Source organism: Callithrix jacchus, chromosome 1, assembly GCF_049354715.1.
Source record: "Callithrix jacchus isolate 240 chromosome 1, calJac240_pri, whole genome shotgun sequence".
Lineage (NCBI taxonomy): Eukaryota > Metazoa > Chordata > Mammalia > Primates > Cebidae > Callithrix > Callithrix jacchus.
Window position 1 is genome coordinate 187,176,526 of NC_133502.1, and position 142,396 is coordinate 187,318,921.

General features: G+C 51.0%; 2 protein-coding genes and 1 pseudogene across 2 annotated transcripts; all 3 read left to right on the forward strand.

Annotated features, from left to right (window-relative positions):
• Positions 1 to 3,736: 3,736 nt before the first annotated feature.
• On the forward strand, positions 3,737 to 67,553 carry LOC144578728 (uncharacterized). The gene is made up of 5 exons (XM_078346298.1): positions 3,737 to 3,933; positions 4,308 to 4,572; positions 61,178 to 61,222; positions 62,939 to 63,077; positions 67,381 to 67,553. The coding sequence occupies exons 1-5, from the start codon at positions 3,737 to 3,739 to the stop codon at positions 67,422 to 67,424; spliced, it is 690 nt and encodes a 229-aa protein (XP_078202424.1). The 3' UTR covers positions 67,425 to 67,553.
• A 57,883-nt stretch (positions 67,554 to 125,436) lies between these two features.
• On the forward strand, positions 125,437 to 130,977 carry RTL6 (retrotransposon Gag like 6). Its single transcript, XM_008991027.5, has 2 exons — positions 125,437 to 125,525; positions 125,752 to 130,977. The coding sequence occupies exon 2, from the start codon at positions 126,010 to 126,012 to the stop codon at positions 126,727 to 126,729; it is 720 nt and encodes a 239-aa protein (XP_008989275.1). The 5' UTR covers positions 125,437 to 125,525; positions 125,752 to 126,009; the 3' UTR covers positions 126,730 to 130,977.
• Positions 127,457 to 129,345, forward strand: LOC144578730 (uncharacterized; annotated as a pseudogene).
• Positions 130,978 to 142,396: the final 11,419 nt, after the last annotated feature.

The window sequence follows — 142,396 nt, forward strand, 5'->3', positions numbered from 1 at the left end:
AAGATGCAATCATAGGCCGGGCACAGTGGCTCACATCTGTAATCCCAGCACATCTGGAGGCCAAGGCAGGTGGATCACCTGAGGTCAGGAGTTCGAGACCACCCTGGCCAAAATGGTGAAACCCTGTCTTTTGAAAAAAAAAAAAGATGCAATCATAGCTTGCTGTATCCTTGAATTCCCAGGGCACAGGTTATCCTCCAGCCACAGCATCCTGAGTAGGTGGGACTGCAGACCTGCCACTGCACTCAGCTCTGTGTAACTAATCACCACATTTTGAGATTCTTTTCAAGCCTTTTGTATATACTTGGTTTTCTATTTCTACTTAGTTTCTTCACCGTTTAGCGATTTCCATAATCCTTTTTGGGGATTGTTTTCCCCATCCTGATTTTTTTCCTTTGCATTGTTATCAGGTTTTTGGTTTCCATTTTTGTATCACCAAGTTCCACATGCCTCTTCATTTGCATTTCTTTTCTATTTTCTCTCGTTTTTTTTTTTCTTTCTTTTTTGAGACCAAGTCTTGCTCTGTTGCCTGAGCTGGAGTGCAATGGTGCGATCTCAGTTCACTGCAACCTCCACCTCCTAGCTTCAAGCGATCTTCCTGCCTCAGCCCCTTAGTTGTTTCCAGTCTGGGAAACAACAGCGAAACTCTGTCTCAAATAAAAAAAAAAAAAAAAAAAGGATCTGTGATAATGACATTAATCTATTCATAAGGATGGTGCCCCCATGACACCTCCCATTAAGCCCCATCTTTCAACACCTCCACATTCGGGATCAAGTTTCTAACACATGAACTTTGGGGGACACATTCAAAGCACACATTCAAAGCAGGAGTTCAAGCCCAGCCTGGCCAACAGGCTGGGCTTGAACTCCTGACCTCAGGTGATCTGCCCACTTTGGCCTCCCAAAGTGCTGGAATTACAGGCGTGAGCCATTGCACCCGGCCTATTTATTTTTGAGGCGGGGTCTTGCTCTGTCGCTCAGGCTGGAGTGTAGTAGAATGATCTCAGTTCCCTGCAACTTCCACCTCCTGGGTTCAAGCAATCCTGCCACCTCAGCCTCTGGAGTAGCTGGGACTAAAGTGTGCACCAACATGCCTGGTTAATTTTTATATTTTTTGTAGAGATGGGGTTTCACCATGTTGCCCAGGCTGGTCTTGAACTCCTGGGCTCAAGTGATCCACCCACTGCAGCCTCTCTAAGTGTTGGGATTACAGGTGTGAACCAATATGCCCAGACTTATTTCTAAAAATTTTAAATTAGCTTGATGTATAGTTTTCTTTGGTAAGAGGGAGTTATGGAATGCAGTTCTTTTTCTTTTTTTAAGAGATGGGGTTTCACCATGTTGGCCAGGATGGTCTTGATCTCTTGACCTTGTGATCTGCCCACCTCAGCCTCCCAAAGTGCTAGGATTACAGGCATGAGCCACCGCGCTGGGCCACAGAATGCAGTTCTTTAACAAGAAAACCAGAGATGTTCATGAAGGGGTGTCAAGTCCGTACTTGGACTTAGTTATACGCAGTTGAATAAAGTACTAACAAAATGGTTATACTACACTCTCTAGGTCCAATTTTATTCTAACACTGAAACAAGAAGTATCCAGATCAGACTGGCAAACAAAGGACGAGAAAGCGCAGTTTAAATAGAAGAGAGAAGTAGCATGATTCCAAAGAGAGAAAACTGGCTGAACAGTTAGAAGGTTTGGATGCTTGTCCTGGTTAGCAATGTTTATGAAGAAGCCGCACGTTCCTTTGTTCATCTCTTCCAAGGTCCAATAATAATAAAGCAGGGAGCATATGTTTAAATCAGTCCTTTGGAAATAACAACGTATTTCCCAAAGCAATGATGTCTTAAAAAGGTGGTTACCCCGGCCTGTAGCACCAGCTACTTGGGAGGCTGAGGCAGGAAGATGGCTCAGTAAGCTTACAGTGAGGTATGATTGCACCACTCACTGCAGCCTAGACAACATAGGGAGACCCCATATCTAAAGAAAGAATGGCCGGGTGCGGTGGCTTGCGCCTGTAATCCTAGCACTTTGGGAGGCCGAGGTGGGTGGATCGTGAAGTCAAGAGATCGAGACCATCCTGGTCAACAAGATGAAACCCTGTCTCTACTAAAAATACAAAAATTAGCTGAGCGTGGTGGCACGCGCCTGTAGTCCCAGCTGCTTGGGAGGCTGAGGCAGGAGAATTGCTTGAACCAGGGAGACAGAGGTTGCAGTGAGTCGAGATCGCACCACTGTACTCCAGCCTGGCGCCTGGTGACAGAGTGAGACTGTGCCTCAAAAAAAAAAAAATTATGGAACTCAGAGTTGTGGAGAACACAAAAGAATTACTTCTTGCTACTTTTTTTTTTTTTTTTTTTTGAGATGGAGTCTTGCCCTGTTGCCTAGGCTAGAGTGCAGTGGTGCAATCTTGGCTCACTACAACCTCTACCTCCCGGGTTCAAGTGATTCTCCTGCCTCAGCCTCCTGAGTAGCTGAGACTACAGGTGTGCACCACCATGCCTGGCTAATTTTTGTATTTTTAGTACAGTCAGGGTTTCACTATGTTGGCCAGGCTGGTTTTGAACTCCTGACCTGCAGCGATCCACCCACCTTGGTCTCCCACAATGTTGGGATTACAGGGGTGAGCCACCGTGCCAGGCCTTTTTGTTACTTTTAATGTTATCTGAAGTTAATGACACCATCTCACAAACAGGAAACAGCACTAATGAGAAGGGGAAAGAAAGTATGAGCTGTGTGGTTTTTTTGTTTTTTTTTTTTTTGAGATGGAGTCTCGATCTGTTGCCAGGCTGGAGTGCAGTGGCATGATCTCAACTCACTGCAACCTCTACCTCCCGAGCTGAAGCCATTCTTCTGCCTCAGCCTCCGGAGTAGCTGGGACGACACCCAGCTAAGTTTTGTATTTTTAGTAGAGACGGGGTTTCACCTTGTTGACCAGGATGGTCTCGATCTCTTGACCTCGTGATCCGCCCACCTCGGCCTCCTAAAGTGCTGGGATTACAGGCATGCGCCACCGCACCCGGCCTAGCTGTGTTTTTTTTTTTTTTGAGACGGAGTTTTGCTCTTGTTATCCAGGCTGGAGTGCAATGGCGCCATCTCGGCTCACCGCAACCTCTGCCTCCTGGGTTCAGGCAATTGTCCTGCCTCAGCCTCCTGAGTAGCTGGGATTACAGGCACGCGCCACCATGCCCAGCTAATTTTTTGTATTTTTAGTAGAGACGGGGTTTCACCATGTTGACCAGGATGGTTTCGATCTCTTGACCTCGTGATCCACCCGCCTCGGCCTCCCAAAGCTGTGTAGATGATACAACTAGTGTTTTGAGAGTGAAAGAATGGGCCAGGCTAAAAAGTACAATAGCACTCCGAATCAAAGGGAGAAGGGAAGAAGAGTGAGTGACCAGCCAATCGGTAGGCGGTCCCTAATCTAGATTCTAGGAGGTTAGGCTAAAATAAGTGCAGAAAATAGGTCCGAGGCACTTAAATCCAAGGGGAAGGGCGGCACAGATGTTCAAAGCAGGGTCAAAGACTCAGGGTATCAATGCCAACAGGGCCAGAGGAGGTCCAAATGGAAAGCTCTTGTTGGAAGCTCAAGATTCAGATTTACAGCTCATTCCAAGACACTTGAGACCCCTCAGCTCCTGGGGCCAGGATCCCTTCCAGAGGGTAATTGAGGACAGAGTAGCAGGGTGGGTGGAGGAACTAGGCAAAAAACTGTGGAGACAGCCAGAGTTAGAGAATGGTGGGAGGAAACGGGTCTAAAGTTGGCATGCTGGGCCACAGAACAGAGGAGGAACCCTCAGAAGAAAAGGGCAGCAGAGGGGAGAAGCCCCGAGACGCAGGGCGGATCTCTGAACAGCACCAGGGGGCGCCGTGTGAGCGTTCTCCCGGGGCTGCCCGAGCCCCCCAGGCCCCGCGGTCCTGGGCCCTGGGGGCGTGCGCCCCTCCCCCTCCCTCTCCCTCTCCCCTTCCCTCTCCCTCTCCCCTTCCCTCTCCCCCTCTCGGGCGGTGCAGCTTTCCGGGCGGGGGTTGTTGTGGCGCGGGAAGCCCCGCCCCCTCCTCGTGGGCGGCCCCTCCTCCCGGCTCCGCGTCCGGCCCCTCAGTCCCCGGCCCCTCAGTCCCCAGCCCCGTCGTTTCCCCAGCCGGGAATCGATTATATTGTAGGGGACTGGGGGCGGCCGCCGCCGCCTCAGCCGCAGGATGGGGCAAGCGCGCGGACCCCGCGGGCAGCCGCAGCCGCCACAGTAGCTAGGGACCCCGCGCTGCCGCCCCCCGCCCGGCGCCCGCCCTGGGCTCCTGCATTCGCACAGCGGCGGCAGCAGCGGGAGGAGGGCCCCGACGCCCTCGCCGAGGACAGCGCGGAGGCTGCGTTGCTGTCGCGGCGGGAGTCCCAGGCCGGCGGGCCGAGCGCGGGCAGCGAGGGGCCGCCGCCAGCGCCGCGGCGAGGAGATGTGCCTGGAGGAGTGCTGCGCGGCTGGGCTGGGCGAGCTCCGCTCCTGGTGGGACATCCGGGCCATCGCGCACTTCTGCTTGCTCTTTCCCACAGCGTTCCGCCTGCCCGACTTCGAGATCGCGGTGAGTCGCTGCGCGGGCGGGAGACGGCGCGCTGCGCACCTGCTCCCCCTGCCCCGCGCGGGGCGTCCCGGGTCGTCGCGCGGAGGGGCCGGGGCCCCAGGGACTTCCACCAGGAGTCCCGGGCCAGGAGCGGAGCGCCGAAAGGCAGGAGGGCGGGCGGGGGCCACCGGGCTCTGCCCTGGGTGCGGACTGCAGGCGTCGGGCTGGGGACGCGGGCTCCTGGGGCGGCGGAGCGGGCGGCCCGAGGGCGGGGCGGGCCCGTGATTTTGTGGGAGGGGGAGCCGGACCCCGCGGCCCTCCCGGGACTTCTCCGGCGGGGCTTAGTGTGGGCGCGAGAGCTGCGCGCGCTCACTGCCCGATGCCATTGAGGCGCGAGCCAGCTGCTCCGGCGGGGCCGGACGCCGGGGGTGCGCCGCGCGGGATTAACTTGGACCCCGCGCGAGGCTGCTGCGGCCGGCAGGGAGGGCTCGCCCCGCTAGGGCGGGCTCGTGGCGGGGGCTCCTGGAGGCCCTAAACTCCCGGGAGGCGCTCCGGCCAACTTCGGGCCGGCGGGGACTGGGTCTGGGTGCGGGGCTCTGGGGCTGCGGATGGAAAGTTTGGGACTCCGTTATTCTTCCACAGCACCCTTCCTCTCGGAATATTCAGCCTCTTTAGCCTCTTTATCTCGGGGCTCGGGAGCCCTTGGAGTTGAGCTTGCCATTATTATGCCCCGGGGCGAGCGCAGGGTCCGGCTGGCCTTTCTGGCCAGGGCGGAAGTGCTTTCCAGCCCGGAGATGCTTTCCAGCCCCGGGCTTTGTGTTAACTGGGCCGAAACCCGAGGGTCCTGGACGAGCAGGATGGGTGGCAGGAGCCTGCGGAGCGCAGCGCACTCGTCGGCCTGGCTGCGGCCAGCCCAGGGGCCGCCCTTTTCTCCTAATTTTGTGTTTGGAAGGGGCTGAGAAATAGTCGACTGGTTGGCAGGTTGAATTGCCTTCTCTTCTGTGGCAATACGTGTCGTGACTTTTCACCTTTTGCCTTTGGACAAAGGTGAATGGCAACGGCGTTGGTCAATGTTTGTTTTCCGTTCTGCGGATGGGTTCGCCGACGAAGTCATCAAAATTAGAACCACTCTTTTGGATGAGCAGATCGTTGTTGCCTCCCCAGCCCCTCGGCTCTTACTTTGTGCCATTTTCGGGTTGATTTCAACTCGTTTATTCCTGAGCTCTTTGCCTCACCCTTATTTTTGGATTCAGTCGTGTTTGCTGAAATATCAGTTGCTTCTCCTGTGAACGGTGCGGCACCTTGCTCTCGTTGCAGTTAATGAAATCGGGAAAATAAAAAGATCAAAAGGGGTTGGGATGGGAGAAAGAAGAGGAATGTGGACAGATAATCTAGGGCCACTCACTGGCTTTTGGCGATTTTGAGTTCCTTAAGCTGATTGAAACCATGTGAGCAAATCGTGGGCTTCCCCACTTTTTAGGAAGAGGTAATAACTTGGACACTTTACGCAGCGCCACAGCGTTTTCAAAGTTTGAACGTGAATGTAGCAAGCATAATTTTATTAATGAAAATGTTCTCGAGACAAATGTTTATATTGACTAAAGAACAAAAACAAGGCCGGGCGCGGTGGCTCAAGCCTGTAACCCCAGCACTTTGGGAGGCCGAGGCGGGTGGATCATGAAGTCAAGAGATCGAGACCATCCTGGTCAACAAGGTGAAACCCCGTCTCTACTGAAAATACAAAAAAATTAGCTGGGCATGGTGGCGCGTGCCTGTAATCCCAGCTACTCAGGAGGCTGAGGCGGGAGAATTGCCTGAACCCAGGAGGCGGAGGTTGCGGTGAGCCGAGATCGCGCCATTGCACTCCAGCCTGGGTAACAAGAGCGAGACTCTGTCTCAAAAAAAAAATAAAATAAAATAAAAAAGAACAAAAACAGAGCCACGAAAGCTAAAAAAGAGTTGGGAATCCCAAAGGTCAAGGGACGTTTCTCAGTTACTCTGATGTCCTGCGTTTTCTTTCAGTTGGTACAAAATCGTGAGTAGTTTAATTATGTCCTGCAGTCAAAATGGTGGCTGTGGTGGGAGGTGCCGCCTGTGACAGGGCCATCTTGGGTATGGGGAGACTTGCACCTAGCCTGTTTCCTTCCTTGCAAGGTAGTAAAGTTGAGGTGATGCTGGGATTATGAGGTCAGAGTTTAAAGACGTATCCTAAAAATATTGTTGGTAAAACTTCATGTCTCAGAATCCATGTATTCCCATTTTGTTGATGGAAAAATAGAGGTAATTCATTTTTGCCTTAAGTACTCGCAGCATATTTAGAGTAACCTGTAAATAGCTTGTCCTCTGTTATAAGAATAAACTTGTGGTTTCTGAGAATTAGCTGCCTTGATTCCTAAAGGAAATATAAACAGATTAAAGAGGCGAATTTATATGTATAACAAATGAAAAATCACTGTAGTTTACATGGTGAATAATCAAGGCTCGTTGATATGACCGTCTTCTCTTTCGACTTCAGCGTTTCCTGGAAATGACAGTTTTTTGGGGCTAAAATACATGGTCTTAGAAATGCATGCAACAGAATTGAATATTTGGCTTCCAACATGTGCAGGTTTTAAGAACTATCCACACTCATTTTCATTAGGAGATGTTAAGTCAGTGGATAACAAGTGAAAGTGACTTTTCTTTCCTGTAGTTCTTGTCTGATCCATCTCATGTTAGGTATGTTTTGATATAGCAAACGGAAATTTTAACTTAAGGGTTTTAGTAGTTATGAAAAATTCGAATTTTGTTGGAATAGATTATTATGTCAGATGAAAAAATTAAGATTTAAAAATGTATTTTCTTGGCGGGGCGCGGTAGCTCAGGCCTGTAATCCCAGCACTTTGGGAGGCTCAAGCAGGCAAATCACCTGAGGTCAGGAGTTTGAGACCAGCCTGACCAATATGGTAAAACCTAGTTTCTACTAAAAATACAAAATTAGCTCGGTGCGATGGTGGGCACTCGTATCCCAGCTACTTGGGAGGCTGAGGCAGGAGAATCGCTTGAACCCGGGAGGCAGAGGTTGCAGTGACCTGAGATCAAGCCATTGCACTCCAGCCTGAGCAACAAAAGTGAAACTCTGTTTCAGAAACAAAAAGTGTTTTTCAGACTTCCAGCACATTTAACCTGTTGACAGTACAGAACTCAAGGAAAACACTGTCAATTCTGATTCTCTAAGTGTACATAAATTATTTTTGTTTTTCTAAGGTGATTTTATTTTAATCTAATAGTTTATGGTCCTGACAGTTTGAGAAACAATCCCTTGTTTAGATTTTATGATTCAGTGGAAGACTCTTATAAAAATAAAAAACGGCCGGGTACGTTGGCTCATGCCTGTAATCACAATTCTTTGGGAGGCTGAGGGGGGTGGATCACCTGAGGTCCAGAGTTGGAGACCAGCCTGGCTAATGTGGTGAAACCCCGTTTCTACTAAAAATACAAAAAATTAGCTGGGATAATTTTTTATATACAATCTCAGCTACCTGGGAGGCTGAGGCAGGAGAATCTCTTGAACCCAGGAGGCAAAGGTTGCAGTGAGCCAAGATCACGCCATTGTACTCTAGCTTGGGCAGCAAGAGTGAAACCCTGTCTCAGAAATAATAATAATAGAATAAAAATAAAAATAAATTCCAGTGCTGAGCCGTGCCTGCTAGGCCATGTGGAAGGGCCCTACAGTCTTAATTTACTGCAACTTTAAAATATAAAAATGATGAATCATAGCAAGTGGTAAAAGTTGGAGATCATTTATTTCAGGAAACCAGTTTTCAGCCATGGGAAAGATCTCATTTTTACCCTTGACCACCAGGCTGAATCCATGGATTTATAGAAAATTTGAGAAGGAGAATCCTCAAGGACTTGGGTTCCATTTATCTAAAGTGAAGCTATCTCTCAGATAGGTGAAGGGCCAGCAGGGTTCATGCTGCAGTTCCCTAAGAGATTAAGACCTTCCACTTAGATAACTGTCACCAAAACATATTTTAATTTTTGTATGTATTATTTGAAAATACTTTTTACTTTATTAATCCATCTGGAATATACAGGATTTCTTTAGAAGAGTCAACATACTTGATTCTGTTTTAGATGAGAAACCTGTTTATATGATAGTAATGCCTTATCTCAGTTCAAAATTCCTAGTTGTAAAAAGACTACAAAAAATTATATAAAAGTGAAAATTATCATAAAATACAGGTAAAAATTAAAACCACCCATAGTTACCAATCAGAGATGAAAGTTGTTAACTGTTAACATTGTATTCTTTCACTCAGGGATAAGAGTATTAACTGTTTTTGTTTTTGTTTCGCGATGGTCTTGTTACCCAGGCTGGAGTGCCTCCTGGGTTCAGGCAATTCTACTGCCTCAGCCTCCTGAATAGCCGGGATTACAGGCACGCGCCACCATGCCCAGCTAATTTTTTGTATTTTTAGTAGAGACGGGGTTTCGCCATGTTGACCAGGATGGTCTCGATCTCTTGACCTCGTGATCCACCCGCCTCGGCCTCCCAAAGTGCTGGGATTACAGGCTTGAGCCACTGCGCCCGGCCTAAAATCCAGCCTCTTAATTAAGTGCTGAATGCGTGGATTGTTAAACCTTAAGTAATAGAAATAGCTAGGAGAAACTTGCAGTCCATCTATCGTGTCAGTGTTTCCTAAACCTGGCGCCAGGGTGGGAGACTTTGTGTGGGTGTACATGGGTGCACTCTGGTGGAGGAGGGGGCCTACTGCTCTCTTCAGATTCTGGAAGCCGCCCCCAACCCATACAAAGGTTAAGAGGCCCTGAAATGGACAGAAGAGTAAGTTGGCCCCAGTTGGGTGTTCAGGAGCCTACTTTCATGACACAAGATGAGCTGCGCTAGGAGTTAGGAAACTTGTATTCCAATTGTGCCACTGGAAGTTTGCCACCGCACCCAGCCTTCAGCAAATATTTATTAAGCACCTACTATGTGTTAGGCAATGTACTAGGTGCTGGTATAGTTGTGAACATAATAGAAAAATACCTGCTTCCTTTTTAGTGCCATGAGACAGACATTAATGTATGTAATGTCAGAAGGCCCTGAGTAGAGTGGAGTGGAGGCTTGCACAGGGCCACACTGAGGTCAAGGTTGTTGCCGTTTAAGGTAGGGTGATTAGTAGGGCCTCCCTGAGGAGATGAATGATGTAAAGTGGTGTTTTGTTTTGCTTTGTTTTGTTTTGAGGCAGTCCCCCTTTGTCGCCAGGCTTGAGTGCAGTAGCACGATCTCCGCTCACTGTAACCTCCGCCTCCCCGGTTCAAGCACTTTTCCTGCCTCAGCCTCAGCCTGTAGCTGGGACTACAGGCGTGTGCCACCACATCCAGCTAATTTTCGTATTTTTTGTAGAGACGGAGTTTCACCATGTTGGCCAGGATGGTCTTGATCTCCTGACTTGTGATCCAACCGCCTCGTGAGCCACCACGCCCCACCTAAAGTGATTTTTAAAAATAGTGCTTTGTAACACTAATCTATTTAATGAAAGGTACTAGAGGATAAAAATGCCTGATAAAGATTCCGTATCTGCACCTTCTCCAAGGAAGAAAGGCCAAGAACAGGATGTGAATTATAGAAGGGCAGATAGATCTATAAAGGCTGAGATCATGAAAGGGGAGAATGTGCTATCATAATGAAACTCTAAAAGTGAATGCCAGGTCCCCTTTCTATTTATACCCATGATTTGAAAGGGAACGCTTGCTGCTTGTGTGTGTGTGTGTGTGTGTGTGTGTGTGTGTGTGTCTACCATGTGACGCTTCAAAGGCAGTTGGGATCTTGTGCAGTTTAGAAGGGGCAGCCCCTCTGGTCTCAGAAGGGTGTCGTGCGTTAGCACATGGCACGCTTTGCGACGGAAGTTAAGTTGCCTAGTTTTCTGGAACACAGTTAGGAAAGCCTAAATGCACCTTGGCAGCATTCGGGACTAGTGATCATCTGCCCCTTTGATGAGGTGTGCTGGGGCTCAGAATGCGGTGCACTTGGCACAGTGTGAAGAACTCCAGTGCGAAGGTGCTTTCGGTAAAAGTGTGGTGTTGCACAGAGCCACGGGGCACTTCTGAGCACAGGGTCTTAAATCTAGTTGATGTGACCAAACACGTTTTCAAAAGGCACCAATGAGACACCTGGACTGTGGTCCACCTCTCCTTAAGTTGTGTTCTTAGGCGGATGACTTTGGATTTCCGGCGCCCCATAAGTGATGGTTTTAGACTCAGTGAGTCCCAGGTGTTCCTTTCTAAAGTTCTGTGGTTCTAGAAATGTTTCACAGCATGCATAGCACTCTTAACTCCTTCAGAAAATGGCTGACTTACCAGTAGGGTCAAGGTTAGGATCCATGTCTTACAAATAAATTCTGTGCCGAGTGAAAACTACAAACCCATACTTGGTGTGTTTGCAAATTATAGGAATTTTTTCTTTCTCTTTCTCTGGCATCTTCTCCGCAAATAAGCTACTTTGAAAGTAGCTTTTTTGAGACTTGAAGATTGACATTTTCAGTATCTCTAGTGCCCTTAAACTGATCTAAGATTTTGTGCTTTGAGATTTTGAGGAATTCTGGAGGCTGAAGGCCTTGAATTATGTGGTTCTTTTTAAAAGGCAGTATCGGAGGCCCGGCGCGGTGGCTCAAGCCTGTAATCCCAGCACTTCGGGAGGCTAAGGCGGGTGGATCATGAGGTCAAGAGATCGAGACCATCCTGATCAACATGATGAAATCCCATCTCTACTAAAAATATAAATAATTAGCTGGGCATGGTGTCGCGTGCCTGTAATCCCAGCTACTCAGGAGGCTGAGGCAGGAGAATTGCCTGAACCCAGGAGGTGAAGGTTGCGGTGAGCCGAGATGACGCCATTGCACTCCAGCCTGGGTAACGAGCAAAACTTTGTCTCAAAATAAATAAATAAATGAAAGATGGTATCGGGCCCTACTCAGTCTGTGAACTCGTGCAGTCTCCTAAACACACACACACACACACACACACACACACCAGATGGTATCTCACAATATCACCCAGGCTGGATTGAACTCTTGAGCTCAAAAGATCCTCCTGTCTCATCCTCCAGGGTAGCTGGGACTCCAGGCACATGCCACTGCCCTGGGCTCCCTTTCACTTAGTCTGTTTCTTACAGTTTGTGGCATCAGTACCTGGAACTCTTGACTAATATCCACTTACAGCTTCTGGCTTGTGGTTTGCCTTTCATTTGCTGTTATAACCTTTCCAGATGGCTGCTGCCCTTCCTCTGTCTTTGCATGTTTCATGGGACAATATCCCTTGGCTGCTTTTATTGTATTTTCTTTTTGTTAGTCTCTAACAATATCAGTAAATTTATATTGGAAAACTTGGGACAGTCATTTTTTCAGCAGCTCTTAGGACTGAGAAAAGGGATGGTTGAATAGTAAGAGTGAGCTCAAGATTCCGTGTGGGTTTTTTTTGAGGTGGAATTTTGTCCTTGTCACCCAGGCTGGAGTGAAATGGTGTGATCTTGGTCACTGCAACCTCTGCCTCCTGGGTTCAAGCAGTTCTCCAACCTCAGCCTCCCAAGTAGCTGGGGGTTACAGGTGCCTGGCACCATGCCCAGCTAATTTTTGTATTTTTAGTAGAGATGGGGTTTCACCATGTTGGCCAGGCTGGTCTTGAACCCCTAACCTCAGGTGATTCACCCGCCTTGGCCTCACAAAGTGCTGGGATTACAGGCATGAACCGAACCACTGTGCCTGGCTGGCCCTGTGCGTTTTTTTAATCCTCAGCACTGTTGATAGATTGGGCTGAAAATCTGTTGTGGGAAGCTGTTACATGAAGAATGCTGTGTGCATTTTAAGATGTTTGGCAGTATTGCTGGCCTCCACACTCTAGGTGCCAATAGCACCCCAGTCATGACAAATAAAAATGTCGCCAGACATTGCCAAATATCTCCTGGGGGGTAAAATTGCCCTGCTTGAGGATCACTACTTAGGGTGTAAAATAGAGATGACTTTTCAGTGTTGGTCACTTAGAAGGTACACTGTATGTGAGGTAGATGAGTTTTTCTTTTTTTTTCTTTTTTTTTTTTTTGAGGTGGAGTCTAGCTGTTGTTACCCAGGCTGGAGTGCAATGGTGCGATATCGGCTCACCGCAACCTCCGCCTCCTGGGTTCAGGTAATTCTCCTGCCTCAGCCTCCTGAGTAGCTGGGATTACAGGCACGTGCCACCATGCCCAGATAATTTTTTATATTTTTAGTAGAGACAGCGTTTCACCATGTTGACCAGGATGGTCTCGATCTCTTGACCTCGTGATCCACCCGCCTCTGCCTCCCAAAGTGCTGGGATTACAGGCTTGAGCCACTGCGCCCAGAGAGTTTTTCTTTTTGATGGAGATTTTTCCCCCCAAATGCAAACCGTTAGTATTTTTGTTTATGGAGATGTAAGGAAGTGAAAGTTGCTCCCAGAGGTGAGTGTCATCAGCAGTTGTACACGTCAGAACCCAGGACACAGACGTTTGGTTAATTTTCTTCTTTCCTAGAGCATCGTTTAAGAAAAGAATCGAGTTTGGGGCTAGTAGGGAGGGAACCTCGAAGCTGACCAAGTCTGATAAAGAAAGGCCTTCCCCTACAAAAAGCCTCCCTGAAGCAGGGCCTGGCTGCCTGGTGCTGCGGGGAGCAGGGGTGAGGGGTGTTGTGCTTAAGCCTGGGGCTGGAGCGGCTGCCATTGCGTGTCAGGGCACAGGGCTCTTGACAGATCTCTTGAGCATTGCACAGTGGTGTTCTGGGGAGGGGGTTATCCATGACCAGGTCAAAAGTTCAGTGGGACCTAAGTTGAAGGCGCGCATGTGTGCACACACACGTGTGTGTGTGTGTGCGTGCATGCATGGGCGCGTGTGTGCGTGTGTTTGGGACACATGTATGTGTAAAGTTCATTATTCCATCGGAATTTTTAATGTACAACACAGCAACCACATAAACGTGAAGCTGCTCTAAATATTTTTTAATGTTTTTTCACATTTAGTTTCGCTCTCAGCAAGCACGGTGAAATATTTGATGGATTCAAGTAGATTTTTATTTTGGGTTGGGGAGAAAATGGTATTGTGATTGTGACTGAGGCAGTCTATTGCACTGTGAAGGGCTTTGACCTCACTGAAAGACGTCACTTACCTTTGGCTTTTGAAGATGTTTTCTTTGAGTGTCCGTCTCCAGGTCCTTCTTGTCCTTCTTGTATTCTATCCCCACAGGGACCCTGTGCCTTGCATTTTATTCTTGATCTCTTTGGCTGGAGCTAAGGTCTGACCATTGTTCTTTTTGTTTGTTTTCCACTCCATTGTGCTCTGCTTACGCCCTAGGGTTTGTTCTGGGCATCAGTGGAGGAGGGGTAGAATTTCTGGCCCGCATCAAGGTGTTAAATCCCAGAATTTGTGTAAATAAGTTGGTGTGAAGTCAGTCACTTCTACAGCCAAGAGCAGTTTTCTCTTTAGAGTGCAGATGCCCCCTCAGAATAATTCTCTCATGTGTTCTGTTTTGTGTTTCGTTAGCCACACACCCATTTAAAATGTAATGTGGTTTATGTAAAAATATGTGGAACGTAGTAATTCATGCTCCTGTTCAAAGTCTCTGACCTGATGTGGTCTTTACAAAAGTCATTGGCCAGTTTAAATGATGTCATGTGCCTATAAGTTTCACACTGGAATGGTCAGCTTTTAGCTTTGCTTCTACAGCCCAGACTCTTAGGAGCTGAATCGGGTCTACTTTTCCCTAGGGTGGGTCTGCTGGAGTGGTTGTGTGACTTGGCAGTGTGTCACTGAGGCATGTGGCCACCTGAATTGATGTGTGAGTTGCTGTTAGACTGTGCACCCTCTCATGCTCCTCCCCACCCATCACCTCTAAAAGTAAGTGAAAGTAGAGGAAGCCATGGGGGCCACAATTAAGTTCATCACTTCACTTCTAAATCACACCCAATTAATAATTCCCGAGAATGGATACGTTCTTAGAATTGCGAACGCTGCTCAGTGGTCTTGTTGACTGCAAGTGTTTTTTTCTCCTGGCCAGTTCCTTTTAATGAACACCCCTACCCTGCGTGTTCATTGTCTCAGCAGCAGTGGCACTAAGGACAGTTAATTTGCTTGACAGAAAATGTGTTAAATGAACAGATCTCCTTCTTTAGCAGATCCTTTCTCTTCTCTGTTCCCATTATGTCTCTGTCTTCCTGAAAGGTTGTTTGTGAATTCTTTTAGGTGCAGGGACAATCTTTATAGCAGAGGCCTGGAGTTCTTTGTTCAGGGAACATTGTTGTACAGGGGTAAAGGGACTTTAAAGAAAAAATTTCACCTGTTGTCATAATAAAGGGATTTAAATTTGGCTTATGTTCCAGTCTTATAGTGGCATTGATTTGGGTTAGTAGCTACACAAATGTACTAATTCTTTTCACATTGGTTCTGAAAGACTTTTCCCCCCATTTTCCTGTGTGCCGCTAAAGCAGCCCCCCCAGCCCTCCTTTCAGGAATGTTGAAGATTGGGAGGGGGAATGCAGTTGAGGTAGAGGACGCTTGTGTGTCCTCATAACCCCAGACTTATTTTTGTTTGTTTAACATGGAACACTTTACAACTCTGCGTGTCGCCTTGCACAGGCCAGTTTTAGTACGAGTGCTGCTGGAGTGAATCCATAACCCTAGATTTTCGTCACCGCCAACAATGGAGCACATCTTCCTTACCCATGATCGTGCTTGGATTTCTGTAACATGCCAATTTTTATGATTAAAGTGAAATTTTTTTTTAAAAAGAGAAAATCTGAAACCCCAACCAGCCTTCCCTGTGTTATCGTCATCATTAACATTAAGGTTGCAGAGGTATGTGGCAGAGTCCTTATTGTGCCGCTGCCCTAGGGAATGTGTCTGTTGGAAAGGGGCAGAGCAAAAGTGATATTGTGAAACCTACATTCTGTGCCCAATGAGCGATAGAGATTATAATTGCCGTAAGAGTTCAGAGGAAGGCAGAGATGCTAAGTGAAAGGCTTCCTGGAGAAAGAATCACGCTTCTGGGCTCATGCTGAGTAAGTCGGTATAGTTAGCTAGGTCAAAGAGCCCTTTTCTTTTTTTTTTTTCTTTTTTGAGACGGAGTTTCGCTGTTGTTACCCAGACTGGAGTGCAATGGCGCCATCTCGGCTCACCGCAACCTCCGCCTTCTGAGTTCAGGCAATTCTCCTGCCTCAGCCTCCTGAGTAGCTGGGATTACAGGCGCGCACCACTGTGCCCAGCTAATTTTTGTATTTTTAGTAGAGACGGGGTTTCGCCTTGCTGACCAGGATGGTCTCGATCTCTTGACCTCGTGATCCACCCGCCTTGACCTCCCAAAGTGCTGGGATTACAGGCATGAGCCGCCGTGCCTGGCCCTGTACCTTTTTTTCTATAAACATTCACAGGAAATAAGTTGAGAGAGAACAATCTCAAATCCCCCAAGTCAATACATTGCTCTTTAAGTCTCATTACTCAACTAGGTTGCTATACAGGTGAATCCCAGGTTACAAGGGGATAGTCATAAAACGAAAACAACTCCTAAGCACCCTGAAGTTATATAACTAGGGGCACTAGGACTGTGGAAAGTTTGGGAAGGGGTGAGGCTCCATACCAGCATTTGATAATTGCATTTTAATTAAAGGAACATTTAATCCTAAACTACTCTAATTACATTGATCGCGTTAATGAAAACCTTTACTTAAAATGTGAAGAAGGTATTTAGGAGGTTGAAGAGAATGACAAATGTCATGAAAAGGAAAAGACAGATATAACATTGGAAAATTTTACCTATTTCAATTCATGCTCCTGGAAACTGTTATCAAAAGAAGCTTCTTCCTTCAGAAGATAAGAAGCATGTTGTGGGTCACCTTAAAAACCATTATGGTGAAGTCTTAAAACGCTCACACCTTAGAATGTGACCTTGTTTATAAATAGGGCCATTACAGATGTAATTAGTTGAGATGAGATTACACTGAACTAGGCTGGGCGCCTAATCGGATATGACTGGCATCTTTATAAAAAGGGGAAATTTGGACACAGATGTACACATTCAGGGAATACACCCTGTGAAGATGAAGGCAGAGATCAGGGAGATGATTTTACAGAACAGGGAATGCCAAAGATCACAAGTAAACCACAGAAGATAGGGAGAGACACGGCTTCTCTCACAGCCCTCAGAATCAGTCCTGAAAACACCTTGATCTCAGGCTTCAAGCCTCCGGACCTGTGACACAATACATTTCTTTTGCTTAATTCACTCAGTCTGTGGCACTTTGTTATGGCAGCCCTAGATGTCTTACATTATATCCCATTCTTCTAGTTTAAAGAATCAGAGGTAATGAGAAGAAGGGACTAAAGGCAGTTGATACGGGTTCTTCAATACCTATTCTACTAGTTTAAAGATTTGCTTGGGTTAATATATTATTTTCTTAAAATACAAATCTTACCTTAAAAGATTATGATCATCAGTTATTTACACCTGATGGCAACTGTATTTTCAAGAGATGGCCACAGTGATAGCTCCTACCCCACCTTGCCCTTCTAGAACATCATCATTCTCTACTAAGAAGTGACTTCAAATTCCCTTCTCTTGAATCTAAGTGGGCTTGTAATTTACTTGTAACCAGTATCTTCTGAGGCTAAGTCATGAAAGTGGATGCAACTGCCGCATTGGGAGCTGAAATACTTGCACTGGAGCATTTCACTACTCCGAGGATGCCATAGTGTGAGGAGGCTCAACTAGCTCTTATGGAGAGAGCATCTTCAAAGAGAGAGATGCCTAGCAAGACTGCAGCTTCTTCAGCCCCTCGCTGTCCTGGCTCCAGCCTCTCTTCTGACAACCACGTGAGGGACTCCAAACCAGAATCTCCCCACTGAGCTCTCTCTGAATGCCTGGCCCACAGAAACTGGGAGAGGTTAAAAATGACTGTCGTTAAGTCACTATGTTTTGGGTGATTTATTAGGCAGCAGTAGATAATGGACACACCTTAACGCATTATTCTGATAATCAAATTTCTTGACCTTTTTTTTGACAGAGTTTCGCTCTTGTTACCCAGGCTGGAGTGCAATGGTGCGATCTCGGCTCACTGCAACCTCCCCCTCCTGGGTTCAGGCAATTCTCCTGCCTCAGCCTCCTGAGTAGCTGGGATTACAGGCATGCTCCACCATGCCCGGCTAATTTTTTTTGTATTTTTAGTAGAGATGGGGTTTCACCATGTTGACCAGGATGGTCTCGATCTCTTCACCTCGTGATCCACCTGCCTCGGCCTCCCAAAGTGCTGGGATTACAGGCTTGAGTCACCACGCCTGGCCTTGACTTTTAAATTAACTGTTCTAGAATTTAATTTTCTCTAGGAAAGGGTGAAAAGCCCAGGAAAAAAAGATGACTTTGGTAACTGAAAAACAACTGCTTTGCAGACTTCCCCAGAGCCTCGTGGGCAATTTTGTATGGCACTAAACACTGTCACTGTTGCTCCCCTTGGCGTTCCGCCCTGTCATTAATCAGAATGTGAATGACAAGGAAGTACCTTAAGAGTTGAAACCACTAATCACACTAATGTTTCTGTAAATCAGTCAACTTCAGGTTGGAGGGTCCTTTTTTATTCCCTATTGTCAAAGGTGTTCTTATGCAAAATTGTGTCATCAACTGCCTTTGCCAAGAACAAGATCATTATCACCTGTGCCAGCCTTGCATGTTGAATTTTTGCCAACTTCTGAAGACCTCTATTTTCAATCAGAATCTGGCACTGATTCTAATGATTCTTACTTCATTTGTGATGGGGGTGGGAGGACCAGGATAATAAAGGTGTTTGCACTTTGAATAATCCCCAACCCTTGGTGCATAGCGCTGACATAGCTCTGCTCAATTATGAAAGGCCATTTCCCCTGGTCATTTCCTTCTCTTCAGAACAAGCCTGGATCCTTTTGACACGCTCATGTTCCAAATATTCCCTACCTGCCCGCAGCTTGTTTTCCATGGTGTCTTTGATTAGGCCTTCTTCTATCAGGGCATTTGAATAAATATGCCCCCTGCCTCTCTTTTGTTAAGGGAGTTCTTGTCTGCCACTTCTGGTCACCAAGATAGCCCTCAGCCTTTCCTGCCAGAAATTAAGATGCCTTCCCCACCTCCATCCCTGCAGCCTGCAACAGAGTTGCAAACATTCATAGATTTCACCTGAGGAGGGAGAGCTGGCTCAAGCTTGGCTTTTAGGGTGAGGGCGTCAGAGATGAGCTTTGGCTTTTGCATGCCCACCTGGTGGTTATGGGGGTCCCGGGGTTCCCTGCCATTCACTGGCTGCACAACTGTTCTCACTTCTTCCGCTTGGTTACCTTGTCCACAGGGTGAGCTGATAAGTCGTTAACTGGAGAACAGTGGTGGGGAAGGGAAGGAAGTTGGGTTGTCTGAAGCATCTAGAAAACTTGTACCCTCTGCATTGATGCCCCATGCTCATCCCAACTGGATGTCCCGTCTAAACCTAACCCTACCGCTAACCCTACCCGTAACCAACCTAACCCTGACTTTACCCTTCCCTTGTGGGTGTGCTGCTGTCTTCTCTTCATCAACCACTAGGTGGCAGCAGCGCCCCACAGATCCCATCAAGCCGCCTGCGGGGGTGGACTGGAGAACTACCGCCTGGTCTGGGGGTGACTCAACACCTGGCCCCTGTGCAGGACGGTTCTGGACGAAGAAAATTCCAGCTGTGGGCCCTCCTGCGGCTGGGCTGCGGAAGCCACACCTACGCCCCTCCGTGTCCCCCAAGGATCACCTTGTAGCCCATCAGCAAACCCTTCCTGCCGTACCTATCACGTGCTGGGGGCGGGGCCCGGGTGGGGTTGGACCGCCCAGGTGGCTGCCCTGGCCCTTGCCCCAGGGCCATCCAGGCTGTGGGAGGAAGGCCGGGGTGAGCGGGGCTGGTGGCCTGGGAGGTTTCCCAGGAGGAAGGCCCAGTGGGGATAGGGTGGGGGCATTCTGGGGAGGAGGGCTGCGTCCACAGCACTAGGGACCCGAATGGTGCTGCCCACACCCAGGACCAGTCAAATAATGAGCCGGCCCAGCCCAGGTGAACCTGATGGGGAACTTCTCCTTCACAAATGCTGAAGGATCTCAAGACAGGATGGCAGAGCACTCAGTCCAGCACGAGCCCTCTGGGCATGGCCCTGCCGGCTCCCTGCACTCCCCTTTCCGAGCACCCCAGAGACGCTGCCCGCAAAGCCTCATTCTCCATCAGGTCAACTCCCGGCAGCCCTGCCACGGAATGGGGTGGCCTCAGCCCCATTATACAGAGGAGGAAACAGGCTCAGGGAGGGGAAGAGACCTCCCTGGGAACCCCCATTCCTTCTATCTCCGGGCCTTCCGTCCATTGCCATCACTGCCTAGGAGCCTGGGGTTGGCCCTCAGAGTCCCAGGCCAGTCCCTACCTGCCGGCGGTGCCTCCCTCCGTGTCTTCTCCTCTCTGTCTCTTACAAGGACACTGTCATGGGACTAAGGGGCCACCAGAAAAAATCCAGGATGCAGTTAGACCCTGTCTCCAAATGAGGCCATGCTCACAGGTTCCAGGGGTCAGGACATGGGCAGTCCCCAGGCAGGCAGGGCAGAACCACTCAGACCCTGAAACCTGCCTCCTGGCCCTGTGCCCCACTGTCCTGGGGGCCTGTCGGGCCGTGGTGGGGGCCTCTGTCCCGAGTCACCGACTTCTCCGCCTGTGTTTGTCACCCATTGTCAGCATCAGCAGGGGCTCCCCACCCCCACTCTGGAGGGTCTGCTGAGTGGTCTCTGGTGGCTTCCACCAGCCTGGCATGGTACTGAGCTGGCAGCAGGAGGCCTGTCCAGGGAACCCCAAAGAGATGGCATATCCTGAATATCACCCTCCCCTTGCTATACCCTGGTTATCACCAAGGCTCTGTACAAACCTCACCTCCTCCTGGAAGCCCTCGCAGACCACCAGGTAGGCTTGGGCCTCCTCTGGGTTCCCTCTCTCCAGTCCAGCCCACTCTCAGACAGGGGGCTCACCCAGGACCCCAGGGGTCTAGCGCCCTGTGCCCCATCCCACAGCCTGGGAAGCATCCAGGTGGCCCAGCAGGTGGTAGGAGAGCCCTCATCCCTCCCCCTACCCCACAGAGAGGGCAGGTGGGGGCCCCAAGCCCAGGAGCTTCTCCCCAATTGCTCACTCTCTGTCTTTGCACCATGAAGACAACTGAGGGGGGGCACTTGGGCTCCACGACCTCGGACACTCAGCCCCTCCGTGCTCTTCAGCCTGGGCCCTGGTGGCGTGGCTGCCATCGGCTGCCCACCTTACACCCAGCACCCTAACATTTGGAACCGTCGGCAGTTTCTTGACCTCTGTCTTGCCTCTGGGCATTGCAGGTGCCATTCCCACTTTCCTGCTGCCCAGCCCCCCAACCCCTCCTTCCAGCCTTCCCTGCAAGGGCTGGGTCAGGCACCTGATGCCCTCCACGGGTAAGACTTCATTTATGACAGCACAGCCCCACCTCTGTGCCTCTGCTCTGCCCACCCCATTTTTTTTCTCTGTGTTCCCGTCTTCTTGTCCCCTCAGTCTATTTCCATTTCCTAGGCTTTCTCATTTTTCTTTCTTTCTTTCTTTCTTTTTTATACAGAGTCTCACTCTGTCGCCCAGGCTGGAGTGCAGTGGCACGATCTTGGCTCACTGCAGCCTCTGCCTCCCAGGTTCAAGTGATTCTCCCGCCTCAGCTTCCCAAGTAGCTGGGATTACAGGCACCTGCCACCCACCACGCCCAGCTAATTTTGTATTTTTAGTAGAGACAGGGTTTCTCCATGTTGGCCAGGCTGGTCTCCAACTCCCGACCTCAGGTGATCTGCCCGTCTCGGCCTCCCAAAGTACTGGGGTTGCAGGTGTGAGCCACTGTGCCCGTCCTTCTTGTTTTTCTAATCTCAGCCAAAAAAGGGCTTCCTCTAGGAAGCCTGCCCTGATTCCCTGGCTGAGCAGGCTCCCTCTTTCCTTGGAACCCCACCCTGTGGAAGCTGCCGCCTTCTCATGAAGTGGAGCACTTGGGTCCTGGAGATGGGGTCACAGATGTGCCCATCAAAGGTCTCCTGGCCCAGACACCTTTGAGCCCTCGCTTTCCGGAGGCCAGGCAGGGAGTCTCAGATCTCAGGAGCCCAGTGCCTGCCTGGGCCTTGAGCAGGAGTTCAGGGGACACTTTGTGAATTACCGCCAGGCACCAGGCAGTGATGGCATGATGGAGTGAAGTCGCTGACCAGAAACCTGTTTCTGTGTGGTGCCCAGGGAGCTGGGCTGTGGAGAGCACGACCCCCTGGTTAAAATCACATCTGCCTTTAGGCCTCGATATGCCACACGGAGAGATGATGGGAGATGCCATCGAAATGAGACGCCAGCGAGTCTTACTTTTGTTCATACACTTTCCTGTATTGTTTGAAAATTTTTTACAATGTTATTTTTATTATCCTATAAATCAATACGTTCATTCCCAGCTTTGAAAAAGTGCAAGTGTTGAGTGATGTGGCTCCATTCTGGTTCCTGCAGACCTGGGAGGGGCTCTGTGGTCCCCTTGTGCCCATGCATACCTGGCTTGTCCCCACAGGTGGGTTTTCTGAGACAGGGGGCTCTTGGACACAGGTCTGTCCCCAGAGCCAGCCAGCAGCTCCAGAGAAGACACAGCAGGTGCCCAGGACGATGCAGCTCAGTTGCCAGGTAACGGTGGTCACCATGGCAACGGCTGCCTCCTCGGAGGCCGCAGAAGCCTTGGCACCCGCCCCCCCTGCAGGCCGGGGGTGGTGGAGGCAGTGGTGCGGGGCAGCCCCTGCCCATCTGGCCACCCACCTCTGCGGCTTTTCTTTCTCTTCCTCCTCCTGCCCTTGCTTCAGGCTCAGGGTAGGTTGGGGGTGGGGTGGGCGGGAGGCGGCCGCCACAACCCAGCCTGGGGTCTGCCCTGGTCCTTCCATGGACTGTTCTGTGCCCCTGCCGTTTTTGGGGCCCAGTTTCCCCATCTGCCACATGCGGTGGCAGTCTTTGCTTTTCCCTCCCATTCACAAGCATCTCTGGAGCGTCGGCTTCATGCCAGGCTCTGCATTGGCCGGGGCCCCCCTTGCTGCCTGGCATAGTGTGGGGTGTGTGACTGGGGCCCCAGGCTTGTTTGGGTAAGTGGGAGTGTGGAAGTGGAGAATCTCAGGGCCGGAGGCAGCAAAGCTGGGGTCTGGGGCCGAGCAGGGTCAGGTGCCTCACCTCTGACAGCCTGGGTTCCTCATCTGTGGCTGAGGGAGACCCGGTGACCCTGTCCACAGCCACGCTCCCTGGGCACCACACACAAACAGGGTTCTGGTCAGCGACTTTACTCCATCACGCCATCACTGCCTGGTGCCTGGCACCCACTGAGTGTCCCCAGGACTCCTGCTCAAGGCCCAGGCAGGCACTGGGCTCCTGAGATCTGTGGGGGAAGCTGGCACACAGGAGGGGCCCGCCAGACCCACAGCCAAGAATCCGTAGCCATCCGGGGGGCCCAGGCACCCCGGGCCACCTCGCCCCAATCCCATTTTTATTTGTGCTTCATCCTTAACCCATTCTGCTCCTGTTCATCCAGCACCTCCCGGCCTGTTGGCTTCTGGAAGGGTCTGTGGGGGCCCAGCCATTCCCAGCCCCTGTGTGGGCAGTTGTGATCCCAGGAGCAGCTGCCAAGAGGCCTGACTTTGACCGTCAGAGGGGATTGTGTTAGTGCCAGGCTTCCCTCAGTGCAGATTACTCACCATGGCCTCCTCCTAGCAGCTACGCAAATAGGTTGTGCGCAGCCGGCGTGGGTGGTTGTAGGACGCGCGGACTCGTGGGGCCATCCAGGGTCACTTCAGGGAGGCTGAGGTCCGGGCCAAGGGAGCCGCCTGGCCGCCCTGTGTGTGTATTTCATTAAGTGGCACCAGCGTTGCCCAGAACACAACTCGACCCCAGCCACCTGCAGCTGGCGGGACCCCCAGCAGGTCGCAGGTCTGGGGGTCACTGCAGCCGCCTCATTTCCCAGGGACGCTGCCCGCAGCAACAGGCTCCGGTGACCCCGCCAGCGAGGCCGAGCCCAGTTCCTGTAACGTGGGGTTTTGGGAGCATCACTGAGAGAGGCCTCAGCCCCCAGCCCTGGCCTCCTAACCCCGTGGACCCGCACCGCACACCCACAGACTCATCCTATACCTGTAGACACGCACCACGCACACTCCACAGTGCACACACCTCAGACACAAACCATGCACCACACACACACTTCACAGTGCACACACCTCACACAGACACAACACTCACACGCACTCCACAGTGCACACACCTCACACAGACATACCACTCACACACTCCACAACGCACACGCCTCACACAGACACACACCAGTCACCACACACGCACACTCCACAGTGCACACACCTCACACAGACACACACCAGTCACCACACACGCACACTCCACAGTGCACACATCTCACACAGACAGATACCAGTCACCACACACACACTTACCACTCACCACACACACACTCCACAGTGCACACACCTCACACAGACACACACCACTCACACACACACACTCCACAATGCACACACCTCACACAGACACACACCAGTCACCACACATGCACACTCCACAGTGCACACACTTCACAGACATACACACCACAGTGCACACACCTCACACACACACCAGTCACCACACACGCACACTCCACAGTGCATACATCTCACACAGACAGATACCAGTCACCACACACACTTACCACTCACCACACACACACTCCACAGTGCGTACACCTCACACAGAGACACTCCACAATGCACACACCTCACACAGACACACACCACTCACACACACACTCCACAATGCACACACCTCACACAGACACACACCAGTCAACACACGCACACTCCACAGTGCACACACCTCACAGACACACACCACTCACCACACACACTTCACACACACTCCACAATTAGCCATGTGCTGTCCTGCCGGGGCACTGTGAGGTTGTGTGTGCTGCTGCCCCTGCTCCTGCGATTGCTTTATTGTGGTTGTGGTGATCAAAATGATTGTTTCTTCAGTGGCTGTTATTGTTGCATTTATTATCGCTGCGTTAATTGTTATTTTTCTTTGGTACTGACTCTCCCGGGTGTGTGCCAACTTCCCATGCAGCCGTGGTTCTCAGCCCAGTGATTTTGCCCCCAGGAGAGACTTGACAACGTGTGGCAACATTTCTGGTTGTCACATTGTGGGGAGGTGGGCTGCTGGGGTACTGCGTGGAGGCTGGAGGTGCTGTTGGATCCTGTGATGCACAGCCCCACCACGGGGAGTTGCCTTGTCAGAGGTGCCCGGCTTCCTCATCATCCAGAGCAGCTGGAGCTCTCTGCTGGGGCATCGGGGAGCTGAAGGGGGGCGGGTTCAGGTTTCTAGAGTCCTCTCTGGAAAAGCAAACACGGGGTAGTCACTATGAAAGCTCCGCAAAGCAGACCTCTGGGTTCCTTCGTGGCTTCAGCATTTTCGCTGTGTAGACTTAGCTTTCCTGGGCTGCTGGAATGAAATATCGTGGACTGGGGGCTTAAACAAGGGATGTTCATCCCTCACAGTTCTGCATGCTGGAAGCCCAGCTTCGAGGGGCTGTGGATTCAGGTCCTGGCAAGGGCTCTCTCCTTGAGTTTGCAGATGGCCCCTGGGTCCTCACAAGGAAGGTGGGAGGAGGGGGGCAGAGCATGAAGGGGAGGAGAGGGAAGAGGGCAGTTATGGTGTCTCTTCCTCTTCTTAGAAGGCCAGTAATTCCATGGAAGGGGCCCCATCCTCATCTAACCTAATTGTATCCCAAAGGCACCCCCTTCATATGCTACACTGTTACATTGGAGGTTAGCTTTTATTATTTTTATTATTGTTATTTTTTTGAGACGGAGTTCGCTCTTGTTATCCAGGCTGGAATGCAATGGCGCTATCTCGGCTCACCGCAACCTCCACCTCCTGGGTTCAGGCAATTCTCCTGCCTCAGCCTCCTGAGTAGCTGGGATTACAGGCACGCGCCACCATGCCCAGCTAATTTTTTGTATTTTTAGTAGAGACGGGGTTTCACCATGTTGACCAGGATGGTCTCGATCTCTTGACCTCGTGATCCACCCGCCTCAGCCTCCCAAAGTACTGGGATTACAGGCATGAGCCACCACGCCCGGCCAGGCCGGAGTACAGTGGTGCCATCATGGCTCACTGCAGCCTCAACCTCCTGGGCTCAAGCAATCCTCCTACCTCGGTCTCCTGAGTAGCTGGGACCACAGGCATGCGCCACCACACTGGCTAAGGTTTTAAAAAAATTTTGTACAGAAAAGGTTTGGCCATGTTGCCCAGGCTGGTCTTGAACTCCTAGATTCAAGAGCTCCTCCTGCCTTGGCCTCCCAAAGTGCTGGGATTATAGGCATGAGCCACTGCACCTGGCTTCAAGGCTTCAACATAAGAATTTCGGGGGATTCATTCAGTCCATAACACGTGTGATCCTTTTTTAAAATTTATTCTTACTTTAAACATCTATACGCCCTTGTGGCTGCCACCTGGTGGAGGTGTCATCGTGTTCTTTCTCCCTCAGTACATTGCCTGCGCCGCTGGTGCCCTGGCTTCCGGCACTGCACATAGCAGTGTCTGTTCTTGAGCTTCACGTCCCTAGAATCATGCTGGCCAGAGCCATTTCTGTCTGAATTCTTCTGTTCGGTATGCTCACAAGATATGCCCATTAAAACAGAAGTAGCAGTTGCTTGATTCCTTTTTATTTTTTTACTCATAATGAATATACCACAATTTACCTGTCCCTTCTATTGATGGATGCTGGGTTTCAGTTTTTGTGTACTTTGAAAAAAAGCTGTTCTAAATTTTCCTTTCTTTTCTTTCTTTCTTTTTTTTTTGAGATGGAGTCTCACTCTGTGGCTCTGGCTGGAGTGCGGTGGCACAATCTTGGCTCACTGCAATCTCCGCCTCCTGGGTTCAAGTGATTCTCCTGCCTCAGCCTCCTGAGTAGCTGGGGCTACAGGCAGCCTCCACCACACCTGGCTGATTTTTGTATTTTTAGTAGAGACGGGGTTTCACCGTGTTGGCCAGGCTGGTCTCGGACTTCCTGACCTGAGGTGATCCACCTGCTTCAGCCTCCCAGCGAGCTGGGATTACAGCACGAGCCACCGTGCCTGACCGAATTTTTTTTAAATGCCTTTGATGGACATATGATCTCATTACTTTTGTAGATATTTAGAAGTGGAAGTGCTGGGCCAAAGGGTTGGAGTCAATATAGCTTTTGTAGGTACTTACAAACATTTTTGTAAAGCAGTTATTTGGTATCTTCAAGAAATTTTAAATAGGGCCAAGCACAGTGGCTCACCCCTGTAATCCCAGCACTTTGGAGGCCATGGTGGGTGGATCACTTGAGGTCAGGAGTTCAAGACCGGCCTGATCAACATGGTGAAACCCGTCTCTACTAAAAACACAACATTAGCTGAGCATGGTGGTGCGTGCCTGTAATCCCGGCTTCTCAGGAGGGTGAGGCAGGAGAATCGTTTGAACCCGGGAGGCGGAGGTTGCAGTGAGCCGAGATTGTGCCATTGCACTCCAGCTTGAGAGGCAGAGCAAGACTCCGTCTCAAACAATTAAAAAAAAATACACTTTTTTTGTTTTAGAACGTCTGTAGACTTGGCAGTGAAATGAAGATGGTAGTGTACAGAGTTCCCGTATCCCCTGTCCCCAGTCCCCTATTTTAGCATCTTGCATGGTACATTTGATGCAAGTGTTGAACCAGCATTGCTAACGTTCTCATTAACTAAAGCCCGTATTTTACTCAGTTTTCTTAGTTTTTAACCTAACATCCTTTTTCTGGTCCAAGATCCCACTCAGGCTCTCACATAACGTTTAGTTGTCATGTCTCATTAGGCTCCTCTGGGCTGTGACAGCCTCTTTTTTTTTTAATTGGCCATTTTCAAATAAAATGTTACTTTAAAAAAAGGAGATAATTGTAGATTCACACACGGTGGCAAGAAGTAATAGGCTGGGTGTGGTGGCTCATGCCTGTAATCCCAGCACTTTGGAAGGCCAGGGTGGGTGGATCATGAGGTTAAGAGTTCGAGACCTGCCCGGCCAACATAGTGAAACCCCCGTCTCTACTAAAAATACAAAACTTAGCTGGGTGTGGTGGCGAATGCCTGTAATCTCACCTACACGGGAGGCTAAGGCAGGAGAATCACTTGAAGGTTGCAGTGAGGCAGAGGTTGCAGTGAGCTGAGATGGCACCACAGCACTTCAGCCTGGGCAACAGAGCAAGGCTCTGTTGCAAAAAAAAAAAAAAAAAGAATAGGAAGGGATCCTTTATACTTTTTGCCCAGTTTTCCTGGATGGTAATAGTACAACCAGGAAATGGACGTTGATGCAATCCATCAATCCTATTTGAATTTCAACAGTTTGTGTGTACTTGTGAGTGTGTACGCGTGTGTGTGTGTGTAATTCTGTACAGCTTTATCATTGGTGCAGGTTCCTGTCTCCACCACCCCGTCACGGTGCTGGGGAGGTCTGTCACCCGAGAATCCCTGGAGTTGGAGTTGCCTTCTTATGGCCACACCCACCCCCTCCCATATCCCTAATCCCTGGCACCATTAATCTGTCCTCCAATTCTAAAGTTTTGTCATTATAAAAATCTGTCCAGAGAATTGTGCTGTATCATACTTCTTGGGATTGCTTTTTCTCGCTCAGCCAAATTCCCTGGATTTCTCTAGCTCTCGGAGTGTCAGTAGTTCCTTTTTACTGCAGAGTAGGGACCCATGGAATGCGTGTTCCTGTTTCTTTAACCATTGGTCAGTAAAGGGCATCAGGGCTGGTTCCATTTTGGCTATTACAAGTCAAGCTGCTGTAGCATTTGTGTACTTTTTTCTTCATTGTACTTTAGGTTCTGGGGTACACGTGCAGGTCATGCAGGGCTGTTGCACAGGTGCATACATAACCAGGTGCTTTGCTGCCTCCGTTCCCCCTTCATCTATATCCAGCATTTCTCCCCACGTTATCCCTCCCTACCCTCCCCACACCCCACTGTCCCTCCCCTAGCCTCCCCACCTGACCCCAGTGCGTGATACTCTCCTCCCTGTGTCCATGTGTTCTCTTTGTCCAACACCTGCCTATGAGTGAGAACATGCGGTGTTTGATTTTCTGTTCTTGTGTCAGTTTGCTGAGAATGATGGTTTCCAGATTCATCCAAGTTCCTACAAAGTACACGAACTCATTGTTTTTTATAGGTGTGTAGTATTCCATGGTGTATATGTGCCACATTTTCCTTGTCCAGTCTATCATCGATGGGCATTTGGGCTGGTTCCAGGTCTCGACTATTGGTGTACGGGTTTTTGTGTGGACATTTAATTTCTGTTAGACAAGTGCCCAGGAATGCAATTTCGGGATCACACGGTAATTATATGCTTAGATTTTTTTTTTTTTTGAGACGGAGTTTTGCTCTTGTTACCCAGGCTGGAGGGCAATCTTGGCTCACTGCAACCTCCACCTCTGGGGTTCAAGCAATTCTGCCTCAGCCTTGAGAGTAGCTGGGATTACAGGTGTGCACCACCACACCTGGCTAATTTTTTGTGTTTTTAAGTAGAGACAGGGTTTCATGATGTTGACCAGGCTGGTCTCAAACTCCTGACCTCAGGTAATCCACCTGCCCACACCTGGCTAATTTTTTGTGTTTTTAAGTAGAGACAGGGTTTCATGATGTTGACCAGGCTGGTCTCAAACTCCTGACCTCAGGTAATCCACCTGCCTCGACCTCCCTCAGGGCTGGGATTATAGGCGTGACCACCATGCCCAGCCTCTGTTTAGATTTTTTAAGAAATCGCCAAGCTGTTTTTCCAGCGTGTCTGTCCCAAGACATCCATACCAGCAGCGTCTCACGATCTGGGTCCTGTACATCCTTGTCAGTGTCTGGTGTCATTATTGTGAGGTGTGTAGGAGCGGGGCGAGGTGTGTAGGAGCGGGGTGATCCTGAGTTAGTTACCTCACTTCTCTGAGCCCTGTGTCCTCATCACCCACCATTTGATATGGCTGTCAGAAAGGCTGTTGAAGTAAACAGGTGTAAAGAACTTGGAACAATGCCTGCTATGTTAAGAGGGCTCCTATCACCTTAATAATTACAATCACATTGAACTATACGAAACTGCCCATGTGGGATCACTTTTGGCCCATAAAAACCCTGAGAGTTTATACAGCTCTTCCTATCATTGTTATTAAGGACCAAATAGCTGCATGGTTCTGGGTGCAGGGGAGACATATCCCTCCTGCTTCAGCACCGGCTGTGGGGGGGCTCCTTGGTCCCCACCTGCAGGGAGGGCTTTGGAGCCCGGTGAACCACTGGGCCTCCCCAGCATGCCAGAGCTTGACAGATAAGGTCAGGGGAGAGGAGGAGCTAGAATATTCATCTGGTCACCGAGTGGGCAGGGATTGGGGAAGGAGAGTGGTTGGGCGCTGTGCCAGTGGGTGGCTGGGTGATGGTCATGGTGGGCAGGGCCTGGACCAGCTCTCTTGAGTCCTGGGTTTTCCCACCTCTGATCCAGGGTTGGGTGGAGCTGGCACCAGACCCTTCCTCTCTGAGCTCCACTGTTCCAATGCCCACTGGGGGCCGTCACGGGGTGAGAGGGGTCAGGATGTGGTGGTACTCTGGACAGCTCCTAGGTGCTGGGCAGATGTGCAAGGGTGTCGTTGTTATTGACAAGCATTCAAAGAGCAGAGCCCAGCCTCCAGCAAGTGGGAATGTGCCCAAAGGGTTGGCCTAAGACACCCTCAGGGAAGGGCACTGCCTGCGGAACTACTGAGATGCTGGAAACCTTGGACCAGGCCGTGCACGATGTTGGCAGACCAGCATCCTGGGAAGGGTGGAGGACGGGGATAATTTGCAGGGCCTGCCTGCCCTCTGCCCAGCCCTCAAGAAGGGATGGGACCATGCCCAGGCATATCTGTGTCCCCAGGAGCCCAAGGAAGGGAATCCATGAGGTTGGCCAAGCATGCAAGTCATAAGGAGCTTCCTTTGTGGGGAACAGCGCTGCTTCCAGAACACACTCTCCCCCACCTCCTTAAGGTCAAATGACCTTATAAGGGAGCCCTGGCACCTTCCCAATTTTTCAGACTGAAGAGAGGGCCCCTCAGGGAGGCGAGCAGAGTCCCTGCCTGCAGCCCCCACGACTCCACACCTCCCAGGATGGCAGGCCCAGGAGAGGCCACACACTCGTTTCTCTCCTGCTTCCCCAGCACTGCCTCAAGTATGCAGCCCTAGTGGGGAAACAGTTCTGACAGGCAGGTGAGTGTCTCACTGGCATCTTGCCCTGCCCGAGGACCCGCATGCCCTGTCCATCCTGCCCTCTCGAGGCAGGTACCTTCAGGGCTGAGGGCCAGGCCACCAGTCTAGCACTTGTGGGGGTCCAGAGGCCCCATTATCCCTGCCCCTGCTGCAGTGTGGGGAACCAGGGTGGGAGCTGCCCTTGGAGGCAGTCCAGGAGAGGGGATGCTCCCTCTGATTGCTATGCAAATTGCTGGGCTTCGCTGATTACCACCCATGCATATTTATCCTGCGGGGCTTGGATGAGGCAGGCTGTCTCCCCTTGGCTGCTTCGGGGCTGGTTTGGGAGGGTTGAAAACCAAAGGAGCAGCCTTTCACTGGTCCTGCCTCAGTGACAGATAGAAGAGGGTTTGTCTCCAGGGGCCCCGCTGAGTTGGGGATGCCAGGTGTCTGTGGAGCCCCAGGAGGGTGGAGCACTGGTACACACCTGGTGGGCTTTGTGGGGGGGAGTAAGGGGATCTTCTCCCAGGGCATCTTCAGCATGGTGACTGACTTCCCTGGGGAATGGGGCGATGGAGGGTGAGGGTCAGGGCAGGAGGAGAACCGGCCGGCCCAGAGAGCACTGGCACTCCCCACGTTCCACTCGTGGATTCCTATATCAGCAATGTTCTGGAAGGCAGGACGGAGCATCCCCATTCTACAGGTGAGAATGCAGAGGCTCAGATAGGGGAAGAGGCTTCCCCGAGGCCACACAGCAGGAGAGGGCCAGCACCAAAGCCCAGGCCTGCCTCACAGAGGGATCCCCTCAGGTCAGTTCTGTGTCACGGTGGGAGGCTGGTCTGACTTCACAGCCACCAATGAAAGCCGGCTTGGCTCTGCCTCTCTGAGCTGGGAGAAGTTGTGCTTCCCTGTTCTGTGTAGGTTCCCTCCCCGGGAGATGTGCAAATCATCACACCTGCCCACTGGGCCACTGCGAGGGTTAAACAGCAGAGCTCTAGGAATGTGCCTTACTCTAGCTGCTGTTGCTGGACCTGGGAGCACAGGTCAGGTGGGGAAGGGATATGGGGCATCACCAGGGGGACCCCTAGCTGTGTCTTAGGATCGGGAGAGACTGTTGTGGCTGGGTGGAACCCATTCTCAGACATCCAGAGCCTTCAGAGTTGGGGGCCCCAAAGTTGTCACTGGAACTTTTGTTTGTGGGGGATGTTGCGGTTTCCAGAACACTCTCTCCCACCTCCTGCTTTCAATTGGATAAGGGTTTTAAAGTCATACTCACAGGTGCTGGGGGTGAGGATCTCAACATGTTTCAGGGCCCCCATTAGTCCCTTCCCCGCCTCACCTGACCCTGTGCCCCTTTGCTGTCTAAAGGCCTCCTTCCTGCTCCCTGTCTGAGGCCCCTTCCTTCTGACCGGCCCTCCTAGGCCTCCTCTCGGCCATGTGTGCTTGGGGCCTGTCCTGGCTACCCCCACTCTTTCTGTGCCCCTCTCTGGGTCAACTCAAATATGTCTCCCGGTGTCTCTGCGACCCAACTCTCTCATCTGAGCCTCTGTCTGTGCCCTCCTGCAACCCCTGTCCATCCCCAGTCTTGGCACCCCCGAGGAGGCCACAGGCCCCTCAGTGCACCCCAGACTGAGCCTACCGTCTTCCCCGGGGGTGCCATTTCACCCACCTGGGCTGGGCACTGGGTGCCATGTCTGACCCTCCTCCATCCCCCTTCTCCTTCCCGACTGCCAGCCACCCCTCTGCTCTGTCCCTGGGCCCCTGCCTCCATCTCCCGACTGCTCTGCAGCCTCCACTCTCCCTTCCTGGCAGTTTGCGGACGTTGATGCTGCAGGTGGCCCAGGCTCTGCTACCCCTGGGCAAGGGGGTCTCTGCTTTCCAAATTTTGCTTCTTCACAACTGGAGCCCACCTTCTGATCCCCTTAGGTTGCCACAAAACACCCAATACTTGAAAGGGTTCAGGCCGGGCGCGGTGGCCCAAGCCTGTAATCCCAGCACTTTGGGAGGCCGAGGCGGGTGGATCACAAGGTCAAGAGATCGAGACCATCCAGGTCAACATGGTGAAACCCCGTCTCTACTAAATACATAAGAAAAATTACCTGGGCCTGGTGGCGTGTGCCTGTAATCCTAGCTTCTTGGGAGGCTGAGGCAGGAGAATTGCCTGAACCCAGGAGGCAGAGGTTGCTGTGAGCCGAGATGGTGCCATTGCACTCCAGCCTGGGTAACAAGAGCGAAACTCCGTCTCAAAAAAAAAAAGAAAGAAAAGAAATTGTTCTATGGACCTAAGAGGGCAAAGAGACACCCTTAAAATGTTTGCTGGATGACAGTAGGAGGGTGGGGCACTGGTGGGCACACCTGGTGGGCTTGGAGGTGGGGCTTAAGGGGATCTGCTCTCTAGGTGGGAGGGAGGGGAAGGGAGGGAAGCCACAAGCTGCCTGTGGCCAACAGAGGTGAGGGAGCCAGGCAGGAGTGAGGGAGTGGGATAGGGGTGAGGGAGAGGGATAGGGGTGGCACAGGGGGGCAGGGGTGAGGGAGTGGGGCAGGGTGAGGGAGAGGGGTAGGGATGGCATGGGGGGCAGGGGTGAGGGAGTCAGGTAGGGGTGAGGGACAGGGAAGGAGACTGGCCAGGTGAGGGTGCAGGGGGGCAGCAGGACGCAGGGACTCCTGATGACATTGTCCTGCCTCTGCCCTCAGAGACTCTGCTGCTCATCTTCATGGAGTCCTGCAGCCACCAGGTCCTCTGTCACCAGGCTGGAGTGCAGTGGCACAATCTCAGCTGACTGCAACCTCCGCCTCCCCGGCAATTCTGCCTCAGCCTCCTGAGTAGCTGGGATTACAGGTGCCTGCCACCATGCCCAGCTAATTTTTGTATTTTTAATAGAGACAGGGTTTCACCATGTTGGCCAGGATGGTCTCAAACTCTTGACCTTGTGATCTGCCCACCTTGGACTCCCAAAGTGCTGGGATTACAGGTGTGAGCCACCACACCTGGCCCAGAAGTCACGATTTTTAACAAATGGGCCCCAATCCCAAGCAAGCACTTGGAAGTGGCCGCACGGCTGTGTGGACCCCAGTGCTAGGAACCTTCTGGGGGCAGCTGGACACAGGGGCTGCTGATGGGGAGAGGGATGCCACTCATTCTGACATTTCATCTGAATAACATTCCAAGTGTTCTAATGAAAGCCTCTGCGCTCCCTTTGAAATACTAGCAATTACAGAGATGAATAAGTGCATGATAAATATTAATTTGCACCATCGTAATGAGGCCCAGAAGCGTCCTGCTGCTAAGTGAGAATTTAGCTCTTTCCACTCACTCCCGGGAAGCAGGGTGCTGCTCACAGCCCCTGGGGGATGCCACCCTGCTCTGAGAGGCCCAGGGCCACAATGGCCAGCTCGCTGGGCCAGACAATGGCAGGCCCAAGCACCACCCTGCTCCTGCCACTACCTCGCTTGATGACAAAGGGCACATTGCTGCCTTCCTCCGGGCCTCAGTTTCCCAAGTAGACACAGGCGAAATTGTGTGAGATGACCTCTAAAGGCTCTGCCAGCTCAGGCAGTCCAGGAGGTGACATCTAGAATCCCTGACTGCCTCTCATCCACTGGTAGGAAATCCAGCCCGTCCAGAGCCTCCCCTCCAGGCGCACTCTCTCTGGGTCCTCCCAGTGTGCCTGGCATCTGGGCAACGAGCGGGTATTTGCTGAGTGAATAGTGATATCCCTTTGCCCAGACACAGCATCTCACAGCTTTTCTTTCTTGGTCTTTGTGAAATCAAAACTGACAAGTTGCCCTCCTTCCAGCTGAGTAAGTGTGGCCATCACACCCCACCCTCAGGAAGGAGGAGAACGTGGCAGCTTGCAGTAGAGATGGATCGTCACCAAACCACAGTGACAGCACAAAGGGCCACGCGTCTGGCTGTGGTCTCCCAAGGAAGGGATACCTGGAGCCCTGGCGGAGGCCACTGGCTCCCCTGATAGCCCTGCCTTTGGTGCTGAGTGTCTGCAGATGTTTGGCAACTTTTGCAAATATGATGATGGCAGAGGAGAGCTTCCCCTTTCCACCTTAAACCGTGAGCCCAGGACACCTGATGATCTGGGGACTTCTTTTTCCCTTGAACACTTGCTGGTTTGTTTTTTTTTTTCCCTGAGACGGAGTCTTGCTCTGTCGTCCAGGCTGGAGTGCAGTGGCACGATCTCTGCTCACTGCAACCTCTGCCTCCTGGGTTCAAGCGATTCTCCTGCCTCAGCCTCCCGAGTAGCTGGGACTACAAGCCTGCGCCACCACACCCAACTAATTTTTGTATTTTTAGTAGAGATGGGCTTTCACCATGTTGGCCAGGATAATCTCTATCTCTTGACCTTGTGATCCGCCTGCCTTGGCCTCCCAAAGTGCTGGGGTCACAGGCGTGAGCCACTGCACCCTGTCTGCTGTGTGTTTTATTGGGCGAGCCATCCTTCCTGTATCTGGGCTCTCTTGAGTCTGCAAACCTTCTTTGGAAATAAATGGATTCTCTGAGTACTGTCCACTATTGGATCTGATCCTCTGGCAAGGATCAGGTTCCTGGTGTCTGCAGCCAAGCAGGGAGACCGTGGGGCCACCAAAGTTGCCTCCCCCAGAAACACAGCTGCCCAGCTCCAGTCAGAGGCACAACATGTCAGAAACCACACACACACACACACACACACACACACACACACACATGCTACACGGATGTGGGGCTGAGGCTCCAGCCTGTGGGACGGTGTGTGTGGACTCAGAAGTGGATCTTGTGGGCTCTCTGTGCCTCTAAGTCCCTCTTCCCCAGGGTGGCCTCATGTAGCAAGAGAAGTGTTGTGTATGTGTGTGTGTGGTATCTCTGTGGTTTATGGTGTATGTATGGTGAGTGTGTGTGTGATATGTGGGGTGTGTGTGTATCTGTGGTATGTATGGTATATGGTGTGTGGCATGTGTGTTTGATGTGCATGGTGTGTGATGTGTGGTGTGTGTGGTGTACGATGTGTGTGGTACATGGTATGTATGTGTGACATGTCATGTGTGGCACATGGTGTGGTGTGGCGTGTGTGTGGTATAGTATGTGTGTGCTAATGGTACGTGGGTGGTGCATGTGCATGTAATGTGTGCTGTATGGTGTGTGTAGTATATGTGTGTGATATGTGGTGTGTGGCCTGTGGTGTATATGTGTGTATAATGTGTGTGGTATATGTGTGTGATATGTGTGTATGGCTTGTGTGGTGTATGAGTGTGATATGTGCTATGTGCCATGTGATGCGTGTAGTATGTTTGGTGTATGTGTGTGACATGTGGCATATACCACATGTACACGCACGTGTGTGTGTGTGTGCGTGTGGTTTCTGACATGTGCCTCTGACTGGAGCCTGGCTGCTGTATTTCTGGGGGAAGTGACTTCAGTGGCCTGGCGGGCTCTCTGCTGGGTGGCAGACACAGGGAATCTGGGCCTCTCCTTTCGCTTCTTGCCTATGTGGGTCTGTTTGCCTTGAGGATCCTGCTACCGTCAGCATTAGCAGCATGCGTCACTTGATCACGGGTTCCAAGATTCTGGTTTGGTCAGCTCGAGGGCCCCTCCTGACCCTAGGCTTGAGAGGGCCCTGGGTCTCATCCTCACCACGTGCGTGCATTGTGTGTCTTTTCCATCATGGGCAGGGTCCTCTATGTTGACCTTGTTTGCAATCCCTGAGTGAAAATCACTCCTGAAATGCATCTTGTGTGGCCATAGTGGAGGGCAGCCCCTTGAGGTCTCCTGGCTCTCGGAGCTCCGTGTTTCTGGAGCTGCTGCAGCTGCCCAGTGGGTTTTTGTGTCCTGTGCTAACTTGTGACTCATGGTTAAAGTTGTGAAACAGAGTCTGTGAGTTCTTTTCATGTGTTAATGACAAAAACCCATTTTTTTCCTCCTTGAAAAAGGTGGGTCCTTAGCCTTCAATGCTGACGTGTAATGGAAACCTTTCTGCCTCTGTGGCCTGCTCATGAGCTCCCTCAATGGCAGCTATTGGAGAGTCGCTGGTAATAAGAATTGAACATTTGTATGCACCTTAGAGATTTCTGTAACAATGAGGATGTGGGAAGTAAAAACGTTTAAAGTTTCCTTTCTTGTTAAAGAATAAATGTGCTAATAACTCTGTTAAGCCCTATCCTCTGTAGCTGTTAGACACGCCATGCTTACAGGCACCTAGTACATTCTATGTCCTTGTACTTTAACTTAGATATCTGTGCTGGACATGCTCACAAGCATGTCCCAGCTCTCCACTGCTTTTACCTGTTTAGAAAAGTTTTAAGTTGGTAGCCAATCAGGTTTTAGTTTAGATTGTGAGGTCTGGCTCCAGCCAACGGAGATCAGACACAGCAGTGAGGACGACCCCACGTGCATAAGGAATAAATATGTTTGCTTTTCCTTTATTCATTGTACTCTCATGGCAAGATGGCTAGAGAGGGAACCCTTCCTGCAGTCCAGGAAGTAGAAATTGTGTTGCTGAAAGATCCTTTGTCTGAGTGCTTTTTCTTTGCAGCAGGAAGCATCTGTTTCCAACAAATTGGTGACCCAGATAGGAAGGACCCTTTCCCCTCCGCGGTGGTCTCCAGCCGAGACCCACCTGGTTCCAGAAATAAATCAGCCTAGTCTCTCAGCAGTGCAGGAAAAAGAAAGGCTTCAAGCTTTGGTCAAAATTCTAAAGGTTAAGTAAGTGTAAGCATGCATGCTAGAGAGCAGTGAGAGCTGTTCCTCTCTGCAAGATCTGTAATCGCTTCCTCCGGCCTAGAGGCCGGAGAGAGCAGAGTAAAAGTAGGGAAGAGTGAGACAGAGACTGTGGAATGGGCAAGGGCATAGTTAGATTTTTCTCTGTGGAACCGAGCATCTGTTTCCAACAAGGAGTTGTGTGTCATGGGCTGAACTGTGTCCCCACGCCCCACCAATTCTGTGCTGAAGTCATCAACCTCAGGCCCTCAGCGTGTGACTGCATTTGGAGGCAAGGCCTTTAAAGAGGCAACTGAAGTTAAATGAGGTCATTGGGGCAGGCCCTTATCCAATAGGACCAGTGTCCCTGTGAGAAGAGATCATAAGGACGTCGGCCCTATTGGATTAGGACACAGGCACGTTAGCGTGGGACAGCCACGTGAGGACATAGGGAGAAGGTGGTATGTACAAGCCATGGAGTGAGGCCACTGGGGAAGCAAGCGTGCTGACAGCTTGATTCTGGTGTAAGGAAATACATCTGTAGCTTTGTTATGGCAGCCTGAGCAAACTCAGAGATCATTAAACATTTATTGTTTATTTAATTTTTTAGACAGAGTCTTACTCTGTCGCCCAGGCTGGAATGCAATGGTTAGATCTTGGCTCGCTGAAACCTCTGCCTCCTGGATTCAACCAGTTCTCCCGCCTCAGCCTCCTGAGTAGCTGGGACTATAGGCATATGCCACCACGCCCAGCTAACTTTTGTATTTTTAGCAGAAATGGAGTTTTACCATATTGGCCAGGCTGGTCTTGAACTTCTGACCTCAAGTGATCTGCCCACCTCAGCCTGCCAAAGTGCTGGGATTACGGGCATGAGCCACCGCGCCTGGCCATATATTATAATTTAAAAATACTGGCCAGGCACGGTGACTCATGCCCGTAATCCCAGCACTTTGGGAGGCCAAAGTGGGACAATCACTTGAACCCAGGAGTTTGAGAGCAGCCTGGCCAACATGGTGAAACCCCATCTCTACAGAAAATAAAAAATTAGCTGTGTATGCTGGTGGCTCTGTTGTCCCAGCTACTCGGGAGGCTGAGGTGGGAGGATCGCATGAGCCTCGGAGGTCAAGGATGCAGTAGCCGTGTTAGCACCACTGCACTCCAGCCTGGACAACAGAGGGAGACTCTGTCTCAAAAATTAAAAAAAAATTAGGCCTTAGAGAAGGTTCTGCTTGGGTTGTGTAACAGTTGTTCCGAGGGCCTGAGTGCATGCTGGAGCAGGAGAGACCATTTCCAGCTGGTCTGGAGCTTCATGGCTGCTGAGAGCTCTGGAGGATTCTAAATGCTGGGACTTGCTTTCTCCTACACCTCAAAAGAAATGAGGGAACCGGGTGCGGTGGCTCACACCTGTAATCCCAGCACTTTGGGAGGCCGAGGCGTGCGGATCATGAGGTCAGGAGTTCGAGACCAGCCTGACCAACATGGTAAAACCCCATCTCTACTAAAAATACAAAAATTAGCCAGGCATGGTGGCACGCACCTGTAATCCCAGGTATTCAAGCAGGCTGAGGCAGGAGAATCGCTTGAACCTGGGAGGCAGAGGTTGAGGTGAGCCAAGATTGCGCCACTGCACTGCGTCTTAAACTCAAAAAAAAAAAGAAATGAAGGGAGTTCCATAGAGATACAAAGTGATGTGTGTCGGTGGAGGGGTGTTATTCACTGACTGTGGAAGCTTGCATCTGGCTTTTTGATATTTGCAAAGCAGGTGGGGAAGGAGGGCAGATTTTGGGGGGCTAGCATCTCCCCAGAGGGGGACATGCTGGGCCGAATGCTGACATGGCCTCCACATTTCCGCCCCGATGGACACATCCTGCTCTCAGTTATTTAATCAGATACAAAGCTAGGTGCTTCTGTGAAGGCGTTTTGCAAATTTAATTAAGATCCCAATCAGTTGCCCTTAGGAGAGGATGATTAGGCCGGGCGTGGTGGTGTGTACCTGGAGTCCCAGCACTTTGGGAGGCTGAGACGGTGGGATTGCCTGAGCTCAGGAGTTTGAGGCCAGCCTGGGCAAATGGCAAGACCCCCATCTCTGCAAAAAAATTTAAAAATTAGCCAGGCATGGTAGTGCACACCTGTAGTACCAGAAATTCAGGAGGTTGAAGCAGGAGGATCTCTTGAGCCCAGGAAGTTGAGGTTGCAGTGAGCGATGACTGTGCCACTGCACTCAGCCTGCATGACAGACCGAGACCCCGTCTGAAACAAAAAAGGATGGCTGGTCTCGGTGGGCCTGGCCTGATCAGGTGAGCCCAGAAGGGACTGGGCTTCTCATGGTGGGAGAGATTCAAAGTGTGGGAGCATTTGACATGTCAGAGATTCTGCACTGCTGGCTTTGAAGATGGAGAGGCCACACGACAAAGAATGCTGGCACCTTCGCAGCCAAGGGAGGCTCTGGCCAGCAAGAAGGCGAGCCTCAGTCCCACACCCGGAGGACGTGGATTCGGCCTCAGCTGAGGCTGGAAGAGGCTCCTGAGCTCCAGATGAGAACGAGGTGGGAAGACACCTTGATTTTAGCCTTCATTTGTCGTCGTCGTCATCATCATCATCATCATCATCCTGATTTACTGAGTGATTTATTTAGAGACAGTGTCTGGCTCTGTCCCCCAGGCCGGAGGGCAGTGGCATGACCATAGTTCACTGCAGCCTCCACTTCCTGGGCTCCAGCCATCCTCTCGCCTCAGCTTCCCGAGTAGCTGGGACCACAGGCACGCATCATCATGCCTGGATAATTTTTTATTTTTTATAGAGGTGGGGTCTTGCTGTGTTGCCCAGGCTGGTCTTGAACTTCTGGGATCAAGTGATGCTCCCACCTCAGCCTCCCAAAGTGCTGGGATTCCAGGCGTGAGCTACTGCACCTGGTTCATTTTAGCCTTGTTGAGACCCTGGGTGAGACACAGCTGTGCTGAGGTCGGGCTTTCGGCCTGCATAGCTATGAGCTCATAAGGGCTGTGTGAAGCTGTGGAGTTTGTGGTAGTTTGTTCCCTAGTATTGGAAACAGGGGACACAATTTGGCCAGGTTCCCCCAGTGTGTGAGTGCAGATGGGGGCCGACTCCTCTGTTCAGCTCAATTATGTGGCCAGCAGTGCTTCTGTTTGGAGAAAACCCTCCCCATTGCTGTGGGTCAGGTTTGAGCAGACACAGGGAAGCCAGCCAGGGGCTGCTGCGGTTGCCCTAGAGATTGAAGGTGGCTGGACACGCTTGTCCTTCTCCCAGCCACAGCCTGGCTGAGCTGGTGCTTCTCCAAGTGACCAAGCAGGAGGAAGAGAAACTCCCTTTTGGACTAGGCCTGGGGTCCCTGGAGAGAGTGCACTGGTTGCATGTAGAGTGATACACTCCTGGGAGTGGGTCCAGTGCTGAGCTTTGTGGGGGTAATGTCACCTCCCAGAGCCTTGACTTACCTGTAAAATGGGGATTAAAAACACGTTCCCAGCCAGAAGCAGTGGCTCATGCCTGTAATCCCAGCACTTTGGGAGGCCAAGGTGGGTGGATCACCTGAGGTCAGGAGTTCAAGACCAGCCTGGCCAACACGGTGAAACCCATCTCTATCAAAAATGCAAAATATTAGCCGGGAGTGGTGGCACGTGCCTGTAATTCCAGCTACTCGGGAGGCTGAGGCAGGAGGATTGCTTGAACTCGGGAGGTGGAGGTTGCAGTGAGCTGAGATCACTCCACTGCACTCCAGCCTGGGCAATAGAGCAAGACTCCATCTCAAAAACCAAACCAAACCAAAAAAACACGTTCCCCACAAGATCACCGCAAGAAGGCAGTGGGGACGCCCTTTGTGGAATGAAGCGTTGACCTGTGTGACCCGGCTCTGCGGATGCCCTGCACGTGCGTGTGACTCCCTGCAGCTGTGGCTGCTTCTCTGCACACACTGCTGCTTCTGAGCCTTCAGGTCTCAGTGGAGAGGCCTCCTCCTCAGAGAGACCTCTGAGGCCGCTCTGTCAGGGTTGCTTTCCTGGAGGCACTGACCATCCCTGTGGGACTCACCATGGTGTCGATTCTATGTGACATTTGTGTGTTCCTCTGTCCCTTACACTGAGTTACAGGCTCCGCAAGGCCAGGGCTGGGTGTGGCTTTCCTCACCAACACTCTGTGACAGTCCTCAGTGTCAAGTAGACTCCCAGTGAACACCTGTAGTAAAAGCCCGTGCCTTCTGGGTGGTGGGACTCCCCCTATTCAGCTTGTGGTGTGTTTAAAAAGGCAAAAGTCCCACCAGATTCTGAGGCCAGGAACCGGGAAAGCTGGAGGCTCCCCAGCCAAGGCCAGGCCAAGGCCTGGAGGATGCTCTGAGCCCTGGAGCTGCCTGGGCCTGGGTGCCCCTGGAACCCAGTTTCCCTCCTGCTTCCTGCTCTAATTCACAGACACTTGGTGTTTTTCCATGAGAGGCAGGAATCAAAGCCTTTGGGGCCTTGAAGCTACAGAGCTGATCATTTCCACCTAATTAAAACACAATTTGCAAATAGGCTGGCAGGAGGGTCCTGTCTTTGCCAGGGTTTGCAGCCTGGGTCCCACTCATCTGGAGAAGAGCATCCACGGGTGGAGGGAGACCATGTCCTGGGCCTCCATGTGCCATGGGTCGGGGCTTCTGAATACCCCAGGTGCGCCACTGCTCAGCCTCCTCGTGGCCACACTGGACTCATTGCAGGGGACCCTCGTGCCACCCTTAACCCCAGCTGTCTCCTCCACACAGTGGTCAGAGTGGCCTGCTGGGATACACAGCTGACCCTGCTGTGTGGCCTCCATGCTCTCCAGCTGCTCCCCGAGCACTCGCTGTGGTCTTCGGGGACCTCAGGGCCTGATCTCCGGCTCTTGGTCTCCTCACCCTCCCAGGGCCTTCTCCCCACGCCACTGGCTCCACCCCAGGATTTGCTGTTCCCCAGGTGACAGCACCACCCTAGGGTCTTTGTACCTCCTGTGCCCCCCAAGCTGCAAGGAGCACATCATGCCTTCTCACCAGGCTAAGGTCAAGGTGAAGGACCCCTTCGCCTTCCCCATGGCCAGAGGTGGTGGAAATGCCTGAGTGAGTATCCCCCAGTACTCAGGGAACCTCCTCTCAGGCTTCTCAGCTCCCCATACTGCTTCCCCAGGGGAATGGCTGGGCTTCAGGTCCAAAGATAAGCTCACCTTGGAAATATGAAGGTTCTGGGAACCTGCCTTTTCTTTTTTCCCTCCCTAGTCCTCTTCTCCCTTCCCTCCTCCTTCCCATCTCCCCTTGCTCCTCCTTCCCCTCTCCCCTCACTCCTCCTCCCCTTCTCCCCTCCCTCCTCCCCGCCCTCCTCCTCCCTGCTCTCCTCTTCTCCCTCCTCCTCCCCTTCTCTTCTTCCTCTTCTTCTCTCCTCTTTCCTTCTCCTTTTCTTAGCAGCCTCTTCATCTCTTTGTTTTCCTCTCTTTTCTTTCTCTTTAGGGCTCCCCTGAGCTTGGCTTATAATAGATACTCACAGTCCACTGTGTTCCAATGTCCCTCTGGTGTCCGATCGTGAGTCTGTGCACCTGTCCCGGCTTCCTCTGTCCCTGCGAGGTGGGGCTGGCCACTCGCTGCTGAGTCTTCGGGGCCTACCTGGAAGGCCTTGATACGTGGAAGGAGTCAGTGGGCATTTCTGGAACACATGAATTACCGAGTCTACAAAATTGGCTTAGTGATGCGTCCCCCCATCACCAGCCTCGCAGGAATCACAGAACCACCTTCATCTGGCTATAGTTTGTTGGCACGGACTGGGGCCCTGCACTAGGCTGGTGCCTTTTACGTCTATAGTCTCATGTGTGCCACAACTTTATAGAGCGGGAATTATCCCTTCTTTATGGCAGGGCAGTTGGGTGGGGACCCAGGGTGGTGAGCAGGGGAGTGTACTTTCCAGGGTCTTAAGTTCTCCCTCTCGGTGGCTGTTTCCCATAAACCCAAGATCTGGAAGTTTCCACAGTCAGGGCCCTAGAGAGCTTGGTATCCCCCCCCAGCTCTGAGCTCGCTGTGCTGTCAGGACCCCTTTCCCTCAGTTCCCACAGGGGTGGGCTCCTCTTTCTGAGGGACAGGGGCTGGGTCACCTTGTGGCCCCAGGAGACATGGAGGAGACATTCTGTCCTAAGCAGAGCTGGAGTTGTGGGGAGGGATTGTGCCTGAGTCAAAGCAGTGCTAAACAGGGAGAGTTCCAGTCCCAGGGGAAGGTTCTGGACAGCAGTGAACAGCAGGGCCACAGCCCAGCATGCTCCGGAGGGGGCAGCCTTAAACAGCCTACGCCTGGACGGAGGGCCCAGCACTCAGCCCAGCCCTGTTTCAACCTTCCCATCACCGCCATGCCAAGGCTATGCCTGCTTCGAGATGGAAACAGCTGCTCCGGTGGGTTGGGAATGTTTACCCGCTAAACACACAGAGCGCCTGTCACCATGGCAACCGCCCAGTCCTAGGAACAATCCCCCACATCTGCCCCGCACCTGGCATTTCTCAATGTGTCGCCTTGGACGTTGGCTCATCCAGTCCTCACAAGGTCCTGGGCGTAGGTTCTCTAATTCCTCGTCCTACAGTTGGGTGGGGGACTGAGCTGGGAGAGGTGAGAGGACTTAGCTAGGCTGTCTCGGCAGGGGGCTGACGCAGAGGGGTGTCCTGGTGGTGGCCCCCACACCCTCCTCAGGGCACCTTTGGGTTGGTGTGACCTCGTGGCCTGGAAGCCCATGGCCTCCTTTGAAAGCACCTTTGCTTGTTCTGATCACCCCGGAGGGGCCGATGCGGGGCCTGGGTGGGGTGTGCACAGATGGTTCCTGACCACTGTCAGAAGGAGCCCAGAGCTGGAAATGCAGGGCATGTGCAGGTGGATGGACTATGAATAGCAATGGGGAGCTGGGCACACACTCAGACCCGGGTCCTGGGCCACTGAGTCAGGCAAGCCACTTGACTCCCACCTCAGCTTGCTCATCTGGGGAGTGGGCTGATGCAAAGGTTGAATGAGCTCACAGGCGGTGCTTCCCTCACCAAGCCCTCAGCTTCCTGACCCTTCCCGAGCACACATGCCCTCCCTTCCCCAGCCGCCCACGTTCCTGAGTGCTCTCGGCTCCAGCCTGCCCCAAGTTGGCTGTGTGTCCCCAGGCCAGGCCCTCTCCCTCTCTGGCCAGGGCTGCTCCCACGCTGCTGGGCTGAGCTTCCTGGGTGGGAGGCCGTGCCCTCTAGGCCTGACCCTCTTGGCTCCTGGGGCCCTGCTTGTCCCCACCTCCACCTGATGCCAGCCACTCACCGGACAGAGCCAGCCAGTGAAGAGCGCAGCCCAAGTGGCTGTCTCAGCCTTTGTCCTGGGGTGCTTCCCATCCGTGACTTCCATGGGAGGGGCAGCTGTTACTGAGCGCCTGCCCTGTGCTGCTGCAGTGGCTGGTGACCCCACTAAAGTCACACGGGCCACCATTGTGGGCCTGCAGTGGGCACCGTCCCAGGTACTGCTCATTGTTCATCAAAGCTGGCCAGAGTCCTTCTGACCGATGCTGCCGATGGAGTGGGATTTGGTGCCCCTCTGGTGGGTGTGATGGTGGAGACTGCGCACTGGGTCCCGGGCTAATAGGGCCAAAGAATCAGCTTTGTTCTCTCAGGCTCTCGGGGTGTCGTTTTGCTGTGCTTGTCCTGGCAGCTATAGGCTGGGGTCCAGGGTTAAGAGGTCAGTTCCCACAATCGGGGCCAGCAACCCCACCTGTTAGCCAGGGCTGGTGCCGGTCAGAACAGGAGAACAAGCTTCATCCCCGAGGGCGAGTATCCAGGACTCTCCAAGGAGCACCTGCAAAGGCCTCTGGGGTATTCACCCTAAGGGATGAAGCGACAGGGCCACGCTGTCCTCTCTGATCATATTAGAGGATAAATGCAAGAGTGTGTTTCAGAACGACAAGCTGCTGATGCGTGGGAGAAAGAGCAGGACTCATGCTGGATGGTGACAGAATTGTGATCACCCGCCAGAAGCTTCCCAGGCACCCTCCTGCACCCTGAGCTGCGGGCTCCCCTGCCCCCACTGCCCGGACTCCTGGCAAGGAGAGATTACTGGCGCTCAGGTGTGACCCTGCCGGTGCCAGGCGGGAAGCTCTCGGGAACGGCAAGACGCGTTTCCTTGCTGCTCACTGCCTGCCGTGTAAATGTAGCCCCGCTGTTAGATGACCCTGGTGAAAGGGCTGCTCCATTAGGCAGAGGGCAGAGTGAGGCTGAGCAGTTCCACACATACAGCCGCAGTGATTGCTTCCGCCGAGGAGCAGGGTGACATTTGCGTCATCCTGTGGTGGTCTCCTAGGAGAAGCTGCAAGCAATTGTGTGGGGATAACAACCAGGAAGAAACAGCCTAAATGACAGCAATGACAGCACGGCTGGGCCGGCTCCATCACAGGCGCTCTGGGGACTGGGAAAGGCTGGGGGTTGGTGGGGGCCAGCCAGGGAGGGGGTGAGTACTCTTAGTACATTTTGCAAACTTGTGGCTCATCATTCATTCTCTCATTCACTAGTTCTGCCCGTGTTTTTATCAGCAAAACTCTTGATTTTCACCCTCTTCTCTTGATTCTCCCTTCATCTCTCACACACTGTCCCTGAAGACCCTGCGTGCATGGCAGCCCTGGAGGGGGCCTCTTTTCCTCCCCACACCCCCTTTTCCAGGCCTGGAGCTGGGACAAGGTTCCCCCTCGCCGCGTGCTCCTTCTCCCAAGTCATTCTTCCCACCTCTCCGAACTCTGACTTTGAATCACAAAACACCAGCCTGTACAACTCACTGCCTGGCTCTGGCCACTCCCGGCTGGTTCCTGCAGGGGCTTTTCCCGTCTCCTTGACCTCTGACCACAGTCACGCCCCCCAGGCCCAGCCCTCAGGCCTCTTCTCTCCCCTCTCTCACTCCTCCCTGAGAGCCCCTCCGGCTGCCCAGCTCACAGGCCCTTGGCAGCCTTTGAATCCATCTCCAGCCCTGCCCTCTCCCTGGACCCCTCAACTCACATATACAATTGCCAGCTCCCTGTCCCCCTCTGGGTATCTGGAGGTGGACTCCCAGGGCCCCCTACACCTCTGCTATCCCCCCAAGACCTGCTCTAAACTTCCAGTGGCTCAGACCAAAAATCTGGGGGTCATCCTTGTTGTCTCCCTCTCCCTAACATCCATGGGTGGCCCAACTGCAAATCCATCTGCAAAATACGGCCAGGATCGGGCCCCGACTTCCTGCCTGCACGGTCTTTGCCCTGCTCTGAGCCAGCCTCATGGCTTAATATCCCCAACAGGTCTTCCTGCCACCCCGCACCCCCCACTACGTTCCCTCACCACAGCACCTGCCACCTTTAACGCCCGAGTCCCATGCCAGCAGCTGCATCTTGTTCAGGAAAAAGCCTTGTCCTTGTGGAGTCCATAAGATGCTCCATGATCCAGGCTCTTCCCCTCAGGTGGGTCACAAGCAGGAGGGGAGGGAGGGAGCTCTGAGGCTGCCTAGGGGTGGAGGGGGCCTCCTGCACATTTTGGCTTTACTTGGAGTAGGTGAGGAGGGAAGCGGTTGGCCCCTGAGATGTGGCTACACTGTGGACCATGACTGGAGAGAGACTGGGGATGGTGAGGGTCAGGGACAACCCAGGCTGAGGGCGGGGACCTTGGCTGGGCCAGGGAACATGGGTTTCAAGTGACTGGATTCTTTTTTGGAAAATGGAGTTTTGCTTTTGTTGCCCAGGCTGGAGTGCAATAGTGCCCTCTCAGCTCACTGCAACCTCCACCTCCGTGGTTCAAGTGATTCTCCTACCTCAGCCTCCCGAGTAGCTGGGAATACAGGTTCTCCCACCATACCCAGCTAATTTTGTATTTATAGTAGAGATGGGGTTTCACCATGTTGGCCAGGCTGGACTCCAACTGCTGGCCTCAGGTGATCTGCCCGCCTCGGCCTCTCAAAGTGCTGGGATTACAGGCGTGAGCTGCCGTGCCCAGCTTATGTTTAGATTTTTTAAGAAACCGCCAAGCTGTTTTTCCACCGTGTCAGTCCCAAGACATCCATACCAGCAGCGAATCATGAGCCGGGTTCTTCACATTTTTGTCAGTGCTGGGATTACAGGCTTGAGCTGTCGCGCCCAGCTGCAAGTGACTGGATTCTAAAGACATTTTCTGATCCACTAGACACAGGGTATATGAAACGGAGGAGTGCAGAAGGACTCCAGGCTTGCAGCCACCGACCAAGAGTGGTCCCGTCACTCTAGATTCCAGGCACTTGTCACTGCGGTTACCCACCTGAGCCTGGCCCCCATCTTCAGCCTCCATTGTCCCCTCATTTCCCCCATCCCCACAACTCCAAGACTGTTGGAAGCTTTCAGGTTGACGTGGGCACCTGCTGGGCACAGCAGGCATCCAGTACACAGGGATGAAGGCCTTTGATCTGTGGATGTTGTTTTGATCTCGCAGGGCTGTTAAGGATGATAAATGGGGTGATAGCATCCTGAGGACTATGGTTCTCGTCTTCCTTCTGCCCAGTCTGAGAGGACTGCATCTGTGTCACAGAGTCTGGAGGGGCAGGCATCTCCTGGACAGCGAGGACTACTGCGTCATGAGTGGGGTGGGATCGGCATGAAAGTTCGGGCCTCTTGCTGCAGAATTGTCGCAGGCTGGGTGTGGTGGCTCACGCCTGTAATCCCAGCACTTTTGGAGGCTGAGGCTGGCAGATCACTTGAGGCTGGGAGTTCAAGACCAGCCTGTGCAACATAGGGAGGCTGCCACCGCCCCCGTCTCTGCAAAACATACAAAAATTAGCTAGGGGTGGTGATGTGCACCTGTAGTCCCCACTACTCTGGAGGTTGAGGTGGGAGGATTGCTGGAGCCCAGGAGGTTGAGGCTGCAGTGAGCCAATTTTGCATCATTGCACTCTAGCCTGGGCAACAGAGCGAGACCCTGCCTCAAAAAATAAATAAAGAATTGTTACAAACCACAGAGGGCTGAGCACTGCACAGGCCCTGGGTAGCTGCACAGGTCACATCCTTGTAAGGCCCCCCTGCTCAGTGTCTCAGGGCCTTTGGTGGCATGGGGGACGGGCAGAGGAACAGCATGGAGATGAGGTTTCACGTCACCTCATCAAGCATTTGTGCTGGACAAAAATTGCCCTCCTTCCTTTTGGACCTATTTTAGGCTTGGCAGGCCCATGAATATTTGATCAGGAAATCGTTTTCTCCATAAATGCCGGTGGTTAAAAGCTTTGCTGCAGGAGGGGGCCTGAGAGTCAAGTGTCCCCTGAGTGACGGTGGAGGGGCTGGCCGGGCTGTCTGCAAACTGATGGAGAATAGCAGGCTCAGGGCTGTGCTGGCTCTGAACTGCAGACCGGCTCTGCGAGGTGGGGGAACCATGGGTCTGAGGCTCCTAGCGTGGAGGTAGTCTTGGTGAGGCAGCCACGGGTGAGGGCAGGTTCCCTTCCCAGCAGGAGCCTGGGCTGGCCCTAGTGTGAAGGTCGGCTCCCGGTGTCCAGGTGTGGGCAGGGCAGGGGTGGGCAGGGCATGGGAGGGGTGTTGAACCTCAGGGGGATGGGTAGGTCAAGTCCTGCCTAAATGTTCCATTACATCTCCCAGAACCTCAGTATAAAAAGCCAACCCCCTCACTGACATGCCTCTGCATGAAAAGTTCTTCTAGAAGAGTGCATTTGAGTGAGACGTTACCCCAAATAATACCCAGGTGCCCGCTACTAAAGCCAGTATTCCCCATGTCAACGAGGACACGGAAGTTATTATCTGTACTTCTCTGCACATGGCTGTCTCTGGGAGCCCCAGCGTGTGAAGAAAACAGAGCCCCGAGCTGGGCTGTCCTCTGCGCCCTCCCCACGAGGCTGGAGACACAAGCTGTTCTCTCTCCAATTTATCGACCTGAAAATTGGCCTCTGGCTGTGGGGGGCAGGCCCTCTGTGCCTTTAGGGTCAGCTTCTGTGAAGGCCAAGCCCTCTCCCAGTGGTCACAGGTCACAGGGCAGCCTGGCCATGTTCCCATGCACTGCATTGGGGGGAGTTAGGGGTGGGGCACAGACGGTGTGTGCTTGCTGAGTGTCTCCCCTTGAGGGTCAGCCCTTGCCATTCTTCCCGCCTGGGCTCCACAGCTGTGGTCAGCTGGATGATGCCCCACACCCTGAAATGTCCCAACCCCAAACCCACAGCCATTCAGCCTTCCATTGTCAAAGTGGCTTGGCACGTGGGATTCAGCCAAGGTCCTGGAGATAGAGAGATTGGCCTGGATTGTCTGGAGGGCCCAGCGTGATTGCAAAGGCAGGTCTCCTTAAGAGAGACGCAGGAGGGTCAGAGTCAGAGGGGAGGAAGCAGAGGCCGGAGGGGTGCGGGGCTAGGAGCCGAGGCACACAGGGGCCTCTAGAAGCTGGAAAGGGCGAGGAATGCATTCTCCCCTGCGGCCTCTAGGAGGAAACAGCCCTGCCACCAGGTCCTCTGCCTTTAACTGTGTGAAACCGATTTTGGATTCCTGATCTCCAGAATGGAAGAGGATAAATTTGGGCTGTAAGAAGCCATGAAGTTTGTGCTAATTTAGAACAGAAGCAACTGGAGACTCCCCAGGTGAGGGAGCAGGGGCAGGATTCTCCCCCGAGTCCTCCCCAAGTCCCCAGCTGGGTTCACATCCCATTCTGTGACTTGCATGGCTTCAGGGCCCAGGAGCTCAGGCCTGAGGTCTGTCCATCCTCTCTCTTCCAGGACTGTGTCAAGCACCTGCAGATGCCACTAGTGGTCTGTGGCTGTTGGTCAGTGTGGCAGGCTTGGTCCAGCAGGTGGACTTGGTTTTCTGTCATGGGGACTTTGTGCTGAGGTGGCACTGGCCTCTTGAGCTATTACTGTTGATTTCATTTCATGAAAAGAATATCTAATGAAAAGAAATATGAAAACTGCAAAGACTAACAAGGATGCAGGTTTCCACTTCACAAATTAATTACATGAACATTTTGGCATGTAATTTGCTTCCAATTTTCTTTTTCCTTCCCACCTTCCCTCCTTTTCTGCCTCCCCCTCTCTCCTCCTTCTCATTGGAAAAAAACACTATTTTTAAAATAAAAATGATACACGCTCAATGTATCAGTCAGAATAATGTAGGTTATGTTGCAGTAACAAACAGACCCACGTATCAGTGACTTTAAAGCCTCTCCTCTGAAGTGACAGCCCTCATGTTCTCACATCTCATTTCTACATGCATATGCCAAAGCAAGCCACACAGCCGCCTCCAGCGTCAAGGGGGCCAGGAGGTGAGTGACCCTATTGTGTACCTGAGGGAGAGATCTGGACACTCAAGTGAGCACCACACTCAGCAAAGAGGACACAAATAAGGGAGGAAAAAAAGCAAGATTGAGGGTACAGAAAGCACCCACATCCTGTTCTCTGGAAGTAACCATCACTCTGGACAAATGAAGGGAAAGAGGGAGACTTTTTTGATGATGTTATTTCACTATAAAAGATGACTAATGGGCCGGGTGCCATGGCTTATGCCTGTAATCCCAGCACTTTGGGAGGCTGAGGTGGGTGGATCACAAGGTCAGGAGTTCGAGACCAGCCTGGCCAACATGGTGAAACCCTGTCTCTACTAAAAATACAAAAATTAGCTGGGTGTGGTGGCAGGCACTTGTAGTCCCAGCTACTCTGGAGGCTGAGGCAGGAGAATTGCTTGAACTTGGGAGGCAGATGTTGCAGTGAACTGAGATCACACCACTGCACTCCAGCTTGGGCAACAGAGCAAGACTCCATCTCAAAAAAAAAAAGATGATTAAGGAACATATTTTATTTAATTTTCACATTCAAGTAAAATTAAGAAGAATTTGAAGCAATTGTGAAACTTCAAGCAAACTATTTCTTCAAAGATCTCTTGACAATTTTTTTTTAAATCTTCTGAAGAACATTAAAGGATGAAAATGATGGTCAGTATTTGCTCAGTGACTTGTTCCAGTTTCAGGCAGTGTCTGCCAGCTCCCTGGAGAAAATGTGAATCCAGTCTTCATCTAAGATATTCACATTATTTTTGTAACCATGATTCCTAAAATTGTTTGTTATTAGTTGTATCTTTTGTTTGTTTGCTTTTTAAAGACCGAGTCTCACTCTGTGGACCAGGCCAGAGTGCAGTGGTGGTGTCTCAGCTCGCTGCAACCTCTGCCTTCCGGGTTCAAGAGATTTTCCTGTGTCAGCCTCCTGAGTAGCTGGGATTACAGGCTCCCGCCACCACATCTGGCTAAGTTTTGTATTTTTAGTAGAGATGGGTTTTGCCATGTTGACCAGGCTGGTCTGGAACTCCTGACCTCAAGTGATTGATCCGCTTCAGCCTCCAAAGCATTGGGATTACAGACGTGAGCCACCGAGCCCAGCCACTAGTATCTTCATGTGGACTGGACATCGATCAGTTCTTTAGTTGCTGGATTGTATTGTAGTTTATTTACATATTTTTTCCCCAAGAAGGGCGTGTGGGTGTGTGCTCCCTGAGTTTTTTTGTCAGTTCAGTTTATTTACCGTACAGTAAGTGGCACCTGGAAGTGAATAATTTTGCAAGTCATGCTTTCTTTCCTTCAAAGCCTGGTGCCTCATGGCCATAAGAAGCAAAGCTTGCTGTGCAGAGCCTGTGGCAGGAAGTTCTCCTTGCAAAGGATTTTTGCATTTATCCTCAATGCTGGAAGGATTCTTTTTCCTTGAAATTCATAACTTTGCTCAGAAATCTGTGTGGAGCACTCTAGCATATCTTCCTGAAAGGTGGAGTGCTTGCTCTAATTTTGGACCCAATGCCTCCTCCCTTCCCAGGCCTCTCTCTCATCTGCCGTATTTACTGCATCATTTGCAGCACGTACCAGGGGCTCTGAATTAGGGACGCCAATTATCCTTCGGTTGTGCCCATTCCCCAAGTCTAGGAAGCGCTCAGATTCCCTCTCATTTCTGTCTTTTCAACTGCAATCACTATGGTTGTCTCAAGGTTTTCCTCTATACCAGTAATTCCACATTCATCAGTGTCTATCCATCCATTTCGTCTTTCAGTAGTTATCAAGGGCCGCCCATGTGCCAGGCAAAGATGGTATTTGGGGGAAGAGCATGGCAGGACAGGGAAGGCCTCCCTCTTGGAGGCAAAATAACTAGTGCGTCCAGTATACGCAGTGTCCACAAGGGCTGTGAGGAGCGAGGACTGTGCTGGGGAGGGTGGCGGGGAGGCTTCCTGGGAAGGGATATTTGAGTAAACCCGTGAGGGAGGTGAGGCCTATTGCAACGTCTCATCTGTTATGTCCACGAGGATGAATTTTCCCCCATTTCTTGCCTCGGGTTGGAAATCTCCCTTTTCATCTCATTCTGCCAGGTCCTCGCCTCTGGGAGCATTGCTTTTGTGGAATTCATGTCCTCAGACATTTGTTCTCCAGTGTGAAGCCACCAGGAGGCCACCTCTGCTTCTGGCTGACTTGGTCTGGGTTGGGCTGTTTGCCTGGCTTCTGCTTACGAGATCCCCTCTCCGTTCTCCCCTCCTCCTCGGAGCAGGTGCCGGCTGCTAGCGCAGTTGCCATGGCATTGTTCTGTCCCGCTCACGCCTGGGAGGCTTGGTCCTGGCCGTCTATTTGTTCTGGGGTATTGGCATATTTGCTTCCAGTTTCTCTTTGTGTGTGTTCTCTCTTGTTTTTCTTTGAAATTCGCATCTTAGTGTTTGCAAAATGATGCACACTTGCCATGGGTGACTTTTGGGGTGCCCCTCTGATTGGCTCCCATTCTTCCAGGGTTTCTCCTTCCCCTCCAGCTTCTGCCGATGACTGCAGCCCCTGGCCCGGAGCACAGCAGAGGAATTGCCGGCTGGGATGGAAAACTGGGCTCTTTTCTCTTTTGAGATGGTGTTAAATGTCTACACTGCAGCTCACACACCTGTGTAGGAGCCCCTCTGTGGCGTCTGCAGTTGCTGAGTCTTTCACATCATGTGAAGAGGCTCAGCCACACAGCCCACATTCCCCCTTCTGGGTGCCTACCCCAGCCACAGCTGCGTCTACTCCTCTGTAGTCAGAAAGGGGTGAAGCTCCGAACACCACTCACCTTGCTGTGCTCATTTGGAATGAGGGGTCAAGAGATGGTGGGGGCTGGGGCATGAGTGTGCCCAGCTGGAAAGGTGGGGCTGGCAGCGAGTGCTTCCCCCATCAGGAGCTCTGGGCTTCAGTGGCTGCGGATGGCGAGGCATAGGGGGTGCGAACGCAGGGTTGGTGCATACCTGGACGGCAACACCTGTCTGCAGAGCCACCCCCTGCCAGGCTGGCTGTTAGGGATTCGAATTCATTCCTGGCCCTGGGAGTAGGTGGCTGAGATTAGGTAGAGGTATGGGAAAAGGGAGTCCCCGGAGCCCAGAGGCCAGGCTGTTGGCGGATCCAGTCTGTGGCCATGGCAGTCACCAGGAATTATACCAGGAGCAGTATTGAGGAGGTGACAGCGATGGAGGGACGGTGTGACCTGGGCTGGGCTGTAACTGCCACAGGGAGGGTGTTGGGTGACACAGTCTGACAGACTAAATTGGGTGAGGGTGGGGTGCTTAGGCAGGAGGGAGGGAGAAGGGCATAGAAGTGAAAACAAGGGGCAAAGAGACTGTCATGGCCGGTGGGGCGTTGGAGAGGGAACAGCCCGATGAGAGCAGACCCTACGGGGGTGGCAGGGGCCTCGGGGACAAGCTGGATTTAACTCCAGGAGAGTCTGAAGCTGTGGGTGGTTTTGTTGACAGGTGACTGAAGATTGAGGGGTGCCGTGGAGGGAAAGGGAGAGGAGCCAAGGGGGGCGCTGCTGGGGGAGGGATATGCAAATTCTTATGAGGCAGAGGGGTGATGGGATCCCCGGCTTCTCGTGAGGAATGATCCCATCAGGACACAGGGGGAGATGAACTTCACTCAATGCCCAGGTCAGATGGTGATGGTGGTGGGGTGCTGGTGGGAAGCTGTCTTGCCCCGGCCCACAGGGCTCAAAGGTGACCACCCGGCTCCTGCTGCCAAAGCGTGGGCCCCTGGGGAGGCACCTCCTTCCAATTGGGTGGGTTTTCTTGTGGCCCCTGACGATGGTGGACCCCTGCCATAGCCTGCAGGGCGGGTATACAGCTTCTAACTAATTTTGTTTTCAGGTAATAAATGCCAGTTTACGATTCCCTGTAAGCCTCTCCTCCTTCCTGCCCTGCTTTCTGCCCTCCCTCTTTTTCCTTGGTCCTTTTTAATTTTAGATGGAATCTCACTCTGTCGCCCAGGCTGGAGTGTTGTGGCTTGATCTTGGTTCACTGCAAACTCTGCTTTTTGGGTTCAAGCCATTCTCCTGCCTCAGTCTCCCGAGTGGCTGGCATTACAGGCATGTGTCACCACACCTGGCTAATTTTTGTATTTTTAGTAGAGACGGGCTTTTGCCATCTTGGCCAGGGTGATCTGAAACTCCTGACCTCAAGTGATCTGCCTGCCTTGGCCTCCCAAAGTGCTGGGATTACAGGTATGAGCCACTATGCCTGGTCCAGAGTGTTTTTTATTTAACTTCCACATCCACTGTGACAGTTACAATGCCCTGCTTTTCTTTTTTTTTGAGACGAATGCTCTGTCGCCAGGCTGGAGGGCAGTGGTTCAATCTTGGCTCACTGCAGATTCTCTGTCCCCGAGTTCAAGCGATTCTCCTGCCTCAGCCTCCTGAGTAGCTGCAATTACAGGCACGAGTCACCAGGCCCAGCTAATTTTTGTATTTTTAGTAGAGACAAGGTTTCACCATGTTGGCCAGGCTGGTCTTGAACTCCTGACCTCGTGATGCACCACCTTAGCCTCCCAAAGTGCTAAGATTACAGGTGTGAGCCACCGCACCTGGCTTCTCCATCCTTTCTTTTCCTAGAGTTTCCATTTTCTATCACCACACCCTCATTATATCCACAATTTGTGGATGTTCTTTGCCAGCAAAATTGTGACTTTTTGGCCTAAACCCTACTGAATGTGCTATCTATTATGAGAAAGAAGTTGCTGTGAGGAGTCGGGGCTCACAAGGATTTGAATCCTGGTCCACTCATTATCTGGGTGACCTTGAAGACGTCGTTACCTGGGAGCCTGGCCTCTCTGGGCCTCAGTTTCCCCATCTGTAGGAGGGAAGCAGTAACAGTGCATCCTTTGTGCAGCTGTCTTAGGGATTAACTGTGCAGCCCTTCACACAGGTGTGACCAAAGCTCATGCCCAGCAGAGGCCAGCTGCTTCCCTGTGGCCACGCGCCACGCCCTCCTCCTCGCTGACCTCACAAGGCACTGACAGCCCCACTTGGCAGGCTCTGTGTGCTCCACACCAGCCTCCCCTAAAACCCTCTCCTCCAGGCAGCCTCCGGGCTTGCTGGCCAGGCTCTTAGAGGTTCCAGCAACTACCATACTCAGGGCTACAAGCCCTCACTCTCCAAAAGGCATCCTCCCCTCATCTCCTTCTTCATTGGGTCAGCAAAGATGTAGGTGGCCACTTGGTGCCAGGAACTGTTCTGGGGGCCTGAGGGAAGTCTGAGATCAGGATAAGCAGAGCGCCCTGCCCTGGGGAGCTGCTAATCTAGTGGGGGAATTAGACGACTCCGCATACAAGCACATGTTTTTATAAAGCATACAGAAGGTGGGGTGGAAATGGGTTCTGGAAAGAAACATGATGCAGGTGATAAGTGGGGAGCACCAGGGTGCTGGTGGAGCTGAGCAGAGACCTGCAGGAGGTGAGGGAGGGGACCTGCCAACACCCAACGTCTGGGTACAAGTGTCCAGGCAGCGGGAACAGCTCCAGCAGAGACCCTGAGGCTGCAGTGTGCCTGGAGCCACGTGAGGGGCGCTGCGGGGTGAGTGTCACGTAGGATCTCTAGGGAGTGGGGCTGGAGTAGAGCTGGCTCAGGGGTGTGACAGGATGGACGTGCTGAGATCACCGCAGCCCCTGCATGAGGAGGGGAGCTGTGGTCTGGCTGGGTAGGGGCGGTAGGGAGTGATGGCGGGGAGCTGTTAAGGGCTTGCAGCTTCGCACAGGAGAGCCGCTGGTGGCTCTGCCTGGGGGCCATCGTGGGGGTGAAGAGAGAACCGATGATGCTTGGAGCCTGTGACACTGACCATATCTTTGTTTTGTCCTTTGGGAAGCGGTCTTGAAACAGGACCCCACAGAGTGATTGAAAGCAGGTTTCACATTTCCAGGCTCTCTAGGAAGCAGGAGGTTACACAGGTCCTTGCCCCTCACCCTCCTGCCCCACTCTCGACCTTGGTCCTAGCCTCAGAAATGAGGTACTCCCAGCTGTGCACTGATTGCTGAGTGATGTATAGTGGGTCACTTACCTTCTGGAGAATCAGTTTCCCCGTTTGCTCCATGAGAGGTGACTGAGGTCCTTCCAGCCTGCTTGTTGCTTGTGACAGGAGGAGAGGAGCCATCAGCACCAATTTCCTGTTATTATTGGATGTCCATTATTACTGGAAACAAACAGCGGTGTCTGTCCCTGTCTCTGATGATTAATGAGAGCCCATCCTTGTTCGTTTCCGAGATTAAAACACAAGCAGACCTCCTGCGGCCGTTCCCTCCCTCCCTGCTTCCTTGAGCATCAGGATGGAGGAGGAAATGGCGCCTTCTCTTCTGGCTCTGACTCAGCCCCCATCAGCGGCTCAGTTCAGCAGGTGCTCCCCGAGGCCACTCTGGGCTGCTGTGGACACAGCTAAGCCAGACGTGGTTCCTGCACTCTGCAAGGGGCTCATCCAGTGGGAAAGCAAGCAGTGGACACAGCATCACAGTGGGTGGGGAAGAGATGTGCAGGTGGCCAGCAGTGGGGGTCCACCTTGGGGCGAGAATGTGGCATTTTAGCTGAGTCTTGAGTGATGCTTTAGGTTTGTACAGTGAGCAGGGGAAGGGAAGTGCAGGCAGGAAGCAGGAAGAGAGGCATCGAAGGGCTGGAGGTGGAAAGAAGCTGGGTTTGAGAGGGGTGAGGGCACGTGGGGACAGGAAGGTGTCCACATCAGCCTTCCAAGAGCCGTGACGGGAGGCTTGAACCAGAGGTGGTGGCTTTTAATGAACTTAGTTCAGTCCCCTTCCTTACCTCCCTGTAATGTAGAGACTGGAAAACAAACCTTTCAAATTCCCAGGTTCCCTTACAGCCAGACACATGCAACCCTGTACGTGAGCTCTGGCCAGTGAAAGGTGGGTAGAACTCCTTGGAGAGAGCCTCTGTATTCTAATAAAAAGACAAAGCCTTCCAAGGAGATGGTTTGCAATTTTCAGCCTTTAGCTTTTCTCTTCCTTCTGCCTGGGATGTGGATGCGATGTTTGGATGCACAGCAGCTATCTTCTGACCAGAAGAGAGAGACACTCTTGCGGGTGGTAGAGCAGGAAGCTAGAAGGAACCGGGTCTACATGAGTTTCCTGAGCACCCCACCAGCCCTGAGCAGCCACACGGTGTGACTGAACATACAGGGGCTGGTGAAGTCCCTGACCCACTCAGGGAGCAGGAAGGCTTTTGGGAGCAGCTGGTGCCTAAAGGCTGTTTAGAATTTGCCACCACCTTCCCCTAGGACCTGTGTTTGTTAACTGGGGTATCCTCGGGGCCTGGCCGGGGGAAGCTGCCGAACACCTTAATACTGCAAGAGGGACAGATGACAGTGGCAGCAGCAGGATGAGAAGTGTGGGAACTGGAGCGGGAAGGGGAGGAGGAGGTGGGGAAGGCTGGGTTTCAGGAGCGACACTGGGGGTCTGCTGGATCAGTGGGTGGGGTGTTGAGTTTGAGGCTGGAGAGGGACACTGGAATTTGTGAGCAGAGAGTGGGCGGGAGAAATGGTGAGGAAAGGGAAGGCTGCCGAGGGCTGCCCACATGGAGTCTCAGGAGGCTGCTGGGGAGGAGGCAGAGATGGGAGGCCACTGGTGGCAGGTGGGACAGAGCATTGTTCCCCCAGGAGGGTCCTCACTGGGCAAGACTCTAGAAGTGTCCTGGGGCTGCAGTCACAGATGAGCACACACCTAGGCCTTAAAACAATGGCTGTTTAGAACTTCCAGTACTATGTTGAGTAGGAGTGGTGAGAGAGGGCATCCTTGTCTTGTGCCAGTTTTCAAAAGGAATGCTTCCAGCTTTTGCCCAGTCAGTATGATATTGCTGTGGGTTTGTCGTAAATAGCTCTTATTATTTTGAGATATCATCAATATCTAGTTTATTGAGAGTTTTTAGCATGAAGCGGTGTTGAATTTTCTCGAAGCCGCTTTCTGCATCTATTGAGATAATCATGTGCTTTTGTCAATGGTTCTGTTTATGTGGTGGATTACATTTATTCATTTGCAAGGGTAAAGGGGAGGGAGAGCATCAGGACAAACACCTAAAGCGTGCGGGGCTTAAAACCTACATGACAAGTTGACAGGTGCAGCAAACCACCATGGCACATGTATACCTGCGTAACACACCTGCACGTTCCTCACGTGTATCTCAGAACGTAAAGTAAATTAAAAACAAAACCAAGAAAACAATGGATGTGTAGTCTGTCTGCTGGAGCGGGGGAGCCTCCCTGCCTCTTCCACCTCTGCTGACTCCAGGCAGTCCTCGTCTGGGACACCTCACTCCCATCTCTCCCGTCTTCACAAGGCCACCTTTTTCGTTTGTCTGCGTCTTTTTTCCTCTTCTTGTCAGGACACCAGTCATTGGACTTAGAACCCACCCTAAATGCAAGATGCTCTAGAGATCACCAATCCCATCTGCAAAGACCCTATTTCCAGATAAAGTCACAGTCTGAGCTTCTGGGGGGACAGGAACCCTTGGGGTAGGCTGTTCAACCCACAAAGGGACTCTATGTCAGGCGTGGGCCCCAAGGGTTTCTGCCCCCAATCCTGCTGGAGGAAGGTCATGGCAGCTGGGCTCTGAACCTCCCCACCCCAGCCACTGGCTTTCTGGCCTCCTCCCCTGCAGGAGCTGCCATTCACTGACGTCTATGCCAACCACAGCTCTGTTCTACTGTTTCTCATCGTTAAGCTCCCGTGCCTGAGAAAGTCTCCCCTACCCTCCCAGAGAAACGTGGACAATGCTGATAATGAGATCTGCCATCTGACATGACTTGTTTCCGAGTGTTAGAAGTAATTTTCTGCCTGGGAATAATTAACTCAAAGACCTGGGTGAAGCAAGCTAAAAGCGGGGGAAGTAGGTGGTTGAAAGACTGTTGGCAGAGGACCACAAACAAAGCCTTCTGCACTGGGAAGGCACGCCTGGGCCACGCAGAGGCCCTAGGGACCCAATTAACCTCGGGTCTTCTTTTTCTGACACCCACCGGGGGCTCCATGGGCTGTGACACCTTCCAGGGGCTTCAGCTCTCCAGTGCTTCTGGGAAGAAGGTAGAGGCTCAGGGTGACCTGAGCGCTGGGGCCGAGTGACGTGGGTTCAAGTCCTGACTCCAGCGTGGCTGGCCCCAGCCTCGGCTTCCCCTTTTGTAAAAAAAAAGATAATGGGACAGACCATTGGGGCATTTGGGTCTGTGTAGTTCCACGTGACCCTTCCATGAGGGTCTACACGTGTGATGTGTGAGCCAGGGCCCAGCACACAGTAGGTGCTTAGGGAAAGTGGCAAAAGTGTGGGCTGAGTGAAGGCAGGAGTGAAGATGCATGGGAAAAAGTACAAAGTCTGGACTCAGTTGGATTCCAGCCACTTGCTGAGCAAGCCACGAGGCCTGGGGCAAGCCGCGCAATATCTTTGGGCAAATACAATGAAAAGTAATGCCACAGGGCGGCAGAGACAGAGGTGAAATGGAAATTGTCCTGCAAATTGTCAAGTTCGGTCCATCTGTGTTTTACTCATAACAATAGGAAAACCCCAGTGTCCACACCCTTCCTGCTAGACCAGCACAGACTTCTTTCCTGAGATGGAGTGTCACTCTGTCACCCAGGCTGGAGTGCAGTGGCACGATCTTGGCTCACTGCAACCTCTGCCTCCCGGGTTCAAGTGATTCTGTTGCCTCAGCCTCTTGAGTAGCTGGGATTACAGGCACACACCACCATGCCTGTCTAATTTTTGTATTTTTAGTAGAGATGGGGTTTCTTCATGTTGATCAAGCTGGTCTCGAACTCCTGACCTTGTGATCTGCCTGCCTCAGCTTCCCAAAGTGTTGAGATTACAGGTGTGAGCCACTGCGTTCTGTCTAACATGGCCTTTTCTTGTTACCGTGGTGGTTCCCAAAGTGGGGTTCCTGAGCTAGCATGCATCAGCTGGAAACTTGCTAGAAATGCAAATTTTAGGGCCCCACCCCAGGCCCAGTGAATTCTGGGTGGGGTGGGCAATCTGTTTCACAGCAAGTCCTCTAGGGGATTCTGATGCATGCCAAAGTTTGGGACCCACTTTTATCACATGGGCCCCCCTTTTCCTGCTAGAGACCCCCAAACATGTTTGACTTCTCATCTTAACCCTCTTCTGAGCCTCCAGGGCCTCCTGGAGGAGGTGGGATAGAAACTTTGTTCTGAAGGGTGATGTGGCTAAGGTTGCCAGATGTCCCCCCCAAGTACCCACTCTCCCATTCTTCAGGGGTCAAACAGGCCCAGAGCTTTGGAAATAAAGCACTGCCTTTGCCAGCTCTCTTTACAGATAGGTGTAGCCTCAGGATGAGGTTTTGCCTAAGATAAGCAGCCTTGATGATTAAAGGAAACTAGTTCAGCGGGGGAAGGGGCCCTTGTTAACTGTCTGCTTTTCCTCTTTCTTCCAATCTGCAAGGAGGATGTTTCGGCTGGAGCTTCAGCAGCCATCCTGGATCATGAGGTGACTTTGAGGACGGAAGACATACGTTGAGAATGGTATACCACTGTCCTGGATAAAGGACCAGCCATCACTCCAGTACTCAAGGGCCTAATTCTGAGTTTTTAAGGATGGGGAATGGCATCATTTCATTTAAGCTCCTCTTATTTGAGGTTTTTGTGTTATGTAGCTAAACCTATTCAGGGAGAGAGAGCTTCCCATGGGCAGTGAGGTGCCCCTGGAGGGTGCCAGGGGGCTGGGGGCTGCAGCTCGGAGGAGAGATTGGAGGTAGCAACTATAGTCCAGTGAGGGGCTCTGCAATGCCCAGGCCCGAGGTGATGGGGTCTTAGCTGATGTGATTGTGCGAGCATCTTCTCCTGCCCCTGAGCCAGAATTGTCCGGTACCAAGACCAGCTAGACTGTAGAGACCCCCACCCAGGCAGCACTGAAGGCGTTAAGAAGCAGACACTCAGAACAGCAAAGTGGGACTATCAGGGCCAACAGCCTGCTGAGCTGACAGCTTCAGGGGCTGACACATTACGGGCTGAGAGCCTCAAGCAGATTCTGACCCACATAGTCTCTCTGAACAGGTGATTATTATTAACTAACAGGTGTTCTGTGTTTTCTCATAGAACCAAGATAAACTAGGTAGGCAGCTGGCGCCCCCTTATCACTGATCACGGACAGACTAGAAAGCATTCTCCATGAGGGAGCCACGGGGGCAGGTCACATATCCAGTGCTGAAAGAATTGTTTTCACCAGTGTATGATGTACATATACTGTCTTGCTACTTCAGAATGCCCCAAGCTGTTTTCCACTTAGTCAGGGAGCCAGGTTTTCCTTGCCATCGTTCTTCTTAGCAAACAAGATAATTTTATCATACACTCAGCATTTCTCAGCAGTCCAGCATGCAGTGCAGTGGAGACTATGCAAATGAGATGGGACCAGGATTTATCAAGGAATCACGTAACCCTGATGGCATCCTAAGCCATTAGGTGGTACCTCCAGGTAAAGCAAAGGGGAGGTGCTCTTGTCACCAATTTCCCAGAGGGACAGAGACCAGCTGAGTTTCAGGGAGAATAGGAAGGGTTAGAGAGACCCAAGGAGGCTGCAGAAAACCTCCCAGGAGTCCCCAGGCTGGAAGCTCCAGGGAGTGTTAGGGATGACTCCAGGCTTCAGGGCGGCGAGTTGCACCCCCGAGGAAGGATTCGCTTCTACATTCATTCCTTGATTCAGGCCCCAGACCTGAAGAACAAAGGTCTCCTTGCTAGCCCTTGTGGCAAGTGGCTGGATGAGAACATCAGCTTATGTTTTCTCTGCTCCCTAAGGTTTGACCCGGGGCTTAGAAAGAGCTGGTCCCAGACAATTACTTAGAAATGCTGAGACCTGCTGGGCACGGTGGCTCACGCCTGTAATCCCAGCACTTTGGGAGGCCGAGGCAGGTGAATCACGGGGTCAAGTGATCAAGACCATCCTGGTCAACATGGTGAAACCCCATCACTACTAAAAATACAAAAAATTAGCTGGGCATGGTGGCGTGTGCCTGTAATCCCAGCTACTCAGGAGGCTGAGGCAGGAGAATTGCCTGAACCCAGGAGGCAGAGATTGCGGTGAGCCGAGATGGCGCCATTGCCCTCCAGCCTGGGTATCAAGAGTGAAACTCCGTCAAAAAAACAAAGAAATGCTGAGACCTGCAGAATCCAGGGCCCAGGGTCACTCCTTTTTCTCCTTATCCTACAGATGAGGAAACTGAGGTGCAAAGTGCCCCGTAAAGCTATAGTGGTGCCAGGACAGCACCTGCTCCCAATCCCTGCCCAATGCTCCTGGCATGCTGCAGGCTGTGACCTGGACTTCCTGGAGGCTGTCTGTACACACAGAGGTGGGTGACACCTGAGACCTACAGAGGGGTCTCTGCTGGGACCCGAGTTCCAGGAGAAAGGGGAACTTAGTGTGTTTGTGGGGGCATGTTCCCGAACCCACCACATACAGGGAGTCTGAAGATTTTGTAACTCCTTTGGAGCCCTGGCGTCACTTCCCAGATGCCAGCAAGAGTGGGGAGCCTGGTGCAGTGGCTTCTGCGGAGCTTCAGACTTGTATTTCGGGCCCCAATCAAGTTCATGCTCTGAGCACTGAGTGTCAGCAGTAGGCGGGGAGAAGAGCCCAGGAAGGTGGGGAGCCCAGCTTTGAAGTCCCCACGGGGAGCAGTGCATGCCGGCTGGTGGGCACCATGGCTGATGGTTCCAGCTCCCTTCGGTCTGGGCTTTGCCGGCCACGCCATTGGTTCCCTCTGTCAAGCTCATCCTTGGTCTGTGGCATAGTAAGTAGCCCTGACTGGGAACTTTGGGGACATGAAAGGGTCGGGGCACGGCCCAGTGTGGGAGAATGGCTTTCAGAACAAGGAGAGCATCTCAGGAGGTGAGACCCATGGGCAGCAATGGAGGTGCAGGGGGTGTGGGGTCCCGAGCTCCATGCCATACCAGGGAGGCAGACAGAGGGGCCGGGTTTGCATGTGCCACTGGGTGAGTGTTCACTGACTGAGCAGTTGCATGTGCCTGGGGGGTTGGTGAGATGGAGGAAGAACGGATCTCTGTACCAGACTCTACTGAACCGTGTGGCCTGGGTGACTCCCAGGGCCTCCCAGACCCCAGCATCTACTGCTGTAAAGTTGGGGAAAGGACAGCCTACCTCGAAGATTCTGCTGCAGGTGGGATCTAGGTGGGAGGTGCCCAGCCCACAGGGTGCAGCCTGGCTTCCCAGCCAGAGCCTCGGGCTCCCCACCTCTGCTTCTTGCACGCCACTCAGGCGTCCGTGACCATTTAATTTGATTCAGGGTGGGAAGTCTGTGTTTTTTTGGTGGCGTTAGCATTGACGGTCTATTTCCTGCTCAGGACCCAGTGCCGAGTTGGCACTAATGTAGAAAAATTAGTATTATCAGGGCTGCTTTCACACTGCCATCTCTCACACTGCAATCCGTGACACGTTAATTAAACTTGATAAATGCTCTTGTCTAAAGATAACGTTTGAACGAAGGAACCAGTCGCCCACTTATTAGCTGGCTACAGGCTCTGGTAAATTGCCTGGGAGGCTTTTGAACTCCACAGGGCCTGTGACTGGGTACTGCGGGGCTCTGTCTTGGGAAGTGGGCTTCTCAGCGCTCCCAGCTCTGGGGACAGGCAGTGGTGCAATGGCAGGGCACCCCACACATCCTGGGGGCTGGGGAGGGCACTGTGGACCTGGAGGGCAGGATGGGCGTCTCCACCCAGCTCCCACCGGGGGCTCCATCCTCTTTTGCTTTGCAGTTCCCTTCACAAGCCCCTGCCGGCTCAGCACCCTGCCCTTTCACCACAGCAACCCCATCCTGCATGGACTACCCATCAGGAAGCCACAGATAGGACAGTTGTTCCAGAGTGGCGTGGTCCTTTCGGCCCATCCTTCGGTCGTTTCATCTTCACACTGTTCAGCTCCTGGTCCCCTCCTCCCTCCTTCTCTCTCTCATCCTTCCTCCTCCTCTTCCTCTTTACCCCCGGTTCTGGAAAAGCTGCCTATTTGAGAAGCTGCTCCCAGAATCTCAGCAACAAAGCCTGGCCTTCCTGGAGCCCAACATGAGGGACACCTGAGGTCACAGCCGTAGTTCTGTGAAACCATACCCCAGGCACCAAGTGCGGACATGAGGGGCTGCAGGATGTCACCAGGAGCAACGGCACCACCTTGAAGGCCCCCAAAGGGAGACAGAGGGCCTTCTACACCAGGAGCAGGTGTAGAAGCATGCAGGTGGTCTTTGCGGGTCACTAAGACCTTTATCTGTCCCTGACCAGGGCTCTGGCTGCTCCAGCCCCACCCTCTGGAGCAGGCCTTCTAGGATACCCAGCAAGGGCTGAGGCTTTGACCAAGGCCTGTTTCAGAGGCACCTGTGCAGGAACATGCCCTGGAGGCTTGGGCATCCTGCGATCTGTTTGTGGCCAGGTGGCCCCGGGCAGACCAACCTGCCTTGATGTTCTCAGCTGGCCCTGCCTCCCAGGGATGTGAACATGGGAAAGCCATGGGCATGTCCTGGTACTGTGGCTTGGAACAAGAGCCCTGCCCGCCCTGTTCACCTTGCCCAGCACGTGAACATGAGGACGGTCCAGGCCCGAGGTTGCTGCTGTGACCCCACCTGCTCCGACTATACCACGTGGCACAACAGCCAGCCAGAGTGACAAGGACACAGAGAGGTCGGCAGCCCCTGCGGCCGCCTGCTGTGGCAGCTGTCAAATCTCTGGGTGTGGTCAAACCTTGTGTTAGGGGGAGACGGCATCAGCCTCGGGGTCTGGAGTCGCCCCTACCATGGTCCTCAGGTGTTGCTGTTCACTCGGGGTGGCTGGAAAAATATTAACTATTGGGAAATATAAATTGTAATGTCAAACCTTGTGGAAGGCGGGAAGGTTTTATTGGGGCAGGCTGAAGGCGGCAGGTCCATTAAGTTAGGGAGAAGATAGGGACGAGGCTTTCCCAGTTAAGTCTGTTTACCCCATATTCCTTTGTCTTTAACTCTACTCATGTAAACTTTGTGCTGATGGTCCTTTCTGGGAGATCACAGGTGAATTACCTGTTAATAGTATTTACTCTGGGTCCGGAACCTAAAGCTATTATCATTCATGTAACCACCCTTTTAACCATGTTAATTATCCACGTGTGTTGACTTAGAACCTCTGTTATGAATACATGTGTAGATGGACAGAGGGTTTTGGTCTATTGGTTGCATTTTGCCTTCTGAAAGCAGCTGGCAGTCATCCCTAGCCCACTTGAATCAGTGTAATGGTGTGAGAGTGCCTTCACTCATCCGTGGTTGAGTCAGGGTCTGTGGGTCAGACTTCAGCACACAGTGGCTGACGTCTGGTGGTGACCCCAACGTGATCAAGGTCACACTCGGGCCTCTCAGCCTCACCTGCCTCTCTGGTTGCTCCTCTCCCTTCTATTCCTCTTGCCTGCAAGCTGCAGACACAGCCGCTGCCTATCACTTCACACTTAGGTTGGGCCTAGACCTTCTATACAACCTTGGCAGATACCGTTCCTTCTGTCTGGGTTGCCCTTCCCTCCTGCCCATCCCTGTCACTCTTACTCATTATTCATCTCTCTGCTCAAAGCTCACTTCTTAAGGAAGCCCTCCCTGATGTCCCTCCCGGTCAAAGCCTCTTCCCATAGGCTGTGTTGGTGTGAACTGCATTAAGCTGTTGGGAGCAGAAGCTCAGCCTCAGAGGCTCAGGCAAAGCAGGAAACCCTGCTTTGGGATCACAGCAGCAACCCTATCACCCATGAAGGGACTCGGGGGGTCAGCGGTTTGGGGCTGGGTTGGTGAGCCCACAGAGGCAACGAGGATGCAGGCTTCTTCTGTTCTTCCTCTACTCAGGTCACCTCATGATCACAAGGTGGCTGCAGGAGCTCCATCTTGCCTGTGTTCCAGGCAAGAAGAAAAGAGAAAGGGCTGAAAGTATCATCTCTCTTAGGGGAGCCAGCTCCTTTACCATCTGGAATCAACATTGATGATTTCCGTTGGTCCTGGCTGCAAGGAAGGCTGGGATGTAAGTCTTCAGTTGGGCTCTGTATGACCTCAGTGAAGGCAGAGTCCCTCCCTCCCTTCCTTCTTCCTTCCTCTTGAGACAGAGTCTCACTCTCACCCAGCTGGAGTGCAGTGGCAAGATCTTGGCTCACTGCAGCCTCTACCTCCCAGGTTCAAGCAGTTCTCCTGCCTTGGCCTCCGAGTATGGGAGTATGAGATTATAGGCAAGTGCTTGGTTAATTTTTTGGTGTTTTTAGTAGAGACAGAGTTTCTTCATGTTGGACAGGTTGGTCTCAAACTTCTGACCTCAGCTGATCTACCTGCCTTGGCATCCCAAAGTGCTGGGATTATAAGAGTGAGCCGCCTCACTTGGCTGGCAGAGTGAGTTTCTAAGGAAGAGGGAAGGAGGGGCACTGGGCAGGCCCTTGGCAGCCTCTACCAGGAAGGCTTTCCCAGCCCTGAGTAATTCTCTTTGTAGCATGTCTCAATTGCAATTTTATATTTGCTTTTTTTCTTGACTTGTTTGATGACTGTGGACTCCACATGGGCAGGGGTTTCCATATTTTCTATATTCCCTAGCAAATAGTAGGTACATAATAAAAATTTGTTGAATGAATGAATGAACAACTTTTCTCTGTGTCCCTAGGCAAGCTCCTCACCTTCTCTGGACCTCAGTTTCCCCATCTGTAAATCAGCCCATCTCTAAGCCTCCTCCTGCTTCTCAAGCTTATAATGCTGTCCTCACCCAGAGCTTCAAAGATCAGACAGGGTAAGGTGAAAGGAACATTTATTAGGCACTAATTGTGTGCCAGGCCCTGTGTGGGCAGTGGGAGCTTGGAGGAGGATCTGACAATATTCTGGCCTTCCAGAGACAGAGTAAGCAATTCCATAGTGGGGCCCATGGCAGACACAGGGAAGCCCCTGAGTGGTGAAAGCCAAGAGGAGGCACCTGGCCCTGGATGGAGGATCAAGGAAGGCTGCAGGGGCCTGAGCATTAGGTACAGAAATAATAGGAGGCTGGCCAGGGGCAGTGGCTCATGCCTGGAATCCCAGCACTTTGGGAGGCTGAGGCAGGTGAATCACCTGAGGTCAGGAGTTCAAGACCAACCTGGCCAACATGGTGAAACTCTGTCTCTACTAAAAATACAAAAACTAGCCAGACACGGTAGTGGGTACCTATAATCACACCTACTCCAGAGGCTGAGGTAGGAGAATTGTTCTAACCCAGGAGGTGGAGGTTGCAGTGAGCTGAGATTATACCACTGCACTCCAGACTGGGTGATAGAGTTAAAAAAAAAAAAGACTAGGAGGCAAACATTCCATGTTCCAGGCAAAGGGAACTGCCAGTGCAAAGGTCCAGGGACAGGAGAGAGCATAGGTTCGTTCTGCTGGTGTTGCCTTGAGGTGGGGGATAAATGGGGGCATCAAGGCCTGAGAGGCAAGCCCAGGATGGATCAGAGAGGCCCTGTGGGCAGTGGGGAGCCATGGGCAAGCTTGAAGCAGGGGAATAGTGTGCTCAGAATTGTGTTTCAGCAAGAGCAGGCCGACTCTTCTGTGAAGGCCGGTGCAGAGGGCCAGAGGCTGAAGGCTGGGATGTGGTGCAGAGATGGCACCTGGGCTCACCAAGGCAGCCTCTGTTCCTGACTGGATGCAGGAGGCCTCTGTGCTTGTTCACAAAGTGTTTCATGACCCTTCATTCACTTAATCCTCCAGACTTGTAGCCCTGGGGGCAGGCACTGGTGCTAGGTTGTGGTGATGGCCCCGCTCTTCCACTTTCCCTGGAACTGCCCATTTCCCCTGGGGCTGGGTTGGCCTGCCCACCTCTCACTCTGGGCGTGGCCCTGTGATCCATGTTGGTCAACAGGACAAAGTGGAAGTGGCCATGGCCCGTCTTGAGCTGGGTCTCAGGGGGCTGTGTACCCTCTGCTTGCTGTCCTGTACCTCTGCCATTGCCATGAGGACACACCCAGCTCAGCCTGGGAGGGTGAGCAGCACTCAGCCTCATTGCCAGCAGCTGGCTGCCCACCAGACATGTGGGTGAGCCTGGCCAAGACCAGAAGAATCGCAATGCAGAGCCCAGCCCAAACAGCTGAACTGTGAGCCAAAGAAACACATATTTGAAGCTCCTGTATTTTGGGTAGTTTGTTATGCCACATTATTATAGCAATAAATACAGTTCTGTCTTCATTTTAAAGGCTATGACTTTTGGGTTCTCACAGCCAGGGATCCTGCTCCAAGGCCCGAGTGATTTGCTTGCCCTGTGCAACCTCCCAGTACCAATCTCAGAGGCCTTGGCTGGAGGACAGGAAGTCAGTTTTGCCTGGCCCTGGGCTGCGATGGTGATGGAGCCTTATCTGTATCAGTGTGGCCTCTCCACTCTGCTGGCTGTTCGCTCATCACCATCCCTGTGGTTCCAGCCAGGAGCGACAGCATCATTACCTTCAAGATGCAGTAGCAGGAGTCTTGATTTGATTGTGATCCTCACATCTCACAGCAGAACACGCTACCGCTGAGAGGCGAGGCTGCATTCTCTTTGTGAAGCTGAAAATGAAGAGGAAAATGTCATCGGGGGTTACGAAGAATGTGGTGGCATTTGCGACAGATGGCAACGAAGCTGTTTCCAGTCGTCCGGCTTGAAGTGGTTCTTTATTTGTAACTTTGCCTTTTCAGTGCAGATCAGCTCAGTCCTCGCTATTTCTCTCCAGGCTGATAGAAAGCTGGGCATGGTGCTGGCAGTCATAGGGCAGGGTCCAAGCACCCTCCTTTAGCTGGCCTGTCCAGCCTCGCCTCTGATGAGGCCTCTGCTGTGCTATAGTGTAAGGAAGAAGCCAGAAGGCAGGTGACATGGTTCCAGCCCATTCTGCCTGTTACTGGCTATGTGGCCATGGGCATGTTGTGCTCCTCCCTGGCCTTGAAGGTGTCATTTGCCACACTCAGCTCATCTCAGCTGTCGTTGGGGAATGGCGGAGGACACAGAAGATGTTGGTGGGAGCCAGGCCACGAGGCTCAAAAGCGTCAAGGGCACAGAGAGGTCAGAGGGGGTGTGAACACGTTGGCCAGGACTCCCGGCAGCAGAACAAGATGTCCCTCCAGGTGTCCAGAGGAAGTTTCAGAGGAAGTCTGCCAGCTTGATTTCCCTGAGCGTCAGTTTCCTCATCGGTAAAATGGGCAGGGCTGTGGCAAAAGTTTCATGGTATGAGACATGAAGAGTGCTCACCCAGGCCAGCATGTTGTGGGCTCTTGGTGGATGTGGGACATTTTTTTCTCCCCCCAAGGGCAGGTCAAGCTCCAGGAAGAAGACCTTCCAATGTGGGAGGACAGGGTGCTCAGGGGGTGGCCCAGTAGGGCTGAAGGTCTTCCCAAGTGCCCGGTACAAACTTGGGGGTAGGTGGGTGGTGCCTGGCAGACCTGGTATTCCTAGACACGGAGGCAATCCATGCCACAGCTGTGCTGAGACTCAGGCCACTCAGTCCATCCCTCTGCATCCCTCTCCCCATCTTCCCCAAAGCCCTGCAAACCTGCCTTCGTGGCCCTTCTCTTCCCTGATGAAGCTTTGGAACGAGCTGCTTTTTTTAGCTTCTCCAATCAGGCCGGCATCGTGCTTGGCTATTGTTAGCATCTCAGCTTGAGGCCTCCTTCAGAAAGCAATGAGATCATCCTCCCAGAGTCCACGGTCACCTTTCCACAAGGCTCAGCAACGTGCAGACCTCCCCTCCCATCCCCTACCCGGGTCCCAGGACAGGGGACAGTGACAGCACTGAGAAGAAGAGTCAGGGACCGAACTAGGAGCAGGAAGAGAATTGGGAGGGAATGATCAAGGTGCACGTGCTGTGTGCTCTGGACAGCGCTCTCTGCCCGCCAGCAACCCTTTCTCACCTCTGGGGCCAACACTTTTTTTTCCTTCAAGGAGCCAGCTCTCCTTCAGTGTCACGCTGTACTGATCCCCATGCTCTCTACTATTGTAACCTCAGCTAACCCATCATGTGCTGTGTTCCCCCGTGGTTCAGCGATTGGCTCCCATGCAGGATGGGAACCCTCCATTCTCCTTAAACAGAACCTGTTTTGTTGGAGTGAAGGTTTGTCCCCTAAAAGTAGATGTTACCAGGTTCCCTTGCAGCTAGGAGTGGCCATGGACATAAGAGGAAGTCTGCCAGCTTGATTTCCCATCAAAGGGGATGTTTTCAGGGGCACAAACCCATTTTCCTGCCTGGAATGTGGATCTGATGCCCAGAGCAGGAGCAGCCACATTGCAACTGTGAGGATAAAAGGTGCAAAGACTGGGCTTTCTGAGAAAGATGGTGGCACAGACACACACGTATACATCTTCCTCTTCTCAAAACACGATCATCCTGATGGTAAAGATCACTTTACAGACATTACTCCCAAGCAGAAGGAGAAAAGGAGAGGAGGCCCCAGCACCAATGTTTTGGAGACTGGAAACCTGGTGGATGAGGCGTAACCCACTAGGTGAGCTTGAGAAGCTGAAACACGGCCAGCAGCGTGCAAAGCTGAGAAGCAACAGAGGACTGGGAGACTGGAGATGCCAGATGCTTCTGGAGGGGAGTGAAGGATTGTTTCTAATGAGCAGTTAGTTTTCCTCTCACGGGAGGGACAGGGACAATGACAGCTATCCACTCTCACTGCCTGCACGGCTGGGAGATGGCCCTTTCTGGAGCCTGCCAGAAAACCCAAGATTTATTTTTAAGAAAGGGTCGGGCAGAGGCCTCTGGACTGGGGGATGCCACTCCAAAAGCAGGATGTGTACTGAATATTGGAGACCCCCTCCTCTTTTTCCTTGCAGCCCACGGAACACCGGCAGCCAGGCCTCACACACAGCAGGCAGGAGCTTGGGGATCGTTTTGGTTAGGGTCAGTTCCACCGGTCTTCCAAATGGAAAGGGGCACACTCTGACCCCCAGCGACCCTGGGGAAGCACCCCGCCAGATCACCTGCGGTGGAGACCACAGTCAGAAAATGCTACCCAAGGGCTCAGCACTTCCAATCAGCTTCTTTGTTTTTTAAATGGAGACATTTAAATGATGTTTGCATTCAGTGAAGTGCACAGATCTTAGCACAGTTTGATGAATTTTGGCAAACTTACTCCCGTGTCACCCACCTCCCTCAGGGTAGAGGACATTTCCTCCGGCTGGAAAATCTCCCACCAGGTCACCCTCCCAGCGGATCCTCATCTCTGGCACCTGCCTTCCCGGTCCCCGGCAGGTTATGCCATTCCAATTTCTATCACCATAGAGGAGCCCCGTTTGTTCTAGAAGTTCACATAGATGAGATCACACAGCACACACTCTTCCGTATCAGGATGCTTTTGAGAGTCATCCATGTGTTGTGGGTATCAGTGGTTTGCTCCTTTCTGCAGCTAAATGATGATCCATGGTTTAGAATGGAATATTTGTCCACTCTCCTGTTGATGGGCATTTGAGTTGTTGATAGTTTTGGGCCATCACAAATAAATATTTTTTTTGAGACATAGTTTTGCTCTTGTTGCCCAGGCTGGAGTGCAATGGCACGATCTCCGCTCGCTGCAACCTCCATCTCCCAGGTTCTAAGCGATTCTCCTGCCTCAGCCTTCTGAGTAGCTGGGATTATAAGTGTGCACCACCATGCCCGGCTAATTTTTGTATTTTTAGTAGAGACAGAGTTACACCACCTGGGCCAGGCTGGTCTAGAACTTCTGACCTCAGGTAATCTACCCTCAGCCTCCCAAAGTGCTGGGATTACAGGCGTGAGCCACCCTGCCCAGCCGGATTTTTAAAATTATTGAGTTGTAGGAGTTCTTAATATAATTCTAGATACAAGTCCTTTGTGTGATGTATGTTTTGTATATATTTTCTTCTAGTGTGTGACTTTCCTTTTCATTTTTGCAACAGTGTGTTTTAAAGAACAAACACACATAATTCTGATGCAGTTCAATTTATCAAATTTTTCTTTTTACAATTCATGCTTTTTATAAGATATTTTGCCAGACTTGAAGTCACAAAGATTTTCTCCTTTGTCTTCTTGAAAACGTTTTATATCTTTAGCTCTTACATTTAGGTCTAGGATGCATTTCGAGTGACTTTCTGTATATAATGTGAAGTTTCAAGGTTCATTTTTTTCTAAAACATACAGCTGTGAAGTCATTTCAGCACTTTTTGTTGAAAAAAGTTTATCTAAACTTTTGTTGAAAACTCAATTGGCTGTACATGTGTGGGTCTATTTCTGGAGTCTGTTTTTCATCCATTGATCTATCTGTCCATCTTTATGCAGATTCCACAGTCTTGATTACGGTAGCTTTATACCTCTTGAATCCTCTGACTTTGTTCTTCAAAACTGCTCTGGTTGTTCTGAGTTGTTTGCATTTTCATATTAATTTTAGAATTGGCTTGTCAATTCTACCAGAAAAGCCTGTTGGGATTTTAATTGGGTTTGTGTTACATCTGTAGATCAATTTGGGGAGAATTGACATCCTAACAATTACATTAGTTTGGGTTTTCTCAGGGGTCTTCTGTTTCCAGAGAAACAGAACCAATAGTATATCTATCTGTTTGTACGTAGTTAGTCTGATAGATATGAGAGAAGATTTATTGTTGGGATTGGCTCCTGTAATCAGGAAGGCCAAGAAGTCCCATGATGTGCAGCGTGCAAGCTGGAGACGCAGAGAGCGTCTGAGGGCCTGAGTACTGGGTAGGGGTGGAAGAATGCTGGTGTCTGTTCCAGAGTCTGATGGCCCAAGAACCAAGAGCTCTAGTGTCCAGGGGTAGAAGAAGGTGAATGACCCAACTCAAGGAGACAGAGAGAGAGAGAGAATTCACCCTTCCTCTGCATTGTTACCCACCCACATTTATGAGGTTGGATGTCTTTACTCTGTCTACTGATGTACATTCTAATCTCGGCCAGGTGCAGTGGCTCACATCTGTAATCCCAGCACTTTGGGAGGCCAAGGTGGGCAGATCACAAGGTCAGGACATCAAGACCATCCTGGCTGACATGGTGAAACCCCGTCTCTACAAAAAAAAAAAATACAAAAAATTAGTCGGACATGGTGGCACGTACCTGCAGTCCCAGTTACTGTGGAGGCTGAGGCAGGAGAATTGTTTGAACCCAGGAGGTGGAGGTTGCAGTGAGCCCAAATTGCGTCACTGCACTCCAGCCTGGGTGACAGAGCAAGACTCTGCCTCAAAAAAAAAAAGTCTCTTCCAGAAACACCCTCCCAGATACACCCTGAAATCATGTTTTACCAGCTACTTGGGCATCCCTTAGTCCAGTAAAGTTGACATGTAATAGTGACCATCACAATATCAAGTCTTTCACTCCATGAACGCATGTGTCACCCAGTTTGTTCAGGTCTTTAATTTCTCTTGCCAGTGGCGCATAGTTTCCAGTGGACTGTTCTTGTTTATATCTAAATATTTCTTTTTTTTTTTTTTTTTTTTTGAGACAGAGTTTCGCTCTTGTTACCCAGGCTGGAGTGCAATGGCACGATCTCGGCTCACCGCAACCTCTGACTCCTGGGTTCAGGCAATCCTCCTGCCTCAGCCTCCCGAGTAGCTGGGATTACAGGCACGCGCCACCATGCCCAGCTAACTTTTTGTATTTTTATTAGAGACGGGGTTTCACCATGTTGACCAGGATGGTCTCGATCTCTTGACCTCGTGATCCACCCGCCTCGGCCTCCCAAAGTGCTGGGATTACAGGCTTGAGTCACCGCGCCCGGCCTATATCTAAATATTTCATATTATGCTATTTTAAAGGATTATTTTCTAAAATTTTAATTTCTGATGGTTCATTGCTGGTATATAGAAATCAATTTTTATACATAAATTTTGTATCCTGAAAGCTTGCCAAACTCAATTAGTAGTTCTCGTGGGCTTTTTTAGCTAATGTAGATGACAGGGCGTTGGATGCAGCAAACCCCCACCATGTCACGTGTGTACCTATGTAACCTGCACGATCTGCACATGTACCGCAGAACTTAAAGTATAATAAATAAATACACACATAAAAAAAGAAAGCTCACATCCCTGCCTTACTTTGAATCTTAGGGAGGAAGCATTGCTCTTCACTACAATGTGTGATGCTGACTGTAGGTTTTTGGTTTGCTGTGTCTGTACATGCCTTTAATCAGATTGAGGAAGTACCTTTTCCTTCCTAGTTTGCTAAGAGTTTTTCTGACAAATGATTATTGAATTTTACCAAATGCTTTTTCCACATCTGTGGAGCTGGTCATATGGGTTGTCACCTTTATTTGGTTAATGTTGATTCATTTTGTAATGAATTACAGTAATTGAGTTTTGAATGTTGAAGATCGGAAAACAGTATTTCATATTCCCCACCCCCAGTTTTATAATTAACGGCAGCAGAGCAAGTGCTGTGCTGTCATGGCTGAGAGCAGTCGCTCAAAACCAGCTCTGCTACAGGCTACAGCCGCACAGGCAGATATGAGCAGCAACCGAGGGTCACCAGCTGAAAGACGTGACCAAAGGAAAGCATCAGCAAGAAGCAACCTGGAGGGAATGACACTGTGGGAAGAGAAGAACAATGTAAAAATACCATCACAGACCCACTCAAAGCAGTAAGAGATCCTTCTATCAGAACAAGCAGCCGTGAAACAGGAACAGGAGTTCTTAGAACATAAAATATTACGGCAGAAATGAAAAACTCAATAGGAAAGCTGGACATGAAATATGATCAATATGGCAGAAGGCAGCACAAAAAAAAATGCAGAGAAAATAGAAGAGAAAAGATAAGAAGAGAAGAGAAAAACCCAGACATTCTGCAAGGAGAGAACAGAAAGGCAGAGGGAAGCATTTCTCAAGGAAACAGTGAAAACATTCTCTGCTTGTCGGGACGGCCCATTGCCCAGAAAAACAGATGGAAACAAACCAAGAGCAAATAGATTACCCTGACATTTCCTGGTGCTAGAGACAGAGGCATGAAGCTGGGGTATGGGGAGGAGGAGCTGTCTAGGAAGCACGGGAAAAAAGTCTCTTTTAACTTCTCAGTAGCAGTTTTGAGAGTGAGAGAACCATGGAGCGAGTCCTGCAGAATTCTCCACCCCGTGTGCTGAAAATCACAGTATTCCTTTGGCCAAGAAGATAATTTGCAGGACCTGAGAAGCAGACGGAATGTAGTAGTCGTTACTTTCTGAAAGTCTCTGATTGATCACAGGGTGCTTCAGAAGTGCCCAGTGGGTTCCAGCTTATTTTCAGTCTTTCTTCACCCACACTCTTCTTCCTGCCAGCCCCACTGACCCACCTGCAGCCCCAGGTCTGTCTCAGAGGCAATGGCTTCTTCCAGACTCTCCCTCAAACCCCTCTGGCTTGTTCTCACATCTATGGCTGGATACCCTTGGCTTCAGGGGTGTTCCTGCAAGCCCTGACTTGTCCACCTGTGTGGACAACGGGTGGCTAGTGACTCTCTGACCATCTGGACCTTTCCTTTTCCAACCCCTCCCACTATTGTGCAAGGTCTAATTTCTTTTCCCTTCCCTCCCCTCCCCTCCACTCCCCCTCTTTTCCTTCCCTCCCTGTTCCTTCCTCTCTCCCTCCCCCCACTCTCTCTTTCCCTCCCTCCCTCCCTCCCTCCTTCCCTTCCTTCCTGCCTGCCTGCCTGCCTGCCTTCTTTTCTTGCCTGAGTGCAGTGGCACAATCTTGGCTCACTGCAATCTCTGCCTCCTGGGTTCAAGTGATTCTCCTGTCTCAGCCTCCTGAGTAGCTGGGACTACAGGTGCACACCACCACACCCAGCTAATCTTTTGCATTTTTAGTAGAGACGGGGTTTCACCATATTGGCCAGGCTGGTCTCAAACTCCTGACCTCAAGTGATCCTCCTGCCTTGGCCTCCCACAGTGCTGGGATTACAAGAGTGAGCCACCTCACCTGGCTCAAGGTCTAATTTCTGCAGTAAATCCCCACAGCATCCATACTAGCTCTGCTCCCTAACCAATCACTGTGTGATAAAATTTTTGGCATCTTTTAGAAGCGTTTTGGGGAACAGAAACATATGCATAGAAATCTGGAATTGATTTTCTGGCTTTAAATCTTTAAAGGCATCAACAACCCCATGGCCAGAGGCAAGTAGGAGACTCATCATCCATGGCATATGTTGGTAAAGCAGCTACTCAAATCATCACCCAGAATCTCCCAGACCAGGTGCCTATAGAGGCAAGGCTTTGAGTGATGGAGAATCTGCAGCCAAGAACGTTTTAGTGGCCATGAGGAATAGACGGACTGTGGGTCTGGCAGGTGACATGTAAGTGAATGGGGAATTTGGAGAATGAAATGACAGCTCAGTCCCAGCACAAGGTCCAGGTTGGGAACCTGAATGTGCCTCTGATTTCCTGGAAAGCATCCTCATGTGTTGTAGCCACAGGATTGAGAGATTTCTGAAAACCAATCCCAAAGTGTCATCTTATAGTGAATTCAGTTTAAGACAGCACCTAAATTCACAAAGTCTCTTATATTTATATTAGAATGATTGGGAGAAAGCAAGACTCAGAATCGGATGAGACATAGATCACCACCTGCGGAAGCCTGGCCTGCAGACCCTGACTCGCGATGGGTGAATGAAGGTACTCTCACACTGTTACAGTGATAGAGGTGGGCTAGGGATGGCCGTTGGCTGCTTTCAGAGGGCGAAATGCAACCAATAGACCAAGACCCCCTCTCCATCGTTATATTTATTCAGTAAAAGATTTCATAACAGAGGTTCTAAGTCAGCACACTTGTGGATAATTCACATGGTTAAAGAGTGGTTATACGAATGATAAAAGTGTTAGTTTCCAGGCCCAGAGGAAACACTCTTAACAGGTAATTCCCCTTTGATCTCCCCTGAGAGGACCATCCAGCACAAAGTTTACATGAGTAAACAGAGTGGAGACAAAGGGATGTGGGGTAAACAGACTTAAACTGGGACAGCTTCTTAGCGTCTCTATCTTATCCCTAACTTAATGGACCTGCTGCCTTTGGCCTGTCCCAATAAAACCTTTCCTCCTTCCAAAAGATTTGAGACTAATCTATAACATTCCCTAATATATCATTGATATTTTGGCAGCCACCCCAAGTGGATATCAACAGTTGGAATGAGGTGATACCTGGGCAGATTGAATGAAACTGATGAAACTGAGCACCTGAATCCTGCTGCATCCTCCTCTCAGAGGCAGCCCCTCCTCCTGTGTGTGCAGAGGTCTGTCTCCCGTCACCTGGGAGCCTGTGATGACCTCTCCTGAGCTGGCTGATCCCGGCCACCTCTCATTTCTTCTACACCTATCACTAGACTCACATCCAGTTGGCTCCAGGGGGCTGGATAGGACGAATGACCAGGAGGAAGTATACACAGGAGCAGCTTGGATGTACTGCACGTTTGGTCCCAGACCATCACAGTGAAGACAGAGTCACAGTAAAGCAAGTCACACAAATGTGTTGGCTTCTCAGCACAGAACTGGGAAATGGTGCCCAGATCCATTAGGGGCATCACTCCCTATGGCAGCTGGAGCCTTAGGAAATGTATTTCTTAAATAATAAGACGTGAAAGTCAAAACCACTCCTTGATCCAAGGGCTGCAGAATGGATGAAGTGTTAGGAGGCGTGAAAACAACATTCTTAGACGTCCCCATCAGGGTTCTTGGGTGAGGTATGCAGAGTCAGTCAACAGTAACATTTTCAAAGGAATCTTTTTCAGAGCTGTAGGTCTCAATAGTGGGCTTCAAATAATGTAGCAAGCCATCTGTAAACAGACGTGCTGTCACCAGACTTAGTTCCATGTATAGAGTACAGGCAGAGTGGATATAGCACCATTTTTTTTTTTTTTTAAGATGGAATCTTGTTCTGTCACCCAGGCTGGAGTGCAATGGCATGATCTTGGTCACTGCAACCTCTGCCTCTCAGGTTCAAGCAATAATCCTGCCTCAGCCTCCCAAATAGTGAGATTACAGCTGCCCACCACGATGACCAGCTAATTTTTGTATTTTTAGCAGAGAAGGGGTTTCACTGTGTTGGCCAGGCCGGTTTCGAACTCCTGACCTCAGGTGATCCACCTGCCTTGGCCTCCCAAAATGCTGGGATTGCAGGCATGAGCCACCACTCCCGGCTGGTATAGCATCATTCTTAAGGGTCCTAGAATTTTCAAGATTTTCAGAATCACACATTAACATTGGCCTCAGCTTAAAGTCAACCAGCTTCACTAGCCCCTCACAAGAGAGTCCATCTGTCCTCTGCAGCTTCAAAGCTAGGCCCTGACTTCTCTAGCTACACACTAGATGGCATTTTCTTCCAGTAGAAGGCTATTTTACTTACACTGGAGATCTGTTGTTTAGTGTAGCCACCTGCATCGATGATCTCAGCGTGGTCTTCTGGAGAACTTGCTGTAGCTTCTCCATCAGCATTTGCTGTTTCACCTTGCACTGTGTTATGGAGATGGCCTCTTTCTTTCCTATGTTGTGGCTTGTGCCACTTGGATCACTCAGACCACATCAGCAAGAAGGCTGTTTTTTGTTTTTTTTTTTTTTGAGATGAGTCTCGCTATGTCATCCAGGCTGGAGGGCAGTGCTGAGATCTCAGCTTACTGCAGCCTCTGCCTCCCAGGTTCTAGTGATTGTCTTGCCTCAGACTTCTAAGTAGCTGGGATTATAGGCGTGTGCCACCATGCCCAGCTAATCCCAAAGTGCTCGGATTACAGGTGTGAGCCATCGCACCTGGCCACAAGGTCTAATTTCTGCAATAAGTCCCCATAGCATCCATGCTTGAAGGAAATTAAAAGTGCTACTCTAGGCTAGGCACAGTGGCTCACGCCTGTAATCCCAGCACTTTGGAAGGCCGGGGTAGGCAGATTACCTGAGGTCAGGAGTTCGAGACCAGCCTGGCCAACATGGTGAAACTCCAGCTCTACTAAAAATACAAAAATTAGCTGGGCATGGTGGCATGTGCCTGTAATCCCAGCTACCCAGAAGGCTGAGGCAGGAGAATTGCTGGAACCTGGGAGGCGGAGGCTGCAGCGAGTTGAAATTGAGCCACTGCATTCCAGCCTGGGCCACAGAGTAAGACTTTTTCTTTTCATTCACAACCTGGCTAACTGGCCCAAGAGGCCTAGCTTTCGGCCTCTCTCAGCCTTCCTCACCAAGCTTTGCTGTTTCTAGCTTTTGGTTTAAAGAGAGGGATGTGGACTCTTCCTTTCTTTCTTTTTTTTTTTTTTTTTTTGAGACGGAGTTTCACGCTTGTTACCCAGGCTGGAGTGCAATGGCGCGATCTCGGCTCACCGCAACCTCCGCCTTCTGGGTTCAGGCAATTCTCCTGCCTCAGCCTCCTGAGTAGCTGGGATTACAGGCACGCGCCACCATGCCCAGCTAATTTTTTTATATATTTTTTAGTAGAGACGGGGTTTCACCATGTTGACCAGGATGGTCTCGATCTCCTGACCTTGTGATCCACCCGCCTCGGCCTCCCAAAGTGCTGGGATTACAGGCTTGAGCCACCGCGCCCGGCCGACTCTTCCTTTCATTTAACACATAAAGGCCACTGTAAGGTTATAATTGGCCTATTTGTAATATTATTGTGTCCCAGGGAATAGAGAGGCGTGAAGAGAGGAAAAGAGACGAGGGCAAGCCTGGCAGGTGGGACCCTGAGAACACACCTGACCATGCTCCGTTAAGTTTGACATCTTTTGTGGGTGTGGTTTGTGGTGCCCCCAAACAATGACAATAGCAACGTTAGGGATCACCAAAGGCATAGTCACCACACTAGGCAAGGAACCCAGTCGCAGTGCTTGCTTTGGGCAGAGGAAATACGGGACGAATTCTGGAGGGGAAGCAGGGGAGTCTCTACACACCAGCCATAGCCATGTGAGCAGTGGTGGAAGGGAAGGGGGCAATTAGGAGCACTGATTCCTATGCTGTTGTTACTAACATTTTCAACCATATTAACCAATTTTTTTTTTTTTTTTTTTTTTTGAGATGGAGTTTTGCTCTTGTTGCCCAGGCTGGAGTGCAATGGCGAAATCTCAGCTCACTACAACCTCGGCCTCCCAGGTTCAGGTGATTCTCCTGCCTCAGCCTCCCAAGTAGCTGGGATTACAGGTGCCCACCACAACACCCTGGCAATTTTTGTATTTTTAATAGAGATGGGGTTTCGCCACATTGGCCAGGCTGGTCTCGAACTCCTGACCTCAGGTGATCCGCCCGACTCGACCTCCCGAAGTGCTGGGATTACAGGCATGAGCCACGGCACCTGGCCCTCATATTAACCAGTTCTTCCTTCCATTCTCCTACTATATCATATAAGCTATGTTCATCGGGACTGTTCTTACGTCTTGATATTGAAGTCATGGGATGTCAAAGAGGGAGATTGTCCCCTTCACAGATGGAGAAAATCTTTTTGGGGATGAGAGGGTGGAAGATTAGCACAATTTTGATTTTAATAAGGAACAGTTGCATCATGTGAGGAGTCAGCCTGATTTCATTGCTGTCTTTATTAGGAAGTTAAATTTAGTGAGAAGAGGTTTGTCTGGATGGCAGGCTGACAACTTGCGGGCTGTTGGCAGGCAAAAGCAAGCAGGCACCACTCTGAGTGTCTTTGTGGTCAGAGATGGGGAGAGACTGCTGCAGAAGTGCTCCGGGAGTTCCGGGGTGTCCTCACTCTTCCTCCCCCTGCGTCCTGCTTGTGCTCCCCACTGTGGACCCTGCTGCCCAGACAGTGGCCCTGGGTTTCCCACAGAGGTGGCAGCTGCAGAGGCAGCAGCTCCTGCAGGCTCTTGGCCAGACCTCCCCTGGCGCCCTGACCCCTGCAGCTGGATGTGCATGACTTCCGTGACTTCCCTGCAAGCTCTGAGCTGGCCTCCTGGCCCGAGTCTTTCCTGACTCTTCAGCCACCTCCTCCCCAGCTCCTCTCCCTGCTCTTCCTAGGCTTGTGCAAGGTCTCTTTCCTACATGGGCCCCTCCTCCCCTAATGCTCGCTGTGGCTCCTCTTCCTGGATGAACTGGGGCTGGGTTAACCACTCAAACCATTCATCGGCTAGGAGAGTAGAATAAAGATATTGCGAGTTTTGCAATATAGCACACATTTAGCTTGTATGAGCTCTTTTTCGTAAAGCTACTCGAGGATGTTTTCCATCAAAATCAGCAAGAAAAATCAAGAGAGAAAGATAGAGGACAATGGACACAGACAATCCCGCTCAGGAAAAGAAGGAGCGTCTGGGGCACCGGCTTGCACCGAGGCATCGTGGGCCACAGCCCAGCAAGAGCCTGAGCCTGCCGGGAGCTCTGGGGGAGAGCTTCAAGGAGAGAATGGCTCGAGGGGCAGACAATTCACAGGGAGTTTGGTAACAGGAACTTGGGAACAAGCTAAGAACAAAACAAAGCAAGGAATATTAACTTTGGAAAGACAGAATGTTGTGTAAGGAAGGGTCCAGAGCATAGTGTTCTCTGCAGTCAGCTGTGAGTAGCATTCTTGGAGTCATTGTTATGTGAACGCTGATGATTGATTCTTTTTCTTTTTTTTTTTTTTTTTAAGACAGAATTTCACCCTGTCACCCAGGCTGGAGTTCTGTGGTGCGGATCTTGGCTCACGGCAACCTCTGCCTCCTGGGTTCAAGCGATTCTCCTGACCCTGTCAGGGGGAAGCAAGAGGAGACCCTGCTGGCATCACCAGTGAATCTGGGTCAAGCCATACCTGAAGCCAGTCAAGCCAGTGCCCTCTGCATTTTAGGAGCTAGTAAGTTGCACTTTTTCCTGAAGTCTGTCTGAGCTGGGTGTTGACCTGGCCAGTAACACACATCACACTGCATTCTTGCATCCACTCAGCGAGGTGCCGCTTGATCTCTAGTTTACCAATGTGGGCAGTGAAGGTCCAAGAGGAGAGCGTCATGTCTGCTCCCTCCTGTCTCTGTGACCCTCACATATGACGTAGGGCCTAGGGCATGAGCAGGGCTATCACTGTCTTGAGGCCTGTGGCCCTCACCACTGACCACCTGTGTTGTGAGAAGTAGAAAATTTCCTCTTCAAAGTTTCCTCTCTTTTTTTTTTTGAGACAGAGTTTCGCTCTTGTTACCCAGGCTGGAGTGCTGTGGTGCAATCTCGGCTCACCATAACCTCCGCCTCCTGGGCTCAGGCAATTCTCCTGCCTCAGCCTCCCAAGTAGCTGGGACTACAGGCCCGCACCACCATGCCCAGCTAATTTTTGTATTTTTAGTAGAGACGGGGTTTCACCATGTTGACCAGGATGGTCTCGATCTCTTGACCTTGTGATCCACCTGCCTCGGCCTCCCAAAGTGCTGGGATTATAGGCGTGAGCCACTGTGCCTGGCCACAAAATTTCCTCTCTTAAGAAAAATTCATAAGTGTTAAAAATCATAGTTCATTTTAAATACTTTCTTCAGAAGGCTTCTTGCTTTTGCTAGAAGCTCTATCCTGTTTAGCTGTTAGACACGCCATGCTTACAGGCATACAGTACACTCTATGTCCTTGTACTTTAACCAAGATATCCCTGCTGGGCGTGCTCACAGGAATGTCCCAGCTCGCCACTGCTTTTACCTGTTTAGAAAAGTTTCAAGTTCTTACCAATTAGGTTTTTGTGAGGTCTGGCTCCAGCCAATGGAAATCAGACACAGCAGTAAGGATGACCCCAAATGCATAAGGAATAAATTTGTGTGTTTTCCTTTGTTCGTTGTACTCTCATGGCAAGATGGCTAGCAGGGTACCCTTCCTGCAGCCCAGGAAGTAAAAATTGTGTTGCTGAAATGTTTGTCCCAGTGCTGATTTTTCTTTGTGGCACTGAGAATCTATTTCTAATATCTGTGCTTCTCCTTTCTCTAAGAAGCCCCTTGGTGGGAGAAGCCATCCTTGCTCTGGGGCAGATGCCTGCAGATACCTCAGCCTTGGTTGCTCTTAATTCCAGCAAGACAGGACTCCCACTCGGAAGTTTTCTTTACTGTGAGTGGGACTTTGGATAATTTCACAGAGAACTCCAAACTCTCACGCCTCTGTGTGACCTTGATCAAGTTCATTGACCTCTCTGTGTTTCACTTTTCCCATCCATAAAATGAAGTGGGTGGATCAGACCAGCACTATAATAGAAATGGAATTTGAGCCACATACAGAATTTGAAGTTTCCTAGAAGCCATATTTAGAAAAGAAATAGGTAAAATATTTTAGTAATACATTTTATTTAACTCAATATATCCACAATATTGATATAACATGGACTCTAGGTAAGTTACTAATGAGACATTTTGCAATTTTTTTTTTGACATAGAGTTTCACTCTTGTTGCCCAGGCTGGAGTGTGATAGCGTGATCTTGGCTCACTATAACCTCCGCCTCCTGGGTTCATGCAATTCTCCTGCCTCAGCCTCCTGAGTAGCTGGGATTACAGGCATCGACCACTACACCCAGCTAATTTTTGCATTATTAGTAGAGACGAGGTTTCATCATGTTGGCCAGACTGGTCTTGAACTCCTGACCTCAGGTGATCCACATGCCTTGGCCTCCCAAAGCATTGGGATTACAGGTGTGAGCCACTGAACCAGGCCCATTTTGTAATTTTTTGTTGTACTGAGCCTTCAAAGTCTGATTGTGTATTTTACACCTGAAGCATATCTCAGTTTGGACCAGTCACATTTCCAGGGCCACGATAACCACGTATGTTTAGTGGCTGCTACTGTTGCGGCTAGTGCCAGAATAGACAGACGGTTTCACACTTTTTAATTCTGTTTTAAGCAACAGGACTATTCTTTGAATTGTGACTTTGTTCAGAGTCCCGTCATGCAAATGGACAGAAAAGGGCTTCTCTGAGTGGCCAGGGTCTTGTTCAGCCTCTTCCTCTCTCCTGTCCCCAACACTGGTCCCCAGCAGCCTGAGTGTCCTCACCCTATGCAGGGCTCCCAGGAACACTGTTTGGAAATCACTGTTCTCAGCGACCTGCAAGGGCCCTGACTGTTTAAACGTAGAGAAATGTAGATACAGAGAAAGGTGGGGATTTTTCTCTCCCAAACTCCACTTTGGTTGAGCAAGAAAACTCTGGAAATCTATTTGTATGCATTCATTCATTGAATGAGTCAGCCTGGGATAGGCTACGCCGCATTAACAAATGAGTCTGTAACTCTCAGTGGCTTAATGCCCTGTTGCTTTCTTTCTCATGAAGGGCTTAACACAAGTGGGAAGCTCTCCGGGGTGGTATCCTCCATACGGTGACTCAGGGACCCAGCCAGACCACTTTCATGTTTTCCAGTGAGGAGGAGGAGGAGAGAGCTGGCCATGGCCTGGTTGTGCATACCACCCTATCCCATTGGGCAGAGCTCAGAAACTTACCTTAGTGCAAGGGGCGCTGTGGGTTGGAGTATTCCTGGGACTGGGAAGAGGAGGGACGCTTCCAGCGAGGGGCCCTGCCCGCCCCAGGGCCTTTGCCCATTCTCTCTCCTCTGCTTGGAATGCTCTTCCTTTCCCTTTTCTGCAGATTAAGTTCTGCTTATCTCTGGCTAGATGCGGTGGTTCACACCTGTAATCCCAGCACTTTGGGAGGCTGAGGTGGGTGGATCACCTGAGGCCAGGTGTTTGAAACCAGCCTGGCCAACATGATGAAACCCCATCTCTACTAAAAACACAAAATTTGGTTGGGCATGGTGGCTGAAGCCTGTAATCCCAGCTCCTCAGGAGGCTGAGGCAGGAGAATCACTTGAACCCAGGAGGCAGAGGTTGCATTAAGCCCAGATCGTGCCATTGCACTCCGGCCTGGGTGACAAGGCGAGACTCGGTCTCAAAAAAAAAAAAAAAAAAAAAAAAAATTCTGCTTATCCTAGGTCAAATGTCACTTCCTCAGGGAGGGTAGGGGCCCGGGGGCCAGGCAGAGCTGGGTCCTGCAGGCACAGTCACCCACCACACATGGCAGGCTCACTTGGGCAAGGAAACTGAAGGGTTGCCCTCGGGAGGTACAAGGACGTGATTTGCATTTGAAAACAATCTCCTGGACCGGATGGAGAGCTGATAATGATACTTCTATTTTTAAGAAAGGCCAACTCTCTCAGTGCCCCAAGGGAAGTGCAACTCTGCGTGATGTCAGCTTTGATGAACAATCTTGTCTCCACCGAAATGTTGTACGGATGCCCCAGGACAAGGCTGATACATTATTCAGCCTCACAGCTGTCTGGGCGGAGGGACCCCGGCTGTTTCCTCATGAGCTGCCTTTGCTAGGCCAGGGCCCGAAGAGGAGCCCGGGGAGGCCAGTGCTGACAGGGAGCAGAGACTGAGGCAGCCTTGAGTCTTCTCGGCTTTTTAGCCAAGGGCCTGAGCCCCGTCACTTCTTTTGTGTTCATGGACCTTAATGAATACTGACGGCGGGTGGCCCAGGCCCTGAGCCACAGACGGGAGTCAGAAACAATCCAGAGCTATCTCAGTGTGAGGTGGGGACTGGTGTGCAGACAGCTCAATAGCAGCAGGTAGACAGAGCAACAAGGGGGCATGGGAGCCCAGGTCAGGAATGACAGCCAGGTGGGGAATGCAAGAAAGGGCATGTCCAAGCTGGGTTCTAAAGGATGAGTAGGAGTTCGCCAGGTGGAGGAGGTTACTGAAAGACATCCCTGGCAGGGACCAGCAGGGGCCAAGCTCTGGAGGGTTGCAAGGGCACAGGGCATGGGCATGAGCGGGACAGGATGTGGGATGGCAAAGCTAAGCAGGGGCTGGATCCTGGAGAGCTTTGAACGTCCACGTGCCTGAAGGTGACCCAGACTGAGCTTGAGTTGAAAAAGACAGGCTGGCTGCCATGGCTCATGCCTGTATTCCCAGCACTTTGGGAGGCTGAGGTGGGTGGATCACCTGCAGTCAGGAGTTTGAGACCAGCCTTGACAATCTGGTGAAACCCCGTCTCTACCAAAAATGCAAAAATTAGCCAGGTGTGGTGTTAGACACCTGTAATCCCAGCTACTTGGGAGGCTGAGGCAGGAGAATCATTTGAACCCGGGAGGTGGAGTTTGCAGTGAGCTGAGATTGCGACACTGCACTCTAGCCTGGGTGACAGAGCGACCCTCTGTCTCAATAAAAAAAGAAAAAGACATGGCCTGCCCTCAGGGAACTCCCTAATAGGAGAGGTCTGAGTGACCTGCATACCCTGAAAATTAGGTGGTATCACCCCTGTTTACAGAAGAGGATCTCAACACTCAGAGAGGTCAGGGAATTTACCCAAGATCACACAGTGCGAAAGGCAGCCCAGAGGTGACCCCTAGCTACTGATCACCACCCTGGGCTTCTCTTCTCAGTCATCAGATGGGGGCGCAAGAGCCACTGACTTGCGGAGACGTGGAGAGGTAGGTGGATCTGTGTAACCAGCGCCTAGCACAGGCTGTGCCCTTGAAATCCTCCCTGGCCTCTTCAGCCCGACAAATCCAGGCTCCTGGGGGCATTTTCTCAGGAATGTCTCCCAGGCCAAGTCCCCCTCTAGTGTCACCCTTACTAGCCCCAGAGAGGGTGGAGTTGGGGGGAGCAGTGAGACTTCAACCTGGGCTAAGGATGAGGCTGGTTCAGCCCCAGTAATGATGGCAAGCATCAGTGGAGCCCGTGAGCTGGCGGGGGAGTGGGGGGGTCGCCTTATTACATCAAACCTCAGATTAGGTAAATCCTATCAGTCCTATTTCACAGGTTAGGGGAAACAGACTCAGAGCCCCACCCAAGGTCACACGGCTGGTAAAGGGGGAGCTGGCACCCAAACCGCAGGTCCTGAAGCCAAATCCCATGCTCTTCCCTTCATACTCCCAACCCAGAGGGAGCATTCTTGCATTCACAACACAGAGGTAAGAGGGTGTCCCGGGTGAGAGCAGGGACCTGGAGTCACGCTGCCACTGACTCCTCCAGGCTCTGTTTCTCAGCTGTGTAGCCTTGGACAAGTTACTTAACCTCTCTGTGCAAACTAAGGTGTCAGGAGGTTTTCAGGCAGGCAGGCTGGGTGGGGTGTGGGGACAGTGGAGCGGGTGGGTAGGCAGTGCAGGGCTGAGGCTCACTGAGGCAGGGATGAGTAGTGACAGCTGATCTGTGTGGTGCTGCCTCAGGAGTGGGGCTGGCTGTGGGGTCAGGCCAGGCTGAGGCAGGAGTGGAGTGTGACCTCCGTGGATCCACTGAGCTACTCTCAAATTGAGAGCCATGCTGTCCCCAAGGTGCACCCTCAGCCCAGCCCAGGCCAGCTCTGGAATCTGGATAGTTGTGTAGTTAATGTGCTGCGGGTAAGTGTGGCCTCACCCTCTGGATGAGGCAGGGGGAAGAGACCCCTGCATGCATAGTGGCTGGCAGAGTGAAACATGCTGGTCCTCTCTGTAAGGGAATCTGCCGATTTCTGCTGCAACTACCTGGTGTGCAATGCAGTTTGACCCACCAGCTCCACTAGCAGGAATGTGTCCTGTAAATACCCCTGCCCCCCACCCCACAGACGAGAGCCTCCAGGCAAGGAAATGTACAAAGCATGACTTACAGTAACAAAAAAATAGAAACAGCCCTTGAGTCGATCAATAGCGGGCTGACTGGATAAAGTGTGGAGCACAAAAAAATGTGGGAGCTTGCCATTTGTCAGTAAAACTATGCCCCTGAGCGAACACAGCCAGAGCTGACTGTACGTGGGTCTCTAGTGTGCTACACTCTGTGTAAGAAGGTGGATTTGCTATATTTGCATAAAGAAGCACTTTTGGAAGATGTACAGAGAAATGAATCAGGGGCAGGGGCAGAGTGCGGGAGCCCGCCTAGTGTTATAACATGGAAGTTAATTCATGTTTGGAATGGAGTTATATGTATTGTTTATTTGAAAGCTCAAAAGAGTAAAATAAGAACATTCATTTAAAGGTTCCCCTTAAGAAAAGCACCTGATTTTCACCACGTTCTGTTTTTGCTATGAGCCATGCTTTCAGCCCCGCGTGCCTTGGTGATGCTTCTGGGCCATGGGGAATGTGAGCTGCGAAGTGGAGGCTCATGGGGATCCATGTGGGCAGAGGCAGAGTCTGAGCAGGCGGGATGGCTGCTCCCAGGCCAGGCAATGCTGCTGGAGACTGGAGCGAGGGACGCTGATGTGCAGGACTCCACAGCCTCCCTTTTAAACTGCACAGCAGTGCCTTGAAGGAGGCTCTGCGATGCCCATTTCACAGATGAGTAAACTGAGGCTCCTAAAGGTGAAGCGACTTGCCCAAGGTCACTTGGCTGGGAGGCAGCAGGGTGATGACTGGAACCCTGATCAGTGTTCCTCTGCAGCCTGTGCTGCTGGCCAGGGAGCTGGGACCCAGGAGCCCAGCGGTCACACACAGGGCAGGGGGAAGGGGTGGCTCAGAGCAGCCGAGCACAGCCTCCCACTTCATGCCCACGTGGGTTCTGCCCTGGTCTGTTCAGGCTCAAAGCAGGAGCCAACCTTAGAGGCTCTGATGCATCTGGCTGGGGAAAGGCTGAGCCTGAGAAGGTTCTGGAGGCAGAGCCAGCATGGAGGCATGTCACTGTGGGCAGAACTGAAATGAACAGGTGCAGGGCACAGGCACAGGAGCCCAGTGTGGAGGGGAGGTTGAGGCTTCTCCTGGCCAGGTGCCAAGGAGAGGTGAGGGGCTGGCACTGATGTCCCTTCCCAGGGCCCAATGTCGAGGAGAGGCAGAGCACAGCCTCCTGGACCCCATCTCCCTGTCCACACTGAGAACAACTGGTCCCTTGCTGGTCAATCATTATTTTGTTTCCTTTTTTTTTTTTTTTTTTTTTTGAGAGTGAGTAATGCTTTGTCGCCCAGGCTGGAGTGCAGTGGCACGATCTCAGCTCACTCCTGGGTTCTCCTGCCTCAGCCTCCCAAGTATCTGGGATTACAGGTGCATGCCACCACACCCGGTTGATTTTTGTATTTTTAGCGCAGATGGGGTTTTACCATGTTGGTCAGACTGGTCTTTAACTTCTGACCTCAGGTGATCTGCCTGCCTTGGCCTCCCAAAGTGCTGGGATTACAGGCGTGAGCCACTGCACCCGGCGGCCAACATTCTTAAGGTCTGTCAGGAGTGCATCAGCCTGTGTCTCTCCAGCATGTCCCTCATGTGGTCCCCTTCTGTCTCCCCAGCAGGGCCCCAGTGATGGGAGTTCATCCTTTCTACAAAGCGAAGCACTTGAACCTCTGTGTGTATTCTTTGTCACCAAGGATTTGAGGCTAACAACGTGCTCTTGTTTCTGGCCTAGATTTGTGAAATTTCCCCTGAGGCTGCTACTCTGATGGTTGGCATTTCTGGGCTGACTGCAGGAGGCCATCCTGGTGAGGCTCTTAGCTCTGGCTGGTGAAGCCACTGCCCGGGACACCCAGAATCCTGGCTTCTCCAAGTACAGCAGCCCGCATGGGTACGAGTGCACTGTCTGTGAGCACTGACTGTGTCCCAAGTCCTGGGCAGACCTTGGGTGGGGACATAAGCAGCCCTGTGGCTCTCGTAACTCCTGTGCCCCCAGGCTCCCGGGAAACCCCACATCCTCAGCTTAAAATATGCTAGAAAAACTCCCCGGGATCCTGGTGTCAACACCACCCTCTCTTCTTTACCATCACTTCTTTCCCTGCTTCTTAGTCAATGTTTCCATTCTGCGCTCTATTCACCAATACTTGTTCTGATGCTGGAATTGTGAGGCCTCTCTTCTTGATCAGGCCAACTCCTACTCATCCTTCAAAACCCAGAAATGCCCCCTTCTTTGTGAACCTTTCCCAGTTCCCCCAAGCAGGCACTCCCTCACTCCTGGTGCTGCCAAAACACCCACCAACCCACCCACCTGTCCCTCAAATACTTGTGTCTGCTCTGGGCCATAATCTAAGGAGGCTAAGCAAAGTTAAGCCTAGCCCCTGGCCTTGATCCCTTGCAGACCTCAAGCCCTAGGACTTTTGACTGACTTTCCTCAACCTTTGTTGGCCTTGCTGGTGGAGGAGGCAGAGGTGATGACAGTTGATCACACAGGATGGACAGAGGGAAGAAGGGCAAGGGCTGCGAGCCCAGAGGCAGTGCCCACCGGCATGGTCGACTCAGGAGGGGACATCTGAGAGGAATCTAGTTAGATCTGAAGGCGGACAGCAGGCAAGGGGTGAGAGAAAGGACTTCAGGCAGGGAGAGAGGCCAGCCCAAGCCAGGCCAGGACAGGTGCTGAGGACAGTCCAGGGAGTTGAGTCAAGTTGGGCCAAGGGTGCTGGTTCCATGAGGCTGGAGGAATCAGCAGGGCCAGGCCTGGGCCAGCCTGGGGTCATGCTGCAGGGTTGGAGGCAGCTCTGACAGCTGGACCTGGTAGGGCCAGGACCTGCCTGGGGGTTGATGCTAACCCTACACCCAGGCCCTCCTTGTGGGCCAGTTCAGGTTAGAAATGATGGGCCGGGCGCAGTGGCTCACGCCTGAAATCCCAGCACTTTGGGAGGCTGAGGCAGGTGGATCATCTGAGGTCAGGAGCTTGAGATCAGCCTGGCCAACACGATGAAACTCCATCTCTACTAAAAATACAAAAATTAGCTGGGTGTGGTGATATGCACCTGTAATCCCAGCTACTCAGGAGGCTGAGGCAGGAGAATCACTGGAACCCAGGAGGCGGAGGTTGCAATCAACTGAGATCGCACCATTGCACTCCAGCCTGGGCGACAGAGCGAAACTGCGTCTCAAAACATAAAATAAAAATAAAAATAAATAAATAAAAGAAATGAGCACGCCGAGACCCATTTCTAGGCAGCCTACCCATTTCATTCCCTCTCTGGGAACAGCATGGGGTTTTCTGGACCTGGCCCTCTCCCTCCGATGAGCGTCTCCTCTCGGGTCCACAGAGTGCTCTGCTCTGCCACCCTGCCCTGGGTTGCCCACTGTGAGGCTGTCACTCAACTCCCCTCTGCCAGCCCAGGGAGCTCCCCTGCTGGCATTGCCTCAGCCTCACCCCAGCAAAGGCCCCAGGCCTGAGGATGACCCTGACAGAGAGAAAGGAGGAAACGCAAGGCAGCACAGCCCACAGAAGCCTCCAGAAGGGCTGTTTGAAGCAGGGGAGAGGGCAGTGGAGAAAACAGGGGCATTGCTCTCAGATGAGGGCGTGCTCCAGCCTTGCCTGAACCATCTCAGAGCACTGGTTGAGTGTCTGGGCTCAAAGATCAGGCGTCCTGGGACTTGAAGTCTGGTTCTGCCACTTCCTGGCTGTGTGACCCTGAGAAAGTGACTTAACCTCTCTGAGTGTCTGCTGCTGCATTTGCAATGTAGGGACAGTGGTCCTGCCCACCTCATGGGGTGACTTGCATCAGACACACCCACAATGATGTCTGCACGTAGTGAGTGGTCCTTGAGGTCAGCTACTGCCATGGCTCATGTTTCTCCAGGGCACAGTCATGCCTGTGCAACTGTGCTTAGGAGCAGGGACCGTGGTGAAACCAGCCAATGGCCACTCAGCTCTGAGACCAGCCACTTCACCAGCAGATTCGATGCCGCTGCTCTTCCTCATGGCGGCTCCCTTCTCCTTACAAACTATTGGAAGTGCTTCCACTGTGGGGGCCCTGGGTATGCAAAGATGGATCAGGCTGGTAGAGGCTGGGTGGGGAGGATGGGCAGGGAAGGACGGCTGAGGCCAACAGAGAGAGTGACAGGAGGGAGCATCAATCACCCGGACTTCCCAGAAGCCTCCAGGAAGACATCAGGGTCCAGTTGAGTCATGAGACTGAGAAGGATGGCCTGGCTCACAGGCGAGTAGCAACTCAGGTGGGGTAAATGTGGGCAGGTGCAAAGGTGACGGAGGCATGTCCTGGCTGACCCTTGGGCTCCAGGGTCTGGCCGCCAGGGTTCAAATCCCTGCTCTGCCACTTTCTAGATGTGCACTTGGACACTGGATTTCTCTCTATGCCTCAGTGTCCCATTCGTAACTGGGGATGACAGCAGCACTGTCACACAGGGCTGCTGAGAAGTGGTGAGCAAGAGGAATGTGTGTGCAGCGTTTTAAGCAGCGCCTGCGTGCTGAAAGTGCCGTGCAAATGTTAGTTAAGGTTACTGCCGTGTGACTCATCAGACAGTGCTCTCACTCTTCAGGCGTTTTTACCTCCTGCTCTCCGCAGTGGAGAGCAGCTTGAGGAAGGAACAGCGTGAATGCAAATCTTGACAGGCAAACAGGTTTCCAGTCCCACCACTGACGACCTTCTCACTGGCATTGAAAGAGTGTTTTCGGCTCCCTGCCTAGATGCTGGCAGTTTCTGGGTGACAAGCAGCTGTCACATGCTTTTAACAAGCCTTGGGTTTCAGCGGGTCAAGGTACTGACCGGACTAGGTCTGGGATAATTGGGCCACCAAGGTGGGTACCTGTAATCCCAGCTACTCGGGAGGCTGAGGCAGGAGAATCGCTTGAACCCGGTAGGCGGAAGTTGCAGTGAGCCGAGATAGTGCCATTGCACTCCACCCTGGGCAACAGAGCGAGACTCTGCCTCAAAAAGAAAAAAAATGCAGGGCCACCAAGAGGGACACAGATAGAACCTTCTCCAACTTTGAGTCCAGTGACTGCGGGCACAGGTATCTGTGGTGGTTCCTCAGCCCCGGGCTCCCTGTCAGCCCCGGGAACCTCTAGCATCTCAGGCCCCAGGATGTCCCAAACCAGAAACAGGTGATGTTGCCACCAGGTATTTCATCACCTGGAGCAGGGAATGCCAGGGGCTGGGTACCTCCCCACATCCCCTGGAGGAGTGGGCAGGCCCCAGGGCTGTTGGAGGAACCCTCCCTGCGCCCACCTCTGGCTGTTGAGCCTACAAACAGCTGTTGCCTCCCTTCATCCCAGATGGACCCTGGCACCACATAAACCCACAGATTTCTGCTAATTAAAGTGAGGTTTTGACACTTGAGGCATTTTGCTGAGATGGGAGTTCACGCTCTACCAGAGAACTGAAGCGTCGGGTTCTTCCCAAGCTTGGCCCCAGACAGCTGGCCATTATGAAGGCAGACATGCTAACGCTTTTGTTTATTTATTGGATGCATCTGTACTCTTCCCCGAATTTCAGAGAGGGTTGGAATCAGCCTTAAGAACAAGTTTGTTGGCAGGGCGCGGTGGCTCACTCCTGTAATCCCAGCACTTTGGGAGGCTGAGGTGGGTGGATCACAAGGTCAAGAGATCAAGAGCATCCTGGCTAACATGGTGAAACCCTGTCTCTACTAAAAATACAAAAAATTAGCCAGGTGTGGTGGCACGTGCCTGTAGTTCCAGCTACTCGGGAGGCTGAGGCAGGAGAATTGCTTGAACCTGGGACACAGAGGTTGCAGTGAGCCAAGATTGTACCACTACCCTCCAGCCTGGGCGACCAAGCAAGACTCTGTCTCACAAAAAAACAAACAAACACCGATTTATCTTGATATGGGGGAAAAAAAACCCACACAGCTTTTGGGGTCAGAAAGGACCGGGTGTGAATCCTTTATATCACTGTCTACCTGTGAGTCCTTGGACAAATCACTTGCCCTCTCTGAGCCTGTCTCCTCATCTGCACGATGGGAGCATGCACTCCACCATTGTTGGGCCCTAGTGACGGTACAAGGAGATCGTGAGATAAAACACCGTCACTGCTTCATAGATGTTTTCAAAATAGGCATGTTTCAAACGCGGGCCAGGCGCGGTGGCTCACGTCTATGATCCCAGCACTTTGGAAGGCTGAGATGGGTGGACCACTTGAGGTCAGAAGTTCAAGACCAGTCTGGCCAACATGGTGAAACCCTGTCTCTAGTAAAAATACAAAAATTAGCTGGGCATGGTGGCAGGTGCCTGTAATCCCAGCTACCTGGGTGGCTGAGGCAGGAGAATCACTTGAACCTGGGAAGCGGAGGTTGAAGTGAGCCAAGATTGTATCACTGCACTCCAGCCTGGGTAACAGAATGAGATTCTGTCTCAAACAAATAAATACATAAAAATAAAATAAAATGGATCATGGAATAAGAACAGAAAAGTGAAGTAAAGGAAGGAGGAGGCAGGGGATGCCTTCTGTTGCACGGGGGACAAGGGGGCTGTGCCCCAGGCCTGCTCCTCTCCACCGGATGTCCTGTGGGAACTGCCCAGGTCCTGCCACCTCCTTCCGTTGGACGGAGATGACCTGTTCAGGTCTGGCCTGAGACACAGAAATCAAGAGCCAGGGAGACTGAGGCACAGAGCCTGTCACCCAGAAAGAAACTTTCTCCTGCACGGGGGTGGGCGAGGTAGGCAGAATCAAGCCAGAGGCACAGAGCGGAGACCCCGAAGCCTCCAGCCCAGCAGCTCTGACCTGAGCCGCTCTGAGTCTTTCCCAAGTCCTCCATTATCCCGATAATAAGCCCCCAACTTGGTGTACATGTGAGTCTTGGAATCAAGGGTATCAACACATAGGGAATGTGTGACATGGAACAGACCTGCCGGGGAGATGGCCAAGCCTGGCTCCATGAACGGGAGGCAGGAGCAGGTCGCTGGTCCTGGAGAGAAGAAAGATCCTGGCGGCTTCTCAGGAGGGGCAGAGCTCTTCCCAACCTGGAGGTAAGACTGGCCTCAATTGGAGCTTCCTGCGGGGGTCCTGTGGCAAAGGCCGGGGCTGCCTTATGCTGTGTCTGGACGTGAGTGTCCCATCCCCAAAAGCTGAGCGTGGGATGTAGACGCGTTAAGATGTGCCTGGGAAAGCTGCTGTTTCCAAAGGCCAGATGGCCACAGCCAGGCCACGGGCACAGCAGGGGGCAGCAAACCCACTGCCCTGGGGAATGGCGGCGATAGAGTGAGGGTGCAGCTGCTGAGGCACTGGTGGGATGAAGCGGCCACTGCCCCCCTCTTTCTCTCATTTCCCCACATGGCAAGCCCCATGGGGGATCCAGAAGCGTCCACCAGCAGAGCTGATGCAGGTGCGGTGGTGGCTCTCAGCAGCCCCACTGCTGTGGCTGGCATGTCCCCACCTCTCCCCTGTAGCTGACGGAGGGGCAGTGGTGGCGTCCCTGCTGCTGCCCTTGATGCTCAGCTGCTTGCAGCACAGCGGCCCCAATGTCCTCTTAAAATGAGGCTGGTGAGTTCTCTCCTCTGCATGATGCCTAGAGCCACCTCACTCAGAGTGAGAGCCAATGGCCTGCAGTGACCCTCCGTGACCTACTCACTGCCTCCTTTTGCCCTTGACCTCGCCGGCTTGCAGCCCCCACAACTCAAGGGCCTTGACTCTGCCTGAGGAGCTCTCCCTCCAGGGGCCTGCAGGCCTTCCCTTCTGCAGGGGCCTCCCTGACTACCCTGGGGTAGGATACCCCACCCTAGGTGCTCCCCACCCACCTTGTCTGCCTTTACCTCCTTCTGAAGCTGTGAGCACTGAACCTGTCTACTTCCTTCATGCTTCACCATCTTTCTCTCCTTGCAGGAAGACAAGCTCCCCGGGGACAGGGACCCTTACTTGTTTGTTCATTGATGTGTCCCAGGAGTCTGCCTCAGAGTCCCTGCTCAGCAAAACTGCCAGGGCAGGATAGATGATGACCTATCCCTGCACTAGTTGAAGCCGGGATACATGGCACACCTTTTCAAAAACCTCCTTTGGGCCAGGCGTGGTGGCTCATACCTGTAATCCAGCACTTTGGGAGGCTGATGCAGGCAGATTGCCTGAGGTCAGGAGTTCGAGACCAGCCTGGCCAACATGGTGAAACCCCATCTCAATTAAAAACACAAATATTAGCTGTGCATGGTGGCGGGCGTCTGTAATCCCAGCTACTCTGGAGGCTGAGGCAGAATTGTTTGAACCCGGAGACGGAGGCTGCAGTGAGCTGAGATGGTGCCACTGCACTCCAGCCTGGGCGACAGAGCAAGACTGGATCTCAAAATAAAAAAAAACAAAACTCTCCTTTGAACAAATCATAATTATTCATTGCCCCAAGTTAAAAAAACCTATTAATTATATGTTAATATATAATAAACATGTATTTGCATTTGTATATAATAAACATGTATTTGTATGTAATATGTAATCATAACTTAAGAATTACTTGAAGAAAATCTGGGTGGAAACCTCATATTAAGAGGCCCATTTGCCTCACCCTTCCTCCCAGGGACAATGATGACAGCCTTTTGGTGCAGCTCCTCCCAGTGTTCCTTTTAGGGGCGTGTGACCCTGAGTGTGACAGGGTGAGGAATCTGCAGGAGAGATGGTGGCCTGCATGGGGTTATCATGGGAAGGGGCAGGTTGGCACCTACACGTGATCATGCCACTCTCCTGCCTGAGCACTCTGTGGCTCCCACTGCTCTTAGGCTGAGACTCCAGCTCCTTCTGCCTCCAGCTGCCTCCTCACCCTGCCCTGGGCCATTCCCCTGCCTTGCTCTCTGGCGTGCAGGCCGACAGCTTCCTTGCTGGTCCCTGGATGCCCTGAGATCTTCTCCTCTTATTCCCAGTGCCCAGGATACTTGTTACCCTCTACCTCCTCCTGGCTGGGTCTATCTGGCTAAATGAGGATGGCTCTTTCTAGATGCCCTGGCCAAGTGAAGGCTGGATCCTTCATTCCTCTCTGTAACCCACGTTGCTTCAGAGCGCACGTCACAGCTGCCATCATAGATCAAAATACCTGGCCACCCGCCTGTGGTATTTTCCTGCCTCTGGCATGTATGCCCTGTGTGTGCAGGCACCGTCTGGTAAACCTTGTATACCCAGTGCCTGGCACACAGCATGTGACCCGTACCTATGTGCATATAAAGAAAAAAATGGCAATAACTAGAGGACATGGGGACATTGGATTCGTGTGTTTCTTTTTCTTTTTCTTTCTTTCTTCCCTCCCCTCCCCTCTCCTCCCCCTCCCTCCCTCCTTCCCTTCCTTCCTTCCTCCCTCCCTCCCTCTCTCTCTCTTTCTTTCCAGGGTCTCACTCTGTTGCCTAGGCTGGAGTGCACTGGAAGAACCTCGGTTCATTTAAGCCTCAACCTCCTGGGCTAAGGCAATCCTCCTGCCTCGGCCTCCTGTGTAGCTGGGACCACATGCACATGCCGCCACACCTGACTCATTAAAAAATTTTTTTTGTAGACACGCGGTTTCACTTTGTTGCCCAGTCTGGTCTCGAACTCCTGGGCTCAAGCAGTCTGCCCCCCGTCGGCCTCCCAAAGTACTGTACTGAGACTACAGGTGCGAGCCACCATGTGCAGCCATTTATCTTTTTAAAGTATTTGTTATTTATTTTAAAATTTTTCATGCCCCTTGCTGCTGAGTTGTATATATGTATCTGTGTTTATGGACACATTTCTTCTAAAACATATTGAAGTATAAGACATATCTAGAACAGTGCACCAATTCTAAGTGTGCAGCTGGGTGAATCATCACCAGTTACAGACCCATGTATCCGGCACCCAGATCTGGATACGATGTTATCCAGATCAAAAGCTACCTCTGAGCGTGGGGGCTCATGCCTGCAGTCCTATTAATATGGGAGGCTGATGAAGTGGGATGGCTTGAGCCCAAGAGTTCGAGACGAGCCTGGGTAATAAAGTGAGACCCTTATCTCTACAAAAAAATACCCCAAAAACTAGCCAGGTGTGGTGGCACACACCTGTGGTCCCAGTTACTTGGGAGGCTGAGGTGGGAGGATCGTTTGAGCCTGGGAGGTGGAGCCTGCCGTGAGCTAAGATCACGCTACTGCACTCCAGCCTGGGCGACAGAGTAAGACCTTGTCTCCAAAATCAAAACCAACACCAAAACCAAACCGAACCAACAAAACCAAAACACCTCCTCCACGCCCCTGTAGTCTCTGCTCCTCCCTGCAATCATCACGGCCTCTGTGCTACAAATGCAATAAATGCTAGCAGGATTAGAAACCACTTGGTAGTATCTGCTAAACTGCCCCTGAGCCCCACCGCGATCTGGCAATCCCACTGAGGTGTAGATAGGGTGGAAATGCACAGAGCTGCTCACTGAAGGTGCAGAGACACCCACTGGGGTGCTCACGACCGTTTCAGCCACCCGTACGCCCATCACAGCAGGTGGATAAGTGCACTTGGGATAGCCACACAATACTTCACAGTGACAAGAACACAAGTGCAGCAGACACAGGCAGCAGCGACGATGACTCTCTCAGTGTTGAGTGGAAAACAGCAGACAGAAAAGTTGACCTATTCCAGGATGACATTTATATGCGAGGCCACTACAGGCAAAACAACCCAACGGGGCTATGTGTGGGCGGATGTTGACTTTGCTGCTTTTCTCTTTCCTTGGCTTCCCTTCGTTTCTCCCTCTCTTCTCTCCCTCCCTCTTTTTCTTCCTTCCAAATTTGGGATCTCTAGCCCTCTCTGCAAAGACACACGCACGCACGCACGCACAGCATCTTCTCTACATCAAGAAATAATACCCTTTAAAATAATGACCACCATGAATGCATGAAGGCTTGCAGGTGTTTTTTGTGCTTATGCTCTGGAAAGTCCATGACCTTTTTCAGAAATCAGCATGAGTTCAGGGTCAATGTCAGGAACAGGGGCTCTGAGGCATTTGCTTAGCTGGAATGGGGGCGGTGCTGGTGGCCATGGTCACGTGACAGGCGGTGCCTGCTGCACTGGTCAGGTGGGTGTGCTTAGGGGAGAGGGGTGTTCAGCAAAAGGAAAGGGTGAGGATTGATCATTTAACCTGTGTGACTGTGTCTTTTTAAGGCCGCAGACAGTCTGTTATCTGAGTAGTTAATGGCTAATGGAGCCAAATCTCTGCCACCAGTGTGAATAAACAGCTGGGCGCCAGAGCCCTTGGCTCAGGTTCAGATCTGGGCTCTATCAGGCACTGGTGATTCATTGGGGACAACTGATTTGTCTTTTTTTTTTTTTTTTTTGAGACAAAGTCTCGATCTGTCAACCAGGCTGGAGTGCAGTGGCACAATCTCAGCTCGCTGCAACCTCTGCCTCCCGAGTTCAAGAGATTCTCCTATCTCAGCCTCCCGAGTAGCTGGGATTACAGGTGCACCTCACCACACCTGGCTAATTTTGTATTTTTAGTAGAGACAGGGTTTCACCATGTTGGCCAGGCTGGTCTCGAACTCCTGAACTCAGGTGATCCACCTGCTTCGGCCTCCCAAATTGGGATTACAGGTGTGAGCCACCATACCCAACAACTTATTTACTTCTTGGGGCCTCTGGTTCCTCATCTGTAAATAAGTTTGAAAACTGTACTGACCCACATATGGTTGCGGTAAGCATCGAGTGAGTTATTATTTGTAAACCTCTTGGTTAAGTGCCTGCATGGAACACGGTAAACATTTAACAATGTTTTTCTACTTTTGCTCAGTTGTTTTAAAACATCCCACATCATATTAGTCAGCTTTGGCTGTAATAACACTGCATAACAAACAGTCCCTCCCTCTCCGTGGCTTCTGAAGACAAGTGCTGTGCTTGATTTGGGGCTGTGGTTGCATTTGGGCATGTTCCACCTGTCTCTGTCCCCTCTTTCCAAAACCCAGGAGGAGGGAGCAGTGTCAGCTCAGATGTCTCTTCTGATGGTGGAGGGCAGGAGAGCCAGAGGGGGAGCGGAACCCTAGAACCCGGGGATGCCTCAAAGAGCCACATCCCAGAGCTCCAAGCAGCTCTTACAAGCAAGCCTTGAGGCAAGGAAGCTCTGGACCAGACACTCCCTGCAGGGACTGCGGCAGGGCCGGGGGCAGGGAAAGAAGATTGTGAAAAGAAAATGGATTTCCACCCAGTCCGTGTAATCCTGGTGAGGCAGCCTCGAGGGAGATGTGAGAATTTCACCTCATCCGGTGAAATTCATGGCAGGGTGATTAATGCCTGGTGAGTGATCTCAGCATTTTCTCATGACATCAAATGTTAGCAAGTTGCCCTCCGGAAAGGCTGACCCAGGTGTCTTCCTTGCAGCAGCATCGGAGACTGACCTCCAGCACCCGGCCAACACAGTCAAGTATTGTTTGTGTTCACCTTTGCTCAGTCGAAGGTACAAACAAGAATTATGATGGCAGTCGTGACAGCATAACACAGTATGATCCACTGGGGTTTTTATGGCATGTGAAGTCAGAATGACCTCAGCTCGGTGCGCCTGTAGCTTCCCGGGGCCGCTCGTCCTCTGTATGATGCTGTAACCAGGTGAGCCTTCCTGTTGAACTCAGGGCTTGGCCGTATGATCTGTTCAGGCCAGTGGAACATACTGGGACAAGCAGAGCTTTAAATGTGTTCTGGTGGTTTGCTTTACACCCACCGCACCCCACCCCCAGCCTCGTCCTCTTTCAGAATCTCAGGGACAGGGCATCTTGTGGAGGGAGAGACTTGGCTGCAATGCAGCCCCAGGGAGGCCTCAGCTGCCCCCACGGTGGGCTCCAGAGTCTCAAGGGGCTCCAGTCTCAAGGCCCTCCAGAGGTGGCCCGAGCTGAGGCAGGAGGCCAGGCCTTTATAGCCATGCATTGACCAGTTGCCACATGCAGGCCCCTCCCGGGGAGGGGACCACCTTGGGCATGGCACCTCCCTTCAGCCAACGTCAATTCCTGGAGCAAGATGCCACTGTGAGCCATCAGTGCATGACACCTCAGCAGCAGAGGAGGAGATGCCTTGCTCCAGCAGGGAGCTGGGGGTGCCCCCCCACCCACCCACTGCATGAATTAACCTTCCATTTTGAGCACCTATAGACGCTGGGTGTGTATCATCTGCCATGACCACAATAGCCCAGGGGCCACTGTCAGCATCCCTTGGGAGCTTCGTGTGCCCGGGGTTGTGCTGCCAGAGGAAGCTGCCAGGCTTGGGCTAGGTCTGTGATTCCGGCACCAACATTCTCAGTTGCTGAGATTGGACCCAGCCTGGGGGGGCACGTCTCCCAGGATGGGGGTGTCCAAGCCATCCTTACATATCTGGAGAGTAACCACACAGTGTCCGAGCGTTGGCCTGTTACCAGGAGCTGATGGGCTGTGACTGTTGTGGTCTTAGATTGTCGTCTGTGTGCCTGTGTGTACCAGAAGCTTTTACTCTTTGAAGAGGGAAGCAATCTAGAAAATGATTCAGCAAATAATTTGGCAGATGTTTCCCTGGGCTGCAGGCTGGGGAACGTGCCTTGTCTTTGGAATGGATCAAATCTGGCTGAAGTTCTAGCTCTCCCCTAGTTCCAACCCCGTCCCCTCAGTGAGCTGTTGGACCTGGGGCCCCTCCACTCTTCCTTCTCCAGAGTGGGGCAAGATGAGGTCCCTCTTCTCGGGGGCAGGGGGAAGAAGGGAGGCAGTGGGTTGTGAGGTTCTACATGGGTCAGGGATGCTGCTGGAGCCTGGGGCCTGGGGATGTGGTGGCAACAGGGTGTGGCCTGTGACCTTCAGAAGAAAGCACCACAGGCTGGAGGAGAGGCAGCCATGCCAGCGACACTCACAGGGCTGCCCAGGCATGCCGCAGCAGGGAAGCACAGAGGGTGGGAGGGGCTGGCCTCCCTGAGGAGGTGCTATGGGAATGGATTTTGAACATTGAATAGGAGTTTGCCAACTGGCCAAGAAGGAGCATGGGAAGAGCATGTGCAGAGCCAGAGCATGGGCCTGGGGTGCCTCTGGGGGGTCGTGAGAGGATGGCATGACGTCCTCAGCCCTGTTTTCATGCTGTCTCACTCTTCCAAATTGTTTCTGGACCATCAAGAGAGAAGGTCCTGAGGCTGGCAGGGCACACAGTTCCTAGCAAGGGTGGAAAAGAAAAATGGGGGAAAGGGGAAGACCCTACTGCCATCCTGAGCAGGATCCTGTGCTGGGTGGAGGGGAGCCTGGGAGGAGTGGTCCTCAAGGGAGTGGGGTCTCGTGGAGAGTGCAGTGTCACCTTCTCCGGGGTCACTTCAGCCTCAGCCAGCAACCGGGGTCCCTGTGAGGACAATGGACCCTGCCCAGCCGCCCATGTGGATGTCCCTCCCAGTGGCCCGGGGCTCTCCTAAAATCCTGCAGGCAGAGGATGGAGCTGTTGGCAGGGCGGGTGGGGTGTCGGTGAGACACATGTCAGAAGGAGTGATAACTTGTCTACATTTGTGCAGTTTACCAGTGGCAGAGCTAGGACTCCAGTTTAGGGTGTTCTTCCACCCCTGACGTGTGTTTGTGTGTGTGTGTGGGCGAGGGGTTTGAGAGAGCAGGGATTCCACTGGGGTCATAGTTGTTGAAGGAAAGAGCAATTCACTCTAATCTATGTTCATGCTCTCAAATGGTGCAACTGTATTAAAATAACTCTTTTTTTTTTTTTTTGGAGATGAAATATTGCTCTGTCGCCCAGGCTGGAGTGCAGTAGCATGATCTTAGCTCACTGCAACCTCCGCCTCCTGGGTTCAAGTGATTCTCTTGCCTCAGCCTCCCGAGTACTTGGGATTACAGGTGCCCACCATCACACTCAGCTAATTTTTTGTATTTTTAGTAGAGATGGGGTTTCACCATTTTGGTCTTGAACTCCTGACCTCATGATCCACCCAACTCAGCCTCCCAAAATGCTGGGATTACAGGCATGAGCCACCGTTCCTGGCCTAAAATAACTCTTAATAAAGCAAATGCAATTTCCCCTCAGTCTGCCACTCCAAGAAGCCAACCCTGGGTGTTTGCATCTACCTGCTCTCTGCCCTCAGCCATATGAGGAACAATTTGGCACAATGTTTCTGCACCTGGGACTGAGCCAAGCTCTCTATCTCACTTGCTCTTGCCATCCTCCTGGCAAGCCCCATGGCGTGGTTTCTGCCCTCCCCATTGTGGGAGGAGGGACCTGCAGCTCAGGGTAGTGAAGCTCTTTGCCTGCAAGACTTGACAACAGGCGGTCACTGGGCATCACAGGCAGGTTGAGCTGCTGTTAGGATTTGAACCCTGGTTCTTGCAGCCTTGGCAGTTGCTTCTGCTTCTGCCTGGAAGACTGAACCCCCAAATACTTACGGGTACCTGCTAGTGGCGGGTACCTGCTCCTCATCCAGGTCTCAAATCAAAGGTCAACGCCTCCAAGAAGGCTTCCTTAACCCATTCTATCTCAACCTCCAGCACTTTCCAGTACATTTCATCTTTTATTGTTTTCAGAACACTTGTTTTATTAACTTATCCTGCTTACATATGTGTTTATTATCCCTATTAGAATGGAAGTCAAGGCTGGGTGCCATGGCTCACGCCTGTAATCCCAGATCCGCCGAGGCAGGTGGATCACCTGAGGTCAGGAGTTCGAGACCAGCCTGGCCAACATGGTGAAACCCCGTCTCTACTAAAAATACAAAAATTAGCTCTTGGTGGTGCACACCTGTAATCCCAGCTACTCAGGAGGCTGAGGCAGAAGAATCACCTGAACCTGGGAGACAGAGGTTGCAGTGAACTGAGATAGCACCACTACACTCCAGCCTGGGTGACTGAGCGAGACTTCATCTCAAAAAAAAGAAAAAAAAAAAGAATGTAAGTCAAGAAAGAAGGAGCCTCATTTATATACTCCTGTAGCTTTTCATATATGCTGAACCTCGGGATGTGCTGAACCAACATATATGGAATATATGTTGAAAGCATAAGTGGATGAGTGAATGAATGAGTGAATGAATGAATGTCACCTAATCCCGTGCCTTTCCACTCATTTCCAATAGTCTGCACTTTTCTGCTATAGCTTTTCACTTGGGAATCTAGGTAGTTTCCATTTTGTTACATGTCCTGTTACAACTGATGGTATCACATTTGTGCATTTTTGTAAGATCATGGCTGTGTGTGGCCCGTGAATAAAGACACTTAAAACAACAATGGAGACGAACGTTTTGTGGTGGTTCTTTTTACAAGAGATCTCCCAGGTTCCAAAGCCCTGCTGTATTCCAGGCCCCAGGTGCGCTCTTTCTTCCTGTCTCATTTTGCTCTTGTCTTGCTTGGCTGCCCTCGGAATCAAAGAGGAGAATCTTTTATATGCAAACGATGTGGTATCGCCAATAAGACGGAGAAACAGCCCCGCCAGGCCATGGGTTCTGCTGTCTAAACTCCCGAGGTAAAGGAAAGCAAGCTCTGTTCAGCTCTTTTAAAACAAGAGCCAGGAGGTTGCTGTCCTGGAAATTAAATCACTGTCTGTGGGCCGGGTGTGGTGGCTCAAGCCTGTAATCCCAGCACTTTGGGAGGCCGAGGCGGGTGGATCACGGGGTCAAGAGATCGAGACCATCCTGGTCAACATGGTGAAACCCCGTCTCTACTAAAAATAAAAAAAAAAAAAATTAGCTGGGCATAGTGGCATGTACTTGTAATCCCAGCCACTCAGGAGGCTGAGGCAGGAGAATTGCCTGAACCCGGAGACGGAGGTTGCGGTGAGCCGAGATCGTGCCATTGCACTCCAGCCTGGGTAACAAGAGCGAAAACTCAATCTCAAAAAAAAAAAAAAAAAATCACTGTCTGTGCTGGAGATGAGTGAGCTAGTGATGAACTCAGGTGCGGGGCTGGCCTTCAGGTTGAGGCTCTGCTGTGAGCTCGTGCAGCTGAGTGAGTCCCTTCAGCTCTCCGCATTTTCATCTCATTGGTAAAATCGGGCTAACAAGGGGAACGGCTACAGAGAGCTGCTGAGAGCATCGCAGGAGAGGCTGCGAAGTGCCTGGCAGCTGGTGTTTGCACCAGAAACACTCTCCAACAGGCAGCCTAGGGGTTCCCACCACTATCCGAAGTCTGTGATAATAAGAGATTGGTCCTGACAGCCTCTGCTCCCTGGGCTGCCCGCCTGCCCCCATGATTCCCCATATCCTGCCTTCCTGTGGCCACCTGCTAAATCAGCAGGGTCCCTGGACCCTTGGGATTCAACTGAAAGGTACTTAGAAGGGGTGACAGCTCCCGAAGATGTGACTTGGACACTGCACTTGCAGATGTAGCTCTGCTAGGTGGCTATGACTGCCAGACACCACATAGCATTCTTAATTCATTCAACTATGTGCCTGTGTGGTTGCAGACCCTGGGGCTCATCCATCCATGGAAGAGAGAAAGGACACTGGACTACAGGGGCTGCCCCTGCCTGGAGCGCCACAGGGAGCACTGGGCTACCAGGTGGCAGTTTGTCTCTGTGCTGCACTTCCACATCACAGCCCCTCTGATGATTTCCTTGAGTTAATTTACATTTATCATAGTTACACTTTGCTGTGTTGTGCTCCTAATTTGCAGAAATGCTTCACTGGCTCAGAATTGATCCATTAATGCACCACGGTGTGATTAAGACAGTGGGATGATGACGAGAACACAGAATGAGCTCGCAATCATAAACCAAGTGAGAGGTGTCTGTGTTGGTGCTGGGAGGAGAACCTCCTGAAAGACGGCTTTGCACAAGCAGCCGAAACCTAAAAGCCTGAGTTAAGATACAACAAGTCCACATTTCTGAAAAATTGATTTCATCGTAGCAGTGAACTCACCCCTCAGACCTTGCAACTTCATTATCTGTTGTGAAGCTTTGTCAAACAGCCTTCTGAAGCGGTGGAAGTCTCCATCACTTTTTCAAGGAAAGTGTGGGGATCCCTCCGGCAAGGAAATCACATTCCAAGCACAAAACCAGGCGTGCCCAGGCAAAATTGGGTAATTTCACTGATAAAGGCTGAAATGAGACAAAAGCAACATCATTCAAAGTTGCCCTCTCTGTAGCCAAAGCAGAGGAAGTGAAGTGGCTGCTGGGAAGGTCGTAAAAGCAACCCCAAAATTAATGCCAAATGTGATGCTCAGGGAGAAAACTAAAGGGCCAGCGAAATCCTCTATCAAATGGCGCTCTGGGATATAGTCTGACAGCACGGACGGAGAATGTGTAAGAGCGGTTCCCGGATGTGTGCCTGCCAGCAGTCACTTCCCTTCACCCAGGAAAACCTCTGCTGCAAAGAGGATGAACCAGGTTCTGGCAGGTTCCGTGAAAGGATGATGGTTTTGAGGAAAGTGATCATGATCTCAGCTAGCATTGTGTGAGCACGTGCCTGGGGCGGGAAGTCCTAAAAGCACTTTACAAGCATCCAGCAACCTTTACTTCTACTTTATTTATGTATTAAGATGAGATACTTTTATTATTTACATTTTATAGCTAACAAGCCAAGGGACATGGAGGCGGGCTACTTCACCCACAGTGACACAGCTAGCTAGCAGAGAGATACACGCCTTGCCAACTACCTCCGTACATATGCTTAACTACCATGCCAAACAGCTTCTGCCCAATCCGCAGGGAGACGTGGCTTTTCCTTCCTTGACTTTTAAAAGCCCATGTTTCAGAAAAAGGTTTTTCATAGAGCGAAGTTATGAGGACGATAATTTTCTGGTAGCCATGGTGTGGACTGGAAAAGGTGTGTCTGAGTTGGTTCTGACAATGCGTCACCATCTATTTCTCTGCAGGGGCAGCCCTGAAATCTGTACCCTGGCTGGGCATGGTGGCTCATGCCTGTAATCCCAGCGCTTTGGGAGGATCACTTGAGGTCAGGAGTTCAAGACCAGTCTGGCCAACATAGTGAAATGTCATCTCTACTAAAAATACAAAAATTAGCCTGGCATGGTGGTGCATGCTTGTCATCCCAGCTACTTGGGAGGCTGAAGCAGGAGGATTGCTTGAACCAGGAAGGTGGAGGTTACTGTGAGCTGAGATCGCGCTACTGCACTCTAGCCTGGGTGACAGACTGAGACTCCAAATCAAGAAAAAAAGAAGAAAAAAATCTGTGCCCTAACTTTGCCTCATATCAAAAGAATTAACCTGAATCACGGACAGCAGGACCACATCCAGCTGCCGAGGCATCCAGAGTCTCCCTGGGAGGTCACTGACAGCAGGCACCACATTCTCACAGAGACTTGAAATGAGGTGGCACATAAGCCTCTGCTTCGTGACATGGATAAAGTGAGTGGCTGTCTCTGCCGATGTCCAGGGACTGGTGGAGGATCTATTTAGTGTCTGTTTATACCACAAAGGCCCTGGAGCCATTGTTTCAGGCCGGGAAAGTCGCAGAGGCCTCAAGGAAGACCACATCGTAGTGAGAACTGCCGGGAAAGCAGTTGAGGATCAGACACGTCTAAGTGGTCACGTCCACGGGCTGCAACCAAACGGTGAACTGTGTCCACAGCTGAGTATGGTGAAGAAGCTATGAGAAGCCCATTCCCTGGGATCTTCCTCCAGCCTCCTCTCCAGCATTTGACTGAGTCTGGCCGTGGCCGAATTCGGTTTCTGCAAGCAATCTGTCAAAAGTGGCTGCCTCTTGTCTTACCTCAGCCTGTCTTTTCCAGAAGGAGCCACTGTGTGCTGCCTGCCATTGTCAAAGGTCAGGAATTGTATGTGAGATGGGATTTTCTAATTCAGTAGAAATGAGGAGTTAGAAAGAAAATAATCCACAACTCTATCTCTCTGGCCTTGGGGCCATAGCCACCTTGATACAGGTTTAATCTCTCAAACTTATAGGAAACAGTCATTATTATGTTTTTCAGTATCACCTTCACTTCAATTGCTTTTAAAAAGTGTGATGAATCGGCCAGGCACGGTGGCTCATGCCTTTAATCCCAGCACTTTGGGAGGTGGAGGCAGGCAGATCACCTGAGGTCGGGAGTTCGAAACCAGCCTGGCCAACATGGTGAAACCCTGTCTTTACTAAAAATGCAAAAGAAATTAGCCGGGCATGGTGGTGCATGCTGTAGTTCCAGCTACTCAGAGGCTGAGGCAGGGGAATTGCTGGAATCCAGGAGGAGGAGGTTGCAGTGAGCTGAGATTGTGCCATGACACTCCAACCTGGGCCACCATGAAATGTCTGGAAAAAAAAAAAAAAAAGATTGTGATGCAACTCTAGGGAAAACAATTCCCTGAACTGTCTGAGCTGGGACCTCCCCCACTTTTTGCCAGACATGGAGTCTTCTCTTTGAGAGGTCATGGCCAGGCTGGTAGCCTCAGGGCAGGGCGGGAAGTGGTCCCCACCACCATTCTTCACCACAGCTCCCTGTGTCCATCATCAAATCTTGAAGACTTTGCCTCTTAAAAGTGTCCACTGTCTGCCTGTCTCCCCCCATCTTCGCCTGTCTCCCCCCATCTTCACCGCAGTCCGTGAGCCGAGGCCCCATCTCCCGGCTTGACCATCCCGACAGCATCCTTAGGACATGCTCTGAGCTCCTCCAGGCCGCCTGGGCGGCTGCTTTGGAGAAACAATGGGGACCCTCCCTTCTCTCCTCTCTCGCCCTCGCCCTCGCCCCGCAGTCCTCTCAGTCACAGCTCCTGCCCTGCCCTGAGCGTGTAACTCACCGAATGCCACTGCAAACCCACGAGGGAGGTGATTCTGTGTGGGCCTCCGGGGAAGCAGATGCTGGCTCGGGTTGTAGCCCCAGAAAGCAGCGTGAGGCAGGCCAGGAGGGAAGCCTGCCCAGAGCTTGTTACTGCTGCAGGGAGGCCCAGCCCCTCCTGGGCCCTAGGGCTGTGTAGAAGGCACCTTGACAACAAGACGAATGGCCGTTCTCCACTGACCCCAGTCCCATGAGTTGAGGTTTGTCCCAAAGGGTGGTGTTTCCCATCCATGTCCAGACTCTCCACAGCAGGTAGGCTGAGTGAGCTTCCAGCTTTAGAAAAAGCCTGAAGGCACAGAGGTGGGACTCGGTGGACACGAGGATGGGGCATGGGCAGTGGCCTGGGTCTCACTAGGCTAGATGCCGTGGTGCCATCACGGCTCACTGCAGCCTCTACTTCCCAGGCTGCAGCTATCATCCCACCTCAGCCTCCTGAGAGCTGGGACCACCATGCCCAATAATTTCTTTTTGTTTTGGTAGAGAAGGGCTCTCCCTGTGTTGCCCAGTCTGGTCTCAAACTCCTGGGCTCAAGCAATCCGCCCTCCGTGGCCTCTCAAAGTGTTGGGATTATAGGCGTGAGCCACTGTGCCCGGCCCACACTGTGTCTGCTTTGTCTCCATCCCATCTCCCACCTGAAGTTTTCTTCCCAAATTAGATTCAAGGTGGCTTACAGATTTCATTCCTCCCGCCTAAGACTCCCCCAGGCATGGGCGGTAACACCAATGTTGATATTCACTGGGGTGGCTGGCAAAATATGAACTATTAGGAAAAGTTACAGATTGTAATCTCAAACCTTTTGGAAGGCTGAAAGGTTTTATGGAGGCATGCTGAAGGCAGCGGCCTCATTAATATTAGCATAGGAAAGAGACAGAGACAGTCAGAGGCTGTCCCAGTTTCAGTCTGTTTACCCCACATCCCTTTGCCTCCACTCTGTTTACTCCTGTAGACTTTGTGCTGGATGGCCCTCTCAGGGGGAGACCAAAGGGGAATTACCTGTTAATTGTGTTTATTCTGGGCCCAGAACCTAAAGCTTTTATCATTCCTATAATCACTCTTTTAACCATGTGAATTATCCACACGTGTGTTGACCTAGTACCTCTGTTGTAAAATCCTGATGGAATAAATGTGTGTGGACGGACAGAGGGTCTGGTCTACTGGTTGTATGTCACCCTCTGAAAGCAGCCAACGGCCATCCCTAGCCCATGGGTTACTTATATTAAGACCATGGGTGACTTAGAGTCAGTTTATAGCTAAGTTGAATGGAAATGTGAGTGACTTGCGACTCATGTCTGAAGTGGAGGACAGTCTTGTGGGACTGGCCTTTAACTGGTGAGGTCTGCACTAAGGCCAGTATCACCGTAATGGGGGAGGGTGCATTCATTCATCCGTCGTGGAGTCAGGGTCTGCAGGCCAGACCCCCGCAGGTGGTGGTTGGCGTCTCACACTAATTTGATAGTTTTCCAGAACACTAGTAAACACGACTGTAATTCCAAGATTTAAAAAAAACCCCTAAGTGATAAGTGCGTACCTCCATACACACAATTCCATCCTGATTTCTCCATTTCTTTCTGGTGATCACTATCAAGATTTAACCCACGATGTCTTCTGAATCCCACTTAACATCACACTTTGCTTTCCAAACCCTGTTTGCCACCTGCCTGCCCCTGCGCTCTCGGAACTAGCAGGATGGATCTGAGTAGCATAGAGGAATCCGGGGTTTCATACAGGAGCCAAGGTTTCATTTTCCCTTTAATTGAATTACTTATCACTGGAAGTTCAATGCCTCCTTCTGAAAAGCAGCCGGTTGCTTTAGACAGAGGTATGTTGGCTCCTGAGTGATATTCCTTTTAAACACACAAATTGGTCACCAAAACTTCTCCCAGCCTCGGAAATGCTAGACTCTATTCTGAGAGATTTGGCAATTTCACCTGCCTTTAATGCGTTGACAGGTGTGTGATGAGCCTGGGCCTTACACACAAAATGAACTTTCAGTCTTTTTGTCTATCATTGTGGCTCAGGAATACACTCACAGAATTGGGAGAATATGGTTGGGATGGCCCAATGTAAAATGTATTCTGAGAGGTGATTGCAAAATTCACTTGGGGGCAGGGTGTAGGGGAGTTGAGGCATCACTCAGAGACAGAGGCACTCATCATCCTGAACACTCAACCCTGGAGTGCTTCAGTAGGTCCATGTGACTGCTGTGATACTGTGATATAATTAGAAGTGTATATTTTGGTCTTTGTCCCTGGCTCTGGGCGAGGGCTCTGAAAACCCTCACAATCTCCTGAGTGACAGAGGTGCTGGGAAAACCTTTTGTTCTAACATTTGGTCTGTGACCCCGGTTCCTGACAGTGATTCTGAATCCCCTGGAATTTCTGGGGAGATAGAAGCGTCTTTTATTCTAATGAGGTGATGCTTGGTGGCTCGTGGCGGGGCAGGGGGGAGGTTAAGTGCTAGAAAGACCCAGACACCATTAGAAATCTAAAGCTTTCAACTCCACCTGCCACCCTCCAGGCAGGGGAGAGGGGCTGGAGATTGCGCTAATTACGGGACTTGCCTACATAATGAAGCCTGAACTACAGGGTGTGGAGAGCTTCTGAGTGAGTGAACACATGCAGGTGGGGGGGGCGGGGGGTGCACCCCAACTCCAGGGTGACAGAAGCTCCGGTGCTCGGGGCCCTCCCAGGCCTCGCCCTGTGTGCCTCTTCCTTGCTGTTCACCTGCTCTTTATCATATCCTTCATAATAGACCAGGGAGCACAAGTGAAGTGTTTCCCTGAGATCTGAGTCCTGGCGAATTCATCGAAACTGAGGAGGAGGTCATTGGTGACTTAGAGTCAACTTATAGCCACGTTGAATGGAAATGTGGGTGACTTGGGGATTCAATAGTTGCAACTGGTGTCTGAAGTGGGGGACATTCTTGTGGTTCTGGCCCTTAGCTGGTGAGGTCTGCACTAATGCCAGGTAAGTAGTCTCAGAATTCAGTTAAATTCTGGAACAGCCAGCCAGTGTCCAGGGAGCTACAGAATTGGTTGCTCTGGGAACACATATCTGACGTAGGAAGGGAAGGGAAGTGGTGGGGTGAGTATAGGAAGGCTTTTTTTTTTCCTTTTTGTTTGTTGAGATGGAGTTTCACACTTTCACCCAGACTGGAGAGAGGTGGCATGATCTTGTCTCACTGCAACCTCTGCCTCCTGGGTTCAAGCAATTCTCCTGCCTCAGCCTCTAGGGTTTGCTGGGATTACAGGGGCCCACCACCATGCCTGACTAATTTTTGTAATTTTAGTAGAGACGGGGTTTTACCATGTTGGCCAGGCTGCTCTTGAACTCCTGACCTCAGGTGATCCACCTGCCTCAGCTTCCCAAAGTGCTGGGATTACAGGTGTGAGCCACGGCGCCCAGCCTTTTTCAGCTGCCATTAAGAGAAGCAGGCTGTGAGTATAAAGATGCTGAGATAGATTATTGTTCCAGGATGCTCCCACCCCCATGAGGTATGGCACTTCTTCACCCCTTGGTGCTGGACCTGGTCATGTGACCTACATTGGTTCCACTTATTGGTGTGACTTGTTTTGGTCAAGTGGAAATGAGTGGTTTTGCCAGTGTAAAGACCCGAAATACACGGATGAAGTGGCCTCAGCACACTGCACTTCTGCCACCCTGGAGAAGGGCTGCCCTAAGGTAGCTGCTGCTGCTTAGGCTTGCAGCCACAAATGAACACAGGTGGAGCACACCTGGATTCAACCTGCAGCTTAGGGTCAAGCCTGGCCCAATCCTTGTTCACTGACTTCCAGCTAACCATAGGCATGTGGGAGGGAAGACTTGATTATTGTTTGAAGTGGTTGAGTTTGGGGTGGTTTGTTACGCAGCATCACTGACTGTAGCTGACTGATACAGATGCCAATGCAGTTTCACATGTAAACCTCAAAGGGTAAGGAGGGTCTGTGTGCAGTGGCTTATGCCTGTAATCCCAGCGCTTTAGGAGGCCAAGGCAGATGGATCACTTGAGGTCAGGAGACACCCCATCTCTACTAAAAATACAAAAATTAGTCAGGCATGATGACGGGCACCTGTAATCCCAGCTGCTCAGGAGGCTGAGGCAGGAGGATCACTTGAACCAGGAGGCAGAGATTGCAGTGAGCCGAGATCGTGCCATTGTACTCCAGCCTTGGCGAAGAGCAAGACTCCATCTCCAATAAAAAAAAAAAGGTAAGGGAGAACCCCTCTCCAAGTGCAGGCATTGACTTGTGACGAAGCTGCTGACAACGTGGACAGCTCTGCAGATTCCTCATTTCCATGTGGACGACTTGTCACTTCTCCAGGCAGCCTGAGACGACCGAAGAGGAGAAACCAATGTTTGGCTTGCATACTTCATCATCTTGTCCCATGAAACCCAATTCTAAAGTCAGATTAGGTTTCAGTCTAAGTGCTGCAGTGCTACCGCTGTCCACAAATTAACTGAGGGGACACTGAGTGGGCTGAGGTCACACCCTCTGGCCTGTGCAGCTGGGTCTCCCTTGAGTAGGATGACTTGCTCATCCCACGTTTAAAATGGAAATTCCCAAATCCCAGAACCCCTCTTAGTTCAGAGGGTGGGGTCACTCTATGCCCACCGAGGCCTGTGACTGGCCAGGTCTTTGACAGCCACTGTGAGGTGAATTCACTGATTTCAGAAACATTCACACTTTGAACAATCTGTGTCTTAGGATGACGGAAACATTATTCCTACAGTAAACAAGATAAAAATAGATGCAGACATTAGGATGGAAATCAGGCTGGCAAAGATGGTGTATGAAACACACACTATTTCTCATCCTCCCTCTTCAAACCCACGAGCCTGACATTCGGTGGATTTTTACAGATGTTAATCCACAAGGACAAAGAGAACAGGACAGGATATGATGGAAGGAAGATTTGGGAAGCAGGAAGAGACACGCAGCCCCTGACCCAGCAGCTCTGAGAAAGGTGAATCAGAACAGGTGTGGGGGATATCTGAGAAGCCCTCACTTACCCCGAAGAACCCCCTGGAAGAGAGATGAAGGGTACCTGGCTAAGAGGCAGTCTGGCCCTGATTCTTCTCCCTGAGGCTTATGCTGGCAGAGGAAACACAAATTTCTATGTAGTAAAGAAAAACTTTATTCAAAAGGACTATTGTGAGTGGGTGGAGGGGAAATACTATCCTAGAACACTCCGCCCGTGAGGTCTGCAAGCGTCTCCAGAGTTAGAAAGAACCTTTCTTTTCTAGAGAGGAGTAAGCAAAGCTAGAAAGAGCCAGGTGTGGGGAAATGGGATGAAGGATGGTGTGTGGCCACCCGTGGCGGCTCACACCTGTAGTCCTAGCACTTTGGGAGGCCGAGGTGGGCGGATCACTTGAGGTCAGGAGTTTGAGACCAGCCTGGCCAACAGTGGCTGAGAAGGCTGCTAAGGGGTTTTCACCACCAAATGAGGAAATAAATGAAAAGAAGGAAGGCAGAGGAAAAAGAAGCAGGGCATTCAACTCGAGGGAGAAATGAAGAGAATCCTTAGAAGGGATTCATGAAGGCAGATCCCAGGATGTAGAGGGTCACCAGTTCATACTGGGACATGTCAGAGTTCTCTAGGATAATTACCACCAATAAAATAAAGGGGTTAGAATTCTGTTGCATATGGATCTATTGAGAGGCTATTTAGACAATCAGTGGCAAATGTGAGGCTAAATTAGCAATCATAGAATACTGCATGGTTCGGTATAAATAGCTTTAGGTCTTTTATCCATGATTTTTGCAAACAATGTGGAAATAAATGTGTCACATCCTCTAACACAGCAGGGGAAAGTGAAAAAAAAATCAATGAACTGGAAACTGTACCTGAAAAAATTACCCAGAACGTGGCACAGTGGGACAAAGTGGGAGGAAATCTGAAAGAGGCATTGAGAGACGTAGATAAAGGCATGGAGCATGAATTGAGAAGCATGGACCGAGAAGGACGGACTTAGCATCCTCCATGTTCCAGGAGGTGATTAGGGAGTCCATGTGAGAAACATGAGATGTTTAGACGAATTTCCAGAATGAATGTGAGACATCAGTCCTTAAAATCAGACAATCTGATCAATTTCAAACAATAAATAAAAGAAATTCACACTTAGGTAAAGAATAACAGAGATGGGAGGAAGGGAAGGAGGGAGAAGGAAAGAGAGAGGGAGAGAGAGATGGGGAGGGAGAGAGAAAAAAGAGGAAGAGTAGGAGGGACCAATGGCTGGCTCACTAGCAAAAATGGTAGTATGAAAATACTGAAAAATATCTTCAATATGCATACAGAAAATATCTAGCAAAAATTACTTTTAAGAATGAATGTATTGCTGGGTGTGGTGTCTGATACCTATAACCCCAGCACTTTGGGAGGCCAAGGCAAGAGGATCACTTGAGCCTAGGCATTTAAGGTCAGCCTGGGCAACAAAATGATACCTCATTTCTTAAAAAAAAAAAAAAAAAAAAAAAGAATAGGTGTGGTGGCTCACGCCTGTAATCCCAGCAATTTGGGAGGTCAAGGTAGGAGGATCACTTGAGGCCAGGAGTTTGAGACCAGCCTGGCCAACATGGTGAACCCCCATCTCTACTAAAAATACAAAAAATTAGCCAAGCTACGGTGGCAGGTTCTTGTAATCTCAGTGACTCAGGAGGCTGAGGCACAAGAATTGCCTGAACCTGGAGGCAGAGGTTGCAGTGAGATGAGATTGCGCCACTGGACTCCAGCCTCAGTGACCAGTGTCTAAAAGAAAAGAAAAAGGAAAAGAAAAAAAATGAAAGTAAAATAAAGACATCTTCAAACATTAAAAAAATCTGCAGGAATTTGCCTCAAAAGATTGTCACTAGAGAGAATTCTAAAAGAAAGTCAAATAAGGAAGAATGATGAGCAAAAAACAGTGAGTATGTGAGTAAATTAGGACAAAACTGACATAGAAAATCAACATTTTGTGGGGTTTTAAAAGATATTTACATTATTCATCAATATCATACAGCAGGAAGAGGCTGATCAGAGTTCAGGGGCTTAAGGTTCTTGTGTTTTGTTTTTTGAGACAGAGTCTCACTCCATCACCAGGCGCCAGGCTGGAGTGCAGTGGCATGACCTCGGCTCACTGCAACCTGTCTCCCGGGTTCAAGCAATTCTCCTGCCTCAGCCTCCCAAGTAGCTGGACTACAGGCGTGTGACACCATGCCCAGCTAATTTTTGTATTTTTAGTAGAGACAGGGTTTAACCATGTTGACCAAGATGATCTCCATCTCTTGACCTCACGATCCACCCACCTCAGCCTCCCAAAGTGCTGGGATTACAGGTGTGAGCCACCGTGCCTGGCCCTTGTGTTGTTTAGAAAAAGAGTAAAGATTATGATGAATCTCAGAATTCCTTTCTAAAATTACTAGGGAAACCACTAAAGGAATAAAAATAGAGGCTATAACTTCCAAATTAATAGAGGGAGGAATTGGAATGAGGAAAAAGAATTTAATTCAACAGGAGTTAAGGAAGGTTAGAAAAAAGCAGAATTGGTAGCACAATTTGAAAGCACATAATGTGTTGGTGGAAATGAATCCAAATAGAACTATAACTACAATAAATATAAATGAAGTAAACTTGTAAAAGTCTACAGTTAAAAGTATAAAGATTGTCATACTGAAATTTAAAAAAAAATCTAGTCAGGAGTTTGAGACCTGCCTGGCCGATGTGATGAAACCCTGTCTATACTAAAAACACAAAAATTAGCTGGGCTTGGTGGTGCGCACCTGTAATCCCAGCTACTCGGGAGGCTGAGGCAGGAGAATTGCTTGAACTTGGGGGTTGGAGATTGCAGTGAGCTGAGATTGCGCCATTGCACTCCAGCTCTGGGTGACAGAGCAAGACTCCCTCTCGGGGGAAAAAAAAATCTATCTATAGGCTATTAACAATAGATACACCTAAAACATAAAGGCATAGAAAAATTGAATGCCACTTTCTTTTAGTAAAAAGAAAGCTACAACTATATCAATATCATGAGACCAATTGACTTTAGAGACTAAAAGTGCTGCTCATAATGAACAGTTCAATTAACTAGGATTATGTAACAATTACGTTTTATGATAGAAATCAAAATACAAAAATCAAACACTGAATTACAGAGAGATAAATGCACTACCATATTGGGAAGGTTGAGTATACCTCTGTCAGCCATTGATTAAGAAGATAAAAATTTAGAAAAGATGAAGAATATTTGAATAACAAAATAAGCTCAAAAGGAAAACAAAAGACAAACTCAATCCAGGTGGATGAGGAGAGTTTAATAAGAGAGAGATTTTGCAACAGCGCCTTGATAAAAAAGCAGTATTCTTACCGAGTTAAGAGACCTATAGAGCAGAGGCGTACTTGGCATTGGTTGAAGTGAACCTGTTATTCATATTTGCATTCAAAGCATCTCTAAGAAACAGGAAAGCTCCTCTTCAAAGTTTCCTTTCTTGTTAAAGAATAATCATAAGTGAAATAATAGTTTGTTTTAAACACTTTCTTCAAAGATTTCTTGCTCTTTGCTAGTAGCTCTGTTAAGTCCCACCCTATGTAGCTGTTAGACATGCTTACAGGCATGTAGTACATTCTATGTCCTGTACTTTAACCAAGATACCTGTGCTGGACGTGCTCACAGGCATGTCCCAGCTCGCAGCCTATGCCCCTTCCTCATTTGGGCTTCCTTTGTGTTCTCCATTGCTTTTACCTGTTTAGAAAAGTTTTAAGTTGTTAGCCAATTGGATTTTAGTTTAGATTGTGGGGTCTGGCTCCAACTAACAGAGATCAGACACAGCAGTAAGGACAACCCCAAATGCATAAAAGATAAATATGTCTGCTTTACCTTTGTTCATTGTACTCTTGTGGCAGATTTGCTGGTGAAAGTACCTTTTCTGCAGGAGGTAAAGAATGCCTTGCTGAGAGACCCCTTGTCCCATTGCTGATTTTTTTTTTTTTGTGGCACCAAAAATTTACATATAACAGCATTGCTGATATTTTATCAGATATTTTAACAGTAGAAGCTGTTACGAATGTTTACAAATTTTTTTTTAATATACACAATTCTAGAAATTGGGCTATGAAAAATATTGTGACAAAGTTAGTGGTGACTACCCAAACAGACTTCAGCCTCCAAGTTGTCCTGCCTTTGCTGGAGTCATTAATCAGACCCTCGAAATGTGGGAGCCCTTTGTACATCAACCTAATGTCCTGGAGAGGGACTCAACATTTTGTAAATAAGTCCTCTAAATTTTTGTTGCATTGTTTTCAAATCTGTTGGAAATCTTTAATCAATGTGTTCAATAAACAAGTGCCAAGAATTTTGAGCTTTGAAGCTCTAGTGAATTGTAATTATCAGAAACAATCTGTGCCAAGAGAGAAACATTGAATTCATTCCTACAAAAGCAAGGGAGGAGATGAAGAAATTAAATGCTGAGATCTCCAATGGTGTACGAGGTATAATTTTTAAATCCCATAATTGTTTTTGGAATATCTCAACATGTGGGGGGAAACTTTTGATGAGATTCTTAGTTTTAATTGGAAAAATTTATATGTGGTATTGGAATGGAAGGAAATCTAGAGGGTCTACTGTTTTTGTAGCATCTAAATTTGATTAAACATTTGAAAGAATAATCAGTTTTGGCCAGGGGGGAGGGGATAAGTTTTGGCTTATAAAAATATTTGTTGAAGATAATTACCCTGGATGAAGGGAGCATGATTGAATCTACAGAGATATTTGAGCTGGAATATTTACACATTTCAATTAAAAAAAAAGAACTGAGTATATCCTCCATTAAGTAGAGTTTTTTCTGAGCTCACCTATCACCTCAACGCCTGTAGGAAGAGGATTTTCTCAATTAAAATATGGTCTGCAGAGAACAGTCAACTAATGTCCATAGATGTAATTTATAACAAAAGAATGCAACTTTGAGTAAGACTGTAAGTGATTTTATCCAAGAAGTAAGAATAGAATAGACCATACTTAAGAAAAAAAAGTTTCCAGAAAAATACCAGTGGGCATTTACAGTTCCACAACTATAACAATCTTTTTTTTTTTTTTTTTTTTTTTTGAGAAGGAGTCTTGCTCTGTTGCCCAGGCTGGAGTACAATAGTGCAATCTCAGCTCACTGCAAACTTTGCCTCCCAGGTTCAAGTGATTCTCTTGCCGTAGCCTCCCAAGTAGCTGGTAATACAGGCATTTGCCACCATGCCTGTATTTACAAAGTGAATTTTTTGTATTTTTATTAGAGATTGGGTTTCACCATGCTGGCCAGGCTGGTCTCATACTCCTGACCTCAGGTGATCCACCCACCTTGACCTCCCAAGTTACTGGGATTACAGGCATGGGCCACTGTGCCTGGCCCATGATTGTATTTTTAACTTTTCTGTAAATGTGTTCATTGCTAGCCTATATAAATACAGTGGGTTTTTGCATGTTCGTATCATATCCTACAACCTTGCTGAACTTACTTATTAGTTGTAGGAAGTTTTTAATTGTTTGTTTGTTGGATAGATTCTTTGGGATTTTCTACATACACAATGATGCCTCTGAAAATAGGGACAGTTTTACTTCTTATTTTCAATCTGTATGTATTTCTATTTCATTTTCTTGCCTTATTGCATTGGCTAGAACTGCCAGCACTATGCTGAATGAGAACAGCGGGAGTCGACATCATTACCTGGTTCTCCATCCTAGGGGGAAAGCATTTTGTCTTTGGCCATTAAGTATAACATTAGTTACAGGTTTTTTGTAGATACTTCCTATCAAGTTGAGGAAGTTCCCCTTTGTTCTCATTGTAAGTTTTGATCATAAATGGCCATTGATTTTTTCAAAATCATAATTCACATAACACAACATTTTAAATAAACTTAGTAGTTTTTAATATGGCCACAATGTTGTACAGCCATTAACACTAATTCTAGAACAATTCATCACCCAAAAAAACCCTACACCCATTAGCAGTCATTATCCTTCCTTCCTTCTCCCCAGAAATTAATTCCTCTGGAGTTAATTCATATTATAATTATTGATTTTTCTTGACTATTATTCTTAGCATAAGATCTTCATGGGCTTCAGAGTTTTGAAATCTCAGGCTCATTTTGTGTTGAAAGAGTTTGTCTCTTTTTCTCTCTTGCTACTCCCTTCTCCCATCTAGCAGTTTGGGGTGGCTCCATTTGATGCCTGGTCTGCAGTACAGAAATACACACACACACACACACACACACACACATTTTATGTATACACATACATATATACATACTTATGTATACATATATGTATATTATATATGTGTATATACATTTTATTGGTGATTTGGAATCCTGACCCTCTTGGTCTACTTGTTAAACCCGGGGCATGAGATTCATGAGACTGTATCTGTGCTCTTCTTTGCCCCATAGCCACACTTTCACATAAACTCTCACACCCGACCCCCATGAAATGACTCAATCCAATTTTTCAGACTTCTTTTCTGATATAGGTGTGACTCCTCTCTCCCCAATCCCCTGGCTTTAAATAGGAAGCCTGGCTGTGTTCCCAGCCTTGGGTCCTGATTATGCCTCAGGTCTGGGGCCCTGCAGGCCCATGTCAGTACTCAGAAGTTTGTGTTTCTGGACCATTGTGAAGTTTATCTTATTTCTGAGCTCACTTATATCCTTTCAGCATTTTGTTTGCATATTTTATTGTTCTGTGTTCACAGCCCAGACAGGCACCTCAGAGCATGAACCATACCTTGATCTGGATGAGAAGCCCAATACTCTTCTCCTGTTTATTTTTAAAATTCCATTAATTTTTATTTTGCTCTATTTTTATGGGCCGCTATCTCATTTTGCCTTGGAAGTAAGGTGAAATACAGGTAAGTTACATATTTCTTCATATGTGTTATCATTTCTGAAATTGGGGTGTACCTTATGTTCAGTGCACCTAGGATTTTAAGATTTATGGTGTCAGCCACACTTGAAATTATAGCAGACACTTCCCACATGTGCACAGTACCCAGGGGCCTGGGGAGCTGCAACCATGGCACTGAGGGCAGAGAGACAGATGGATTGACTCCCAGGAGTGGATGGGATTGCTCTGTGTTTAGAAGAACTTGGAGGGGTAGAAGGCTCCAGGCTCATATCTGCTTTTGAAGTTGTTGACCTCAGTCAAAGTCAGTTCCCACCACTATCTGATTTGGAAGGTCTCATGGAAGAAGTTTAAGGATGCAGAGTCTTCCTCATTTCCCTTTTTTTTTTTTTTTTTTTTTTTGTGAGATGGAGTCTTGCTCTGTTGCCCAGGCTGTAGTGCACTGGCACAATCACGGCTCATGGCATCTTCTGCTACCCGGGTTCAAGAGATTCCCCTGCCTCAGCCTCCTGAGTAGCTGGGACTACATACAGGTGCACACCAACATGTCTGGCTAATTTTTTTGTATTTTAGTAGAGATGGGGTTTCACCATGTTGGCCAGGATGGTCTCAATCTCCTGACCTCGTGATCCATCTGCCTCAGCCTCCCAGAGTACTGGGATTACAGGCATGAGCCAACGCCCTCATTTCCCTCTTGCTTCATACTCTACAAGTTTTCACCTGGTCCCAAAGGGTGTATACTTTGGCACACTGGGGTACAAGTATCCTTTCCAAGTTCTGACATTGCAACTGTGGGACCTGCCCAAACTGGGTCTGAGATAATCTAGCCTGGCTAAAGTGACTCCATTTTAAGCAATCCTGTTGACTCCATCTTGACCACCCTGAGCATAGGGCCTCTGTTCCTGAAACTTTGTAGCCTGAGGCACCTGGTATTTTGCTGCCTATTTTCTGAAAAACAGGGCCCACTGGCCCATACATCCTGTACCTGCAGCTGTGTAACTGCCTACCCCACATCCTGCTTGACAAATAACTTTAAATAGAATCTTTGTTGCTAGATCCCCACTCCCCTAATCTGCTTTTTCTCCTTCTGTAACAATTTGGTTTCTGCCCTCTAATCCATGAGAAGATATAAAAATGGTGACTGTCTTTTGTTCTGGGCTGAGAGATTTGAGCACTAGCTGACTCTCAGACACCGGGCATTAAACGGACTCTCAACAAACTCAGAGTGTGGCGCTTCTGTTTCAAACTCGCTTTGGGTATAACAGGTCCAACTTGTTGATAACAAAATGTCAAGTTGCCTTTACGTATAACAGAATCCAAAACTGTAAGTCATGTAGCATGGGCATGTGCCACAGAGAAAGCTTTGACCTCTAACACACCCAGAACCAATGATTCCTCCCCTTGGAACTAAGAAGACTAGGACATGACCAGAACTTGAACACCAGAACTTATTCACAAGCAAGGAGGTCCATCAGCTTGGAAGGTCTGGGGCTAAAATCTACTTTAACATACATTACCATATATGGTCAAACCTGAAGCCCCTCCAATCAGGCCCTGGCAAAGCCAACATTTCTAAATACTTTCTGTTGCCATCTGATCCCTTAAAACTTGCCCCAGACCACAAATCAGGGACAGATTCGAGCCCACCTCCTCTCCTTCTAGTTAGTTATGCAATAAAGCTTTTCTTTTCTCAAAAGCTGGTGCTGACTGGGCACAGTGGCTCATGCCTGTAATCTCAGCACTTTGGGAGGCCGGAGCAGGTGGATCACAAGGTCAGGAGTTCAAGAACAGCCTGGCCAATATGGTGAAACCCTGTCTCTACTAAAAATATACAAAAATTAGCCAGGTATGGTGGTGCACACCTGTAGTCCCAGCTACTTGGGAGGCTGAGGCAGAAGAATCGTTTGAACATGGGAGGTGGAGGTTGCAAAGAGCTGAGATCATGCCACTGACTCCAGCTTGGGATACAGAGTGAGACTCTGTCTAAAAATAAAAGAAAGCTGGTGCCATAGTTATTGGCTTCTGTGTGCATCAGGCAGCAAGACCATTTGCTCAGTAATAACATCCTGATTCCCTAATTCTCTTGAGTGAAAACTGTAAGTCTGAGTGAGTCTAGCTCTGTCCCAGGCCTGCCTAAGGAGTGCAGATGGTTGCCAGCTTCAGCCTCCTTGAAGACTGTGTTCTCAAAAGACTGGCATGCTGGGTATTGTTATCTGAAGAATGATGAGGTTCATAAACCTGGAAAGGAGAGTTTTATTTCTTGTAAAAGATTGCAGCCTGCAGGGTGGCCATTTGGACGGGCTGGGGAGGGTAGCCTCTGGCCAGAAGCCATAAACAGGCACCTCAAGGGCTGGAAGAGTAAGACAAGTTTATGTTGAACAGGATGGCCAAATATACATATTCAATAAGCTACAGGAGGAGTCATGAATATTTATGAGAAGATAAATATGCACATGTGCAACTGAGCTTCATGCCGCTTCATGGGTCATATATACAAAAAATGGCGGTGTCAGCATGATCTGAGGGTGGAGTTTTCAGCCCTCTAACATCAAAAGGTGAAGCAGAGGACACAAAAACTTTCACCGCACATCCTCCACAGACTGGCCAGAACCACAACTTTGTTGGTGGTCTCTTATCAGGAAAGAATGCTGGTCAGTTGCTGTGTCCCACGAAAAGGGAGGGGCAGTGTTGGTTGATATCAATGTTAAGGTCTTTCAGAGGGGCCTGTTTCTGTTTGACCCTTAGGGAAAAAGGCCTAATGGTGGTTATCGGTTATGAATGGGAGGCAGATATCGAGGTGTGCCCAATCTCCCATACCATCATGGCCAGGAGTTCAGTTTCCCAGGTTTCTCTGGGGTCCCCTGGCCAAGAAGGGGTCTGTTCAGTTGGTTGGGGGGCTTAAATTTTTATTTTTATTTCTCAGTATCTTTTCTCTGCAGCCATGCCAGCTTGGAACTGAGTGTACAGGAGTCTCAGCAAGGTCAAGCTGGAAATATCCAGACCCGGAATCAATCAGTTTATACCCTTCGGCCAGTGTATTAGTCTGTTTTCATGCTGCTGATAGACATATCCGAGACTAGGCAATTTACAAAAGAAAACGGTTTATTGGACTCACAGTTCCAAATGGCTGGGGAGGCTCACAATCATGGCAGAAGGTGAAAGGCATGGAGGAACAAGTCTGGTCTTTTGAATGGCAGCAGGCAAACTCAGAGCTTGTGCAGGGAAACTCTCCTTTTTAAAACCATGAGATGTCTTCAGACTCACTCACTATCACAAGAACAGGGAAAGAGAGACCCATCCACATAATTCAGTCACCTCCCAAGATGTTGGAATTGTGGGAATTACAACTCAAGATGAGATTTGGGCGGAGACACAGCCAAAGCATATCAGCCAAGTATCTTCACTCCTTGGTATTTACCCAGGGAAACCCAGCAGAGAAAAGGGTGAGGATTTATATACAAGTGTAGTTTATAAAACTTTAGCATGGTAAACAAGATAAGGATCTATCAAAAACGATATGGCTAAATACATTGTGGTACAGGATTTCCATGGACCACAGGCAATATCTGCAAATCATGCTTCTGAACTATCTTCAATAGGAAAATGCTCAAAATTCAATGTGCTATTCTGGTTACAAAATATTCATAAAGTAAAAAATTAATCTATTGTAGAACATATCATAGAAAAATGACTGGATGGAACTACAGAAATACTACTATTTGCTTAGCTAGGTGTGGTGGCCTCTGTGGTCCCAGCTCCTGGGGAGGCTGAGGTGGGAGGATAACTTGAGCTCAGGGTTCCAGGTGGCAGGAGCTATGATGGTGCTACTGCATTACAGCCTGGGCAACTAAGTGAGTGTATATAAACATCAATCAGTATTCGCTATCTCTAGGTGGAGGACGTGTGAGTAGCATAAAGGTTTTTTTACTTCTCTGACGTCAACATTTGTCATATTACATTATATTTGTTACAGTAAATTATATTCAAATCACAATGAGGGCTTGGTGCAGTGGCTCACGCCTGTAATCCCAGCACTTTGGGAGGCCAAGGCGGGTGGATCACCTGAGGTCAAGAGTTTGAGACAAGTCAGGCCAACATGTTGAGACCCCCATCTCTACTAAAAATACAAAAATTAGCCAGGCGTGGTAGCAGGCGCCTGTAAGTAATCCCAGCTACTCTGGAGGCTGAGGCAGGAGAACTGCTTGAATCCGGGAGGCTGAGGTTGCAGTGAGCGGAGATCACGCCATTGCACTCCAGCCTAGTCGACAGGGTGAGACTCCCTCTCAAAAAAAAAAAATAAGAAGAAGAAAAGTAAATTATCGAAGAAAACCCAATGACAACACACAGAGCCTTGCAAGCCCTGTTGGTTGGAAAGGCTGGGAGAACACCAGGAATCTCCCTGATGAAGAGGCCACAGCAACCACAGTGGTCCCTGATTGGCTGCCAGGGAGGACGCTCAGCAGATGCCCGCGTTAAGGGTGCGGGGTGCGTCACTTCCGGGGGAGGAACCTCCGCTGTCGCCGCACACGCGGGAGCGGAAAGTCTCCATGGCAACCAGCAGGGCCCGCGCTAGGCCCACCCGCCGCCGCCGCTGCTACTGCGCCGGCCCCGCCCGCACAAAGACCGCGCGGTGACCCGCCCTCTGCCGCGACCCCGGCCCCGCCCCGGCCCTGGCCTGGTCTGGCCTGGTGCCTGCACCTGCCGAAGGCCGCCCGCCGCCATCACCAGCGCCCGGCTGTGCTGACCGGGAAGCAGTTCTCGGCGGGCAGCGCGGTGACTCATCGGCCTGGCAGCGTCCCCCGCGCGGGCCATCTCTGTCGCGGCCGGCGGCGGACGGAGCCGTGGAGGAACCGCGAGACCCCAGGTACGCGCGTCCCCTCCCCGCTGCCTGGCCTGGACCGACCCTGCCACTGTGGCGGCCCCCAGGCCCGCGGCAGCCAAGCAACAGTCCCCTTTGTTACCCTCCCGGCGGGCGCCGTGGGTCTTTGTGCAGCCTCGCCTCCCACGCGCAGGCCCTCCACGCCGTCTTTCGCCGTCCCGCCCGCTAATCGCCATCGAAGCCTTAAAAACATCTTTTCTTAATCCTCCAGGGCCCAGAGCAGGTCCAGCTGCCCGTCCGGCTCCCTAGCCCGCGAGGCCTGCAGTAAAGGAGCCGCGTGGGACCAGGGCCGAAGTCCCCAAGGCCTGCCCCCGCCGGGCATCGTGTGCCCCTCTCTCGGGCCCTCGGCTTGGGCTTGGGGATCTCACAGCCCACCTCCCGTCGTGCACCCCACGCTGCCCCCATTTCCACGGGGACCCACCTGGTCACCACACCCGCGGGTCTCACCCGTGGCTGACCTTTGGCCAGCATGGTGCAGCCGCAGACATCCAAAGCTGAAAGCCCGGCGTCGGCAGCGTCTCCTAACGCCCAGATGGATGACGTCATTGACACCCTGACCTCCCTGCGCCTCACCAACTCAGCGCTGAGGCGGGAGGCCTCCACCCTGCGGGCAGAGAAGGCCAATCTCACCAACATGCTGGAGAGCGTGATGGCAGAGTTGACCTTGTTACGCACCAGGGCGCGGATCCCTGGGGCTCTGCAGATCACCCCGCCCATCTCTGCAATTACCTCTAATGGGACTCGACCTATGACCACACCTCCAACCTCTCTGCCCGAGCCCTTTTCCGGGGACCCAGGCCAGTTGGCTGGGTTCCTGATGCAGATGGACAGATTCATGATCTTCCAGGCCTCCCGCTTCCCAGGTGAGGCCGAGCGCGTGGCCTTCCTTGTGTCTCGACTGACTGGGGAGGCGGAGAAGTGGGCTATCCCCCACATGCAGCCTGACAGCCCCTTGCGCAACAACTACCAGGGGTTCCTGGCAGAGTTGCGGAGAACCTACAAGTCTCCACTCCGACACGCGCGGCGCGCCCAAATCAGGAAGACTTCTGCCTCTAACAGGGCTGTGCGAGAGAGGCAGATGCTCTGCCGCCAGCTGGCTGCTGCGGGCACGGGGCCTTGCCCAGTGCATCCAGCTTCCAACGGGACTAGTCCAGCGCCAGCCCTGCCTGTCCGAGCACGGAATCTTTAAGAATCTGCCACCCCTTGGTAGCGTCTGCAGCCACCCAGGTAGTATACGCTCTTTGCTGTGTAGAAGAAATTGCCCATGCGACAGCATCACTCCTGTGTGAAGACCTCCCTTCTTGCCTCTTCAGACCTGTTCCCCAAGGAGACCTTCCTTCCATCCCTCCTGGCGCGCTGGTTGCCCACCTTGCCGCACTTCCTCTTATGTGCTAGCTTTGTACCTAACGCACACTGCATGCTTGCCTCCCTCTTGCTGGCATCCCGGGCTGTTTCAGTGACTACCGCTCTGCTACTGGGACACAGGGACTGGGCTGCACACTGATGGACCACGTGGGCTGACTCCTCCCAACCTGACTTGGTTCATGGAGGCTCCTACTCTGCCCTCTGCAAGCCCCCTTGGTGGCTCTGCACCTGGTTGCCTGGTTCTCGTTGATGATCTCTGGACAGAAAGAAGCCAGTTTGGCCAGGCTGGTATCTCAATGGGTGTGACTGGAGAGGGGGTCTGGTCAGGGTGGTGGCTCGATGGGTGAACCTGGAGAGGGGGTCTGGCTTCCTGCCCAAGATGCCCACTGGCCCTGCTAGGGCCCAGTGCAGCAGGCAGGGCCTCATCCGTGCTGTCAGTGGTGGAGTGGTCACTGCTGGGAGTGTAGTTCTAGCACTTCTGGGGGCCAGGTTCCACTCTGCACATGAATATGCAGTCTAGGAGGCCCCATTGCTCTCACCGGGAAGGAACAATGTTGCAGCTGAAGGGTGAATCCATCAGAAGATGCAGCTCCAGTAATGCTTGGCTTCAGCTGCTCGTGTTCTGATGGGGCCGGGGATTTGGGGAATCTGGAACTTGTCTGCTAAATAAGGTCATGGTGGACTTTCAGCCACTGGGGAAGTCCCTCAGGCTGTAGGTTCCTGCACACCCATGCCTGAGGGCCATAGCAGGCTGAGGGTGGATACCAGTGACTCCTTTTGCCACCCAGGATCTCCATGGCCAGTGCCATAGCTGCTGATGTTCATTCAGTCACTCCTGCCCCTGCCCCTGCCCCATGTCACTGATAGTGAGCCTTGCCAGCTTGAGACCTGTTCCCATCTCCATTCAGGTGCCACGTGGCCTTCACTGCAGCCACTCACACTCCATCTCTTGGTCTCCAAGGGCACCCTGTAGCATGTCCTCCCCATGCCTGGGCAATCAGATGTCTTGCCTTTGTCTAAGAGAAAACACACTCCCTTGGGAACTATCTGTAAGCACTTAAGGCGGGGTGGCGGGGGGCGGGTGTCTGCCTCTGGCAACCCAGCCAGGGTCTTGGTGGCATTGGTAAAAGCAAAGAGCTATGGACTGCCATGGGCCTAGTGTGGTGACAGTGCAGCACTGGCATGTCCTGCTTCTGAGGGACCTCATGCCTCACAGGGAGATGACCAAGAAATCATTTTCTGGCTGAATTTGGCCATGCCCTTTGGACTGTGCTGCTCCGCCATATTTCAGTGCCAAATGAACCACGTTGACATGACCTCCTGGACCATAGGGGTTCCTACCCTGGGTTCATCTGCCCCTGTCTGAAGGGTTCTGGCTTAGTTGCAGAAGGACAAACTCCGTACCCACCCAAAGACATGTATATGTCTTGGGACACCAGAGGTTGGGTCCTGGGACCTGGCCAGTCCTGAAGAGTTTTGATGGTGCTGGGGAAAGTGACTGCGATTCTGAAGAACCACTGCCTTCCAAGACCAAGAAGGTTCGGTGGGGTCCGCAGACTCCTGCCACCCACTCAGCATCCACTTTGTTAGCCCAATTGCCCTGCTGAACAACTGCCTGAACACAGGCTTTCGGTTCCCCTGGACTCCAGCTGAGGCTGTCCAGGTGGGACCTTGGTGCTTATTAAGCATGAACGGAGGGAGGACACACAGCGGGGCCACCATTCCGTGAATGGGGGGGGACAGATTACTTTCTCTTTGTGCTCAGTTCTGTTCTATCGCCAGCAGCTGTGTTGATAAGACTAGTACCTGCCAGAGAGATGTGCCCCCCAGTGAAGAGGGACAGTGGCACCGGGGAAAACCTTCCACCTGGAAGGTTTCCACGTGGCCCAGCCCAGCCAGAGTAGGAGACCCAGCATGGAAACAGGGCAGGAACTCCGCCGTGTTGCCAGCCCTGGCTCCACCCAAGTAGCCTGATGAAAGCCCTGCCATGTTTGTGTCAGGCTGCTGCACACCACAGAGCTGCCTGGGAAAGGCTGGCCACACTCCCTGTCCACACCTGCAGCCGGGTCCTTTGCCTATAGGCGCCCTATCCAACCAACTTTGTTTGGCATGGGGGTTTGTGTCTCTCGGTGCCTGTGTGTGTGGGCTCGGGACGTGTGCTGGTGTGCTCTTAGGACCTTCTTGATAGCTCCCTGCACTTTGGAACATGGAGCACATACATGAGAGAGGGTCAGGAGCTTGCCCTCCACCTTGGACTTGGAAGAAGCCCACATTGGAGGGGTGAGGACCCCATGGTGGCTCTAGGTGGAAGACACCTTAGTCCCCAGCTAAGGAGGATGAGGTGCAGACCTCAGTGACGGGGGATTAGGCTGAAGAAAGTGGGAGAAGGGAGATGCTTTGTACATATTTGGGGCTTATAATGTCTCTAAATTTTAGAAAACATGTATTGATTTATAAAAGGGACAGACAGTAAACAGTGCAGGTGAAGGAAATTCTGTTTCCCTTGGTTCCGACGTTTTTTGGACTGGACTGTGACTGCTGTCTGCTCCCACAAGACACCCCTCTGCTAAGTAAGCTTCACTGCATACCTGGAAATCACCGGAGAAGGGAGTTAGTGAAGGGGTGACTCCCTGGCCCAGTATAGTGTGGCCTTGGGACTCAATGCCTAAAGCATTTTGGTGACTTCTAGGAAACAGCGAAGACCTGTTTGATTGGCCTCAGGTTAGCACGTGATGAGCAGTGGAAAACAAACCCCAGGAAGTGAGGCAGGACCATCCTGAGGTACGCGCTCCTGTTGTCATGGCAGACAGAGCCGCCTTCAGTGGGCACCACCTGAGCAGTTCCGGCCTGCCGGGGAATGAAGGGACATGGGTTGAGCTGGGCATGTGCCAAGGTTCACTTAGGAACAAGCCCCGGGATTGGACAAAAGAGCCCATGCTGCGGCCACCCACTGGGGAGAGCTGGGTGGAAGAGAGGAGAGATCCTAGCAGAGGCGCCTCCATCTGCAGCAACACACAGCCTTAAGGCTCAGCTCGCCTCTGCTTGGAGAACGCTGGTTCTGGGGCCTAGAGAGGTAGGCACTAGGTGTGGCTCCTGGGGAAGGGAAGCAAGAGCAGCCTGTTGGGCCAGCAGAAGAAGCTCCCCACAGTGCGGAGAAGACTGGGGTGTAGGGTCTTCCTTGTGGAACTGACAGCTCTTGCCGGCCTCTTCGGGAACCTGAGGTTGGCTGGGGTGGCAGCCGGCACAGCACAGATGTGGTAGAAATGGGAGGAAACCCAGCTCCTCACTTTACCTGCCTCAGGCCTTTCCATACACAAGCACCAAACCTACTAGGTCTTCTCATTCTCCATGTCAACCCACGTTAGGTCAATTTTTGCAAGTAGAGGAAAGAAGGAAGTAAAATAGCACATTTTGGTGTCTCAGACTTCTTCTCCCAACTATATAGTTTCTTTGCATTTTGTTTTGACAGTTACGCTGCTGTCCTCTGTCATGATAGTTTTGTGCAGCTGTTTTCACTTAGCTACCGTGGGCATCTCCCTGTATTATTACTAATGTTACTTTGCAGTGGCTGTGTACTCTTCCGTCGACTAGATGGACTGTGGTGCCAGTTACAGATAACTAATGCTGTTACTAACTTTTCAGTTATAAGTTGATGAATACCTTCGTGCACAAGCCTGTCTCCCAATGTCAAGTTATTTTCTTAGGATAGATTCCCAGAGGTGGATTCTTGAACTAAAGAATATGAGAACCTTTGAGGATTTTACTACATATTGACAAAATGGTTTCCAGAAACATTTGTGTTCATTTACTGCCACCAGCAAGGATAAACATGTCCATCTTGCTGGTATTGGGAATTTTATCACCTGGCTAAATATTTGCTAATTTGATAATGAAAAAGTAGCATTGTGTTTTGGTTGGCGTTTCATTGATTTCCAGCACGGTTGAGCATCTCATGTGAAGCGATTCTATTTCCTCTTCTGTGGATTGTCAATGTCCTTTGCTCTATCTTCTGGGGTCTGATACATGTGTATGAGCCCGGTATGTATTAAAGATATTAACCTGGTGTGCGTCATATTTGCGTGTGTGTGTTTTATCTTACTGAAATTTTAACATATTATACATTTAAATTTACCATATTATACATTTAAACTCCATAGCCAGTCTCCTCAGCCCCGTGTCAGCTAGACAAGAACACGAGGCAGGCAGGTGTATTTTGTCTGTTTTGTTGATGGCTGTTTAGCATTAGCACCTGCGACAATGCCTGGCATGTGGTAGGTACTCAGTGAAGGTTTGTTGAATTAGTTACGCCAGTGGATCTGCAGCGCGTTGGGATCCACAGACGGTGAGCTGCCCACACTGCAGAGCTCACGGGCCACAGACGGTGAGCTGCCCACACTGCAGAGCTCACGGGCCACGGGCGGTGAGCTGCCCACACTACAGAGCTCACGGGCCACGGGTGGTGAGCTGCCCACACTGCAGAGCTCACGGGCCACGGGTGGTGAGCTGTCCACACTGCAGAGCTCACGGGCCACGGGCAGCTCTCACACATTTTGTCTCAGGGTTCCCTTGCACTATAAGAACTCATTGAGGACCTCAAAGAGCTTTTGCTTATATAGGTTTATCCATCAATATTTACTACATTATACATTTAAACAGAAAGTTTTAAAGTAGTTATTCTGAAAATAAAAACATACTTAAATAATGTTTTAAATAAAAACTCTATTTTCTAAAACAAAACATGATTTAGTGAGAAGAGGCATTGGAGAAGACATTCTGGCAAACGTCTGTCAGTCTGGCTGAAGAGAAGACAGTGGGAGCGTCCTACCTGCTGTGCCCTCTGCAAGAGCACACGCCACGGTGCCTCTGCAAAGCCCACTGTACACCCAGAGATGATGCGGAAAACGCACACGACATTTGGGGATTATTATGAAAGCAATTTTACCTCATGGACCCCCAAAAGGGTCTTGCCCCACTTTGAGAACTGCTGCTCTAAAGAGACAAGGGTCAGCAGTCCTGCCAGCATCAGCAGCTGTTCCTTCTGTCGCTCCACACTGCAGGCCTTTCGTGCCTCCAGATTCACAAACAGTTATTTCTGGGATTAATTTGGCATGTAATGTGAGATGAGGCTCCAGGTAGACTTCCTTTCAAAGATTTAAACAAACACCCTCAGTCCACTTATTAAAAATTCTTTCTCTTCCTTGGTCCCGTGTGTTCTTTCCTTCACACTCGGGTAAATCTTATCTGTCGTAGGACCAGCTTTTTCCACTGTCTATTCAGTCGATCCATTTATCTTGCCCAGTACTTTCCTATTTTAGCTGACTTGGGTTTTATAATTGCTTTTTATTTTTTTTGAGATGGAGTCTCTGTCACCCACGCTGGAGTGCAGTGGCGCAATCTCAGCTCACTACAACCTCCACATCTTAGGTTCCAGCAATTCTCCTGCCTCAGCCCCCCGAGTAGCTGGGATTACAGGCACCTGCCACCACGCCCAGCTAATTTTGTTTGTATTTTTAGTAAAAGGGTCTCACCATGTTGGCCAGGCTGGTCTTGAACTCCTGACCTCAGGTGATCCACCCGCCTTGGGCTCCCAAAGTGCTGAGCTTACAGGCGTGAGCCACCACACTTGGCCAGGTTTTATAATTTCTATTCATATTTAGTAGGGCTCTCCTGCTTCAGATTTTTCTTAGCTGTTTTTACCAGATGAGCTTCAAAACATGCTACAGTTTCCCCCCAAATCCTGGTACCAGGTGCAGGGGCTGGAGCGGCAGAAGTGCTTTGGTGAGCTGTGTTCAGGGCACAGCATCGTGGGCTCTGTGGAGGAATGCTGCTGTGTGCGGGGCACAGCGTCGTGAGCTCTGTGGAGGAACTCTGTGGTCGTGGGCTGGGTGGCCTCTCCTTCCACCCTGCAGAAAGCCTTGCCCTGAGCTTTCTCCCATGTGCTGCTCTGTGACTGGTGGCTGGTTTGGGAATGGGAGTGCAAATCGGGGTCCCCTCTGGCTAGCCCATTGCCTAGTCAGTGTCTTCCTCCATGGGAAGGCCTGAAGTGTGCATAGTGTCCTCCTGGCTGTCTCCACGTGGCTAATCTGAGAGGTTTACAAGGACCTGGCCTTGCAAGGACTCTGCTTGATAGGGGAGGTCTAGGGCTGAGCCCCATCGCCATCCCACTGTCTGGCTTCCTTGAGGGGAGAGAACAGATTGTGGCTTGGAGCTGGGCCTCCACCCTCTGGCTCTGTGACACTTGCTCTCACTTCAAGCCCCCATGGGCCCATCCTGGTGGAATTCCATCCTGTGGCCCTAGAGATTTTCTGGGGAGCCTCCCCTTTTCTCTCCATGGAATCCCCACCCTGGTGTCTGGGTAGCCCCCTTGCCTTACTCCTCTCTCCTGCACCTGCTCTGGTGCCCGGACCCCGTGGTCCTCAGCAACTCTCAGGTCAGCCTGTCTCTCTGTCCCTGCCACTCCTGCCTGCCGCAGGCGTGGGCAGCCGGCCTTGCTAACTGCTTCCTTTCTCCTGCTCTTATCGTTCTGTTAAGAAGGATCCAGGGTTACTATCCTGAGGACCCTCCCTGAGCAACCAGGCCGGGTGAGGGGCTCTGTGGCTCTGCTCCTGCCCTGACACCCCCAGGCTCACACCTAGTAAGTGATGGCCTTATGCCGTTACTGAGCCTGTCTGTCTCCCCCACCAGACTGTGCTCCTAGAGGGCAGGGCTGCTGTGAGTCACCTGCATCCCTAGCACCTTGCCCAGAGCCTGGTGGGGAAGCCACCAGGTGTCTGTTTAGCAGTTGAGCAGAAGGACCACACATCAGACTACAGCCTAAGTCTTGGGTCTGTGTCAGGCCAACCAGTGACGTCTCAGCTGGCCACCAAGCGGAACCAGGGCCCCCAGCCAGCCGCACACCGTGTGGTCCTATTTGTTTTCCTTTTTTACAGAATGGGACGATATTCTGCATGTTTAATATGTGATGAGAACTTGCCAAGGTCATGACATGGCCTTTAAAAATCGGATTTATAAGTCCGTGATGTCCCATCTCTGGACTGGCCATGCTTGAACCAAATGACCCCTTTCCCTTGGAAATTTGCTGACAATGTTTGTCACAGTGAACAGTGCTGTGATAAGCATCCTAGTCGCTAGACGACGGCTTGGGCATAGTTTTCTGTTGCCGATGTGATCCTGTGGTGAGTCTCACAGGCTTCCTTCACCGTTACGAAGAGATCGTTGCTGATACATAGGAAAGATTAATGTTGTGTTTTCATTTGGCTGCCTCACTGGACATGCAATCGTTTGAGGGATTTTTCAGTTAATTCCACAGACTGATGAGTTTCCACCAGAACCAGCAGAGTTTCCAATGAACTGTGATCATCTGCCCCGGCAGATGCCTTGGGCCATCTGGGTTTCCTTCTCAGAATGAAAGTCCTGACCCCCTGCCGCTGGGAGTGCCGGTGGCGAGAGCTGTCAGCTAGGTTCCCTTCTGAATCTTGTCCTCCAGCGAAGGTACCACCTCGCCCAATGCCATGCAAGCCTCCTTTCTGTGGCAGTGCTGACTTCGGGGCTGGGGGACGCAGGATCCCTGTGCAGGGCCAGCCGGGACCACAACACATAGAGAGACACGCAGCCCCGAATCCAGGAAGGAGAGACGCCCTGCAGGAGATGGCTCTAAAAACAAACAAAGCGCAAAGGACAGAACTCTCTGTGGGACTCAGGAGGCTGCAGACATCCCCGGTGCCAGGCCCTGGCCTCACGTCCCACAGGTGTCAGTCCTAAGAGCATTTTCCATAGCCTTCCTGCAGGCAGACCTCCAGGGAAGGTTGCTGATGATAGTCCCTCCCTCCCTCCCTTTCTCCCCCCCTCCCTTTCTCCCTTCCTCTCTCCCTCCCTTCCTCCCTTACCCCTCTTCTCCTCTTCCCCCTTCCCCTCCTTCCCCTCCTTTCTCCTTCCTCCCCTCCCCCATCCTTTTCAAAAATTGTTTGTAGAGACGGGGTCTCACTGTGTTGCCCAGGCTGGTCTCCAATTCCTGGGCTCAAGCAGTCCACCCGCCTCAGGCTCCTAAGGTGCTGGGGTTACAGGTGTGAGCTGCGTACCTAGCCATTTCCTTATGTAACTTTCACCTGTGCCTCCTCTTAGGTCACTTGCGGAACTTCCCCGGCACTGCTATTGCTGGGACAGATGGATGACGCCCTTGTCCTGCTCCCAACATTAACAGGAAGTGGAATCACCGGGCTCTGTGGGTGTTCACTGTGTGGTCAGCTGTGCTACTTGCTGATGAATCTATCTCAGTTCATCCTCATAACAGCCCCACTTGACAGATGAGCACATCGGCTTGGAGCACCAAAGACAATTTTCTGGGTCATGCTTGAGTTTATACAGAAAACTCCCTCTTCAATTCCATGGACTTGAAGTGAGAACATCAATAACACCACACAGACACACACACACACACACGCGCGCGCGTGCACACGAGCGAGAGATGTATGAATAGCATTTGAAAATAACCAAAGGACATTTCTATGGATCAGAAGTGGAAACTGGGAACCACATGCTGTCTGCCCATGGGTGGGGGCTGGAAATCTTGCTGGGGTTTGTGGCCAGTCTGCAGGTCAGAAGTTCGAGACCAGCCTGGCCAAAGTGGTGAAACCCCGTCTCTACTACTGTGTGTCACCCATGGCCAGGGACAGAAGCAAGTCATGGATGAGAGTCCAGGGTCCATCCTGCATGGCGTGGGTGGTGTGCACAGTGTCTTGAAGACAGGCCTCCTTCACCCTATGTGCCCTGGAGGACCAGGGTGGACACAGCCAGGGGACCACAACACATTGAGAGACACACGACCCCCAGTCCAGGAAGGAGAGACTCCCTGCAGGAAGCAGCTCCAGAAACAAAGCGCATAGGAAAAAACAGCATTGCGACAGTCACCAGACCACACGGAAGAAGATCCTTCCCAGGTAAATGCAGCAACCTGAAGAGGACCTGAGAGTAGGTCTGTTAAAAACCCTTAAAGGAGGCCGGGTGCAGTGGCTCAGGCCTGGAATTCCAGCACTTTGGGAGGCGGAGGTGGGCAGATCACTTGAGGTCAGGAGTTCAAGACCAGCCGGGCCAACATGGTGAAATCCGGTCTCTACTAAGAATACAAAAGTTAGGCAGGTGCAGTGGTGTGTGCCTGTAATCCCAGCTACTCAGGAGGCTGAAGGAGGACAATTGCTTGAACCCAGGAGTCAGAGGTTGCAGTGAGCCATTGCGAATTATGTATAATTAGTTTATTGAGGAATCTCAACTTGTTGGGAATATAAATAGATACAATTTTATATTCCCATTGCACCAGCCTGGGTGACAGAGTGAGACTCCATCATAAAATAAAACAAAAATAAATAAATAAATACAATCATAAAAAGGGAAGGAGGAAGCCGTCTCCAAGAAATAAGAAGTAGAGATGGTGAAAGAACAGAACCGTCAGCTCCTGACCTTCCCCCTCCTCCCCGGCCCCTCGGTGTCCCTCATGTGTCCCACTCATTAGGATTGGGCTTCCAGAATTTTCCATTCTAGAAATCTGCCCTGTGCCTGCACCCCTCCTCTATCCTCCCTGCCACTAACTTCTGGCGAAGTGGGACTGACCCCATGCAGCACCCATTCCCACCCACAGCCAGGGGCACCTCTCAGCTGTTCATCTGTTCTTCCTCATTTGCTATTTTCTGATGAACTGAATTGTTTAGCACTTAGTGGTTTAATCGGATTATAATGGTTATATATATATATACGTATTACATACTTTTTAAAATTTAGAATATGCAGATAATAAAAATTATCTGTACTCCCCCCACCAGGAAAATATTAAAATGTCTGCATATTCCTTTCTAGTCTTTTTAAATTTGCAAATACACACATACACACACAGGTACACACATGCACACTCACACATACCTTCTTACAAACTGGGATCATTCCAGAGAGATTTTAGAATTAAACACAATTACTACAAATTAGAATATTTATTAGCATTTAATCAATTCTATAAACTTCTTTGAAAAACATTAGACAGAATGCTCAGTCATTTACTCTGGGGACAAGTGTCATCTCCCCACTCATTCAAATCCTATTTCATACAAATCTTGCCGTTTTATCCACATTGGTGTCGTTTTTATCAAAGACTGTTGATATGCATGTCTGTTTCCTATTGCAAATGTGGCACAGTTTTTTTTTCTTAACCACGTGGGTTACTCATCATTTACATTAGAGATATTGATTAAAGTTCTCCCACCCCCTCCTCTCTTTTCTCTTTGACAGAGTCTCCCTCTGTTGCCCCGGCTGGAGTGCAGTGGTGTGATCTCAACTCACTGCAACCTCCACTTCCAGGTTCAAGCAATTCTCATTTCTCAGCCTCCCAAGTAGCTGGGACTTCAGGCATGCGCCACCATACCCAGCTAATTTTTGTATTAGCTGGAGTTTCTCCATGTTGGCCAGGCTGGTCTCGAACTCCTGACCTCAGGCGATACGCCGCCTCAGCCTCCCAAAGTGTTGGGATTACAGACATGGGCCACCATGCCTGGCCTAAGGTACTGTTTTCAATGTTGTCACCTGCAGTGGACTGAATATTTGTGTCCCCTCAATATTCGTGTGTTGAAATCATAGCCTCCAATGGTATGGCCTTAGGAGGTGGGTCTTTGGGAGGCGGTGAGGTCATGAAGGTAGCACCCTCAGAATAGATACAGCAAGAAGACAATCTGTCATCGGCCTGCAACCTGGAAGCACACTTCACCAGACACTGAACCTCCCAGCCTTCAGAACTGTGAGAATTAAATGTCTGTGGCTCAAGCCACCTCAGTCTGTGGTACCTTGTTATAGCAGCCCAAACGAATAAACCAACACATCCTGAAATCTCAAATTTTTTTTTCTTTTGCGGGGGGACAGAGTCTTACTCTGTCACCCAGGCTGAAGTACAATGGCACAATCTCAGCTCACTGCAATCTCCGCCTCCTGGGTTCAAGTGATTCTCCCACCTCAGCCTCCCAAGTAGCTGGGATTACAGGCACCTGCCACCACCATGCCCACCTAATTTTTGTATGTTTAGTAGAGACAGGATTTTGCCCTGTTGGCCAGGCTGGTCTCCAACTCCTGACCTCAGGTGATCCACCCGCCTCAGCCTCCCAAAGTGCTGGGATTACAGGCATGAGCCACCGTGCCCAGCCTGAAATCTCAATGTTTTTATAAGTTGTAAAGTTGATTCTTTTCCATATCTCTTGTACATAATATTATTTTCGTGACTGTGATATTTTGCCATTTTGTTTTCTTCTCTCATGGCGTTGGTAAGGAGGCCCCTGCATGCTTGCGCTGCCCTGCTGGTTATCACTCCTGGTGACTCATGCAGCTGGCCTGCTGATGCCCCGAGCTAGCCCATTCAGCTCCGTGTCCATCGGGCTTGGCTGCGGGCTGGGGGGAGGGAACACATGCACCTTTCTCTGCGGAACTGTGGCTGCTTTCTCCCTTCCTCACCCCATTCTTTGTCTGCCCCAGCCTGTGAGGGGACTTCCTCATTCCTGGGCAGCCTTGCTGGTGCTGGGGAGCTGGCTCACTCTTGTAGCGGGCTTCATTGTCCTGTCCTGTGCCCCATCACCAGCTTCGCTCTGTGGTCTTTGTCCTGGTGCACCGGGCAGTGCCACCTCACCACCTCTTCCAGTGTTCCTTCTGTGTGCTCCAGAACTTCTGGATTCCAGATGTTACTGTGTTCACAGAAACCTGGTGGTTATACACCGAGCACCACACACACCCCCCCCAGAAACCTGGTGGTTATTCAGCGAGCACCCCCCCACACACACACACCCCGGAAACCTGGTGGTTATACAGCGAGCACCCCCCCACCACACACACACACCCCGGAAACCTGGTGGTTATACAGCGAGCACCCCCCCACCACACACACACCCCGGAAACCTGGTGGTTATACAGCGAGCACCCCCCCACACACACACACCCCGGAAACCTGGTGGTTATACAGCGAGCACCCCCCACCACACACACACCCCGGAAACCTGGTGGTTATACAGCAAGCACCCCCCACCCCCCACACACACCCCGGAAACCTGGTGGTTATACAGCGAGCACCCCCCCCCACACACACACACCCCGGAAACCTGGTGGTTATACAGCGAGCACCCCCCCCACACACACCCCCCCCGGAAACCTGGTGGTTATGCAGCGAGCACCCCCCGACACACACACACCCCGGAAACCTGGTGGTTATACAGCGAGCACCCCCCCACACACACCTCGGAAACCTGGTGGTTATACAGCGAGCACCCCCCCACACACACACACCCCGGAAACCTGGTGGTTATACAGCGAGCACCCCCCCCACACACACACACCCCGGAAACCTGGTGGTTATACAGCGAGCACCCCCCCCCACACACACACCTCGAAACCTGGTGGTTATACAGCGAGCACCACACACACACACACACACACACCAGAAACCTGGTGGTTATACAGTGAGCACCACACACACACACACACACACACACACACCAGAAACCTGGTGGTTATACAGCGAGCACCACACACACACACACACACACACACACACACCCCAGAAACCTGGTGGTTATACAGCGAGCACCACACACACACACACACACCCCAGAAACCTGGTGGTTATACAGTGAGCACCACACACACACACACACACACACACACACACACACACCAGAAACCTGGTGGTTATACAGCGAGCACCACACACACACACACACACCAGAAACCTGGTGGTTATACACCAAGCACCACAAACACACACACAAAACAGAAACAAACGAAACACCAAGAGAAACTGCCAACTCCCTCTGATCAGGTCATAGCATTTTCAAAGACAGCAGAACCCATGTGATTTGCCCTCGGCCCTCCAAGAGCCGTCTTTGTCACGGGACACCTGCTAAAGCCTCCTCCCACCTTTCAAGAAAAGGGAGATACTTTCTAGTTATACACATAGAGCAAGATATGGAGCTGGGCTTTTTCTGTTGGCTCCAAATTATAACAAGGGCCTGAAGCTGAGAGTGCGGTGTAGTCCACAGGCTGGATTCTGAAGCTGGAGAGCCGCCCACAGGCCATCGGCCACTGCACTTGAAGGGAATTCCCAGATCTGCCATTCTCCCAGAATCTGAATGTGGCAAAGGCCGGCTGATTCTTTATTAATTCTGTTTGCTCTTCTTCTTGGGCAAAGAGCTCAATGACATCTCCCTGCCCCCTCAATGCCAAGGTGTTCCTCAATGCTTAGACTCTAGCCAGTGGAATGTAGGTGGGGATCCTGTCCCTCCCACTGGCTGGATTTGAGCTGATGGTCATGGGAACCTTGAAAACAGGCAGCAAAGGCGGCAGGTTCATGCAATGAGGAGGCCTGGGCCTCCTAGTTACTGGCTGGAGGAGGGCTTCCAGCTGCTCAGGAGCACTCACTGTGGACATCCCCTGAAGGAGACAGAAACACCAGCTCTGGCCAGGTGTGGTGGCTCATGCCTGTAATCCCAGCACTTAGCAAGGCCGATGTGGGTAGATCATTTGAGGCCAGGAGTTCAAGACCAGCCTGGCTAACATGGAGAAACCCCGTCTCTACTAAAATTACAAAAATTAGCCAGGCGTGGTGGTGCATTCCTGTAATTCCAGCTACTCAGGAGGCTGAGGCAGGAGAATTGCTTGAACCTGGGAGGCGGAGGTTGCAGTGAGCTGAGATGGCACCACTGCACTCCAGCCTGGATGACAGAGTGAGACTGTGTCCAAAAAAAAAAAAAATCCAGAAACCAAAACCCCTCTAAAAATACCAGTGGTGAGTCCTTACTTGCAGAAGACGGGACTGTGGGAGTGGTCTGCGCAGGACTACCATGGAGCCTTGGTGGTAAGCGCTGTTTCCTCCTTCATGGCAGAAAGCCAGGGGAAGAGTGGGCTTTGAGAACTTCATATAGGTTGCAGGCACCTCTGAGACAGGAACATGCACATTCTGGTCATGTCTGGTTGGCCAGTGGACTCACCACCTGTCTTCATCCCATGAACCAGAGGTTACAGGACTCAGAAGGAGAAGGGGTTTCCCATTTGAGGGGAGCCAGCATCAACCCCTTTAGTTCCCGTTCCCAGAATGTATGGAAGCTGGATCCCCACCCTCCAGTGCCTGCTGCCCCCGGGAAGGTGGATGACACAGGGGACCACTGTTGAGTAATACTGAGTGCATGATAAAATCATAATTTGCTAAGAAGAATGACGGCAAGGAAAACCTAGCCACCCCCTACACCCCAAGTGGAAAACAGTTTGGGGCATTCTAAAGTAGCAAGACAGTATATGTATATTATACATCAGTGAAAACAATTCTTTCAGCACGGGAAATGTGACCTGCCCCTGTGGCTCCCTCGTGGAGAATGCTTTCTGGTTTGTCGGTGATCGGTGGTAAGCGGGCACCAGCTGCCTACCTAGTTTATCTTGGTTCTATGAGAAGACCCCGAATACCTGTTGGTTTATAATAATCACCTGTTCAGAGGGAATGAATACCTGGATCAGCAGCTGCTCGAGGCCCTCAGCCCAGAAGGCTGTTGGCCCCTGAGGCTGTCCGCTCAGAAGGCTGTTGGTCCCAGATAGTCCCACTTTGCTGTTCTCTCTGGGTGTCTGCTTCTTAATGCCTTCAGTGCCACCTGGGTGCGGGTCTCTACCGCCACGCTGGTCTCAGTAGACCACGGTGTTGTGGATCTTCACAGTAGGAAGCACACGAGAACGCATGTATCAGAGTACTGTGGTGTGATGCCGCCAGCCAGGGCCAGCCAGGAGAGGGGACACGTGGCATCAGGTACCAGAGCCACCTGGGAGGGCCCAGGCGAGAGCCAACGTCTTCTCATGTTCAGCAGTGGATGGGAAAGTGAGAGAGTCTATCGCCCCAACGGGGCCTTCTCCCTGCACCTTCTCTGAGCTGTCGCAGCACGTGAATGAACACAGCCTGGCGAGGCAAACAGTTTCATTGGGTCCAGAGGGGACCTTCCCTGCTCCTCCAAGCCACCAGAGCCGCAGCAAACTCTGGCCGTAAGTCTTGAAGTGTGTTTGAGCTGAATGTTCTTTAGAAATAAACAGGGCTGGGTTGGGCACAGTGGCTCATGCCTGTAATCCCAGCCCTTTGAGAGGCTGAGGCAGGTGGATCACCTGAGGTCAGGAGTTCTAGACCGGCCTGGCCAACATGGTGAAACCCTGTCTCTACTGAAAATAAAAAATTAGCTGGGCTTGGTGGTGGGTGCCTGTAGTCCCAGCTATTCATGAGACTGAGGCAGGAGAATCACTTGAACCTGGGAGGTGGAGGTTGCAGTGAGCTGAGATCACACCATTGCACTCTAGCCTAGGCAACAAGAACAAAACTTCTCAAAAAAAAAAGAAAAAAAGAAAAAGAAACAGGGCTTAGTCTTAAACACCAAGAGGCTGTCCTAAAGATGAGAATGAGAAGAAAACCTTGGAATCTAGCCAAGATGTCATTAAGGGACCTCCTATCT

What these genes read in the sequence shown, in the direction of transcription:
- LOC144578728 (XM_078346298.1), top strand. Translation starts at nt 3,737, where the DNA reads ATGGTGGGAGGAAACGGGTCTAAAGTTGGCATGCTGGGCCACAGAACA. An exon ending in CGGTCCTGGGCCCTGGGGGC is followed by an intron (nt 3,934 to 4,307) that starts GTGCGCCCCTCC and finishes GCATTCGCACAG; the next exon opens with CGGCGGCAGCAGCGGGAGGA. An exon ending in CAGCCATCCTGGATCATGAG is followed by an intron (nt 61,223 to 62,938) that starts GTGACTTTGAGG and finishes CTTATCCTACAG; the next exon opens with ATGAGGAAACTGAGGTGCAA.
- RTL6 (XM_008991027.5), top strand. Translation starts at nt 126,010, where the DNA reads ATGGTGCAGCCGCAGACATCCAAAGCTGAAAGCCCGGCGTCGGCAGCG.